The sequence below is a fragment of the Cherax quadricarinatus genome, unplaced genomic scaffold (assembly GCF_038502225.1).
Source record: "Cherax quadricarinatus isolate ZL_2023a unplaced genomic scaffold, ASM3850222v1 Contig118, whole genome shotgun sequence".
Lineage (NCBI taxonomy): Eukaryota > Metazoa > Arthropoda > Malacostraca > Decapoda > Parastacidae > Cherax > Cherax quadricarinatus.
Window position 1 is genome coordinate 140,967 of NW_027195144.1, and position 144,179 is coordinate 285,145.

The following is a 144,179-nucleotide window of genomic DNA, read 5'->3' on the forward strand; positions in this document are numbered from 1 at the left end:
CATTACTGCGGGTTCTCTCTTGGAGAGACATCCTCAAGACCTTATTAATATCCCCTTTATTAATACCTATCTTCCACTTATACACTTCGATCAGGTCTCCCCTCATTCTTCGTCTAACAAGTGAATGTAACTTAAGAGTCTTCAATCTTTCTTCATAAGGAAGATTTCTGATGCTATGTATTAATTTAGTCATCCTACGCTGAATGTTTTCTAACGAATTTATGTCCATTTTGTAATACGGAGACCAGAACTGAGCTGCATAATCAAGGTGAGGCCTTACTAATGATGTATAAAGCTGCAGTATGACCTCTGGACTTCTGTTGCTTACACTTCTTGATATAAATCCCAGTAATCTATTTGCCTTATTACGTACGCTTAGGCATTGCTGTCTTGGTTTAAGGTTGCTGCTCACCATAACCCCCAAGTCCTTTTCGCAATCTGTATGGCTAAGTTCTACATCATTTAATTTATAAGTACTAGGGTTATGGGCACTCCCAAGCTTCAGAACCTTGCACTTATCTACATTGAACTGCATCTGCCACTTTTCTGACCAAGAATAGAGTTTGTTTAAATCCTCCTGAAGTTCCCTAACATCTACGTTTGAATCAATTATCCTACCTAAAGTTCTGCAGCTTGTGGAACTCTGAAACATTGCTTCATACACAATGGTGACTTACACTTCTTACACATAAAGCGAGTGTCTGCATTTTTGTGGGCTTTTTTTTTTTTTTTTTTTTTGTATGTTATTTTAATTTTATTAACACATCGGCTGATTCCCACCAAGGCAGGGTGGCCCGAAAAAGAAAAATTTTCATCATCATTCACTCCATCACTGTCTTGCCAGAGGGGTGTTTTACACTACGGTTATAAAACTGCAACATTAACACCCCTCCTTCAGAGTGCAGGCACTGTACTTCCCATCTCCAGGACTCAAGTCCGACCTGCCAGTTTCCCTGAGTCCTTTCATAAATGTTATTTTGCTCTCACTCCAACAGCATGTCAAGTATTAAAAACCATTTGTCTCCATTCACTCCTATCAAATCCGCTCATGCATGCTTGCTGGAAGTCCAAGCTCCTCGCACACAAAACCTCCTTTACCCCCTCCCTCCAACCCTTCCTAGGCCAACCCCAACCCCGCCTTCCCTCCAATACAGATTTATACACTCGAAGTCATTCTGTTTTGTTCCATTCTCTCTACATGTCCGAACCACCTCAACAACCTGTCCTCAGCCCCCTGGATAATAGTTTTAGCAATCCCACACCTCCTAATTTCTGAACTACAAATTCTCTGCATTATATTCACACCACACATTGCCCTCAGATATGACATCTCCACTGCCTCCACCCTTCTCCTCGCTGCAACATTCATCACCCATGCTTCACACCCATACAAGAGTGTTGGTACAACTATGCTCTCATACATTCCCCTTTTTGCTTCCACTGACAAAGTTCTTTGTCTCCACAGACTCCTAAGTGCACCACTCACCCTTTTCCCCTCATCAATTCTGTGATTCACCTCATCGTTCATAGACCCATTTGCTGACACGTCCACTCCTAAATATCTGAATACATTCACCTCCTCCATACTCTCTTCCTCCAATCTGATATCCAGTCTTTCATCACCTAATATTTTTGTTATGCTCATGTTATTCTTATGTACACAGACAAAACACCTCGTCTGAGCAGTTTTCTTCATAGTAGTAGCAGACAGTTTTGTTAGGTAGTTATCCTAGGTAAATGTGTCATCATTCCTTCCTGCCTGCCTTTCTGTCTTCATTCTTTCTTTATTTATTCATTCTTTCTTTCCTTCCTTCCTTCCTTCCTTCCTTCCTTCCTTCCTTCCTTCCTTCCTTCTGGTTTCTATAATATATATGCACATATATAGTCACTGGACGCTTTCATATAACTGCTATTATCTTCAGCAAGCTTGTCTTGTGTGTGAGTGTGTGGACTTTTAAATGTGCAGAGTCAGCTGTCAAAATTACATTGTATCATTACTCACTCCCCCTACCGCCTGTCAAAACAATGGCGTTGGATGCTCCCTTCCCCTCCATCCTCAAATCAAATCAAATCAAAGTTTATTCTCTATAAGGAATGCAATGCGGGGTTTACATATTTTGGTTATTGTGTGGTTTTCATGTAATAAAATACTAATTACAGAGGTGGCCACTGGAACACCTAGCACAGCTAGGCATTTCGGGCAAACTTAGAATAATTCTTAACCCTAAATTATTATAAATTGTGGAGTAAGTTGACTAAATACTAAGTGACTAAATACTAGTTTGTGAGTTTAGCAATGCGAATGCTTTTGTTTTGGCACAATACATAGTTCTATATTGGAGTATCACAGGCAAACTTATGACTAGTTAGGAATCATTATTATAAGATTAAGATATGTATTTCTGTGCTTATAGTCAAATGGGTGAGTGAGGGAGTAAGTGTGAACCACCAGGTGGTTTTTATGTAGTTAGTTGATGGGGTGTATCAGGGAGATAAGATGTTTTCTGACGGTAGTTTTGAAGGTGATGAATGTGTCTGCAGTTCTAGAGTTTTCAGGTAGGGTGTTCCAGATTTTAGGGCCTTTGACATACATTGAATTTTTGTAAAGGTTTAGTCTGACACAGGGAATGTCGTAGAGATATTTGTGTCTGGTGTTACGCCTGTGGGTCCTGTCACAACTATCAAGAAAGCATTTTAGGTCAAGGTTAATATTGGAATTTATGGTCCTGTATATGTAGATTGCACAGTAGTAAATGTGGATGTTCTGAACAGGGAGTAAGTTTAGATCTATGAAGAGTGGTGGTGGGAAGGGGGGGGGGGTGTTGCCAGGGATGGGATTTAGTGATTATTCTTACTGCAGCTTTTTGTTGAGTTATTATTGGCTTTAGGTGTGTTGCTGCAGTTGATCCCCAAGCACAAATAGCACAGGTGAGGTATGGATAAATGAGTGAATGGTATAGTGTGAGAGGGCATTTTGCGGCACGTAGTATCATATCATGGAGAGGATCCCAACTGTTTGGGATACTTTTTTTTATATGTGTTGGATATGGGTGCTGAAATTCAGGTTGTTGTCGAGGTATATGCCTAGGAATTTGCCCTCATTTTGTCTGGCAGTTAGAGTGCTGTCGATCTTAACCCTTTGACTGTTTCAGGCCCCTCTCTGAAACTGTCATTCTATTTCACCAAATATTCAAAAAAAAAAAAAATTATTTTTTCTTATGAAAATGTTAAGATTATTTTTCTGAGTGTTTTAGTCCAAAAAAAAATTTTTGCCATCGGTACTTACCGAGATATAGAGCCGTGAAGTTTGCAGAAAATGAGCCGCGTAATTGAAGGTTTTTTGTTTTTTTCACTATTTTATTTTTTCACATAACTTATGTGGCCTATGAGACCAAAGTAAGGTGCAATGTACATATATACACTCGTTGTATACAACACAATAAGCACACAAACATAATTATCAATATATTGTTTACAAAACTTGTTTACAAAAACAAACAAACAATCCTCCTCCTCCTCCTCCTCCTCCTCCTCCTCCTCCTCCTCCTCCTCTTCCTCCTCCTCCTCTTCCTTCTCCTCCTTCTACTACTCCTCTTCCTCCTCCTCCTCTTCCTTCTCCTCCTTCTACTACTCCTCCTTCTACTCCTACTCCTTCTACTCCTCCTCCTACTCCTCCTTCTTCTCCTCCTCCTTCTCCTCCTCCTTCTCCTCCTCCTTCTCCTTCTCCTCCTCCTCCTCCTCCTCCTCCTCCTCCTCCTCCTCCTCCTCCTCCTCCTCCTCCTCCTCCTCCTCCTCCTCCTTCTCCTCCTCCTTCTCCTCCTCCTTCTCCTCCTCCTCCTTCTCCTCCTCCTCCTTGTCTTGTGTGCGAGTGTGTGGCTTATAATTGTTTTGAGTCAGAAGTCGGCAGCTGTCAAAGTGACATATTGTCTCATTACTCACTCCCCCTCCCGCCTGTCAAAACAATGGGGTCGGATGCTGCTTCCCCTCCTCCATTCTATCTAATTATCTTTCTCCCTCATTCTATATCTTTCAATCTGTCTCTCTTTCTATCTGTCTGCCTATCTCTGTCTCACAGGTACACATAAATACAAGTATACATAGTGTAAATTACCTAGGATAACCCAAGAAATCCAGACAAAGTGCTATACTCTGCTTGAAGATGTGAGTAAAAGTGATGACACAGTCTTGTGGCTCTCTCTGAGACAGAGAGCTAGATGGACAGACAGGGAGCTTGACAGACAGACAAATAGACAGACAGAAATGTTTGTGTACCAGCAAAAACAAAGGGAGGGCGATGGTCATGTAATATTTCCTTAGCTCTACCCTCGTTTACCCTCATCAAAGTCATCTCTTATCAGATGTTTTCTCCCCTTATCTTGTCACTGTCATGGGGTGGACTTTTTTTTTCTTGCTTCAAGGGAACAATATTATTACATCTTCTTCTTCTTCCTCCTCCTCCTCCTCCTCCTCCTCCTCCTCCTCCTCCTCCTCCTCCTCCTCCTCCTCCTCCTCCTCCTCCTCCGCCTCCTCCTCCTCCTCCTCCTCCCCACCTCCTCCTCTTCCTCCCCTCCTCCTCCTCCATTGCTTTTGGTCTCAAACTCCTCCAAATCATGAAATTGATCTTCACTGACACTTCCATTTGTGTTAGAGCATCACTTGGGAAGAGAAGAGTCCCAGATTTGCTGGGGAATCACATATTTCTTACCGCTAGACATGCTGAAAATGGACAACTGAAATGGCATTCCCACAATGCACCACTGGCTCCCCGATTTTTTTTATATGGTGCACACTGACCATGGAGACCCATTCTCTCACATGTGGGCCTACCAGCTTTCTCCTGCTTGATTTGAAGCTGCTAGAATTTATGCGTATAAATACGTCAGAAACATTGGCTCGTAAGACGTACTTATACGTCGGAAACAGTCAAAGGGTTAATGTTAAGTTGCGCAGCACCTGCTCTGCTACCAAACATAATATAGTAGGTTTTGTCAGTGTTAAGCGTAAGTTTATTGGCTGTCATCCAAGTTGATGTTTTGAGCAGCTCCTCATTAACAGTGGTGTTGAGGGTGGCAAGATTAGGGTGAGAGATGACATAAGTCATGTCGTCAGCAAAGAGAATGGGTTTCAGTTGTTGGGATACATTTGGAAGATCATTGATGTAAATGAGGAAGAGCAGGGGTCCAAGGACACTTCCCTGCTGAACTCCTGTATCAAGTGGCCGTGTTGATGAGGCTGTGTCTTTAATGGTGACATACTGATACCTATTAATAAGGTAGGATTTGAAATATGCAAGCACATGGCCTCTTATACCATAATGATCAAGTTTGTGGAGTAGGATGCTGTGGTCTACTGTGTCAAAAGCCTTTCTTAGGTCAATAAAAATTCCTAGTGGATACCTAATTATCTTTCTCCTTCATTCTCCTTCATTCTTCATTCTCCTTAATTTTTCTAGTATCCTGGGCAATGGTTTTGGCCACAAATTTCTCAAAACCATGAAATTGATCTTCACCGACACTTCCATCTGTGTTACAGCATCACTTGGGAAGAGAAGAGTCTTAGATTTGCCAGGGAGTCAGATATTTCTTACCTCTAGGCATAATGAACAAGGACTAATGAAATGGCATTCCCACAATGCACCACTGGCTCCCCAATTTTTTTTATATGGTGCACACTGACCATGGAGACCCATTCTCTCACATGTTGGCCTACCAGCTTTCTCCTGCTTGATTTGGAGCCACAGAATTTTGGCGTATTAATACGTCAAAGATGGTGGCTCATAAGACATATATGTGTGACCAAAACAGTCAAAGGGTTAACAGTCTCTGGTGCAGTACTCTATCAGAAGCCTTACTAAAATCTAAATAAACAATATCGAATTCTTTTTCATGATCAGCGGCCTCAAAAGCTTTGCTGAAGAAGATTAATAAATTAGATAGGCAGGAATGGTCCCTCATGAATCCATGCTGAGTATCATTAATCAAATTATGCTTATCCAGATGGCTTCTTTTAATATTGGCTATAACTGACTAGTAATTTGCCTACAGTTGAGGTCAGGCTTATTGAGCGGTAATTTGATGGCAGTGACTTGTCCCCTGCATTAAAAATAGGAATTACATTAGCCATCTTCCACATATCAGACACTACACCTGTTTGAAGAGAAATATTAAAAATATTAGTCAGTGGTTCACAAAGTTCTATTTTGCACTTTTTAAGAACCCTTGAAAAAAGTTCATCAGGGCCAGATGATTTATTTTGCTTTAATCGGTCTATCTGTTTGATAACCATTTCACTAGTGACTATGATATTGCATAATTTATCGTCTTCAAGCCCACTACAAAAGTTAATTATTGGGATATTGTTAGTGTCTGCCTGAGTGAAAACTGAGAGAAAATAATTATTAAGAATAGAGCACATTTCATTCTCATTGTCAGTAAGATGCCCAGAGTTATTTTTAAGGGGACCTATCTTATCTCTAACTTTTGTTCTATAAACCTGGAAAAAACTTTTTGGGTTAGTTTTCAAATCCCTAGCAACTTTAATTTCATAGTCTCATTTAGCTTTTCTTATCCCCTTTTTAACCCTTTCACTGTCGCGGTCGTATATATACGTCATAGGAGATACCGTGTTTGACGTATCTATATGCATAAATTCTAGCGGCTTCAAATCAAGCAGGAGAAAGCTGGTATGCCCACATGTGAGAGAATGGGTCTCCATGGTCAGTGTGCACCATATAAAAAAAATCGGGGAGCCAGTGGTGCATTGTGGGAATACCATTTCAGTCGTCCTTTTTCAGCATGTCTAGCGGTAAGAAATATGTGACTCCCCAGCAAATCTTCCCAAGTGATGCTCTAACACAGATGGAAGTGTCATTGAAGATCAATTTCATGATTTCGAGGAGTTTGAGACCAAAAGCAATGGAGGAGGAGGAGGAGGAGGAAGAAGAGGAGGAGGAGGAAGAAGAGGAGGAGGAGGAAGAAGAGGAGGAGGAAGAAGAGGAGGAGGAGGAAGAAGAGGAGGAGGAAGAGGAGGAAGAAGGAAGGAGGAAGAGGAAGGAAGGAGGAAGAGGAAGGAAGGAGGAAGAGGAAGGAAGGAGGAGGGAGGAGGAGGAAGGAGGGACGAGGAAGAAGGAGGGAGGAGGAAGAAGGAGGGAGGAGGTGGAAGGAGGGAGGAGGAGGGAGGGAGGAGGAGGAAGGAGGGAGGAGGAAGGAGGGAGGAGGAGGAAGGAGGGAGGAGGAGGAGGGAGGGAGGAGGAGGAAGGAGGGAGGAGGAGGAAAAAGAAGAAGAAGAGGAGGAAGAATAGGAAGAAGAGGAATAATACCTAATAATAATAATACCTAATAATAATAATAGATAATAATAAGTTCCCTTGAGGCATGAAAACAGTTCACCCCATGACAGTGACAAGATAAGGGAAGATAACATCTGATAAGAGCTGACCTTTGATGAGCGTAAACGAGGGTGGAGGGAGGGGGGCAGCTGTCCATATGTCAAGAGACAGGAGGAGGAGGAGGAGAAGGAGAAGAAGGAGGAGGAGAAGGAGGAGGAGGAGGAGAAGGAGGAGGAGAAGGAGAAGAGGTAGGAGGAGAAGGAGGAGGAGAAGGAGAAGGAGGAGGAGAAGGAGGAGGAGGAGGAGGAGGAGGAGGAGAAGGAGAAGAAGGAGAAGGAGAAGGAGGAGGAGAAGGAGGAGGAGGAGAAGGAGAAGAAGGAAGAGGAGAAGGAGAAGAGGGAGGAGGAGAAGGAGAAGAGGGAGAAGGAGGAGGAAGAGGAGGAGGAGGAGGAGGAGGAGGAGGAGGAGAAGACGACGACGAACAAACATTTGTCTGTCTGTCTATTTGTCTGTCTGCCAAGCTCCCTGTCTATCCGTCTAGCTCTGTCTCAGAGAGAGCCACAAGACTGTGTCATCATCACGTTTACTCACATCTTCAAGCAGAGTGTAGCACTTTGTCTGGATTTTTTGGGTTATCGTAGGTAATTTACACTATGTATACTTGTATTTATGTGTACCTGTGAGACAGAGATAGACAGACAGAGAGAAAGAGAGAGACAGATTGAAAGAGATAGAATGGGGGAGAAAGATAATGAGATAGAATGGAGGGGAAGCAGCATCCGACCCCATTGTTTTGACAGGCAGTAGGGGGAGTGAGTAATGAGACAATATGTCATTTTGACAGCTGCCGACTCCTGGCTCAAAACAGTTATAAGCCACACACTCGCACCCAAGACAAGCTTGCTGAATGGAGATAATAGCAGTTTTATGAAAGTATCTAGTGACTATATATGTGTATATATATTATAGAAACCAGAAGCAAGAAGGGAAGGCAGGAATGAAGAAAGGACTAGATGAAAGGAAGGAAAAAAGTAAGGAAGGACAGATGAAGGAATGTAGGAAGAGAGGTGGAATGCACTCCAGGTAGCCTCCAGGTAGGAAAGGAATGAAGGAAATTAGGAAGGAAGGAATGATGACACACGACCATTTACCTAGGATAACTACATAACACAACTGCCTGCTAATACTTTGAAGAAAACTGCTCAGACGAGGTATTTTGTCTTTGCACATAAAAAAAAAAAACTTCCACAAAAATGCACACACACTGATTTTATGTGTGAGGAGTGTAAAACACCAGTGTGTATGACACCATGTTTTATGTGTGAGGAGTGTAAAACACCACTGTGTATGACACCATGTTTTATGTGTGAGGAGTGTAAAACACCACTGTCTCCATTCACTCCTATCAAATACGCTCACGCATACTTGCTGGAAGTCCAAACCCCTCGCACACAAAACCTCCTTTACCCCCTCCCTCCAACCTTTCCTAGGCCAAGCTCAACCCCGCCTTCCCTCCACTAAAGATTTATACACTCTCGAAGTCATTCTGTTTCCTTCCATTCTCTCTACATGTCTGAACCACCTCAACAACCCTTCGTCAGCCATCTGGACAACAGTTTTGGTAATTTCACACCTCTTCCTAACTTCCAAACTACGAATTGTCTGCATTATGTTCACACCCCACATTGCCCTCAGACATGACATCTCCACTGCCTCCAGCCTTCTCCACACTGCAACATACATCACTCATGCTTCACACCCATATAAGAGCGTTGGTAAAACAATACAGTGGACCCCCGGTTTGTGATATTAATCCATTCCTGAGAGCTCATCGTAAACCAAATTTATCTAAAAGCGAATCAATTTTCCCCATAAGAAATAATGGAAATTAAATTAATCCGTGCAAGACACCCAAAAGTATGAAAAAAAAAATTACCACATGAAATATTAAGTTTAATGCACACAAACTGAAGAAGACATGCACAGTTTGTAGTACTCTACTAACAATAGAATACATGACTCTTACCTTTAATGAAGATCTGGTGATGCTTGATGGGATGGGGGAAGGGGAGAGTGTTGAAGTTGTTACTGTTTAGAAGTGGAATCCCCTTCCAATAGGACTTGAGGTAGCAAGTCCTTTTCCGGGGTTACTTCCCTTCTTCTTTTAATGCCACTAGGACCAGCTTGAGAGTCACTGGACCTCTGTCACACAACAAATCTGTCCATAGAGCTCTGTACCTCCTGTTCCTTTACGATTTGTCTAAAATGGGCCACAACATTGTCATTGTAATAGTCACCAGCACGGCTTGCAATAGCTGTGTTAGGGTGATTTTCATCCATAAAGGTTTGCAGTTCAACTCACTTTGCACACATTTCCTTAATCTTTGAAGCAGGCACAGTGGATTCCACAACTGGCATAGGCTTCTCAGGGTTAGCCCCAAACCCTTCAAAATCTTTCTTAATTTCCCTACTAATTCTCACCCTTTTTACCACAGGGTTGGCACTAAAAGCTTTCTTGGGGCGCATGGTGACTTATTTTGCAGTAACAAGCACCAAAAACACTGTGATAATATGGAATGTACCAAATGTATCCTTAGATACACTCACACTGCCTGGCTTGTAAACACTCGCACACACGGGGCAGTTCAGGCCACACGTGGACATGTCTCGTACGAATCATATCGAATAGCGGGTTTTCGATCGAATGTCGAGGCAAAATTTTTGCTTTAAAATGCATCGAATGTCGGATTTATCGAATGTCGATGCCATCGAATGTCAGGGATCCATTGTATTGGCCTCTTTTAGCCGCTCTGTTATTCTTTTACTTTGCCTGTAAAGGGAGCGCCTGTCTCTTTCTATTTTACATCTTCTACTCCTTTTTCTTAAAGAAATAAGCCTTGAGCATACATCAAGTGCCACCGAGTTAATCTGTTCTAGGCATAAGTTGGGGTCTGTGTTGCTTAGTCTATCTTCCCAGCTTATATCGTTTAGGGCTTGGTTTACTTGATCCCACTTTATGTTCTTTGTTATTGAAGTTGAATTTGTCAGTTGTCACTACTGTACAGTACTGTTGACAGTACTGTACATTACAGTTGCTAGTAGTACTGTACAGTACTATTGTGAGTAGTGTACAGTACTGTTGTCAGTACTGTACATTTCTGCTGTCAGTACTGTACATTACTGTTGTCAGTACTGTACAGTACTGTTGTCAGTTCTGTACAGTACTGTTGTCAGTACTGTACATTACTGTTGTCAGTACTGTACAGTTCTGTTGTCAGTACCATTCAGTACTGTTATTAGTACTGTTGTAAGTACTATACAGTACTGTTGTCAGTACTGTACATTACTGTTGTCAGTAATGTACAGTACTGTTGTCAGCACTGTACATTACTGTTGTCAGTGCTGTACATTACTGTTGTCAGCACTGTACATTACTGTTGTCAGTACTGTACATTACTGTTGTCAGTGCTGTACATTACTGTTGTCAGTACTGTACATTACTGTTGTTAGTACTGTATATTACTGTTGTCAGTACTGTACATTACTCTTGTTAGTACTGTATATTACTGTTGTCAGTACTGTACATTACTCTTGTTAGTACTGTATATTACTGTTGTCAGTACTGTACTGTAATGTTGTCAGTACTGTACAGTACTGTTGTCAATACTCTACAGTACTGTTGTCAGTACTGTAAAGTACTGTTCTCAGTACTGTCAGTACTGTACAGCACTGTCAGTACTGTACAGTACTGTTGTCAGTACTGTACATTATTGTTGTCAGTACTGTAGTTAGTACTGTACATTACTTTTGTCACTACCTGGAGTCTACCTGGAGAGAGTTCCGGGGGTCAACGCTCCCTCGGCCCGGTCTGTGACCAGGCCTCCTGGTGGATCAGAGCCTCATCAACCAGGCTGTTGCTCTGTTGCTACTGTACATTACTGTTGTTATTGTACAGTACTGTTGTTATTGTGCAGTACTGTTGTTATTGTACAGTACTGTTGTTATTGTACAGTACTGTTGTCAGTGCTGTACACTACTGTTGTCAGTACTGTACATTAGTGTTGTCAGTACTGTACATTACTTTTGTCACTATTGTACATTACTGTTGTCAGTACTGTACATTACTGTTGTCAGTTCTGTACAGTACTGCTGTCAGCACTGTACATTACTGTTGTCAGTACTGTATATTACTGTTGTCAGTTCTGTACAGTACTGTTGTCATTACTGTACATTACTGTTGTCAGTACTGTACTGTACTGTTGTCAGCACTGTACAATACTGTTGTCAGTACTGTACATTACTGTTGTCAGTACTGTACAGTTGTCAGTACTGTACAGTTCTGTTGTCAGTTCTGTACATTATTCTTCTCAGTACTATACAGTGCTGTTGTGAGTACTGTACATTACTGTTGTCAGTTCTGTACATTACTTTTGTCAGTACTGTACATTACTGTTGTCAGTACTGTACATTACTGTTGTCAGTACTGTACATTGCTGTTATCACTATTGTACATTTCTGTTGTCAGTACTGTATATTACTGTTGTCAGTACTGTACAATACTGTTGTCAGTACTGTACAATACTGTTGTCAGTACTGTACATTACTGTTCTCAGTACTGTACATTACTTTTGTCCGTACTATACAGTACTGTTGTCAGTACTGTACAATACTGTTGTCAGTACTGTACATTACTGTTCTCAGTACTGTACATTACTTTTGTCCGTACTGTACAGTACTGTTGTCAGTTCCTTACATTACTGTTGTCACTTCTGTACATTCAGTTCAATTCAATTCAAACTTTATTCTCTATAAGTATTACAATGCTGAGTTTACAGAATTTGGTTATTGTGTGGTTTACATGTAGTAAAATAATAATTACAGAGTGTACCACTAGAACGCCTAGCATGGCTAGGCATTTCGGGCAGACTTATATTAAATCTTAGGTTTAAAATGTTACAGAATTATGAGATAAGTTGGTATTATGGCTAAGTGACTAAATACTAGTTGTGAGTTTAGCAATGTGAATGCTTTTGTTTTGGCACTATACATAGTTTCAGTATTGGAGTATCACAGGCCAACTTTTGACTAGTTAAGATTCATTATTTTGAGATTGAGATTGATATTTCTGTTTATGGTCAAATGGGTGAGTGAGTGTAAGTGTGAACCACCAGGTGGTATTCGTATTATTAGTTGACAGGGTGTATCAGGGAGATAAGATGTTTTCTGATGGTAGTTTTGAAGGTGATGAATGTGTCTGCAGTTTTGGAATTTTCAGGTAGGGTGTTCCAGATTTTAGGGCCTTTGACATACATTGAATTTTTGTAAAGGTTTAGTCGGACACGGGGAATGTCATAGAGATGTTTGTGTCTGGTGTTGTTCCTGTGGGTTCTGTCACAACTATCAAGAAAGCGTTTTAGGTCAAGGTTAATATTGGAATTTAAGGTCCTGTAGATGTAGATTGCACAGTAGTAAGTGTGGATGTACTGAACAGGGAGTAAGTTTAGATCTATGAAGAGTGGGGGGGTGTGTTTCCAGGGATGGGATTTAGTGATTATTCTTACTGCGGCTTTTTGTTGGGTTATTATTGGCTTTAGGTGTGTTGCTGCAGTTGAACCCCAAGCACAGATAGCATAGGTGAGGTATGGATATATAAGTGAATGGTATAGTGTGAGAAGGGCAGTTTGTGGCACGTAGTATCGTATCTTGGAGAGGATCCCAACTGTTTTGGATACTTTTTTGGTTATGTGTTGGATATGGGTGCTGAAGTTCAGATTGTTGTCGAGGTATAGGCCTAGGAATTTGCCCTCATTATGCCTGGTAATTAGAGTGTTGTTGATCTTAATGTTAATTTGCGCATCTCCTGCTCTGCTACCAAACATAATGTAGTAGGTTTTGTCAACGTTAAGCGTAAGTTTATTGGCTGTCATCCAAGTCGATATTTTGATCAGCTCCTCATTAACAATGTTGTTGAGGGTTGCAAGATTAGGGTGAGAGATGACATAAGTCGTGTCGTAAGCAAAGAGAATGGGGTTCAGGTGTCGAGATACGTTTGGAAGATCATTGATGTATATGAGGAAGAGCAGGGGACCAAGGACACTTCCCTGTGGAACTCCAGTATCAAGTGGCTGTGTTGTTGATGCTGTGTCTTTAATGGTGACATTAAAGGAAAGGTTGGAGGGAGGGGGTAAAGGAGGTTTTGTGTGTGAGGGGCTTGGACTTCCAGCGGGCATGCGTGAGCGTGTTTGATAGGAGTGAATGGAGACAAATGGTTTTTAATACTTGACATGCTGTTGGAGTGTGAGCAAAGTAACATTTATGAAGGGATTCAGGGAAACCGGCAGGCCGGACTTGAGTCCTTGAGATGGGAAGTACAGTGCCTGCACTCTGAAGGAGGGGTGTTAATGTTGCAGTTTAAAAACTGTAGTGTAAAGCACCCTTCTGGCAAGACAGTGATGGAGTGAATGATGGTGAAAGTTTTTCTTTTTCGGGCCACCCTGCCTTGGTGGGAATCGGCCAGTGTGATAATAAAAAAAAAAAAAAATACTGATACCTATTAGTAAGGTAAGATTTGAAATATGCAAGCGCATGGCTTCTTGTACCATAATGGTCAAGTTTGTGGAGTAGGATGCCGTGGTCTACTGTGTCAAAAGCTTTTCTTAGGTCAATAAAAATTCCTAGTGGATATTCCTTATTTTCCAATGCTGTGTAAAGCAGATCTAGCATTTTTATAATTGCATCATTAGTGCTTTTATTTTTCCTGAATCCAAATTGGCAGGGGTTGAGTATGTTTTGTGACGTTATAAATGAATATAGTCTCCTGTGCACGAGTTTCTCAAAGATTTTGGATAGCATTGGTAAGTTTGATATTGGCCTATAGTTGTTTAAATCTGTAGGGTCACCACCTTTATGTATTGGTGTAACCCTTGCCGTCTTGAGTAGTTTCGGGAAGGTGCTAGCTTCTAGTGACTTGTTAAAAGGCAATGAGATAGTATGCGAGAGGACATGGGGCACTCTCTTGTACAATAATGATGGGACATGAGACAGATTCCCTGAGTTATTTTTAAGTGACTTCATAATCTCGGTGACTTCCTTGGGCTCAGTTGGAGCAAGATAGAAGGAATTTGGGAAATTCCCATCTAGGTAGTCCCTGGCATGGGCATTGGTACGTGGGATTTTATTGGCGAGATTAGAACCTATGGTTGAGAAGAAGTCGTTTATCTTGTTAGCTGTGTCGGTGGGTTGCAGTGGTGTTTCATTAGGTTTAGTTAGGACAATATTCTTGTTTTTTTCAGTTTGTGGGTCCCTAGAATCTGAGAGAGTGTTTTCCAGGTCTTTTTTATATCTCCTCTTGTGTCAGTGAATCTACTGGATTAGTATAGTTGTTTGGCTTTCTTTATTACTTTGGTGAGGACTGATGAATAGTGTTTAAGAATATCTTTGTGTATTAAGCCCTGTCTATATTGCTTTTCATATTGGTGTTTCTTATCAATGGATTTCAGAATGGTGCTGGTTAGCCATGGGCAACCAAGCTGTTTGTTTGTGATCTGTTTCGTTTTTATAGGACAATGTTTGTTGTATAGTCTAAGTAGTTTGTTAAGAAAAATGTCTGTCCAGTCGTCAATACTATTGGCCTTGGAAAATTCTGTAGGCCAGTCAACAGTCTCTAGGTCAGCTGTGAACTTCCTTATTGAGGCCTCATCATAGAGTCTAAATGAGACTTTGTTGTATTCAAGTGGTGGTTTACTAATGTTTGTCAAGAGGAAGGTAGGGTAGTGGTCTGTAGTGCTATCTGTGATTATCCCTGATTTAAGGGGGGCTAGTATATTGGTCCATATGTGGTCTATTATGGTTGCACTTGTTTCAGTGAGCCTGGTTGGTTTAGTTATTGTTGGTATGAGAAGTGTGTTGTTCATATTGTTGATGAAATCAGTTACAGGCTGATCATCTAGTAGGCCAAGGTTGATGTTGAAGTCTCCAGCTAAGAGAGGGTGGTGCTTATTCATTTGTCTGTTTGTTATTAGTGCCTTTAATTTCACACTGAAGTTTGGAATGTTAGTGTGGGGTATCCGGTAAATGGCACCGATTGTTATAGGCGTCTTAAGGTTTTTTTACAGTAAAATTAGCAAAAATGCATTCTCCATATTCATCACTAAAGCAGTTGGTGCTGATACAAGATAATTGGTTAGAGTAATAGATTGCAATACCACCCCCAACTTGGTATGGTCTGCAGTTGTGGATTGCTGTGTATCCTGGTAGAGGGTAGATACCTATTGTGTCCTGTTTTAGCCAGGTCTCGGTAAGAATAATGCAGGAGAAGGGTGTCTTTAGTGATTCAAGGAGTGCCAGGAGGGCATCATAGTGTTTGCTTAAGGACCTGATGTTGTAGTTAAGTACTGATAGACTTTTATCATTTTTTAGGATAGTGCTGGCTTGTGACGCTGTGTAGTAAAGGCAGTTACTTTCCAATAGGTTTTGATTGTGTGTCAGATTATGTAGGTTTAGATCAGGGTCAACGTGATCAATCATCTAGGTTTAAATTATGGTTATTTATATCCTGAGTTGTGTGTTGAGTTTTAGTACTGATATCTGTAGTGGTGGGAAGTTTGGACAAGTATATAGCTATAGCATTTTGGTCATGTAGAGTATAGTCACTAATACACATAATGGAGTTGGTGTTGTCTATGTGTTGTGCTGGAATGAGCTAAAGTACAACTAGGTATAAACTAATAATATAAAAATACAAATTAAAAATAGCACAAGACTCTCACTTGTAATTGCACTAAGGTCTAATGTAGTGACTTTGGTATAGTCTATGTATTGACCTAGAGTGAGCAATAGTATAAGTAGGTTTAATCTAATAATGTAGAAATACAAATTAAAAATAGCACCAGGCTCTCACTAGTAATTACACTGTGGTCTAGTCCATTACTGTTGTCACTTCTGTACATTACAGTTGTCAGTACTGTACAGTACTGTTGTCACTACTGTACATTACTATTGTCACTACTGTGCATTACTGTTGTCACTACTGTACATTACTGTTGTCAGTACTGTACATTACTGTTGTCAGTTCTGTGTATTACTGTTGTCAGTACTGTATATTTCTGTTGTCAGTACTGTTCATTACTGTTGTCAGTACTGCACATTACTGTTGTCAGTATTGTACATTACTGTTGTCAGTTCTGTAAATATCTGTTGTCACTACTGTTCATTACTGGTGCCAGTTCTGTACATTACCATTGTCAGTACTGTACATTACTGTTGTCAGTACTCTGCATTACTGTTGTCAGTACTGTACATAACTGTTGTCAGTACTGTACAGTACTGTTGTCAGTACTGTACATTGCTGTTGTCAGTTCTGTAGTATACTGTTGTCAGTACTGTGTTAATGTTGTCAGTACTGTATTAATGTTGTCAGTAGTTTATTAATATTGTCAGTACTGCACATTACTGTTGCCACTACTGTACACTACTGTTGTCAGTGCTGTACATTACTGTATTCCTGGCATACTGTTGTCAGTACTGTACATTACTTTATTCTTGGCTTACTGTTGTCAGTACTGTACATTCTGTATTCATGGCATACTGTTGTCAGAACTGTGCATTACTGCACTCATAGCATTGTCTTGTTAGTACTGTACATTATTATATTCATTGCATACTGTTGTCAGTACACTACATTACTGCACTCATGGCATACTGTTGTGAGTACTCTACATTACTGCACTCATAGCATACTCTTTTCGGTACTGTACATTACTGTAATTATTATTTTACTACATGTAAACCACACAATAACCAAATTCTGTAAACTCAGCATTGTAATCCTTAAAGAGAATAAATTTTGAATTGAATTGAATTGAATCATGCCATAATGTTGCCAGTGCTGTACGTTATTCCACTCATGGTAGGCTGTTGTCAGTACTGTGCATTAATGTATTCATAGCATACTGTTGTCAGAGACGTACATTACTGCACTCACGTCATACTCTTGTTAGTACTGTACATTACTGTAATCATGGCATACTGTTGTCAGTTCTTTACATTACTGTGTTTATTGCATACTGTTGTCAGTACTGTACATTACTGCACTTATGGCATACTGTTGTCAGTACAGTGGACCCCCACCTTACAAACGCATCGCGTTATGTTAAATCCGCCATACGAAGCATTTGAACACACAAATTTTGCCTCACCTTACGTGATTTGCCCAGGACGCGTCCCACGTGTAGCCTCAGCACCAGTGTTTACAAGCCAGCTAGTGCTGTCACATCTATGCATACATTTGGTACATTTCCCATTATCCCAGTGTTTTTAGTGCTTGTAACTGCAAAATAAGTCACCTTGGACCCCAAGAAAGCTTCTAGTGCCATCCCTGTGGTAAAAAGGGCAAGAATTAGTATCCAATTGAAAAAAGAGATTAAGGAAATGTGTGCAAAGTGGGTTGAACTGCAAACCTTTACGGATGAAAATCACCCTGACACAGCTACTGCAAGCCGTGTTGGCAACCTGTACAGTGACAATGTTATGGCCCATTTTAGGAAAGTCTTAAAGGAATGTGAGGTACAGAGCTCTATGGACAGATTTGTTGTGCGACAGAGGTCCAGTGACTCTCAAGCTGGTCCTAGTGGTGTTAAAAGAAGGGAAGTAACTCCGGAAAAGGACTTGCTGCCTCAAGTCCTAATGGAAGGGGATTCCCCTTCTGAACAATAACTTCCACATACTCCCCTCCTCCCATCCCATCAATCATCACCAGATCTTCAGTAAAGGTAAGTGTGATGTATTCTATTCTTAGTAGAGTAGTAATTGTGCATGTCTTCTTTAGTTTGTGTGTATTAAAATTAATATTTCATGTAGCAAAAAAATTTTTTTTTTCATGCTTTGGGGTGTCAGGAATGGACTAATTTGTTTTCCATTATTTCTTATTGGGAAAATTAATTCCGCTAATGATAATTTCGGCTTACAATGAGCTCTCAGGAACGGATTAATATCGTAAGGCGGGGGTCCACTGTACTGTACATTACTGCATTCATGGCATACTGTTGTCAATTATGTTCATTACTGCACTAATGACATACTGTTGTTAGTACTGTACATTACAGTATTCATGGCACACTGTTGTCAGTATAGTACATTACTGCACTTATGGCATACTTTTGTCTACATACTGTATATTACTGTATTCATGGCATACTGTTGTCAGTAATGTACATTTCTATATACCTGGCATACTGTTTTTATTTCTGTACATTACTGCACTCATGGCATACTGTTGTCAGTACTGTACATTACTGCACTAATGGCATACTGTTGTCAGTACTGTACATTACTGAACTCATGGCATACTTTTGTCAGTACTGTGCATTACTGCACTCAGGGCATACCGTTGTCAGTACTGTACATTCCTGCACTCATGGCATGCTGTTGTCAGTACTGTACACAACTGCTTTAACCCTTTGAGGGATGAGAGACTCTCCCAAACTCGTTCTCAGGGTCGAAAAATTTAAAAAAAAAAAAAAAAGAAATTGTTTTTTCTTATGAAATGATAGAGAATCTTTTTCCGATCATAATGACACCAAAAGTATGAAAGTTGATGAAAAACTTATGGAATTATGCTCTTGCGAAGTTAGATGTCTCAAAGTTGACGATTTCACTCAATTTGGGCCCTATTTTCGGTCAATTCCAATGTTGCAGTTGACTAAAATCATAGCTATTTCTCTAGAACTCCATTTGTTCTATCGATTGAGTACAAGAATCCACACATTCACCGATTTCAACTACCAAATAAAGTGGTCAAAAATTGGCAATTTAGGGAATTTCACACAAATTTCAAAAGATGCCAATTTCAAAATAGGGTTCAAAATAAACAAGACAGACATTCATGGCACTAAAATAATATTTTATGTGTTTATTAGTCATGCTTCTAGGCCCCTTTTACATTACTTTTTATTTCCATTTTGAATTTTTATTCTCACAGAAAATAGAAAGTTTTCTGTTATGTACACTACTGCATCATTGTAAAATCTGTATAAATGATATCAGCGCACTGATGAAAGAATATTAGACTCACCAGTTGATGTGTATTGGACGCGTGGCTAGATTTGTTTACTCTTGAATATCGGCAAATATTGGTAATTTTCGCTACTTTGAGCTCACTTTCAAGGTACGTGTCTTCGTGAAACCAATCAAAATCATCTCTAATTCTGTAATATTTCTTCCATTCTATCAAATGAGACCTAGGAAATGAGGATGCAGCCATAAATACCATGCGAAAATTCACTTGAACGTTGCTGTTTTAAACCAAAAACACAGTCGAAGTTTTTTTTTCTCATTATGCACAGCGTGGTTCAGGATTTTTTTTTATACTGCGCACACTGACCACACAAACCCATTCTTTCATATGTAGGCCTGCCAGCTTTCTTCCACCAGATTTGAAGGCGCTAGAATTTAGGCATACAAGTACGTGACCGAACCTGGCTGCAATGACGTACGTGTACGTGACCGACCCTCAAAGGGTTAATGGCATACTGTTGACAGTACTATGCATTATTGCACTCATAGCATGCTGTTGTCAGTACTGTACATTTTTGCATTCTTGGCATACTGTTGTTTGTACTGTACATTGCTGCACTTTCGGCATTCTTTTGTTAGTTCTGTTCATTACTGTATTCATGGCATACTGTTGTCAGCACTGTACATTACTGCACTCATGGCATACTGTTGTCAGCACTGTACATTACTGCACTCATGGCATACTGTTGTCAGTACTGTACATTACTGCACTCATGGCATACTGTTGTCAGCACTGTACATTACTGCACTCATGGCATACTGTTGTCAGCACTGTACATTACTGCACTCATGGCATACTGTTGTCAGTACTGTACATTACTGCACTCATGGCATACTGTTGTCAGCACTGTACATTACTGCACTCATGGCATACTGTTGTCAGTACTGTACATTACTGCACTCATGGCATACTGTTGTCAGTACTGTACATTACTGCACTCATGGCATACTGTTGTCAGTACTGTACATTACTGCACTCATGGCATACTGTTGTCAGTACTGTACATTACTGCACTCATGGCATACTGTTGTCAGTACTGTACATTACTGCACTCATGGCATATTGTTGTCAGTACTGTACATTACTGCACTCATGGCATACTGTTGTCAGTACTGTACATTACTGAACTCATGGCATACTGTTGTCAGCACTGTACATTACTGCACTCATGGCATACTGTTGTCAGTACTGTACATTACTGCACTCATGGCATACTGTTGTCAGTACTGTACATTACTGAACTCATGGCATACTGTTGTCAGCACTGTACATTACTGCACTCATGGCATACTGTTGTCAGTACTGTACATTACTGAACTCATGGCATACTGTTATCCATACTGTACATTACTGCACTCATGGCATACTGTTATCCATACTGTACATTACTGCACTCATGGTGTACTGTTGTCAGTACTGTACATTACTGCACTCATGGTGTACTGTTATCCATACTGTACATTACTGCACTCATGGCATACTGTTGTCAGTACTGTACATTACTGAACTCATGGCATACTGTTGTCAGCACTGTACATTACTGCACTCATGGCATACTGTTATCCATACTGTACATTACTGCACTCATGGTGTACTGTTGTCAGTACTGTACATTACTGCACTCATGGTGTACTGTTATCCATACTGTACATTACTGCACTCATGGCATACTGTTGTCAGTACTGTACATTACTGAACTCATGGCATACTGTTGTCAGCACTGTACATTACTGCACTCATGGCATACTGTTGTCAGTACTGTACATTACTGAACTCATGGCATACTGTTATCCATACTGTACATTACTGCACTCATGGCATACTGTTATCCATACTGTACATTACTGCACTCATGGTGTACTGTTGTCAGTACTGTACATTACTGCACTCATGGTGTACTGTTATCCATACTGTACATTACTGCACTCATGGCATACTGTTGTCAGTACTGTACATTACTGCACTCATGGTATACTGTTGTCAGTGCTGTACATTACTGCACTCATGTACTCACTGTTGCGAATAAGAAATTTTATAAAAAACTTCAGAGTGTGGTCTGTTACTATTTTCTTCATAGGCAACAAGATTTTGGATCAGAGTTAGTTAAAGGTATTTTAGAGTCTAGGGGAAATAATTTCATCTGGGAAATTCCATAGAATAATATTCAAATTTATTAAAGTATTTAAATACAATACTTTCTCTTTTCTCTGTACCTAATATTATATCTTAATACTTTGTACAATAAATTTACAATAATATATATATTTAGTTCAAAATCATGGAAATATCACATTGATAAGGAAGGTTAATTTTTCTTCTTGTAATTAAGTCTTCACTAACATTTACGTCTTTGTCTTAACAAGACTGTGTAAACTCAAACTACAAAATGTACAAGATTCAACAAGTCCTTTGAATCCAGCCATAAAGGAGGTAGAAAGCAAGAGTTTGTCTGAGAAGATGTATCTCTATGGATTACTGAACTGACCAAGAATATAAATATCAAAACAATCTTCAGAGCAATGAGGAACAAACTGAGTCAGCTCTAGAGACTAATTCTCAAACCCATTCAAACTGCACACCCCTAAGAGAGAACCAATATACGATCAGTTGTCAAGGCTGGAGCAGGGAGCGGACTGAGTACCTGCCAGTCTGTTGACCCGTCATCAGGTTGGATCACCTGACCCAAACGTCAGTCAGCCGGTCATAAACAATTGAAAAATTTACCTGATGGTTCCGAGACATGTATGCTCTATATACATAAGAAATCCTACGTAACAATAATAATAATAATAATAATAATAATAAATAATAAAATACAGTGGACCCCCGCATAACGATGGCATCGCATAGCGATTTTTCCGCATAACGATTACTTTTATCGGAAAATTTTTGCCCCGCATACCGATTTTCGTCCGAGACGCGTCCAATGTGCCCTCAGCCAGCCTCACATGTGCCGCTCCGTCCCATTGTTTACCAGCCAGCCTCCGCGGTAACATCCAAGCATACACTCGGAATATTTCGTATTATTACAGTATTTTCGGTGCTGTTTCTGGAAAATAAGTGACCATGGGCCCCAAGAAAGCTTCTAGTGCCAACCCTACACCTCAAAGGGTAAGAATTACTATAGAGATGAAGAAAGAGATAATTGATAAGTATGAAAGTGGAGTGCGTATAGCCGACCTAGTCAAGCTGTACAAGAAACCCCAATCAACCATCGCTACTATTGTGGGCACCAGAAAGACAATCAAGGAAGCTGTTCTTGCCAAAGGTTCAACTGTGTTTTCGAAACAAAGATCGCAATTGATGGAAGATGTTGAGAGACTCTTATTGGTGTGGATAAATGAAAAACAGATAGCAGGAGATAGCGTCTCTCAAGCGATCATATGTGAAAAGGCTAGGAAGTTGCATGACGATTTAATTAAAAAAATGCCTGCAACTAGTGATGATGTGAGTGAATTTAAGGCCAGCAAAGGTTGGTTTGAGAGATTTAAGAAGCGTAGTGGCATCCATAGTGTGATAAGGCATGGTGAGGCTGCCAGTTCGGACCACAAAGCGGCTGAAAAATATGTGCAGGAATTCAAGGAGTACATAGAAACTGAAGGACTGAAACCTGAACAAGTGTTTAATTGTGATGAAACAGGCCTGTTCTGGAAGAAAATGCCAAGCAGGACCTACATTACTCAGGAGGAAAAGGCACTCCCAGGACATAAGCCTATGAAAGACAGGCTTACTTTGTTGATGTGTGCCAATGCTACTGGTGATTGCAAAGTGAAGCCTTTATTAGTGTATCACTCTGAAACTCCCAGAGCGTTCAGGCAAAAGAATGTCCTCAAGGATAATTTGTGTGTGCTGTGGAGGGCAAACAGTAAGGCATGGGTCACTAGGGAATTTTTCTATAACTGGTTACACCATGCATTTGCCCCCAATGTGAAAAATTACCTAACTGAAAAGAAATTAGAACTTAAGTGCCTCCTGGTGTTAGACAATGCCCCTGGTCATCCTACAGACGTGTCAGAGCGACTTTATGGGGACATGAGCTTCATTAAGGTGAAGTTTTTGCCTCCTAATACCACTCCTCTCCTGCAGCCCATGGACCAGCAGGTTATTTCCAACTTCAAGAAACTGTACACAAAAGCTCTGTTTGAAAGGTGCTTTGTAATGACCTCAGAAACTCAACTGACTCTAAGAGAGTTTTGGAGAGATCACTTTAATATCCTCAATTGTGTAAACCTTATAGGTAAGGCTTGGGAGGAAGTGACAAAGAGGACCTTGAACTCTGCTTGGAAGAAACTGTGGCCAGAATGTGTAGACAAAAGGGATTTTGAAGGGTTTGAGGCTAACCCTGAGAATCCTGTGCCAGTTGAGGAATCCATTGTGGCATTGGGAAAGTCCTTGGGGTTGGAGGTTAGTGGGGAGGATGTGGAAGAGTTGGTGGAGGAGGACAATGAAGAACTAACCACTGATGAGCTGCTGGATCAACTTCAACAGCAAGAGGCCACACCTGAGGAAATTGCTTCGGAGGAGGGGAGAGAGAAATTGAAGAAGTTGCCTACTTCAAAGATTAAGGAAATCTGTGCAAAGTGGCTTGAAGTGCAAACCTTCATGGATGAAAATCACCCTCACACAGCTATTGCAAGCCGTGCTGGTGATTATTACACTGACAATGTTGTGAAACACTTTAGGCAAGTCATAAAGGAACGAGAGGTACAGGCCACTATGGACAGATATCTTGTGCGAAAGAAGTCCAGTGACTCTGAAGCTGGCCCTAGTGGCATTAAAAGAAGAAGGGAAGTAACCCCAGAAAAGGACTTACTACCTCAAGTCCTAATGGAAGGGGATTCCCCTTCTAAACACTAACACACTCTCTCCCCTCCTCCCATCCCATCAATCATCACCAGATCTTCAATAAAAGTAAGTGTCATTTAATTGTGCATGCCTTTTTCAGTTTGTGTGTATTAAAATTAACATTTCATGTGGTAAAAAAAATTTTTTTTCATACTTTTGGGCATCTTGCACGGATTAATTTTATTTCCATTATTTCTTATGGGGAAAATTGATTCGCATAACGATTATTTCGCATAACGATGAGCCCTCTTGCACGGATTAAAATCGTTAACCGGGGGTCCACTGTAATAGTGATAATACCATGGTATTTTTTATATATTAACAGATAATGATATAATGCCGAAAGTCTTTATTTTAGCTATAAACGGAGACTTTCGCGCTATAATATTAAATGATGATCATATTCTCTTACAATAGTTAAATATCACAGGATGACCAATTTCCAAGATATAACCCCCCCTCCCCCGTACGACAATAGGTCGCAGTATTGAGTTTGCAAGTGTCCTCGGTAATATCTTCTTTATAGTAAGCGTCCTCTTGGTAAAGTCATGTAGGACGACGGAAGAATGAAGATGAAAGAACTCGATCAGCATGGTTATTTGCCAGAGGATGAGCTTCTGGAACAATGGCCGGAAGACCTATCTGGAGTGGCATCCATCACAATTCGAGAATAGGAGTCTCAGACTACGACTGTCAGGGTCATCCATGTGGACTTAATACTTCGTCCCATCAACGAAACAGTTTTCATAATCATACTGTCAATATAAAAGAAAATCATTAACAAAAAATATATATATATATATATATATATATATAAATTAGGCTCTAAAAGTACTCATCTCTTAACTTTACATTTTAAATTTTTTTTTTTTTAGGGGCGAGAAAGGGCGTCAGCAATTATGTTAAGAGTTCCACTTAAGTGTTGAATACTAATCAGATAAGGTTGGATCCTCAGAGCCCACCTGAGGATCCGGGTGTTCTTTGATTTCATAGAATTAACCCTTTGAGGGTTTTTGTCGTACTAGTACGTCTTACGCGTAGGGGTTTTTGACGTACTAGTACGCATAAATTCTAGCGGCCTCAAATCTAGTGGGAGAAAGCTGGTAGGCCTTCATATGAAAGAATGGGTCTATGTGGTCAGTGTGCACAGTCTAAAAAAAATCCTGCAGCACACAGTGCATAATGAGAAAAAAAAAACTTTGACCATTTTTTTGGAATAAATCAGCGACTTTGCAGTGTATTTTCGTATGGTATTTATTGTTGTATTCTAGTTTTCTTGGTCTCATTTTATAGAATGGAAGACATATTACAGAAATTGAGATGATTTTGACTGGTTTTACAATGAAAGGTGCATTGAAATTGAGCTCAAAGTAGCAGAAATGTTCGATTTTTACCAAATTTCAAAAGTAAACAAATCGTGCCAAGCGTGCAATACACGTCAACTGGTGAGTCTAATATTCTTTCACAAGTGCACCAATAATATTTATACCATTTTTTACACTAATGCAGTAGTCTGCATAACAGTAAATCTTATATTTTTTGTGAGAATAAAAATTCAAAGTGGAAAGCAAAAGAATTTAAGAGGGGCCTTGAGACGTGACTAATGACTAGAGGAAATGTCATTTTAGTGCCAGGAATGTCTTTCTTGTTTATTCTGGACCCTATTCGGAAATTGGCATCTTTTGAAATTTGTGTGAAATTGACAAAATTGCCAAATTCTGACCACTGTACTGGATAGTTGAATTTCATAAATGGGTGGTTTCTTGCACCCATTCGGTAGAAAAAATGGAGTTCTAGCGAAATATTCATGTTTTTTGTCGACTAGTACAGTGAAATTGGGCGAAAATGGGGCTCAAAGTGGGCAAAATCGCCGATGCGTAAACATCGCCGAGACCGCTAACTTTGCGAGAGCATAATTCCGTAAGTTTTCTATCAAATTTCAAACTTTTGGTGTCTTTATGATCAGGAAAAGATTCTCTATCTTTTCATAAGAGAAAATAATTTTTTTTTTTTTTTAAATTTGGCCAACCCTGAGAACGAGTTTCGGAGAGGGCCTGTCGACCCTCAAAGGGTTAATATAAATTAAAGGGTTGTGATCGGAAAATACCATAATTTTATGAGGGAAGGTTCCCAAATAAATGTCAAAATGCTCCAAAGATATTACTAGGGCAAGAGCTTCTTTCTGTACAGTGGCGTAATTCTTTTGGTGACATTTCAACTTTGAAGAAAAATAAGATATAGAATGCAAAATATCAGTAGAGGGGGATTTCTGAAGTAACACCGCCCCCACAGCATAACCGCTGGCATCAATGTGTAAATAGAAAGGTTGATTAAAGTCAGGACTTTTCAATATGGGTGACGAAGAAAGCAACCGCTTCAACCAATTAAAAGCTATCTCACAATCTTTCGACCAGCAAAACTTCGTCTTACTACTGGTCAACTCAGTAAGAGGAGACGCAACCTGAGAAAAATTAGGACAGAAACGTCGATAATAACCAGTCATTCCAAGGAACCTCTGTACAGACTTTCTATCTTGAGGGATAGGAAACTCGGCAATGGCCCTAACTTTTATATCAACAGGATGTACCTCGCCCTGGCCTATACAAAAACCGAGGTATTTAATCTTGGCTTGTCCAAACTGACACTTGGCTAAATTTATGGTGAAGTTGTACTGTTCTAACTTCTTAAATAAGGTTTCCAGGCGAATTAAGTGTTGCTCCCACTTGTTGCTATATATAACAAGATCATCTAGATATGCATCCACTCCTAAATCATTGGTCAGCAGGTTCATCAGGCGCTGAAAGGTAGAGGCCACGTTACACAACCTGAAGGGCATAACGCGATAATTGAATAATCCGCCTTGTATAGTAAATGCGGATATTTCTTGGGCTCGCTGGGCAAGCGGCACTTGGTAATAGCCCCTTAATAAATCCAGGCGGGTAACATAGGCGGCTCCTGATACTCTGTCTATTAGATCATCAATACGGGGTAGTGGGAAACCATCCGGTACCGTGAGAGCATTAACCTTACGATAATCAGTGCACATTCTAGAAGTTCCATCAGGCTTGGGAACTAATATACAGGGTGAGGCCCACGGACTTTTACTTCGTTCTGTGAGTCCATGGGACAACAAAAATTCTACTTCTTTGTTTAATGCTTCTTGTTTGAGTGGACTTGCCCTATAAGGTGACTGTTTGCAAGGCTTAGCTCCTTGTACATCTATGTCGTGAATTCCCAATGTGCAACACCTAGGGACGTCATCGAATAAGACCTCATAACGTAATATCAAGTCTCTGATATCTTTTGCTTTTTCCAATTCAAGGTCCATAAGAAAGGTATCAAGAGATTGCAATGTCTCTGAATTTTTTAAACGTACTTCTGTTGCTTTAGAGATGCTGGGCAAACGTACATTTTCAGTTTCAGCTAAAGGAAGAACTGTCGTAATTGGTACGAGACTAGGGTGGTAAGCCTTAAGTTGGTTTATGTGATAAGTACGTTTTGCTTTTCTCTTTCCTGGAGTTCGTAGTACATAATTTACCTCATTGAGCCGCTCAATCACTTCCAAAGGACCTTCGTATCTAGGTTGCAGAGAGTGTCCAGGTAAAAATTTCTGTGGCATCACACTGTCACCTGGTTTAAAGAAGCGAGAGCGTGTGTGTTTGTCATAACAATGCTTCATCTTAGATTGGGCCTTAGCTAAGTTTTTTGAGGCTAATTCCCTCAGTTGTGACAAACGCTTTTGCATTAGAGTTGGAGTTGTTTTAAACTAAGGTTCTGATTTTCCCATCCGTGAATCTTTTAGTACGGCGGGGGGCCGCGTACTTGGTGTCCGTAAATTAATTCAAATGGACTAAACCCAGTGCTTTCTTGTTCGCTTTCCCTTAAGGCGAACAAGAGAAATGGTATTCCCTTGTCCCAATCTCGGGAAAACTGCTCGCAATACGCTCTCAACATTGATTTTAATGTTTGATGAAATCGTTCGAGGGCTCCTTGTGACTGAGGGTGATATGCAACAGAAAATACGGACTTAATTCCGAGGCGAGATAAGGCATCGCGAAACATCTTAGAGGTAAAATTTGAACCTTTATCGGATTGAATTATTTGGGGAATCCCCACCTGAGAGAAAAATTTTTGCAAAGCTCGAACAATGATGCGAGAATTAATTTTTCTCAATGGGATAGCTTCCGGATATTGAGTAACGACATCCATAATTGTAAACAGATATTGATTCCCTTGTTTAGTCCTGGGTAACAGACCAACACAATCTATTATCAGGCGTGAGAAGGGCTCACCACTGATGGGAATCGGAATGAGGGGAACTGGTGGAGGTGTGTGCGAAGGTTTGCCGGTCACTTGGCAGACTTGACAACTTTTTAGATAGCTTTCCACAGTCTCCTTCATTCTGGGCCAATGAAAATGCTTGGCTATTTTGCCCAGTGTTTTCTTTACTCCCAAATGTCCTCCCATGGGACTATGGTGGGCGAAACTAATAGCTAATTCTCTAAAGGTGTTAGGTAGTGCAACTAGATGTTTGCTGGTAGACAGATGATCGTCGGAAGACAAAAGAGACTTTTCCTTTCTCATTAATATACCATTAGCAAGATAGTAACAGTTGTCCAGGTCTTGGGCGTTGTCTTCTGTAATAGCTATCTCTCGTAATTTCTCTAGGGATGGATCAAGGAACTGATCCCTTATTAAATCTTCTTTTGATAGCATTTTAATATCAGAATCTTGAAAAGGGCCTATCATAGAATATTTCAGATTTGAAGATCCGGGTTGTAAGGTTCGGCTGAACAATAAACTGAGACCTAAATCCTCGCCTTCACTTACGACTTCAGTTGACAAAGGATTTTGAGGTGCTCTAGACATTGCTCTAGTTATAACATTGAGAGGAAATAAGGTAGGAGCCTCTTTTCGAGCTTCTATGGCATAGTTAATGTCAGTAGAATTATCAGTAACTAGAGGCTCTTGGCTTATACCAGGATAGTCTAGATCATTGCCTATGAGTAAGTCAATGCCCTGAATAGGAAAAGTTTCACTGGATATATCTACCGACACAAAGCCAGTATAGGTTGGTGTTTGGATGTATATCCTGTGAAGAGTCACTCTTATAATGGCGCCTCCATAGGCTTCTAATAACACATCTAGCTTGGTGTGAGTCGTATCACTTAAGGGAAGTATGCTCTGCTTCAATAAGGTTAAATAACTTCCAGTATCACGGAAGGAATTAGCTTCAACTAATTGAGCCTCGTCTATCCCAACTTTCACTTTAGCAAAGTAGGGACTCATAGCCGAGCGAATATCTTGTTCTGAAATAGCTCTAGTATTGAGTCATCTAGAATGACTACTGATTCGCTCTTGTGAACCTTGTTCGGTACTAGGGTTCAGTTTCTTTTGAGTTGTCGATGAAGATACTACCTGAGTTGGGAAACGAAGTCGCTCGTTCCTGGTATCCCTCTCTAGCCAATAACAGTGTTTTCTTAAATGCCCTTTTTTATTACATTAAGTGCAGTTCAATTCACTGTTATGCCTTAGTGGTTTTGAACTTTTCCTAGAGTTAGATCTAAATTTATCATTAATGGGTGTGGAGGCAAAATAGGAGGTCGGGCAAGGATTCTGTATGCGACGTATCTCCGTAAGATTAGATCGTCCTTTCTTAGGGTCATATTTAGTCACTGTTTCCTTACTTTTTCTTTCGCCAATCAATTGTTGAGATATTTCATAATTATCGGCGAGTGAGGCTGTTTCTAGTATATTTACTATGGGGCAACTAATCAAATACCTATGCAAGTCTTCTGGTAAATTATTATAGAAATCCTCATGCAGGATCAACTGGGAAAGATTTTCCATAGATTTACAGTTAGAAGCTCTACACCATCTCTCAAAAGCGATTTTCTTTTCACGTGCAAAATCTACATATGACTGAGTTGGCTGGCGTTTTAATGCTCTAAAGGTTTTTTTGATAACTTACTGGGAGGAGATCATAAGCCTCGAGGATAGCCTTCTTAACGTAATCATAATTCACATACTTCTCAAAAGGTAACGTAGCCGTACAACTTTGAGCTTTACCAGACAACGAAGTATGTAATAAGGCTGCCCAGTGTTGTCAGGGCCAGAGCATAGCACGTGCCCGATTCTCAAAGACTTCAAAATAAGTATCTAAATCTCCGTCAATAAACCTTGGAACCATAGATGCGGCTTTTTGTATATTAAAAGCATCATTTGAGAATTCAGTACATCTTTCACTCACATTACCTTGTTGTTGTCTTATATAGTGGAGCGTTTCCCTTTGAAAGTCTTCTTCATTTAATTTACATTGAGCCTCAATTTGAGCAGTCTGTAAAATCAAGTCTCTAATTTCTCAAACTGACTTTGAGAAATATGCCCCGACGGTATCGAAAAGGAGGGAATTGAACTGGCGGTATGTGGATATTCCTTTGGACGTGCACCCTGGTGAGTGATAGACTGACCATTAATAGGAATTCCTTCAGTAACGGGTGAATGCAGAACAGCAGCTGCACCCTGCAATACTTCGTCTACTTTACTAGGAGCCAAAGCGGGACCTGATCTATCGGGTTCATTTTCAAGATCAACTCCTTGAAATTGTTCTTCTAATTCTTCGAATCTCGACTGGTAGCTTACTTGAGAAACTAAACTTTCAGAGTCAGAATCTTCTGCTACATGATTGTCAGAGGCCCCTGGAAACAATTTGTTTCTAATTATTGCCCTTATGGTATTGGCTGTGTAATATCTATCGTATGGTACTCCCAATTTACAAGCTATCTGCCAGCACGTTTGAAGTTTCAAGGAGTCCAGCTTTGACAATGTTAAATCTTCAAATAAATGTTTAATGTGATCTTCCATGAAAAAAATTTTGAAATTAACTAAAGACAATTTCCTAGTAATAGCTTTAATATTGTTCTTTTGATCAATGTCTTAGAACAACAGAGATCCCAGACAGGCCCCCATTTGTTGCGAATAAGAAATTTTATGAAGAACTTCAGAATGTGGTCTGTAGGCAACAAGATTTTGGATCAGAGTTAGTTAAAGGTATTTTAGAGTCTAGGGGAAATAATTTCAACTGAGAAACTCCATAGAATAATATTCAAATTTATTAAAGTATTTAAATACAATACTTTATCTTTTCTCTGTACCTAATATTATATCTTAATACTTTGTACAATAAATTTACAATAAGATATATATATTTAGTTCAAAATCATGGAAATATCACGTTAATAAGGAAGATTAATTTTTCTTCCTGTAATTAAGTCTTCACTAACATTTATGTCTTTGTCTTAACAAGACTGTGTAAACTCAAACTACAAAATGTACAAGATTCAACAAGACCTTTGAATCCAGCCGTAAAGGAGGTAGAAGGCAAGAGTTTGTCTGAGAAGACGTATCTCTATTGATTACTGAACTGACCAAGAATATAAATATCAAAACAATCTTCAGAGCAATGAGGAACAAACTGAGTCAGCTCTAGAGACTAATTCTCAAACCCATTCAAACTGCACACCCCTAAGAGAGAACCAATATACGATCAGTTGTCAAGGCTAGAGCAGGGAGCGGACTACCTGCCAGTCTGTTGACTCGTCATCAGGTTGGATCACCTGACCCAAATGTCAGTCAGCCGGACATAAACAATTGAACAATTTACCTGATGGTTCCGAGACTTGTATGCTCTATATACATAAGAAATCCTACCTAACAATAATAATAATAATAATAAATAATAAAAAATAGTGAATACCATGGTATTTTTTATATATTAACAGATAATAATATAACGCCGAAAGTCTCTATTTTAGCTATAAACGGGGACTTTCGCGCTATAATATTAAGTGATGATCATATTCTCTTACAATAGTTAAATATCACAGGATGACCAATTTCCAAGATATAACACTCACCTAATTGAGCTCACTTAATTGTGGTTGCAGGGGTCGAGACTCAGCTCCTGGCCCCACCTCTTCACCAACCGCTACTAGGTCCTCTCTCCCCCTGCTCCATGAGCTTTATCATACCTCGTCTTAAAACTATGTATAGTTCCTTCTTCCACTACATCGCTTGCCAGACTATTCCACTTCCTAACTACTCTATGACTGAAGAAATACTTCCTAACATCCCTTTGACTCATCTGAGTCTTCAGCTTCCAATTGTGACCCCATGTTTGTGTGTCCCATCTCTGGAACATCCTGTCTCTGTCCACCTTGTCTATTCCACACAGTATTTTGTATGTTGTTATCATGTCTCCCCTGACCCTCCTGTCCTCCAGTGTTGTCAGACCGATTTCCCTTAACCTTTCTTCATAGGACATTCCCCTTAGCTCTGGAACTAGCCTTGTTGCAAACCTTTTGCACTTTCTCTAATTTCTTGACGTGTTTGACCAGGTGTGGGTTCCAAAATGGTGTTGTGTACTCCAGTATGGGCCTGACGTACACAGTGTATAAAGTCTTGAACGATTCCTTACTGAGGTACCGGAATGCTATTCTCAGGTTTGCCAAGCGCCCATGTGCCACAGCAGTTATCTGGTTAATGTGTGCTTCTGGCGATGTACTCGGTATTATACTCACTCCTAGGTCTTTCTCCTTGAGTGAGGTTTGCGGCCTTTGGCCTCCTTGCCTATACTCTGTCTGCTGTCTTCTTTGCCCTCCTCCGATCTTCATGATTTTGCATTTGGAGGGGTTAAATTCTAGGAGCCAGTTTCTGGACCACACATCCAGCCTGTCCAGGTCTCTTTGTAGACCTGTCTGGTCCACGTCTGATTTAATTCTCCTCATTAACTTCACGTCATCTGCAAACATGGACACTTCTGAGTCTATCCCTTCTGTCATGTCGTTCACATATACCAAGAATAACACTGGTCCCAGGACTGACCCCTGTGGGATCCCGCTCGTCACTGGCGCCCACTGTGATACCTCATCACGGACCATCACTCGCTGTTGCCTCCCTGTTAGGTGATAAATTAGACACATGTGCAACTCTTGGGTATCTTTATTGATACCCAAGAGTTACACATGTGTCTAATTTATCAACGTGTCGGTTCTCTGAACCATTCATCTACACTCCCTGTTAGGTATTCTCTGATCCATTGCAGTGCTCTTCCTGTTATATGTGCCTGTTCCTCTAGCTTCTGTACTAATCTCTCGTGAGGAACTGTGTCAAAGGCCTTCTTGCAGTCCAAGAAAATGCAATCAACCCACCCCTCCCTCTCATTTCTTACTTCGGTTACCTTGTCATAAAATTCTAGTAGGTTTGTGACACAGGATTTGCCTTCCACAAATCCGTGCTGGCTGTCGTTTATAATCTTGTTCTGCTCCAGGTGCTCCACCACTCTCCTCCTGATAATCTTTTTCAAGACTTTGCATACTATACACATCAGTGACACTGGTCTTTAATTTAGTGCTTCATTTCTGTCGCCCTTCTTAAAGATGGGGACTACATTTGCCTTCTTCCATACTTCAGGTAGTTGCCCAGTTTCAAGGGAAGTGTTGAAAATTTTGGTTAGTGGCACACATAGTGTCCCTGCTCCCTCTCTAAGGACACTTGGAGAGATGTACTGTTGTCAGTACTGTGCATTACTGCACTGATGGTATACTGTTGTCAGTACTGTGCATTACTGCCCTCATGGCATACTGTTGTCAGTACTGTACATTACTGAACTCATGGCATACTGTTGTCAGTACTGTACATTACTGAACTCATGGCATACTGTTGTCAGTACTGTACATTACTGCACTCATGGTATACTGTTGTCAGCACTGTGCATTACTGCACTCATGGCATACTGTTGTCTGTACTGTTCATTACTGTATTCATGGCATACTGTTGTCAGTACTGTACATTACTGTATTCATGGCATACTGTTGTCAGTACTGTACATTACTGAACTCATGGCATACTGTTGTCAATACTGTTCATTACTGTATTCATGGCATACTATTGTCAGTACTGTACATTACTGCACTCATGGCATACTGTTGTCAATACTGTTAATTACTGTATTCATGGCATACTGTTGTCAGTACTGTACATTACTGCATTTATGGCATACTGTTGTCAGTACTGTACATTACTGCACTCATGGTATACTGTTGTCAGTACTGTACATTACTGCCTTCATGGCATACTGTTGTCAGTACTGTACATTACTGCCTTCATGGCATACTGTTGTCAGTACTGTACATTACTGCCTTCATGGTATACTGTTGTCAGTACTGTACATTACTGCACTCATGGCATGCTGTTGTCAGTACTGTACATTACTGCACTCATGGGATACTGTTGTCAGTACTGTACATTACTGCACTCATGGCATACTGTTGTCAGTGCTGTACATTACTGCACTCATGGTATACTGTTGTCAGTACTGTACATTTCTGCACTCACGGCATACTGTTGTCAGTACTGTACATTACTGCACTCATGGTATACTGTTGTCAGTACTGTACATTTCTGCACTCACGGCATACTGTTGTCATTACTGTACATTACTGCACTCATGGCATACTGTTGTCAGTACTGTACATTACTGCACTCATGGCATACTGTTGTCAGTACTGTACATTACTGCACTCATGGCATACTGTTGTCAGTACTGTACATTACTGCACTCATGGCATACTGTTGTCAGTACTGTACATTACTGCACTCATGGTATACTGTTGTCAGTACTGTACATTACTGCACTCATGGCATACTGTTGTCAGTACTGTACATTACTGCATTCATGACATACTGTTGTCAGTACTGTACATTACTGCACTCATGGCATACTGTTGTCAGTACTGTACATTACTGCACTCATGGTATACTGTTGTCAGTACTGTGCATTACTGCCCTCATGGCATACTGTTGTCAGTACTGTACATTACTGAACTCATGGCATACTGTTGTCAGTACTGTACATTACTGAACTCATGGCATACTGTTGTCAGTACTGTACATTACTGCACTCATGGTATACTGTTGTCAGCACTGTGCATTACTGCACTCATGGCATACTGTTGTCTGTACTGTTCATTACTGTATTCATGGCATACTGTTGTCAGTACTGTACATTACTGTATTCATGGCATACTGTTGTCAGTACTGTACATTACTGAACTCATGGCATACTGTTGTCAATACTGTTCATTACTGTATTCATGGCATACTGTTGTCAGTACTGTACATTACTGCACTCATGGCATACTGTTGTCAATACTGTTCATTACTGTATTCATGGCATACTGTTGTCAGTACTGTACATTGCTGCACTCATGATATTCTGTTGTTAGTACTGTGCATTACTGTTTTCATGGTATACTGTTGTCAGTCCTGTACATTACTGCCTTCATGGCATACTGTTGTCAGTACTGTACATTACTGCATTTATGGCATACTGTTGTCAGTACTGTACATTACTGCACTCATGGTATACTGTTGTCAGTACTGTACATTACTGCCTTCATGGCATACTGTTGTCAGTACTGTACATTACTGCCTTCATGGCATACTGTTGTCAGTACTGTACATTACTGCCTTCATGGTATACTGTTGTCAGTACTGTACATTACTGCACTCATGGCATGCTGTTGTCAGTACTGTACATTACTGCACTCATGGGATACTGTTGTCAGTACTGTACATTACTGCACTCATGGCATACTGTTGTCAGTGCTGTACATTACTGCACTCATGGTATACTGTTGTCAGTACTGTACATTTCTGCACTCACGGCATACTGTTGTCAGTACTGTACATTACTGCACTCATGGTATACTGTTGTCAGTACTGTACATTTCTGCACTCACGGCATACTGTTGTCAGTACTGTACATTACTGCACTCATGGCATACTGTTGTCAGTACTGTACATTACTGCACTCATGGCATACTGTTGTCAGTATTGTACATTACTGCACTCATGGCATACTGTTGTCAGTACTGTACATTACTGCACTCATGGCATACTGTTGTCAGTACTGTACATTACTGCACTCATGGTATACTGTTGTCAGTACTGTACATTACTGCACTCATGGCATACTGTTGTCAGTACTGTACATTACTGCATTCATGACATACTGTTGTCAGTACTGTACATTACTGCACTCATGGCATACTGTTGTCAGTACTGTACATTACTGCACTCATGGTATACTGTTGTCAGTACTGTACATTACTGCACTCATTTCATACTGTTGTCAGTACTGTACATTACTGCATTCATGGCATACTGTTGTCAGTACTGTACATTACTGCACTCATGGCATACTGTTGTCAGTACTGTACATTACTGCACTCATGGCATACTGTTGTCAGTACTGTACATTACTGCACTCATGGCATACTGTTGTCAGTACTGTACATTACTGCCTTCATGGCATACTGTTGTCAGTACTGTACATTACTGCCTTCATGGCATACTGTTGTCAGTACTGTACAGTACTGCCTTCATGGCATACTGTTGTCAGTACTGTACATTACTGCACTCACGGCATACTCTTGTCAGTACTGTACATTCAGGGCCGGATTAAGAAGTCTCCGGGCCCTAGGCTATTCAGATTGGCGGGGCCCCTTTGAGTTACGGGTAAGCGAAGCGACCCCTTCCAGCTTGGGGGTGGGGGTGGGGGGGTCGGTGTGAGCCTGTTTAAGATCTAATTAAATACATTCTGGCTATTTAGATTAAATTTAATAGGGAAAGTACATCAAGACAACTAAAACTATTTACCAACAGCCATTATAACTATCTTGTGTAAATCATGCATTTTAAAGAGAATAAACTCAAGACAGCATAGTATTACTAGATTAGGCTATTAAAGTAGTGACATCATGTACCTATTATATTCAGCATAACCACTACATAGCTATTATTCCCTTTATAAATCACTGACCATTATTGTTATTATTGCATCATGCATAAGACTATCAAATCATATAAACTCAAGAAAGTAAAGAATTGTTTATATTCACAGGCACTTCTTAAATAAACTTTTTTTTCTGGATTTCATATTGGAAAAATCATCAATTATATTCTGAAAATCAATATTTCTTGTTAGATCAGACTCAATGGTCAACAAGGCTAGGTTACACAATTTGTCTTGGCTCATTGTTGAACGGAGCTGGTTCTTCACTCTTTTCAAAACAGAAAATGAACGTTCTCCTTCACAGTTAGTAGCTGGAAGTGTTAAGTAAAGGCGATACACTATTTCAACATTAGGGAAGGTTTCTGAGATACCTGCATTTCTTAAATGTTTCAAAGCAGCTGAGGGCGCACATTTTTCAGGTGGAGCTTTAATCTGATTCATATACCCAGAAAAATTAACTATTTCTTCAACAAATGTGTCCTGAACATCTGCTGAAAGGTGTTGTTGCCACTTTAATGCAGCTTCTCTCAATTCTGCATCTGGCATAGTAGTAATTTTGAACAGAAATCCAAACTTGTCATTGAGATTCTGGTAGATTTCTTTTCTTTTCACCAATTCTGTAATCAGTGAATCCAGAATGACGAAGTATGTAGATGTCTTACATTTCTTCAGTTAATTTGTCACAGTACAAGTCTAGATAACGTGTAATTACTACAGAAAATTGGAGAGGAATCTCCCATACTCACCCATTAGCGGGAAAACACAGCTGTTCTGATGTAAACAAAGGCATGTTGAGTGTTGCCATCTATGGTTAGGTTTATTTATTTTATTTTATTTTATTTCATTATTTTTGTTTCGATTAATTTTTAAAAATCAATTTTACTCTCCAAACACTTGAACTTTTTAGGTAGGGACCCCTTTGCACTTACAACATGTGCGCAGTCTTGGATGAGCCCCTGAACCCCTTGGACTGTGGGGCCCTAGGCAAATGCCTAGTTTGCCTATGCGGTAATCCGGCCCTGTGTACATTACTGCCTTCATGGCATACTGTGGTCAGAACTGTACATTACTGCACTCATGGCATACTGTTGTCAGTAATGTACATTACTGCACTCATGGCATACTGTTGTCAGTACTGTACATTACTGCCTTCATGGCATACTGTTGTCAGTACTGTACATTACTGCCTTCATGGCATACTGTTGTCAGTACTGTACATTACTGCACTCATGGCATACTGTTGTCAGTACTGTACATTACTGCCTTCATGGCATACTGTTGTCAGTACTGTACATTACTGCACTCATGGCATACTGTTGTCGGTACTGTACATTACTGCCTTCATGGCATACTGTTGTCAGTATTGTACATTACTGCCTTCATGGCATACTGTTGTCAGTACTGTACATTACTGCACTCATGGCATACTGTTGTCAGTACTGTACATTACTGCACTCATGGCATACTGTTGTCAGTCCTGTACATTATTGCCTTCATGGCATACTGTTGTCAGTACTGTACATTACTGCCTTCATGGCATACTGTTGTCAGTACTGTACATTACTGCACTCATGGCATACTGTTGTCAGTACTGTACATTACTGCACTCATGGCATACTGTTGTCAGTACTGTACATTACTGCACTCATGGCATACTGTTGTCGGTACTGTACATTACTGCCTTCATGGCATACTGTTGTCAGTACTGTACATTACCGCACTCACGGCATTCTCTTGTTAGTACTGTACATTACTGCCTTCATGGCATACTGTTGTCAGTACTGTACATTACTGCCTTCATGGCGTACTGTTGTCAGTACTGTACATTACTGCCTTCATGGCATACTCTTGTCAGTACTGTACATTACTGCACTCATGGCATACTGTTGTCAGTACTGTACATTACTGCCTTCATGGCATACTGTTGTCAGTACTGTACATTACTGCCTTCATGGCATACTGTTGTCAGTACTGTACATTACTGCCTTCATGGCATACTGTTGTCAGTACTGTACATTACTGCCTTCATGGCATACTGTTGTCAGTACTGTACATTACTGCCTTCTTGGCGTACTGTTGTCAGTACTGTACATTACTGCCTTCATGGCATACTTTTGTCAGTACTGTACATTACTGCCTTCATGGCATACTGTTGTCAGTACTGTACATTACTGCCTTCATGGCGTACTGTTGTCAGTACTGTACATTACTGCCTTCATGGCATACTGTTGTCAGTACTGTACATTACTGCCTTCATGGCATACTGTTGTCAGTACTGTACATTACTGCCTTCATGGCATACTGTTGTCAGTACTGTACATTACTGCCTTCATGGCATACTGTTGTCAGTACTGTACGTTACTGCCTTCATGGCATACTGTTGTCAGTACTGTACATTACTGCACTCATGGTATACTGTTGTCAGTACTGTACATTACTGCCTTCATGGCGTACTGTTGTCAGTACTGTACATTACTGCACTCATGGTATACTGTTGTCAGTACTGTACATTACTGCACTTATGGCATAGTGTTGTCAGTACTGTACATTACTGCACTCATGGTATACTGTTGTCAGTACTGTACATTTCTGCACTCACGGCATACTGTTGTCAGTACTGTACATTACTGCACTCATGGCATACTGTTGTCAGTACTGTACATTACTGCCTTCATGGCATACTGTTGTCAGTATTGTACATTACTGCCTTCATGGCGTACTGTTGTCAGTACTGTACATTACTGCCTTCATGGTATACTGTTGTCAGTACTGTATATTACTGCACTCATGGTGTACTGTTGTTAGTACTGTACATTACTGTACTCATGGCATACTGTTGTCAGTACTGTACATTACTGCCTTTATGGCATACTGTTGTCAGTACTGTACATTTCTGCACTCATGGTGTACTGTTGTTAGTACTGTACATTACTGTACTCATGGCATACTGTTGTCAGTACTGTTCATTACTGCCTTCATGGCATACTGTTGTCAGTACTGTACATTACTTCACTCATGGGACACTGTTGTCAGTACTGTACATTACTGCACTCATGGTATACTGTTGTCAGTACTGTACATTACTGCCTTCTTGGCATACTGTTGTCAGTACTGTACATTACTGCACTCATGGTATACTGTTGTCAGTACTGTACATTACTGCCTTCTTGGCATACTGTTGTCAGTACTGTACATTACTGCCTTCATGGCATACTGTTGTCAGTACTGTATATTACTTCACTCATGGTATACTGTTGTCAGTACTGTACATTACTGCACTCATGGCATACTGTTGTCAGTACTGTACATTACTGCCTTCTTGGCATACTGTTGTCAGTACTGTACATTACTGCCTTCATGGCATACTGTTGTCAGTACTGTACATTACTTCACTCATGGTATACTGTTGTCAGTACTGTACATTACTGCACTCATGGCATACTGTTGTCAGTACTGTACATTACTGCCTTCTTGGCATACTGTTGTCAGTACTGTACATTACTGCCTTCATGGCATACTGTTGTTAGTACTGTACATTACTGCACTTATGGTATACTGTTGTCAGTACTGTACATTACTGCACTCATGGTATACTGTTGTCAGTACTGTAGATTACTGCACTCATGGTATACTGTTGTCAGTGCTGTACATTGCTGCACTCATGGTATGCTGTTGTCAGTACTGTACATTACTGCACTCATGGTGTACTGTTGTCAGTACTGTATATTACTGCACTCATGGTGTACTGTTGTCAGTACTGTACATTACTGCACTCATGGTATACTGTTGTCAGTACTGTACATTACTGCCTTCATGGCATACTGTTATCAGTACTGTACATTACTGCATTCATGGCATACTGTTGTCAGTACTGTACATTACTGCCTTCATGGCATACTGTTGTCAGTACTGTACATTACTGCACTCATGGTATACTGTTGTCAGTACTGTACATTACTGCACTCATGGCATACTGTTGTCAGTACTGTACATTACTGCACTCATGGTATACTGTTGTCAGTACTGTACATTACTGCCTTCATGGCATACTGTTGTCAGTACTGTACATTACTGCACTCACGGTATACTGTTGTCAGTACTGTACATTACTGCCTTCATGGCATACTGTTGTCAGTACTGTACATTACTGCACTCTTGGCATACTGTTGTCAGTATTGTACATTACTGCCTTCATGGCATACTGTTGTCAGTACTGTACATTACTGCACTCATGGTATACTGTTGTCAGTACTGTACATTACTGCACTCATGGCATACTGTTGTCAGTACTGTACATTACTGCACTCATGGTATACTGTTGTCAGTACTGTACATTACTGCCTTCATGGCATACTGTTGTCAGTACTGTACATTACTGCACTCACGGTATACTGTTGTCAGTACTGTACATTACTGCCTTCATGGCATACTGTTGTCAGTACTGTACATTACTGCACTCATGGTATACTGTTGTCAGTACTGTACATTACTGCACTCATGGCATACTGTTGTCAGTACTGTACATTACTGCACTCATGGTATACTGTTGTCAGTACTGTACATTACTGCCTTCATGGCATACTGTTGTCAGTACTGTACATTACTGCACTCACGGTATACTGTTGTCAGTACTGTACATTACTGCCTTCATGGCATACTGTTGTCAGTACTGTACATTACTGCCTTCATGGCATACTGTTGTCAGTACTGTACATTACTGCACTCATGGTATACTGTTGTCAGTACTGTACATTACTGCACTCTTGGCATACTGTTGTCAGTACTGTACATTACTGCACTCTTGGCATACTGTTGTCAGTACTGTACATTACTGCACTCTTGGCATACTGTTGTCAGTACTGTACATTACTGCACTCTTGGCATACTGTTGTCAGTACTGTACATTACTGCACTCTTGGCATACTGTTGTCAGTACTGTACATTACTGCACTCTTGGCATACTGTTGTCAGTACTGTACATTACTGCACTCTTGGCATACTGTTGTCAGTACTGTACATTACTGCACTCATGGTGTACTATTACTCCTAAAACATTAACTATAGCATGACATACTGTGTTTTATGACAAAGAAGCTGCTGTGGTGTCTAGGACACCTCACAGCTCTGACTGACTAAATTTTGGAAAAAAGATTGATGTGAGCTAAGTTTGCACATGTTAAAAAATCTGCTAATACTTTATGCATTGCTCTCACTCGCCAGTATATCGGAGATTGTTCTAGATCTGCTACATCCTTATCAACCATCTCTTCCTCAGTGTGTGTAACTGTTTCTTGTTGTGATTGACAGTGTTCTTTTTCTACTCACTAGTGGTCATAATTCATGTAAGTGGACATGTCTACAGCTTCGACTGCATATTGATTTGTGATGTTTTTTAAAAATGTTTCATGTTTATGTTTTTATTTTTATTGATTTTACTATTTAATAATTAGTAGATTTACTGTTAGACATCTGCATTATTGTTATAGTAATCATATAAATAATGTTAGTGTATTAGTGAACACACATAGACAGCCATTTGGGTACATATTAGACAAGTAACGTGATTAGTGTCCTCCGGAATATGGAGAAAAATCATATATTTCTGCTACTTTCAGCATAATTTCAGGCTACTTCCAGTCCTCAAACCAATCAAAATCATCGTTATTTCTGTAATATATCTTCATTCTATCAAAATATGAAGAACTTGAGAAAAACATAGAAACACTTGAAAATACACTGCAAAGTTACCATCTTAATCCATACATACATTCACAGTTTTGTTTTTTCTATCATCCATTGCATGGGGCAGGATTTTTTTATGTGGTGCACACTCATCACACAGACCCATTCTCTCATATGTAGGCTAAAATGTATCACTCGCAGCTTATCTGAGTGAGCTGAACTCATCACGTAGTGCTATGGCACAGACCCTGACCTTGAAGCCATAGTATTATGGCCCAGACCCTGACCTTGATGCCATAGTATTATGGCATCAAAGGGTTAATATCAGGATTGTTTCAGGCTTGTAAAAATATTATTTCTCAATGGTTTGATGGTAAACAGGTGAATTAGCCTACTGATACTACCCATAGACCATTCTACTCCATCGCCTGGTGCACCTTAGTCTACCATTGCTCAGCGCCCACAGATTTTTATAATTATGATTTTTTTTTTGTTATTTATTCATTATTTTATGTAAAAATAGTTTACACGATTCATTACTGGGTCAAATACTGGGGCTTAGTATTGAAACACTTATCTAGGCTTAGCCTGAGGCCTGTGAGCAATGTAACCTTCTACCTCCAAGATGCTGGGTAAATTTTTGAAACTCATTTTGGGTAAAAAATAACATATTGGATTCCATAAAATATAGTACAGTGAACCCCCGGTTAACGATTTTAATCCGTGCAAGAGGGCTCATCGTTATGCGAAATAATCGTTATGCGAATGAATTTTCCCCATAAGAAATAATGGAAATCAAATTAATCCGTGCAAGACGCCCAAAAGTATGAAAAAAATTTTTTTTTACCACATGAAATGTTAATTTTAATACACACAAACTGAAAAAGGCATGCACAATTAAATGACACTTACTTTTATTGAAGATCTGGTGATGATTGATGGGATGGGAGGAGGGGAGAGCATTATCTTCTTACTGTTTAGAAGGGGAATCCCCTTCCATTACGACTTGAGGTAGCAAGTCCTTTTCCGGGGTTACTTCCCTTCTTCTTTTAATGCCACTAGGACCAGCTTGAGAGTCACTGGACCTCTGTCGCACAACAAATCTGTCCATAGAGCTCTGTACCTCCCGTTCCTTTACGATTTGTCTAAAATGGGCCACAACATTGTTATTGAAATAGTCACCAGCACGGCTTGCAACAGCTGTGTCAGGGTGATTTTCATCTATAAAGGTTTGCAGTTCAACCCACTGTGCACACATTTCCTTAATCTTTGAAGTAGGCACAATGGATTCCACAACTGGCATAGGCTTCTCAGGGTTAGCCCCAAACCCTTCAAAATCTTTCTTAATTTCCATACTAATTCTCACCCTTTTTACCACAGGGTTGGCACTAGAAGCTTTCTTGGGGCCCATGGTCACTTATTTTCCAGAAACAGCACCGAAAACACTGTAATAATACGAAATATTCCGAGTGTATGCTTGGATGTTACCGCGGAGGCTGGCTGGTAAACAATGGGACGGCCGGCACATGTGAGGCTGGCTGAGGGCACATTGGACGCGTCTCGGACGAAAATCGGTAAGCGGGTTTTTAATCGGTATGCGCGGCAAAAATTTTGCGATAAAAGTAATCGGTATGCGGAAAAATCGCTATGTGATGCCATCGTTATGCGGGGGTCCACTGTATATGTGTACATAAGTTTCTTAGAACTTATGCAGACATATAAGAGGGTACAGGTGTGTAGGTCAGTAAGAATACTAACTTGCTACTACTTACAGAGATCATCAGTGTAGGAAAAGAGTAACTACAATCTCCTTCCTATTTCCTCATACTCAGAGAAATTTGATGAGATGATGAGATATGTCTGGTTCCAGGTACAGTAGGACCAGGAGGTGATCATGATGTAACACTTGCACACTCACAATCTACTTTACAGTTCCTAAATTACAGTTTCTAAATTACAGTTCCTACATTACAGTTTCTAAATACGTTGTTCTTAATATTGAGTAGCTCTAAGTGTAGGGAGTGTTATATTAGGCAGTAAAGTGTTATTATATTTTATGAATATCTCCATTATAATTGTTTTTTATTTTGCCAGGTCCACTAGCAGAGCATGTTGTAGCTCTCTGCCAGACCCGACAAGATCAGTTGCAGTGGGTAGAAGCCCTCAATCAACAGAGTCGTTTGGTCCGAACCTCCAACTTTACCCCTCATAAATCCTCGTTAACCTCTCCCCCTGTACCCCCAGCTCATGTAAGTGTCTGGCCCAATAACACTGGTGCTATTGTCCCACACAGTCTGTCTCAACCTTCAGTGTGCATGTCCTGTGAGTTACCTTATTACCCCACTGGTGAATGTGGTGCTAGTGTGAAAGTCAGTAGCTTTGATGGAAATGGTTATTGTGATCTACAGAGAACATCTTGCCATTGCACAACACCTGCTGTAGGATGTAGCTTATTTAGCATGTCATCTCATGTGTTCCCAACCTTACCAGTGCTTCCCAGTGGTTCATTTTATGTCAGCAGGCCCTATGCAATCTTGACAAAATATATTACCAATATGTACAGAAGGAAAATTATAACAAAAAAACTTTTAAGACAGTTAGCTGGAGACAGAGAAGATGAAAATGTATTACATGCAGTTCAGTTACGCAGACACAAAACAGAATGTACAATAAGAACTGGTAATGAATCTGGTAATGAGTCAGATACTGAATCTAAGAACCCAAAGACAAAACACTTAGGTTGCCCAGAAGAAAGATGTGATAGAAGCAGTTCTTCCGATGATGGTGGATATTGGCTTGAAGACCCAGAGGATGCTGTTGGTGCCCTCTCACCTATTCCAAAGAAAAAACAATATCCTATTATTTCTAGCACTGCCTATAGTAATCTTCACAAATGGAGATGTCAACCAAGTATAGCAGACAAAAGATTTATTAGTTCTTTATCTACTTCTGGAGAATCTGGTGTTTCCACTGATGGCAGTAATCCATATGGTTATGTGAGATATTACAATCCAGATAACTCCAGTGCTACCTCATTAAAAGTGGAAAGTCTGCCTTATGAACAAAGTACAAAGCATTTTACTTACACCAAGCCATGCAGTGTTCAGCAAGATGACTTCATTAATTATAACAGAGAAGTGAAGAGCTCAGGTGATGAATTTTACTGTTGTCTGTTAAACAAAAACTTGCCTGCTCTGTCCCCTTTACCAGTTAATAAAGGCAGTAATAGCCAAGAGGTCAGTTCAACACAAATTTCTGAGGATTCTAAAAACAAAGTAATGGATGTAACACAAGGGCAAACAAAGCAAGGCTCTTTAATAGTTACACCCACTTACAAATTCTTCGAAGTATATCCTGGTAGAACAGACAGTGACTCTGATGAGGCTTATGATACTCCAATGAAGACTATCCATTCATCAACACTGAACATTCCTGCTGCTCCTATAATCCTCCCTAGTTACCTTCCATCTGAATCTGAATATGAATCAACAGTAAGTTCACCAAATATATGTGATAGAACTATATATGAGGGTTCAGTGTCATCAGATGATGTGTTAGGTCTTGATGGAGTGTTGGCAGAGTCAAGAGATCAGAAAAATATATTTCCTTTTAAAACAAAACCAGATGTTGCTTATTATGTGTCCTCATGTAGTGGGGATGAGACTGGTGAAGATACTATTGACTATTATGAAAGTCATAGAAAGCAAGTACCCATGACCATACCTCTGTCCCGAAGTGAGCCCAACTTGTGTCGAAAAATGTCTTCAACTAAACATCATACAGGGACCCCCAAATTTTCAAGTCATTATGTGCAGCTGGTACATAGTGTGGAGAATCCTGCCAAAGTATGTAATTGTGAATCTCACAGCCACAGGTCCTCTGACTCAGGTCTTGCAGATGTCATTCATCATCTTGAGTGTTGTCCACTTAGAAGTGAAACCCCAGGATTGGGGCGTGGGTCAAGCATATCCCGTTGTTCACACTCTTCACAGTTTTCTACTGTTAAATCTTCTCGAAGTACATCATCATGTCAGGGTCATCCGTTTGCCTCCAACTGTAGTGCAGATGCGGACAGCCTCTTACTAACACCCACTACAACACCACATACTTCTGCCCCTGTGTCATATACTGAAGACTCACTTTCTTCTCTCATAGACTCAGTTACACTGCATCATTCAACATCTGCACATGAATTAAGCTGCACAAGTTGTTTAGAGCCACCCAGAGAAGAATCAGTGTTCCGTTCTGGCTTGTATGCTCACTGGTGGATGAAGGCAAGTGTTTGTCCCAAAGCATTAGTAATGGACAAATCTAAAAAAGACTACTTAAGATTCAGAGTAGACAAGAAACCAGAGGTCCCTCCTAAGCCAAAGTTTCTTAAGCCATCCTATCACATACGAAGAGGTGGGACTAAGGGGGCTGTCACAAAACCTACTGCCAGATCTACGTCAACTCAAACCAGTTTTACTCAACCATATCAGCCAGTGAAGTTACAGGTTATTCCCCATGTTTCTTTATCATGTTTAAATAATAATTCCCTTAGCAGCAATAGATCTGGCCAGTCTCATGGTGATGAGTCAGTAAGACCCAAACTTAGAAAGTCACCAACTCATCTGAGTCCTCAGACTTCGATCACCATGTCAAGAGATCGTAGTTTTGAATCTCAGGCATCACAGATATCTCAAGTGACAGTTATTCCAAGACTTTCTAGTGCAAGGGGAGAAACAAGCACAGACTCTCAGCCAGATCACATAGCTTTACCAGTAAAAACAAAGATTAGCACCTTAAAAATAGAGTCAAAGCTTTCACAAGAGTCAAGTGGAAACTCCTGCACTGAACTTTCAAGTCTTCACAGCTTCAGTGAATCATGTGACCGAGATGGCAATCCTCCTCATCTACGTGATTCTTCTGAAGGGCTTGATGTTGATTTCCATCGTAGAGCATCGTCCCATTCCCTGCATGTTGATGTTGCTCCTTCAGATGCATTCAAGTCTACTTTATATTGCCAATTGCAACCTTTTCCATGTATTAGCACTCAGAAATCTAACTCTGGGTTCTTGAAGACCTGTAATGCATCACCTGCACTAGGAGTGTTTGTCTCTGCAGGAGATGAAGGTTATGATAAACCCAGCCTTCCTCCCAAGCCTCTACATCTACAGTTGTGGCCCATCAAGCGATCCAGGAGTCTCCCCAAACTGCCCCTGTCATCCATCACCGTCCACACTCAGAGCAAGGTATCTTTGATGAGGCTATCTGCAGGTCCTTGTCTTATACACTCTCACTCGTTTTACTAGACTTATTGTCATCATGTAAATAATCTTTTTTATATATTAGATAAAAATGAGACCTGACAGCCTTTGTAGATAATTTATTGAGGAAATATAAGAATACTCTTATTATAGTATATATTCAGCACATTTGATCCCAGAAAGCACAATCCATGTACCTCTGGTACTATAAACTTAACTCGACTACAGTAATTTCCTGTATGTAGAAAGTATGTTTTTGCTAGCTTGTGTAATATACTGGAAAAGATTTTTGCTATATTCTAGTCAATTATAGTTGATAATTGCTCTTCCCTACCTCAGGACTTCACCAGTTAAGCATACCTTGGCTGCTCATGTTGTATTTATCCTGCCTGAGGTGCAGTCTCACTCATTTTCCTGGAGGTAAACATATTGACAGGCCACTGTTGAGGACTTGATGAGTGCCAGTCTAACTCACTACATTGTAACAAGAGTTCATGCAGTAAAGGTGAAAATGACAGTCTGTTTTCTAGTTTCAATATTTAGTATATAATCAGTAATTTTCAGACTATTGTAGTTAATTATAAAGCTAAGATAATTTGGAATCTTTTACTGTTGAAAGCTCTTGTGATGTTTGTTGAGTATAATAATCATCATAAAATGTTAAATAAGAACATTAATTGTATGTTTTAAGTGAAATTAGCTTAAAAAAATGATCATGCCTACTGTTTGTATGCAATGTAGTTGTTCCTTGGAAGATTGATGAGTTAGATGAAGTGAACTGACCCCAAGGTTTTGTGCTCCATTATATCGTTATAATATACTTTAGTACAGTAAGAAGAATATATGGAAGAGGGTAAGGTACCTAGGGATTGGCAGAGAGCATGCATAGTTCCTTTGTATAAAGGCAAAGGGATAAAAGAGAGTGCAAAAATTATAGGGAAATAAGGCTGTTGAGTTTACCTGGTAAAATGTATGGTATAGTTATTATTGAAAGAATTAAGAGTAAGACAGAGAGTAGGATAGCAGATGAACAGGGAGGCTTTAGGAAAGGTAGGGGGTGTGTAGACCAAGTGTTTACAGTGAAACATAAAAGTGAACAGTATTTAGATAAGGGTAAAGAGGTTTTTGTGGCATTTATGGATTTGGAAAAGGCATATGACAGGCTGGATATGGGGGCAATGTGGCAGATGTTGCAGGTGTATGGTAAAGGAGGTAGGTTAGTGAAAGAAATGAAGAGTTTTTATGAGGATAGTGAGGCTCAGGTTAGAGTATGTAGGAGAGGGAGATTATTTCCCAGTAAAAGTAGGCCTTAGACAAGGATGTGTGATGTCACCGTGGTTGTTCAATATATTTATAGATGGGGTTGTAAGAGAAGTGAATGCGAGGTGAATGCACGAGGTGTGGAGTTAAAAGATAAAGAATCAAATACAAAGTGGGAGTTGTCACAGTTGCTCTTTGCTGATGACACTGTGCTTTTGGGAGATTCTGAAGAGAAGTTGCAGAGGTTGGTAGATGAATTTGGTAGGGTATGTAAAACAAGAAAATTAAAAGTGAATATAGGAAAGAGTAAGGTTATGAGGATAACAAGATTAGGTGACGAAAGATTGGATATCAGATTGGAGGGAGAGAGTATGGAGGAAGTGAATGTATTCAGATATTTAGGAGTGGACGTGTCAGCAGATGGGTCTATGAAGGATGAGGTGAATCACAGAATTGATGAGGGGAAAAGGGTGAGTGGTGCACTTAGGAGTCTGTGGAGACAAAGAACATTGTCTGTGTAAGCAAAGAGGGGAATGTATGAGAGTATAGTTGTACCAAAACTCTTGTATGGGTGTGAAGCATGGGTGATGAATGTTGCAGCGAGGAGAAGGCTGGAGGCAGTGGACATGTCATGTCTGAGGTCAGTGTGTGGTGTGAATATAATGCAGAGAATTCATAGTTTGGAAATTAGGAGAAGGTGTAGGATTACCAAAACTATTATCCAGAGGGCTGAAGATGGGTTGTTGAGGTGGTTCGAATATGTAGAGAGAATGGAACAAAACAGAATGACTTCGAGAGTGCATAAATCTGTAGTGGAGGGAGGGCGGGGTAGGGGTCGGCCTAGGAAGGATTGGAGGGAGGAGGTAAAGGAGGTTTTGTGTGCGAGGGGCTTGGACTTCCAGCAAGCGTGTGTGAGCGTATTTGATAGGAGTGAATGGAGACAAATGGTTTTTAATACTTGATGTGCTGTTGGAGTGTGAACGAGGTAACATTTATGAAGGGATTCAGGGAAACTGGCAGGCCAGACTTGAGTCCTGGAGATGGGAAGTACAGTGTCTGCACTCTGAAGGAGGGGTGTTATTGTTGCAATTTTATAACTGTAGTGTAAAGCACCCCTCTGGCAAGAAAGTGATGGAGTGAATGATGATGGGTGGGAATCGGCCGATGTGTTAGTAAAAAAAAAAGAATATCTTTACTTTTGTCTCGTGTCGTATTCAGCACCAGCCATAGGAGTGACTTTGTTATAATGAAGTCATATGATTCCCCAGTCACTGGTTAACTAACCATAATGTTGATGTATAAATTTGTTTGAATCATCTACCTTTTATAATATGTTTCATGTTTTTCATCAAGGCAGAGTGACCTAAATGAGGAGAAATTTTCCATTTTTTACTCTATTTAGAAGTCACTACTAGCATTCTGACCGAGATAAATATATGCAGATATTGACTGTCATTAACCAGTTCCTGGAGAATGAATTAGTTGATCTCTCAAAACCTGTGGAATAGAAATACCATGGAATGTGCAGTCTTGGGCGAGGTTACTCTGTGTTGCTAGACAGACATACATGTACCTGCAGATACTGGCTAGATACCTTGCTTCATTAATATTCATTTTTTCATACTTATTTTAATCAGCTTTGCATGTGAATATTTACGTAAGGTGATTTTTTTTGGTATTTGCTATTTTTTATGCAGTTTTTTCTATTGCCATTGTATTATCAGTGCCCTATTAATATTATGTTGAATTTGTAAGGCTGCCAGCTACACTGTGTTTAAATGTAATGCTGCACAGTGCTATGTGAGTATGTTTATCTTTATTACCAAGTACAGTACACACATAAATACAAGGAAATCATGAGATATGTTTTATTATTGTTTATAAAATATGTATAATGTGATGTTACATAAGTTTTTTTTATTATTTTTGATTACTATTACATCTGCAATAATTTGTAATACACAGCATAAATGATGAAAGAGGTAATGTTGGTACGTTTAACAGAGCTCGTCATTGGTACCGCGGCAATCAAGCGTCACCAGTGTTACCAGTAACATAGACTCCCCGGCAAGACTGCGTCGATCTGCAGCAGGCAAGGTCAGAGAGATCATCATCATCCCTTATTAACCCTTTGACTGTTTCAATTGTATATATATGTCTTACGAGCCAATGTGTTAGACACATCTTTCAACACACCGGCCGTATCCCGCCAAGGCAGGGTGGCCCAAAAAGAAAAACGAAAGTTTCTTTTAAATTTAGTAATTTATACAGGAGAAGGTGTTACTAGCCCCTTGCTCCCGGCATTTTAGTCGCCTCTTACAACACGCATGGCTTACGGAGGAAGAATTCTGTTCCACTTCCCCATGGAGAGTGTTAGACACATATATATCAAAAATTCTAGCGGCTTCAAATCAAGAGGGAGAAAACTGGTAGGCCCACATGTGAGAGAATGGGTCTGTGTGGTCAGTGTTGCACAGTATAAAAAAAATCCTGCAGCGAGTAGTGCAAAATGAGAAAAAATCTCCGACCGTGTTTTTGGATTAAAACGTCAACTTTGAGGTGTATTTTCGTATAGTTTTATGGTTATATTCTCATTTTCATAGTCATATTTGATAGAATGGAAAACATATTATAGAAATGGAGGAGATTTTGATTGGTTTTGCTATGAAAAGGACCTTGAAATGGAGCTCAAATTAAGGGACATGTGTGCTTTTTGCCAATGTTCAAGAGTAAACAGATGACGTCATTGTACAATAAATGTCCAACTAGTATTCTGATATGCAGTCATGAATGGGTTGATGTTATATATACAATTATTACAATATTGCAGTAGTCTGCATAACAGTAAATCTATTTTTTGTTTGAATAAAAATTCAAAATAGAGAGCAAGAGTAATATCATATAGGCCTGGAGACATGTCATTCTACTTTTATCCATTCTTTCTAAATGACCAAACCACCTAAACAACCCCTCTTCTGCCCTCTGACTAATGCTTTTATTAACTCCACACCTTCTCCTAATTTCCACACTCCGAATTTTCTGCATAATATTTACACCACACATTGCCCTTAGACAGGACATCTCCACTGCCTCCAACCGTCTCCTCGCTGCTGCATTTACCACACAAGCTTCACACCCATATAAGAGTGTTGGTACTACTATACTTTAATACATTCCCTTCTTTGCCTCCATAGATAATGTTTTTTGACTCCACATATACCTCAACGCACCACTCACCTTTTTTCTCTCATCAATTCTATGATTAACCTCATCCTTCATAAATCCATCCGCTGACACGTCAACTCCCAAGTATCTGAAAACATTCACTTCTTCCATACTTCTCCCCAATTTGATATCCAATTTTTCTTTATCTAAATCATTTGATACCCTCATCACCTTACTCTTCTCTATGTTCACTTTCAACTTTCTACCTTTAAACACACTCCCAAACTCATCCACTAACCTTTGCAATTTTTCTTTAGAATCTCCCATAAGCACAGTATCATCAGCAAAAAGTAACTGTGTCAATTCCCATTTTGTATTTGATTCCCCATAATTTAATCCCACCCCTCTCCCGAACACCCTAGCATTTACTTCTTTTACGACCCCACCTATAAATATATTAAACAACCATGGTGACATTACACATCCCTGTCTATTAAGACCTACTTTTACCGGGAAGTAGTCTCCCTCTCTTCTACACACCATAACCTGAGCCTGACTATACTCATAAAAACTCTTTACAGCATTTAGTAACTTACCACCTATTCCATATACTTGCAACATCTGCCACATTGCTCCCCTATCCACTCTATCATATGCCTTTTCTAAATCCATAAATGCAATAAAAACTTCCCTATCTTTATCTAAATACTGTTCACATGTATGCTTCAATGTAAACACTTGGTCTACACATCCCCTAAGCACTCTGAAACCACCTTGCTCATCCGCAATCCTACATTCTGTCTTACCTCTAATTCTTTCAATTATAACCCTACCGTACACTTTTCCTGGTATACTCAATAAACTTATTCCTCTATAATTTTTACAATCTCTTTTGTCCCCCTTCCCTTTATATAAAGGGACTATACATGCTCTCCCCCAATCGCTAGGTACCTTCCCCTCTTTCATACATTTATTAAACAAAAGTACCAACCACTCCAACACTATATCCCCCCCTGCTTTTAACATTTCTGTCATGATCCCATCAGTTCCAGCTGCTTTACCCCCTTTCATTTTACGTAATGCCTCACGTACCTCCCCCACACTTACATTCTGCTCTTCTTCACTCCTAAAAGATGGTATACCTCCCTGACCAGTGCATGAAATTACTGCCTCTGTTTCTTCCTTAACATTTAAAAGTTCCTCAAAATATTCTCGCCATCTACCCAATACCTCCATCTCCCCATCTACTAACTCCCCTACTCTGTTTTTAACTCACAAATCCATATTTTCCCTAGGCTTTCTTAACTTGTTTAACTCACTCCAAAATTTTTTCTTATTTTCATATATATATATATATATATGGTAGGTAGTAGGTTGGTAGACAGCAACCATCCAGGGAGGTACTACCGTCCTGCCAAGTGAGTGTAAAACGAAAGCCTGTAATTGTTTTACATGATGGTAGGATTGCTGATGTCTTTTGTCTGTCTCATAAATATGCAAGATTACAGGCATGTCTTGCTACTTCTACTTACACTTAGGTCACACTACACATACATGTACACATTTATTTATACACACTCATCTGAGTTTTCTTTGATTTTATCTTAATAGTTCTTGGTCTTTATTACTTTTCCTTTTATATCCATGGGGAAGTGGAATAAGAATCTTTCCTCCGTAAGCCATGCGTGTTGTAAAAGTCAACTAAAATGCCGGGAACAATGGGCTAGTAACCCCTTTTCCTGTAAAGATTACTAAAAAAGAATAAGAAGAAAATTGTTTTCTTTCTTTTTTGGGTCACCCTGCCTCGGTGGGAGACGGCCGACTTGTTGAAAAAAAAAAAAAAAAAAAAAAAAAAAAAAAAAAATATATATATATATATATATATATATATATATATATATATATATATATATATATATTTGAACAAGGAGGCTTTAGGAAAGGTAGGGGGTGTGTGTACCAGGTGTTTACAGTGAAACATATAAGTGAACAGTATTTAGATAAGGCTAAAGAGGTCTTTGTGGCATTTATGGATTTGGAAAAGGCGTATGACAGGGTGGATAGGGGGCAGTGTGGCAGATGTTGCAGGTGTATGGTGTAGGAGGTAGGTTACTGAAAGCAGTGAAGAGTTTTTATGAGGATAGTGAGGCTCAAGTTAGAGTATGTAGAAAAGAGGGAAATTATTTCCTAGTAAAAGTAGGCCTTAGACAAGGATGTGTGATGTCACCGTGGTTGTTTAATATATTTATAGATGGGGTTGTAAGAGAAGTAAATTCGAGGGTCTTGGCAAGAGGTGTGGAGTTAAAAGATAAAGAATCACACATAAAGTGCGAGTTGTCACAGTTGCTCTTTGCTGATGACACTGTGCACTTGGGAGATTCTGAAGAGAAGTTGCAGAGATTGGTGGGTGAATTTGGTAGGGTGTGCAAAAGAAGAAAATTAAAAGTGAATACAGGAAAGAGTAAGGTTATGAGGATAACAAAAAGATTAGGTGATGAAAGATTGGATATCAGATTGGAGGGAGAGAGTATGGAGGAGGTGAATGTATTCAGATATTTGGGAGTGGACGTGTCAGCGGATGGGTCTATGAAAGATGAAGTGAATCATAGAATTGATCAGGGGAAAAAGGTGAGTGGTGCTCTTAGGAGTCTGTGGAGACAAAGAACTTTGTCCTTGGAGGCAAAGAGGGGAATGTATGAGAGTATAGTTTTACCAACGCTCTTATATGGGTGTGAAGCATGGGTGATGAATGTTGCAGCGAGGAGAAGGCTTGAGGCAGTGGAGATGTCATGTCTGAGGGCAATGTGTGGTGTGAATATAATGCAGAGAATTTGTAGTCTGAAAGTTAGGAGTAGGTGCGGGATTACCAAAACTGTTGTCCGGAGGGCTGAGGAAGGGTTGTTGTGGTGGTTCGGACATGTAGAGAGAATGGAGCGAAACAGAGTTACTTCAAGAGTGTATCAGTCTGTAGTGGAAGGAAGGTGGGGTAGGGGTCAGCCTAGGAAAGGTTGGAGGGAGGGGGTAAAGGAGGTTTTGTGTGTGAGGGGCTTGGACTTCCATCAGACATGCGTGAGCGTGTTTGATAGGAGTGAATGGAGACAAATGGTTTTTAATACTTGACGTGCTGTTGGAGTGTTAGCAAAGTTACATTCATGAAGGTGTTCAGGGAAACTGGCAGGCCGGACTTGAGCCCTGGAGATGGGAAGTACAGTGCCTGCACTCTGAAGGAGGGGTGTTAATGTTGCAGTTTAAAAACTGTAGTGTAAAGCACCCTTCTGGCAAGACAGTGATGGAGTGAATGATGGTGAAAGTTTTTCTTTTTTGGGCCACCCTGCCTTGGTGGGAATCGGCCAGTGTGATAATAAAATAAGGATAAATATATATGTATATATGTGCAAAACAACCACTCTGAAAGAATAGAAAAATTCCAAGTGCTTTCGTGACTACTCACATTATCCTTGATAATGTGAGTAGTCACGAAAGCGCTTGGAATTTCTCTATTCTTTGAGAGTGGTTGATTTGCATATTCTGAAATCACCTGTTTACTGTGATCTTATTGCATATATATATATATATATATATATATATATATATATATATATATATATATATATATATATATATATATATATATATATATATAGATATATAGATATATAGATATATAGATTTATATATATATATATATATATATATATATATATATATATATATATATATAGATATATATATATATATATATATATATAGATATATATATATATATATATATATATATCTATATATATATATATATATATATATATCTATATATATATATATATATATATATATATATATATATATGGGTAGGGGATGTGTAGATCAAGTGTTTACATTGAAGCATCTACAGCATGGCCCCGCTTTACGGCATTTCGCTTTACGGCGTTCCGCTAATACGGACATTTCAAATTATGACCAAAACTCGCTATACGGCTCCCCCCACCTGTCTTTCTAATACGGTCACAGCGGCCCACTGAGTTTGTTTACTTTCTCCCTGAGCACATCTCCTTATTATGTCTGGAAACTTTCCAAAATTTCAAGTGTTTTAAAGTTATTGTATATTTTATATGTATTGTACTTGATAATTAAACTTGTGTACACCTGTACCTAAATAAACTTACCCACTGTGCTGGCATGTAGGTACACATTAAAATCACTAAGAGTCTCTCTACTCTTGATGCAATAATAATAATAATAATAATAATAATAATAATAATAATAATAATAATAGTAATAATAATAATCTCTTGGACGCATTAATGTCGCATATTACGTTAATATAGACATTTCCCTTAATCTATCTATGATATTTTTTTCAAAATTATATAAGAAACACATTATGTAACACACAAACATGATACATGCACCCACAGTATAAAAATTTATACAAATATATATGAGATGTTTACCAAACGGTTTGTAGAAGTGTCGGAAGAATTACGTTTTCTCTAGCCCGTCACCTGTTACTAGGGATAACTGTAGAAAAATATTCCTTTCATATGCCTTCACTTTATAGCTATAATTCTGTACTAACTTGTACACAGTGTAAGAGTATTTGTTTCGTGATTTAATTATTATAATAATAATAAAAATATTATAAGGTAAAAGTTTCACAAACTATTACAAATGTACATGAATGAACTAAAACTGGACACGTATTAATACCGTCTATTTCGCCTGACAGAGTGATCGTCCACAACCTGTTCAGTTTGTTTGTTTACGCTGTCTGAGCTCGGTGTATCATTAAATGTTGTATATTACGTTAATATACACATTTTAATTAATCCATCCATGATATTTTTTCAAAATTATATAATAAACACGATACATAACATAAATACATAACAACATATGTGTAGAGAACCTAGGATAACCCAAAAAAGTCAGAGTGACTTACTTCCATTGCCTTCACTCAGAGCATCATTTCTTCTCAAAATGATGTTACATGAGAATGGGAGTGTTCTTCTTTATTTATTCTACCGTATCAATGTAGAGACAACCTGTACACAATGTAACTTGTACACAAACCAGACGTGTACACTGTTTACAAAACTTACCTTCGCCTGGTTTGTTTACATAACTCTGCGCCTGTCCTCTCTCATGCACTCATTCTTTCTCTCTGGTATGGTAGCCTGGCTGACTACCATACATACCACACTTGATTTTTTACTATAAATACTACTCATCTCACCCTATATTTTAAGGTAAGTAATGAGTGAACTGTATATACATTTTATCACTCTGGGATGCTTAAATATCATAGAATAGTATGTGTGGGTGGGGTGGCCTGGTATGGTAGCCTGGCTGACTACCATACATAACACACTTGATTTCTTACAATAAATACTACTTGTCTCACCCTAGATTAAGACTATAAATATTTTAAGATAAGTAATGAGTGCACTATGTGTGTATTGTACTTTTTTATTGTTTTTTGATGCCTGGTTCTATTGCTAACATAATGTATGTTAGTGTAAACTTGTTATCTAGTGTTTGTATGCATTTGTAAGTGGAAAAAACAGGTGTTCCACTTTACGGCGGTTTCCGCTTTACGGCGGTATCCTGGAACCTAACCCGCCGTATAAGTGGGGCCCTCCTGTATGTGAACTGTATTTAGATAAAGGTAGGGAAGTTTTTATTGCATTTATGGATTTAGAAAAGGCATATGATAGAGTGGATAGAGGAGCAATGTGGCAGATGTTGCAAGTATATGAAATAGGTGGTAAGTTACTAAATGCTGTAAAGAATTTTTATGAGGATAGTGAGGTTCAGGTTAGGGTGTGTAGAAGAGAGGGAGACTACTTCCCGGTAAAAGTAGGTCTTAGACAGGGATGTGTAATGTCACCATGGTTGTTTAATATATTTATAGATGGGGTTGTAAAGGAAGTAAATGCTAGGGTGTTCGGGAGAGGGGTGGGATTAAATTATGGGGAATCAAATTCAAAACGGGAATTAACACAGTTACTTTTTGCTGATGATACTGTGCTTAAGGGAGATTCTAAAGAAAAATTGCAAAGGTTAGTGGATGAGTTTGGGAATGTGTGTAAAGGTAGAAAGTTGAAAGTGAACATAGAAAAGAGTAAGGTGATGAGGGTATCAAATGATTTAGATAAAGGAAAATTGGATATCAAATTGGGGAGGAGGAGTATGGAAGAAGTGAATGTTTTCAGATACTTGGGAGTTGACGTGTCGGCGGATGGATTTATGAAGGATGAGATTAATCATAGAATTGATGAGGGAAAAAAGGTGAGTGGTGCGTTGAGGTATATGTGGAGTCAAAAAACGTTATCTACGGAGGCAAAGAAGGGAATGTATGAAAGTATAGTAGTACCAACACTCTTATATGGGTGTGAAGCTTGTGTGGTAAATGCAGCAGCGAGGAGACGGTTGGAGGCAGTGGAGATATCCTGTCTAAGGGCAATGTGTGGTGTAAATATTATGCAGAAAATTCAGAGTGTGGAAATTAGGAAAAGGTGTGGAGTTAATAAAAGCATTAGTCAGAGGGCAGAAGAGGGGTTGTTGAAGTGGTTTGGTCATTTAGAGAGAATGGATCAAAATAGAATGACATGGGAAGCATATAAATCAATAGGGGAAGGAAATAGGGGTAGGTGTCGTCCTCGAAAGGGTTGGAAAGAGGGGGCAAAGGAGGTTTTGTGGGCGAGGGGCTTGGACTTCCAGCAAGCGTGCATGAGCATGTTAGATAGGAGTGAATGGAGGCGAATGATACTTGGGACCTGACGATCTGTTGGAGTGTGAGCTGGGTAATATTTAGTGTAGGGATTCAGGGAAACCGGTTATTTTCATATAGTCGGACTTGAGTCCTGGAAATGGGAAGTACAATGCCTGCACTTTAAAGGAGGGGTTTGGGATATTGGCAGTTTGGAGGGATATGTTGTGTATCTTTATATGTATATGCTTCTAAACTGTTGTATTCTGAGCATCTCTGCAAAAGCAGTGATAATGTGTGAGTGTGGTGAAAGTGTTGAATGATGATGAAAGTATTTTCTTTTTGGGGATTTTCTTTCTTTTTTGGGTCACCCTGCCTCGGTGGGAGACGGCCAACTTGTTGAAAAAAAAAAAAATATATATATATATACAGTGGACCCCCGCATACCGTACGCATCGCATACCGTACAATCCGCATACCGGACGCTTTGATCGCAAAAATTTTGCCTCGCATACCGCCCAAAAACCCGCTCACCGCCCTTCATCCAAGACGCATCCAATGTGCGGCCTGAGCCACGCTCACATGTTCGGCTGGTGGCATTGTTTACCATCCAGCCTCTGCGGTAACATCCAAGCATACAATCAGAACATTTCGTATTATTACAGTGTTTTTGGTGATTTTTTCTGGAAAATAAGTGACCATGGGCCCCAAGAAAGCTTCTAGTGCCAACCCTACAGCAGTAAGGGTGAGAATTACTATAGAGATGAAGAAAAAGATCATTGATAAGTATGAAAGTGGAGTGCGTGTCTCCGAGCTGGCCAGGTTGTATAATAAACCCCAATCAACCATCGCTACTATTGGTGGTACAGCTGCTGCTGCTGCTGTACCACTATCAGCTGCTGCTGCACTGTCAGCTGCTGCTGCACTGTCAGCTACTGCTGCTGTTGTACCACCGTCAGCTGCTGCTGCTGCTGTAGTACCGTCTGCTGCTGCTGTAGCATCGTCTGCTGCTGCTGTAGCATCGTCTGCTGCTGCTGTAGCATCGTCTGCTGCTGCTGTAGCATCGTCTGCTGCTGCTGTAGCATCGTCTGTTGCTGCTGTACCACCGTCAGCTGCTGCTGCTGTTGTACCACCGTCAGCCGCTGCTGCTGCTGTAGTACCGTCTGCTGCTGCTGTAGCATCGTCTGCTGCTGCTGTAGCATCGTCTGTTGCTGCTGTACCACCGTCAGCTGCTGCTGCTGTTGTACCACCGTCAGCTGCTGCTGCTGCTGTAGTACTGTCTGCTGCTGCTGTAGCATCGTCTGTTGCTGCTGTAGCATCATCTGTTGCTGCTGTACCACCGTCAGCTGCTGCTGCTGCTGTAGCACCGTTGTTGGTGCGGCTTATTGAGAATACCAAGAAACAATTAACCCCAGAGGATTTGCCACCCAGGATAACCCAAAAAAGTCAGTGTCATCAAAGACTGTCTAACTTATTTCCATTAGGGTCCTTAATCTTGTCTCCCAGGATGCAACCCACACCAGTCGACTAACACCCAGGTGAACAGGGAAAAACGCCTGGAACTAGTGCTCATATTGGTGAATTTAAAGCCAGCAAAGGTTGGTTTGAGAGATTTAAGAATCGCTGTTGCTGGATCAGTCAGCTGTTGCTAGATCAGTCAGCTGTTGCTGGATCAGTCAGCTGTTGCTGGACCAGTCAGCTGTTGCTGGATCAATCAGCTGTTGCTGGACCAGTCAGCTGTTGCTGGATCAGTCAGCTGTTGCTGGACCATTCAGCTGCTGCTGCACCATGGTCAACTGCTGTTGCACCATCAGCTGTCTCTGAACATGACTCGTCCTGAACCTGTCCCGAACCTGTCCGTCCAGCCTGAGCGCCTGCCTTGCCATCAGTGTTTACAAGCCAGGGTGGCCGGTTGCATGCATACATTAGATACATTTTGTATTATTCCATTATTTATAGTGCTTGTAACTGCTAAATAAGCCACCATGGGCACAAAGAAAGCTTCTAGTGCCAACCCTGTGGTAAAAAGGGTGATAAATACTATCGTACCACAGTCAGCTGCTGCTGCACCACAGCTGCTGCTGCACCACAGCTGCAGCTGCACCCAGCTGCTGCTGCACCATGGTCAGCTGCACCACAGCTGTTGTTGCTGCACCACCATCAGCTGTATTACTCGAAGATGTGGAGAGAGTGTTGTTGGTGTGGCTTAACGTGAAACAATTACCGAGAAACAATTAACCCCGGAGGGTTAGCCACCCAGGATAACCCAAGAAAGTCAGTGCATCATCGAGGACTCTAACTTATTTCCATTGGGGTCCTTAATCTTGTCTCCCAGGATGCAACCCACACCAGTCGACTAACACCCAGGTGAACAGGGAAAAATGCCTGGAACTAGTGCTCATATTGGTGAATTTAAAGCCAGCAAAGGTTGGTTTGAGAGATTTAAGAATCGTAGTGGCATACACAGTGTGATAAGGCCTGTTCTGGAAGAAAATGCCAAACAGGACCTACAGTACTCAGGAGGAAAAGGCACTCCCAGGACAGTGTCTCATCAGTCATTGCTGCATCTTCAATAAAGGTAAGTGTCATTTATTCTTCATTTAGTAGAGTAGTACATGCACAATATATATTGTGCATGTACTACTCTACTATTGTGCATGTATCCTTCTCTTTGTGTGTAGGAAAATGTATATTTCATGTGGTAAAATTTTTTTTTTCATACTTTTGGGTGTCTTGCACGGATTAATTTGATTTCCATTATTTCTTATGGGGAAAATTCATTCGCATACTGAACATTTCGCATAACAACCAGCCCTCTTGCACGGATTAAGGTCGCTATGCGGGGGTCCACTGTAATGTATATACAGTGGATCCCCGCTTAACAATCACCTCCCAATGCAACCAATTATGTAAGTGCATTTATGTAAGTGCGTTTGTACGTGTATGTTTGGGGGTCTGAAATGGACTAATCTACTTCACAATATTCCTTATGGGAACAAATTCAGTCAGTACTGGCACCTGAACATACTTCTGGAATGAAAAAATATCGTTAACCGGGGGTCCACTGTATTTATTTTTTTATTAACACACTAGCCGATTCCCACCAAAGCAGGGTGGCCCAAAAAAGAAAAACTTTCACCATCATTCACTCCATCACTGTCTTGCCGGAAGGGTGCTTTACACTACAGTTTTTAAACTGCAACATTAACACCCCTCCTTCAGAGTGCAGGCACTGTACTTCCCATCTCCAGGACTCAAGTCCGGCCTGCCGGTTTCCCTGAATCCCTTCATAAATGTTACTTTGCTCACACTCCAACAGCACGTCAAATATTAAAAACCATTTGTCTCCATTCACTCCTATCAAACACGCTCAGGCATGCCTGCTGGAAGTCTAAGCCTCTCACACTCAAAACCTCCTTTACCCCCTCCCTCCAACCTTTCCTAGGCCGACCCCTACCCCGCCTTCCTTCCACTACAGACTGATACACTCTTGAAGTCATTCTGTTTCACTCCATTCTCTCTACATGTCCGAACCATATACAGTGGACCCCTGGTTTACGATCAGCTCCCAATGCGACCAATTATGTAAGTGTATTTATGCAAGTGCATTTGTACGTGTATGTTTGGGGGTCTGAAATGGACTAATCTAATTCACAATATTCCTTATGGGAACAAATTCGTTCAGTAATGGCACCTGAACATACTTCTGGAATGAAATAATATCATAAGCCGGGGGTCCACTGTATATATTTATACAGGAAGGCCCCGCTTTACGGCGTTTCACTTTACGGCGTTCCGCTAATACGGTCATTTCAAATTATGACCAAAACTTGCTATACGGCTCCCCCCACCTGACTTTCTAATACGGTCACCGCGCCCCACCTTGTTTGTTTACATTCTTCGTGAGCTCAGTAAGCACTAAGTCTCTCCATTTTGTCTGGAAACTCCAAAATTTCAAATGTTTTTAAAAGTTCTTTCATATTTTATATATACTCTGATAATTATACTTATGTATACCTGTACTTAAATAAACTTACATACTGTGCTGGCATGCAGGTACACATTAAAATCAGTAAGAGTGTCTTATGTCTCCAGACGTCATATTAGTAATGATAATAATAATCATCGTCTCATTTAAATGTCGTATATTTCGTTAAATACACATTTTCATTAATCCATCTATGATATTTTTTCAAAATTATATAATAAACACGATACAAAACATAAAAAGATGATAAATACACCCCACAATAGAATAAATAAACATAAATATGAGATGTGGTAGCAGACGACTTGCACAAGAGACGCCATATTAGAAATGCTAATAATAATAATAATAATCACCGAGTCTTATTAATTGTTATATATTACGTTAATATACACATTTTCCTTAATCCATCCATGATATTTTTTTCAAAATTATATAATAAACACGATACATAACATAAAAAGATGATAAATACACCCTACAATAGAATAAATAAACATAAATATGAGATGTGGTAGCCAGGTAACTTGTACAAGTGATGCCAAGAATAACATTTTCTCTAATCTAACATAAGAGAAAATGTGTTACTGGGGGTAACTGTAGAAAATTATTCCTTTCGTATGTATGTAAGTAAGTTTATTCAGGTATACACAAATACAGTTACATAGATTATTATACATAACAACATATGTGTAGAGAACCTAGGATAACCCAAAAAGGTCAGAGTGACTTATTTGCATTGCCTTCACTGAGAGCATCATTTCTTCTCAGAATGATGTTACATGAGAATGGGAGTGTTCTTCTTTATTAATTCTACCGTATCAATGTAGAGACAACCTGTACACAATGTAACTTGTACACAAACCAGACGTGTACACTTTGTTTACAAAACTTATCTTCGCCTGGTTTGTTTACATAACTCTGCGCCTGCCCTCTCTCATGCACTCATTTTTTCTCTCTCTCATTTATTCGTTTTATCTCATTTACTTACTCCTGACCCTAAATTAAGACTACAAATATTTTAAGGTAAGTAATGAGTGAACTGTATATACATTTTATCGCTCTGGGATGCTTAAATATCATAGAATATATGTGTGGGTGGGTTGGCCTGGTATGGTAGCCCGGCTGACTACCATACATACCACACTTGATTTTTTACAATAAATACTACTCATCTCACCCTATATTTTAAGGTAAGTAATGAGTGAACTGTATATACATTTTATCGCTCTGGGATACTTAAATATCATAGAATTGTATGTGTGGGTGGGGTGGCCTGGTATGGTAGCCTGGCTGACTATCATACATACCACACTTGATTTCTTACAATAAATACTACTTGTCTCACCCTAGATTAAGACTATAAATATTTTAAGGTAAGTAATGAGTGCACTATGTGTGTATTGTACTTTTTTTATTGTTTTTTGATGCCTGGTTCTATTGCTAACTTAATATATGTTAGTGTAAACTTGTTATCTAGTGTTTGTATGCATTTGTAAGTGGAAAAAAAAGGGTGTTCCACTTTATGGCGGTTTCCGCTTTACGGCGGTAGCCTGGAACCTAACCAGCCGTATAAGTGGGGCCTTCCTGTATATATATATATATATATATATATATATATATATATATATATATTCTTTCTTTTCTTTCAACGTACCAGCTGTATCCCACTGAGGTGGGGTGGCCCAAAAGAAAAGACTGAAGTTTCTCCTTTTAAATTTAGTAATATATACCGGAGAATGCGTTACTAGCCCCTTGCTCCCGGCATTTTAGTCGCCTCTTACGACACGCATGGCTTACAGAGGAAGAATTCTGTTCCACTTCCCCATGGAGATAAGAGGAAATAAACAAGAACAAGAATTAGAAAGAAAATAGAAGAAAACCCAGAGGGGTGTGTATATATATGCTTATACATGTATGTGTAGTGTGACCTAAGTGTAAGTAGAAGTAGCAAGACTTACCTGTAATCTTGCATATTTATGAGACAGACAAAAGACACCAGCAATCCTACCATCATGTAAAACAATTACAGGCTTTCGTTTTACACTCACTTGGCAGGACGGTAGTACCTCCCTGGGCGGTTGCTGTCTACCCACCTACTACCTATATCTATATATATATATATATATATATATATATATATATATATATATATATATATATATACATATATATGTATATGTATATATATATATATCTTTCTTTCTTTCTTTCTTTCTTTCTTTCTTTCAACACACCGGTTATCCCGCTGAGGCAGGGTGGCCCAAAAGGAAAAACGAAAGTTTCTCCTTTTACATTTATTAATAATATACAGGAGAAGGGGTTACTAGCCCCTTGCTCCTGGCATTTTAGTCGCCTCTTACAACACGCATGGCTTACGGAGGAAGAATTCTGTTCCACTTCCCCATGGAGATAAGAGGAAATAAACAAGAATAAGAACTAGAAAGAAAATAGAAGAAAACCCAGAGGGGTGTGTATATATGTGCTTGTACATGTATGTGTAGTGTGACCTAAGTGTAAGTAGAAGTAGCAAGACGTACCTGAAATCTTGCATGTTCATGAGACAGAAAAAAGGACACCAGCAATCCTACCATCATGTAAAACAATTACAGGCTTTCGTTTTACACTCACTTGGCAGGACGGTAGTACCTCCCTGGGCGGTTGCTGTCTACCAACCTACTACCTATATGTATATATATATATATATATATATAGGGAGTAGTAGGTAAATTTGGGGTGCCAGGGGTAAATGTAAATGTGGAGCCTTTAATTGAGCTATGTGTAGAAAGAGATGTACTAATAAGTAATACATATTTTTATGAAAATGAGGATAAATAAACATACAAGGTATGATGTAGCACTTAATGAAAGTAGTTTGTTAGATTATGTATTGGTGGATAAAAGGTTAATTGGTAGGCTCCAGGATGTACATGTTTATAGAGGGGCAACTGATATATTGGATCATCATTTAGTTATAGCTACAGTTAGAGTAAGAGGTAGATGGGACAAAAGGAAGGTGGCAACAACAAGTAGGAGGGAAGTGAAAGTGTATAAACTAAGGGAGGAGGAAGTTTGGGTGAGATATAAGTGACTATTGGCAGAAAGGTGGGCTAGTGCAAAGATGAGTAGTGGCAGGGTTGAAGAGGGTTGGATGAGTTTTAAAAATGCAGTATTAGAATGTGGGGCAGAAGTTTGTGGTTATAGGAGGGTGGGGGCAGGAGGAAAGAGGAGTGATTGGTGGAATGATGAAGTAAAGGGTGTGATTAACCCTTTGAGGGTTTTGGTCGTACTAGTGCGTCTTACGCGTAGGGGTTTTTGACGTACTAGTACGCATAAATTCTAGCGGCCTCAAATCTAGTGGGAGAAACCTGGTAGGCCTTCATATGAAAGAATGGGTCTATGTGGTCAGTGTGCACAGTCTAAAAAAAATCCTGCAGCACACAGTGCATAATGAGAAAAAAAAAACTTGGACCATTTTTTTGGAATAAATCAGCGACTTTGCAGTGTATTTTCGTATGGTATTTATTGTTGTATTCTAGTTTTCTTGGTCTCATTTTATAGAATGGAAGACATATTACAGAAATTGAGATGATTTTGACTGGTTTTACAATGAAAGGTGCCTTGAAATTGAGCTCAAAGTAGCAGAAATGTTCGATTTTTACCAAACTTCAAAAGTAAACAAATCGTGCCAAGCGTGCAGTACACGTCAACTGGTGAGTCTGATATTCTTTCACAAGTGCACCAATAATATTTATACCATTTTTTACACTAATGCAGTAGTCTGCATAACAGTAAATCTTATATTTTTTGTGAGAATAAAAATTCAAAGTGGAAAGCAAAAGAATATAAGAGGGGCCTTGAGACGTGACTAATGACTAGAGTAAATGTCATTTTAGTGCCAGGAATGTCTTTCTTGTTTATTCTGGACCCTATTCGGAAATTGGCATCTTTTGAAATTTGTGTGAAATTAGCAAAATTGCTAAATTCTGACCACTGTACTGGATAGTTGAATTTCATAAATGGGTGGTTTCTTGCACCCATTCGATAGAAAAACTGGAGTTCTAGCGAAATATTCATGTTTTTTGTCGACTAGTACAGTGAAATTGGCCGAAAATGGGGCTCATAGTGGGCAAAATCGCCGATCCGTAAACATCGCCGAGACCGCTAACTTTGCAAGAGCATAATTCCGTAAGTTTTCTATCAAATTTCAAACTTTTGGTGTCTTTATGATCGGGAAAAGATTGTCTATCTTTTCATAAGAGAAAATATTTTTTTTTTTTTTTTAAATTTGGCCGACCCTGAGAACGAGTTTCGGAGAGGGCCTGTCGACCCTCAAAGGGTTAATAACATGTTATTAATAATAATAGTAATAATAATAATAATTCAGTGGACCCCCGGTTTACGATCAGCTCCCAATGCGACCAATTATGTAAGTGTATTTATGTAAGTGCGTTTGTATGTGTATGTTTGGGGGTCTGAAATGGACTAATCTAATTCACAATATTCCTTATGGGAACAAATTCGGTCAGTACTGGCACCTGAACATACTTCTGGAATGAAATAATATCGTAAACCGGGGGTCCACTGTACATGATATTAATAATAACATGTATTATTATTATTAATAACATAGATCTTATTAAATACCACTGCCTCAACTGCTGCCTCAACCACTGCCTCAACCGCTGCCTCAACCACTGCCTCAACCACTGCCTCAACCACTGCCTCAACCATTGCCTCAACCACTGCCTCAACCATTGCCTCAACCGTTGCCTCTACCTCTCCAGTCGCACTCAGTCTACAAGCACCAAACACAATGAATTATTGTGAAATGTTTGGAAGAGCGTGGAGACTAATGCTCACTCCAGCATAAACAAGGGCACACTGACTGACGATGCGTCAACCACTTCTTCCACCACTGCTTCAACCCTCGTATTTTTGTACAATTTCCTTCAATTCTATCATATTATTATTATTATTATTATTATTATTATTATTATTAGCAGTAGCAGAAATGTTTGATTCTTTGCTGTGTTCAAGAGTAAACATATGATGTCACTGTCCAATACCTGTCCGAATAGCCATTCCAATATTCAGTCATGAATGGGTTGACATTATTTATACTGTAGTTTAATAGCAAATAATGAACAAACAAAATACTCACCACACAGTGGTGGGAGGGCTGGCTGCCAGTTGTGGGGGTCGGAGGGAGGGTAGTAGGGACTCGCGTGTGGCGGGAAACTTAAATATGATTTGGCAGCTGAGAATTTGGTGGTTGGGTATTCGCGAATGTGTGAAGCCCGCGAAAGTTGAAAACGCGAATGTTGAGGGAGACCTGTACATGAGTGAGTGTGGGTGGGTGTGAGTTGGACCTGACTAGCTTGTGCTACTATGTCTGATGTCATGCTCCTTCCTTCAGTGGATGTGATCTGACTAGGTGGGTCATTGGTCTAACTCTAGGGGGGGGGGGGTGGCCTGGACCTGCCTTGCATGGGCCAGTAGGCCTGTTGCAGTGTTCCTTCTTTCTTATGTTCTTATGTATTTGGCAGGCTGGCTGTCTTGCTTTGGCTGTCTCTGGCTCTCTCTCTGTCAATCTATATATCTATCTATATCTGTCTATCTTTGTCTCTGTCTATCTATATCTCTGTCTCCCTTGTTCACATAAGTACAGTTATTATACATAGTGCAAATTACCTAGGATAATCCAAAATTTCCAGGCAAAGATAGATAGACAGATAGATAGATGGACAAACATGTTTTTGTGTATCAGTGAAAACAAATAAAGCCAGGGTTCTCCCGAGCACCCATATATCAGATGTCACTGAGCTGATAACAGTTGTCATAACACCATTCTTCAAGGAGTGTGATATACATATACTCCAGGCAGACAGAAAGACAGATAAGCAGAGACAGACAGACAGAGACAGATCTTATATCTCGGTAAGTACCAACCCAAACAAATTTTTTTTATCCTATAACATATCAAAAAATATGCTTTCCATTTAAAAAAAAAAAAAAAAAAGATGGACCCTGGTGTACCCTTTGAGACTTGGCCTCTGGACCCTGAAAGGGTTAATACGCCAAAATTCTAACAGCTTCAAATCAAGCGGGAGAAAGCTGGTAAGCCCACATGTGAGAGAATGGGTTTCCATGGTCAGTGTGCGCAGTATAAAAGAAATCAGGGAGCGAGCCAGTGGTGCATTGTGGGAATGCCATTTCAGTAGTCCTTTTTTCAGCATGCCTAGTGGTAAGAAATATCTGACTCCTGGTGAATCTGGGACATTTCTCTTCCCAAGTGATAGACCTAACACGAATGGAAGTTTTAGTGAAGATGAATTTCTTGGTTTCAAGGAGTTTGTGTCCAAAAGCAATACCCAGGATACCAGAAGGAAGGAAGGAAGAAAGAAAGGAAGGAATTAAGAAAGGAAGAAAGAAAGGAAGAAGGAAAGAATGAAGATATTAAAGTAACCCAGTCTGAAAATCAATTTAAGACTCTTCTCAAAAGCCACTTAACCCTTTCAGGGTCGACACGCCCTCTCAGAGACTTGTTCTCAGGGTCAGCCAAATTTCAGAAAAAAAAAATAAAATCTTATGAAAAGATAGAGAATCTCTTCTCGATCATAATGACACCAAAAGTATGAAATTTGATGGAAAACTTAGGGAATTATGCTCTCGCGAAGTTAGCGGGCTTGACGATGTTTACGCATCAGCGATTTTGCCCACTTTGAGCCCTATTTTTGGCCAATTCCAGTGCACTTGTCGACAAAAGTCATAATTATTTTGCTAGAACTCCAATTTTTCTATCGAATGAGTGCAAGAAACCACCCATTTACCGATTACAACTATCCAATACAGTGGTCAGAATTTAGCAATTTTGCCAATTTCATACAAATTTCAAAAGGTGCCAATTTCCGAATAGGATCCAGAATAAACAAGAAAGACATTCCTGGCACTAAAATAACATTTCCTCTGTTCATTAGTCATGTCCCCATGCTCCTCTTACATTCTTTTGCTTTCCACTTTGAATTTTTATTCTCACAAAAAAAATAGAAGATTTACTGTTATGCAGACTACTGCATTGGTGTAGAAATGGTATAAATATTATCAGCGCACTTATGAAAGAATATTCAACTGACCAGTTGATGTGTATTGGACGCATAGCATGATTTGTTTACTTTTGAACTTTGGTAAAAATTGAACATTTCTGCTATTTTGAGCGCAATTTCAAGGTAGTTTTCCTTGTAAAACCAGTCAAAATCATCTCAATTTCTTTAATATGTCTTCCATTCTATAAAATGAGACCAGGGAAAACTAGAATACAACAATAAATACCATACGAAAATACAGTGTAATGTCGCTGTTTTAATCCAAAAACACGGTCAAAGTTTTTTTTTCCTCATTACGCACTATGTGCTGCAGGATTTTTTTTATACTGCGCACACTGACCTCATAGACCCATTCTTTCATATGTAGGCCTACCAGCTTTCACTAGATTTGAGGGCGCTAGAATTTAGGCATACTAGTACGTCAAAAACCCTGGTGCATAAGCCGTACTAGTACGGCCGAAACCCTGAAAGGGTTAATCACCCTAGACTAAATGCTAAACACTCAGTACACACCTACTCACCTATATACTCCCACATCGTAACTTAAACAGTCACTTTGAACCTTTTATCCATTGTTGACAGGAATATAATTGAATCATTGTTTTCACAAAAAGCATTTTCGAATATAAATATATCCTTGTACAGGTCCTCCATCACAAATCCGGCATCAATGGGACCTGTAGTGTACCTTTCATCATGAAAGCAATCAAAATCATGTCTATTTCTGTAATATATCTTCCATTCTATCAAATGAGTCCAAAAAATGAGAATACAACCATAAAAACCATACGAAAATATACTGCAAAGAGGCAACTAATCTCTGAGAAGTTAACTCCCTTATTTATCATTCATCTTTCTTATTTTTGTTGTACGTTAAGAAGCAGCTTTCCATCATACATTGCCCAAGTTTCAATGAGATAGCCCAACAAACAACAAAGGAAAAAAAAATATTTACCAAAAATCATATATGGCAAGCCCAAGCCAGGTACTGGAAATAAGTCACTTTGTCTAACTTTTCTGGGTTATCCTAGGTTCTCTATACATACACTGCTATGTATGATAATCTATGTAACTGTATTTGTGTATACCTGAATAAACTTATTTACCTCTAGTCTGTCAACTGAGTACAAGAAACCACCCATTCACTTATTTCAACTACCCAATAAAGTGGTCAGAAATTGGCAGTTTGGCCAATTTCACACAAATTTCAACAGATGCCAATTTCAGAATAGGGTCCTGAATAAACAATGCAGACATTCCTGGCACTAAAATAACATTTTCTCTGTTCATTAGTCATGGCTACAAGCCCCTCTTATATTACTCTTGCTTACCATTTGGAATTTTTATTCACACAAAAAATAGAAGATTTACTGTTATGGAGACTACTGCATTATTGTAATAATTGTATAAATAATGTCAACCCAGACTACATATTGGAATTTGGACTGGCAGGCGGACAGGTATTGGGCGGTGACGTCATTTGTTTACTCTTGACCTTCGCTGAAGAACAGAACATTTTTGCTACTGTGAGCGCAATTTCAAGGTACTTTTCTTCATGGAAGCAATCAAAATCATATCTATTTCTGTAATATATCTTTCATTCTATCAAATGAGACTGAAAAAATGAAAATATAGCCATAAAAACATACAAAAATATACCGCTAAGCGGCCGCTAATGGCTGAGAAGTGAACTCCTCTATTTATGGTCTGATTTTTTTCATTTTTTCATTTTTGGTGTACGTTAAGAAGTATCTTTCCACCATACATTGCCCAAGTTTGAATAAGATAGCCCAACAAACAACTGAGAAATTAATAATATAATAATAATAATAATAATAATAATAATAATAATAATAATAATATCTTTATTTACTACACGTACATGTACAAGGTATACAGGCCTAGCTGACATCAGTGACATACTACTGTATAGAAAGCTGCTTGTTATGCTGAGTACGTATTTCAAGAAAATTAGGTCAGTGTCCCAGGATAACATCCACACTAGTCGGCTAACACCCTGGTACCCATTTACTGATGGGTAAACATAGACAACAGGTGTAAAGAAACATGCCTAATGTTTCTACCCTGGCTGGGAATCGAATATTTACCAAAAGTCATATATGGCTAACCCACGCCAGGTACTAAAAATAAGCCACCTTGACTTTTTTGGGTTATCCTAGGTTCTCTACACATATGCTGCTATGTGTGATAATCTATATAGAGTAAATAACTTTTTTGTTTCAGGTTTATGGTGCAGTACGAGTGTATATCACAGTTAGCCCTGTGCTATACTCCGTTTTCTCTAATCTCTACGACATTCCCCATGTCCGACTAAACCTTTACAAAAATTCAATGTATGTCAAAGGCCCTAAAATCTGGAACACCCTACCTGAGAACTCTAGAACTGCAGACACATTCATCACCTTCAAAACTACCATTAGAAAACATCTTATCTCCCTGATAAACCCCATCAACTAACTATACGAATACCACCTGGTGGTTCACACTTACACTCACTCACCCATTTGACCATAAACAGAAATATTAATCTCAATCTTAAAATAATGAATCCTATGATACTCCAATACTGGAACTATGTACTGTGCCAAAACAAAAGCATTCACATTGCTAAACTCACAAACTAATATTTAGTCACTTAGCCATAATACCAACTTACCTCATAATTTGTAATATTTTAAAATAAAGAATTAAACTAAGTCTGCCCGAAATGCCTAGCCATGCTAGGCGTTCTAGTGGTACACTCTGTAATCATTATTTAACTACATGTAAACCACACAACAACCAAATTCTGTAAATTCAACATTGTAATCTTTATAGAGAATAAACGTTGAATTTGAATTTAATATAAGCCCCAAGACAGGGATAGGAGAATGGTATTTGTATACCATATATCCTCTTCATACCTTCGTCGAACTGCTCGGTGTTATGCCAAATATTATTTATTCTGGAGTATTTAACATGTTTTATGTTATTTATATTGTTTCTTATGTCATATTAGATCAATTGTGATAGGCAAATAAGCTGTAGTGTTGATATTAGCGTAATAATAAAGCATATTCTCCTGCTTCATGAGACTGAGCTCATGGCAACCGACAGTGGCTTCAAAGCCACCTTATCTTTAATGGATAATGTACTGTGTAGGTGCTTTACATAATGAGAAGCATTTCTTTTATTCACTGGAACCATGGCTAGGGCTAAAAGTAAGCAGGTTAAAACAATAAATGGAGAAAAAGAAATTGGAATGACTTATGCAGCAAGTAGCACCACCAAACAGTACCAGCAGGTTGGTGAGGCGACCCTGGCAATTTGAAATTATGCTAGCCAAAATCAGTGCCAAATAACTGAAGGAACCGAATAACTGATTGCCGGATTTGTGATTGCAGACCTGTGTTATACAAATTTTGATTCATTTACAGTTAATATTCTACTGTACAGCTATGAAATAATTACTATCCTACTGTACAACTATGATATACTCCTTAGTGTTAAGTAGACTGTAAGCCAATAATGTTAATTTGGCCCATAATGCCTTGGCATAATAGAGGCTTTCTTTGCATTGCAACCCACTATTGTAAATACAAAATCTCAATGTACTGTTTGCAAAGACAAAATAAATAAATAAATAAATAAATATAGGAAGGAAGGTAGGAAGGAAAGAAGAAGGAAGGTAAGAAGGTATGGGTAATGTTACAATTGGGTGGGTATATACATGTGGTAGCAGGTGGTGGTGGTGATGGTGTGATGCTGTGTCATGTAGCCAGGCTGGTAGCCTGAGTACATGACTCAGCACATCCACAAGAAAGGCCAGCTTCAACCACCCACACACCACAATAACCTCCACTACCACAACAACCTGCACAACCACAACCACCTGCACAATCACAACAGCCTGCACAATCACAACAACCTGCACAACAACAACAACAACTTGCATAACCACAACAACCTGCACAGTCACAACAACCTGCCCAACCATAACAACCAGCACAACCACAACAACCAGCACAACCACAACAACCTACACAACCACAGCAACAACAACTTGCACAACCAAAACAACATGCACAACCATGACAACCTGCACAACCACAACAACCTGCACAACCACAACCTGCATAGCCACAACAACCTGCACAACCACAACAACCTGCACAACCACAACAACCTGCACAACCACAACCTGCACAACCACAACAACCTGCACAACCACAACAACCTGCACAACCACAACAACCTGCACAGCCACAACAACCTGCACAGCCACAACAACCTGCACAACCACAACAACCTGTATAACCACAACAACCTGCACAACCACAACAACCTGCACAACCTCAACAACCTGCACAACCACAACCACTACAATCTGCACAACCACAACAACATGCACAGCCACAACAACCTGTACAGCCACAACCACTACAATCTGCACAACCACAACAACCTGCACAACCACAACAATCTGCACAACCACAACAACAACTTGCATAACCACAACAACCTGCACAGTCACAACAACCTGCCCAACCATAACAACCAGCACAACCACAACAACCAGCACAACCACAACAACCTACACAACCACAGCAACAACAACTTGCACAACCAAAACAACATGCACAACCATGACAACCTGCACAACCACAACAACCTGCACAACCACAACCTGCATAGCCACAACAACCTGCACAACCACAACAACCTGCACAACCACAACAACCTGCACAACCACAACCTGCACAACCACAACAACCTGCACAACCACAACAACCTGCACAACCACAACAACCTGCACAGCCACAACAACCTGCACAGCCACAACAACCTGCACAACCACAACAACCTGTATAACCACAACAACCTGCACAACCACAACAACCTGCACAACCTCAACAACCTGCACAACCACAACCACTACAATCTGCACAACCACAACAACATGCACAGCCACAACAACCTGTACAGCCACAACCACACAACCTGCACAACCACACAACCTGCACAACCACACAACCTTCACAACCACACAACCTGCACAACCACACAACCTGCACAATCACACAACCTGCACAACCACACAACCTGCACAACCACACAACCTGCACAATCACACAACCTGCACAACCACACAACCTGCACAACCACACAACCTGCACAACCACACAACCTTCACAGCCACACAACCTTCACAACCACACAACCTGCATAACCACAACAACCTGCACAACCACAACAACCTGCACAACCACAACAACCTGCACAGCCACAACAACCTGCACAACCACAACAACCTGCATAACCACAACAACCTGCACAACCACAACAACCTGCACAGCCACAACAACCTGCACAGCCACAACAACCTGCACAACCACAACCTGCATAACCACAACAACCTGCACAACCACAACAACCTGCACAACCACAACAACCTGCACAGCCACAACAACCTGCACAACCACAACAACCTGCATAACCACAACAACCTGCACAGCCACAAGAACCTGCACAACCACAACAACCTGCACAACCACAACAACCTGCACAGCCACAACAACCTGCACAGCCACAACAACCTGCACAACCACAACCTGCACAACCACAACAACCTGCACAACCACAACAACCTGCACAACCTCAACAACCTGCACAACCACAACCACTACAATCTGCACAACCACAACCACTACAATCTGCACAACCACAACCACTACAATCTGCACAACCACAACAACCTGCACAACCTCAACAACCTGCACAACCACAACCATCTGTGCAACCACAACAACCTGCACAACCACAACAACCTGCACAACCACAACCACTACAATCTGCACAACCACAACAACCTGCACAACCACAACCACTACAATCTGCACAACCACAACAACCTGCACAACCACAGCAACCTGCACAACCACAACAACCTGCACAACCACAACAACCTGCACAACCACAACAACCTGCACAACCACAACAACCTGCACAACCACAACCACTACAATCTGCACAACCACAACCTGCACAACCACAACAACCTGCACAACCACAACCACTACAATCTGCACAACCACAACAACCTGCACAACCTCAACAACCTGCACAAGCACAACCATCTGTGCAACCACAACAACCTGCACAGCCACAACAACCTGCACAACCACAACCACTGCAATCTGCACAACCACAACCTGCACAACCACAACAACCTGCACAACCACAACCACTACAATCTGCACAACCACAACAACCTGCACAACCACAACGACCTGCACAACCACAACAACCTGCACAACCACAACCACTACAATCTGCACAACCACAACCTGCACAATCACAACAACCTGCACAACCACAACCACTACAATCTGCACAACCACAACCTGCACAACCACAACCTGCACAACCACAACAACCTGCACAACCACACAACCTGCACAACCACACAACCTGCACAACCACACAACCTTCACAACCACACAACCTGCACAGCCACAACAACCTGCACAACCACACCCACTACAATCTGCACAGCCAGAACAACCTGCACAACCACAACAACCTGCACAACCACAACAACCTGTGCAACCACAACCTACACAACCACAACAACCTGCACAACCACAACAACCTGCACAACCACAACAACCTGCACAACCACACAACCTTCACAACCACACAACCTGCACAACCACAACAACCTGCCACAACACACAGCCACAACACTACAACCTGCACAACCACAACAACCTGCACAACCACAACCACTACAATCTGCACAACCACAACAACCTGCACAACCACAAGAACCTGCACATGCACAACCACTACAATCTGCACAACCACAACAACCTGCACAACCACTACAATCTGCACAACCACAACAACCTGCACAACCACAACAACCTGCACAACGACAACAACCTGCACAACCACAACAACCTGCACAACCACAACCTACACAGCCACAACAACCTGCACAACCACAACAACCTGCACAACCACAACAACCTGCATAACCACAACAACCTGCACAACCACAACAACCTGCACAACCACAACAACCTGCACAACCTCAACAACCTGCACAACCACAACCACTACAATCTGCACAACCACAACAACCTGCACAGCCACAACAACCTGCACAACCACAACAACCTGCACAGCCACAACCACTACAATCTGCACAACCACAACAACCTGCACAACCACAACAATCTGCACATCCACAACAACCTGCACAACCACAACCACTACAACCTGCACAACCTCAACAACCTGCACAACCACAACCATCTGCACAACCACAACAACCTGCACAGCCACAACAACCTGCACAACCACAACCACTACAATCTGCACAACCACAACAACCTGCACAACCACAACAACCTGCACAACCACAACAACCTGCACAACCACAACAACCTGCACAACCACAACCACTACAATCTGCACAACCACAACAACCTGCACAACCACAAGCACTACAATCTGCACAACCACAACCTGCACAACCACAACAACCTGCACAACCACAACCACTACAATCTGCACAACCACAACAACCTGCACAGCCACAACAACCTGCACAACCACAACCACTACAATCTGCACAACCAGAACAACCTGCACAACCACAACAACCTGCACAACCACAACAACCTGTGCAACCACAACCACTACAGTCTGCACAACCATAACAACCTGCACAACCACTACAATCTGCACAACCACAACAACCTGCACAACCACAACAACCTGCACAACCACAACCACTACAATCTGCACAACCACAACAACCTGCACAACCACTACAATCTGCACAACCACAACAACCTGCACAACCACAACAACCTGCACAACCACAACAACCTGTACAACCACAACAACCTGCACAACCACAACAACCTGCTCAACCACAACCACTACAATCTGCACAACCACAACAACCTGCACAACCACAACCACAACAACCTGCACAACCACAACAACCTGCACAACCACAACAACCTGCACAACCACAACAACCTGCACAACCACAACAACCTGCACAACCACAACCTGCACAACCACTACAATCTGCACAACCACAACAACCTGCACAACCACAACAACCTGCACAACCACAACCACTACAATCTGCACAACCACAACAACCTGCACAACCACAACAACCTGCACAACCACAACAAAAATGCAGAGACACTCATTTTATGTGTGAGGAAAGTAAAACAGGACTGTGTATAACACCATGTCCGAAGAGTTCCACAAGCTGCAACACGTCTAGGAAAGTGTGCAGTGACTCTACATTTGTATATATATTATAGAACAATAGTAATAAACAATTTTTTGTATTGTTGGTTTGTGTTAACAAGTTTTGTGAAAAATATAAAGATAAAGATGTTTATTTTGACAAATTGCATGGTCGTACAGAGGAATTTAATAGTTGGGTGTACATGCCAAAAGCCCCTTTGTATGCAGAGCTTTTCGGGCAAACTTAAATATTAACTTAAGATTAGTAAGGCAATAATACATAGTTTATATGGTCATTAGATGAGTTACAGTGAATACAGTAGAACTGTATATTCTATCAGGTAATGCTGCATGGTTTTGGGATGTCTAGTAGAGACTTATTACACTATTGAATTAGTTAATGAACATTACAGTATTACAATATAACAATTTAAAACAATTTACAATATGATGTATTACAGTTTAGTACTGTTTAACCCTTTCAGGGTCCAAAGGCAAAATCTGAAGGGGTACCCCAGTGTCCAAGAAATTTTGAAAAAAAAAAAAAATTCTTACAGAATTAAAGATTATATTTTTGTGAAGGTAATAAAACAAAAAAAAAATTCTGATCAGTACTTACTGAGATACAGAGGCGAGAAGTTAACCCAAAATAACCGGGTGGCGGCAACATCAGAGATTTCCACAAAATCGCATTTTTTATTTTACGTTTTTTGTACTTTTTTTCTTTTCTTTTCTAATTTTTTTTTCTTTTTCTAGTAACAATGGTGGCCTGTGAGACCAATACTGTATATACGTAATGTATATATATACACTCACTGTATTGAACACAATAACTGCACTAAAATTATTATAATTTTGTTTACCACTATTGTTTACTATAAACATGCACAAATCTTGTATAATACTGTACTAATGTTCTATTATATATTTATGTATGTACAATCACTGGACATGTTTTTAGAACTGCTGCAGCTTGTGGAAGTCCTTGAAACAAGGTATCATGCACAGAGGTACCTTATATTCCTCACATAAAGTGAGTGTCTTTGCGTCTTTGTTGCCGTCGTTTTGTTTGTGCACAGACAACACATCTCTTCTGAGCAAATTTCTTTTTAGTTGCAGGAAGCTGTATTATGAAGTGATCACCTTCCCTCCTCAAACGCTTGGGTATTTCCTGAGGAGTTCGAGGACGGTTTTGTATAGCAGGTATTGTTACCTGGTACTTCATTATGAGTTGTCTGACAACAGACAAACAAAATTCACCATACGGTGGTCTGTTACCGGTGTTTATTTGGTACATATTATATGCATTGAGCATTGAAATGTCTATGAGATGGAAGAAAAGTTTCATGTACCACTTGTAACTCCTATGAACACAATCAACAAAGCCTATTTGCATGTCACATTTGTCAACCAAACGCATATTTTGTGTATAGTCAATCACTGTCACTGGTTTTTTAACATGTTCATTAGTTACTCTGTCAACTTTGCCACTGTCTTGCATTTTGTTAGGGTGAATGGTTGTCATAATGTGACATCTTGTTTGTCATGCCACCATAATGCCATGATGTCATTGGCAGTAAACACCTGCACCTCACCACTACGAGTGGCTGCGTTGAACCTGGGCATGTGTTTATGATTAGAACGCGCTGTGCCACACACGTCTGTCATGTTCACTCGCAAGAAATCACTGAGTAAAGGGCTTGTGTACCAGTTATCAGTATACAGTGGACCCCTGGTATTCGATATTAATCCGTTCCTGAGAGCTCATCATGTACCGAAAATAATAACAATAGAATAATTGACACTTACCTTTAATGAAGATCTGGTGATGATTGATGGGATGAAAGGAGGGGAGAGTGCCGAAGTTGTTACTGTTTAGAAGGGGAATCCCCTTCCATTAGAACTTGAGGTAGCAAGTCCTTTTCCAGGGTTACTTCCTTTCTTCTTTTAATGCCACTAGGACCAGCTTGAGAGTCACTGGACCTCTGTCGCCATTCCTTTAAAAATTGTTTAAAATGGGCCATAACATTGTCATTGTAATAGTCACCAGCACGGCTTGCAATAGCTGTGTTAGGGTGATTTTCATCCATAAAGGTTTGCAGTTCAACCCACTTTGCACATATTTCCTTAATTTTTGAAGTAGGCACAATGGATTCCACAACTGGCTTAGGCTTCTCAGGGTTAGGCCCAAACCCTTCAAAATCTTTCATAATTTCCATACTAATTCTCACCCTTTTTACCACAGGGTTGGCACTAAAAGCTTTCTTGGGGCCCATGGTGACTTATTTTGCAGAAACAAGCACCAAACACAGTGATAATATGGAATGTACCGAATGTATCCTTAGATGCACGCACACTGCCTGGCTTGTAAACACTGGCACACATGGGGCACTTCAGGCTACACGTGGATACGTCTCGTATGAATCGCATCGAATACCGGGTTTTCGATCGGATACCGAGACGAAATCTTTGCATTAAAATGCATCAAATACCGGATTTATCAAATACCGATGCCATCGAATACCGGTGGTCCACTGTATAATGTATGCCCCTTACCAAGATAAGGTGCCATCATGTTTCTCACTACATCACCTGAGATACCCAATAACATCCTGGTATCTTTCAATGTTTTACTTCCCGTGTATACAATAATATCCAATACTAGGCCACTGTCATAGTCACAGAGTACTAACAGTTTTATATCAAAGTGTTTCCTCTTGCTTGGAGTATACTGCTTGAATGACAGTCTACCTTTGAACAAAATCAAAGACTCATCAATTACAAGATTATTGAATGGATTAAAGTACGTGTTGAACTTTTCTTTCAGATACATAAAAACATTTTTAATCTTGTATAACCTGTCACTTCTGTCAGGCCTGGTTTTGTCAGAGAAGTGCAACATACGTAACAGTAAGATAAACCTGTTCACTGGGATGATTTCACTGAAGACCGGGGTAGAAATTAGCCGATCTGTGGACCAGTATGATTTTATATTGTGCTTGTAGACATGAGGCATAAGCATTATTGTTGCAGAAAGCAAATACATTTCAGCAACACTTGTCTCTTTCCATTGGTGTAGTCTTGACTGTGGTGATATGATCATATTTGCCATGGTGTACTCAAAATACTTGTTACTTTCCCTAACAATAGTTTCCATCAATGGCTGGTCAAAGAATAGTTCAAAGAATTCCAGTTCATTTGCAGTGTTTCCAGGGGACCAAGCTGGTAGGATTCCACTTTGAGAGTCATCAAACTGATGGGGACTGGGAACAAAATTGGGATTTTGCTGCCAATCCCAGATACGGTTTGCTGGTGGATACTGGACATCATTAGCTGGTTGTGGTGGTAGTTGTGATTGTGGTGGGGTGGTGGCTGATGCTCTGCTTTGTCCTTGAGCTGAGGAGTCAGCGGAGGGGTCCCAGCCTGGGCTGGTGAGTCATGCATGGCTGTGGCACTACCATCACCACTACCACCATCATCACCAATACCACCACCTACTGATGCCTGTGGTCTATCCATGCCAAGTGCAGCCACATCATCCTCTTTTTCACTGTCTATTCATGGTGTAGGGCCACGGGATGTACTCCGGGATGTACTCTGTCCCCTGGGCACTGCATAGGGAACACTTCCCTAGTGCATGCGGCGGCGTATATACCGACGCTTCACTAGTGAATATGATTCCTCACTATCACTACTCGAATGATCGTCAAGAGCAATAAAATCACAATCCACATCACTATCATCATCATTACTGAAGTCTGAGGCCTGGCCATGTGAAAATATTAGTTTTCTCTTGCGATGAGGTACAACTAAATGTGACTGAGACGTGCCCACACCAGAGGTAGAAGGTTGAGGATCGTCAGGATTTTCTGCACTATTTTCAATATCCTGGTCATTCTTTTCGGTCACTAATTGATCAAAGCCATAGAATTCGTTTTTGTTTCCACTTCCATCAGAGTCAGAACTATCAGATAGGAAGAGGAGAGTCCCAATTCACCTTGGGGTGAGAGCTGCCTTGCGACGAGGCATGGTGAACAAAGGTAACTGAGGCGGCAATCCCACAATGCCACGCGGGCGCCTAGAATTTTTGTTTATGGTGCACACACACCACGCAGACCTGTTCCCTCAGATGTAGGCCTACCAGCCTTCTCGTGCTAAATTTGACGCCGCTTGAATTTTGGCATAGATCTACGGTTTGGACTCTCAACGTATAGCTGTAGATCTACGGCATGGACCTTGAAAGGGTTAAAACAATGAAATTTAGTATCACATTGGAACAATTTACATTATGATGTACTGTATTACAATTTAGCGGTAATTATTTTATGTTGCTACTGGTCGTAAACACTGATCATATAATGACGTTTTATTCATTCTACAATGTATATTATGTTTCTATAAGTAAGTAAGTTTATTTAGGTTTGCCCACATACCCCACATACAGTTACATAGATCAATATACATAGCAGTTATGTAGGTTACAATACATAGCAGCATATGTGTAAAGAACTTAGGATAACCCAAAAAAGTCAGAGTGACTTATTTCCATTGTACAGTGGACCCCCAGTTTACGATATTATTTCATTCCAGAAGTATGTTCAGATGCCAGTACTGAACGAATTTGTTCCCATAAGGAATATTGTGAATTAGATTAGTCCATTTCAGACCCCCAAACATACACGTACAAACGCACTTACATAAATACACTTACATAATTGGTCGCATTGGGAGGCGATCGTAAAGCGGGGGTCCTCTGTATTTCTATATTGTTGATTATGAGTTCCTTCTTGAATTCTATCATGTTTCTCACCTTTACCAAAGGGCTGGCACTCTGAACATTTTTTTGCCCCATGATGGCTTATTTCACAGTTGCAGTCAACAAAAAAAACACCAGAAACAGTGGATGAAGCCGTGAAGTATTCCTAATTCAATGAGAGAGATGCCCAGACTGAGTGTGATATGCGCGAGGAAGAGCTTTGCCAGTCGGTGGTGATGCATCTGACGTGGCCTATTTCCAAGAGCATGGCTATATCCGGAGCAAAATTTCGCGGAGTAAAGTGCTTGATTTCTGAATCGGCCAATTTCTGTGACAGCCTATAATCAGGCTTCCACTGTATTTGCATACAGTAGGGCCCCACTTTATGGCATTTTGCTTTATGGTGTTCCGCTAATACGGTCATTTCAAATTATGATCCAAACTCACTATACGTCTCCCCCCACCTGACTTTCTAATTTGGTCACCGCACCCCACCTGGTTTGTTTACATTCTCTGTGAGATCCGTAAGCACTAAGTCTCTCCGTTATGTCCGGAAACTCCAAAATTTCAAGTGTTTTTTAAAGTTATTTCATATTTTATATATACTCTGATAATTATGCAGTGGACCCCCGACATTCGATGACATAGACATTCAATAAATCCGACATTCGATGCATTTTAACACAAAAATTTCGCCTCTACATTTGATGGAAAACCCGACATTCGATGCGATTCGTATGAGACGTGTCCATGTGTGGCCTGAACTGCCCTGTGTGTGCCAGTGTTTACAAGCCAGCCAGTGTGCGCGCATCTAAGGATACATTTGGTACATTCCATATTATCACTGTTTTTGGTGCTTGTTTCTGCAAAATAAGTAACCATGGGCCCCAAGAAAGCTTCTAGTGCCAACCCTTCGAGAAAAAAGGTGCTAATGACTATTGAAATGAAGAAAGAGATAATTGCAAAGTACGAAAGTGGAGTGCGTGTGTCGGAGTGCATGATGATTTGGTAAAGAAATTGCCTGCAAGTAGTGGTGATGTGAGTGAAGTTAAGGCCAGCAAAGGTTGGTTTGAAAGATTTAAGAATCGTAGTGGCATACACAGTGTGGTAACTCATGGTGAGGCTGCCAGTTCAAGTCCTAATGGAAGGGGATTCCCCTTCTAAACACTAACACCATCCACACTCTCCCCTCCTCCCATCCCATCAATCATCACCAGATCTTCATTAAAGGTAAGTGTCATTTATTCTGTTGTTATTAATCTATTGTTATTGTTGTTATTGTAATTATTCTATTGCATTAAACTTAATATTTCATGTGGTAAAAATTTTTTTTTTCATACTTTTGGGTGTCTTGCACGGATTAATTTGATTTCCATTATTTCTTATGGGGAAAATTAATTCGACTTTGGATATTTTTGACATTCGATAGCTCTCATGAACGGATTAGTATCGAATGTCGAGGGTCCACTGTACTTATGTATACATGTACCTAAATAAACTTACATACTGTGCTAGCGTGCAGGTACACATTAAAATCGGTAAGAGTCTCTTATATCTCGAGACGTCATATTAGTAATGATAATAATAATCACTGAGTCTCATTAAATGTCGTATATTACATTAATATATATACACATTTTCATTAATCCATCTATGATATTTTTTCAAAATTATATTGTGGAAAATAATGTATTTTCCAGAAAAAATACAGTGTATTTTTTATGTAAATTAGTGTAACATACTGTATTTAATAAAAATGTATGTTATAAAAAATGGGAAACTGCACCTGCGCAGAAGAGACTCGCCATTGTTTTATGAATTGGACACAAACGTTAGTGAATATTGGGAAGAACTTTCGTGCTCTAGAGGTAAAATTGGGCTGACACCTCTCAAATAGGAGCCGAAATTGTTGGATGTGCATTCCTGCATAACTTGAGATATCAGGCGACTGAACAAGACAGCTCCAGGAACCTCAGATTAGTCTGTTAATGTTTAACTCTGGCCAGTGTTATTTTCATGTATAGAGAGTGAGGTTTTCTGAGTATGATACACCTTAATCTCCAGTCAAATTGATGAGTGACATTAAAATATATTCTCCTTCTGTTATGTAAATGTGTGTATATATAAAGATTAGGTGATGAAAGATTGAATATCAGATTGCAGGGAGAGAGTATGGAGGAGGTGAACGTATTCAGATATTTGGGAGTGGACGTGTCAGCGGATGGGTCTATGAAAGATGAGGTGAATCATAGAATTGATGAGGGAAAAAGAGTGAGTGGTGCACTTAGGAGTCTGTGGAGACAAAGAACTTTGTCCTTGGAGGCAAAGAGGGGAATGTATGAGAGTAGTTTTACCAACGCTCTTATATGGGTGTGAAGTGTGGGTGATGAATGTTGCAGCAAGGAGAAGGCTGGAGGCAGTGGAGATGTCATGTCTGAGGGCAATGTGTGGTGTGAATATAATGCAGAGAATTCGTAGTTTGGAAGTTAGGAGGAGGTGCGGGATTACCAAAACTGTTGTCCAGAGGGCTGAGGAAGGGTTGTTGAGGTGGTTCAGACATGTAGAGAGAATGGAGCGAAACAGAATGACTTCAAGAGTGTATCAGTCTGTAGTGGAAGGAAGGCGGGGTAGGGGTCGGCCTAGGAAGGGTTGGAGGGAGGGGGTAAAGGAGGTTTTGTGTGCGAGGGGCTTGGACTTCCAGCAGGCATGCGTGAGCGTGTTTGATAGGAGTGAATGGAGACAAATGGTTTTTAATACTTGACGTGCTGTTGGAGTGTGAGCAAAGTAACATTTATGAAGGGATTCAGGGAAACCGGCAGGCCGGACTTGAGTCCTGGAGATGGGAAGTACAGTGCCTGCACTCTGAAGGAGGGGTGTTAATGTTGCAGTTTAAAAACTGTAGTGTAAAGCACCCTTCTGGCAAGACAGTGATGGAGTGAATGATGGTGAAAGTTTTTCTTTTTCGGGCCACCCTGCCTTGGTGGGAATCGGCCAGTGTGATAATAAAAAAAAAAAATATTTTTACTTTTAATATACAGTCCACAAATTTATATATTTACCAGAATTCCTGGTGTATGTACATTTTATTATTTGTAATTAATAGGTCTAGAGCAACTTGTGGAGATGACAGTGGTAGGTATCGAAGGGGGACATTTTTTGTGACCTAGGTGTCCCAAATTCCTACTTGTCTATGTAACTCTGATAAATAATAATTATCTTTGTTATCATTTACTATTATGTACATAATGAGTTACATTCAGATAAATGCAATTTTCCACATGTATAATAAACACGATACATAACATAAAAAGATGATACACCCACAACAGAATAAATAAACATAAATATGAGATGTGGTAGCCAGATAACTTGTACAAGTGGCAGCAAGAATAACATTTTCTCCAATCTTACATAAGAGAAAGTGTGTTACTGGGGGTAACTGTAGAAAATTATTCCTTTCGTATGTATGTAAGTTTATTCAGGTATACACAAATACAGTTACATAGATTATCATACATAACAGCATATGTGTAGAGAACCTAGGATAACCCAAAAAAAGTCATACAGTGACTTATTTCCATTGCCTTCACTCAGAGAGTCATTTCTTTTTAAAATGGTGTTACATGAGAATGGGAGTGTTGTTCTTTATTTATTCTACGGTATCAATGTAGAGACAACTTGTACACAATGTAGCTTGTACACAAACCAGACATGTACACTTTGTTTGTTTACAAAACTTACGTTCGCCTGGTTTGTTTACATAACTCTGCGCCTGTCCTCTCTCATGTACTCATTCTCTGTCTCTCTCTCTCATTTATTCATTTTATCTCATTTACTCACTCCTGACTCTACATTAAGACTACAAATATTTTAAGGTAAGTAATGAGTGAACTGTATATGCATTTTATCACTCTGGGATGCTTAAATGTAATAGAATATTATGTGTAGGTGGGGTGGCCTGGTATGGTAGCCCGGCTGAATACCATACATACCACATTTGATTTTTTACAATAAATACTACTTGTCTCACCCTAGATTAAGACTATAAATATTTTAAGGTAAATAATGAGTGCACTATGTGTGTATTGTAGTTTTTTATTGTTTTTTGATGCCTAGTTGTATTGCTAACTTAATATATGTTAGTGTGAACTTGTTATCTAGTATTTGTATGCATTTATAAGTGGAAAAAATGGGTGTTCCACTTTACGGCGGTAGCCTGGAACCTAACCTGCCGTATAAGTGGGGCCCTACTGTTCTCCTTTCCACTTCACTTCATTGTAGCTGTATACTCTCTTCTACTTCACTTCATTGTACAGTGGACCCTCGGTTAACGCCTGGATCAGAATGCGCTAAAATCGGATAACACCTCGCTTTGGCATGAAAAAATCGGCTTGGATAACACCTAAAAGCTCGGTTAGGAGCTTTTGTCCCAAACGTGTCAGCACGGTGGCCTGAGCGGGCCCAGCCACTTACTCCGTATACCAGCCAGTGTGCCATTGTTTACAAAGCCAGTGAGGACGATTCTGCATGTACATGTGTTATATTTTGTATTATTCCATTGTTTTTGGTGCTTGTAACTGCTAAATAAGCCACATGGGCCCCAAGAAAGCTTCTAGTGCCAGCCCTATGGTAAAGAATGTGAGAAACACACATAATTTAAGAAAGAGTTTGTAGAAAAATACGAAAGTGGTGGTGGTAGAGGGTGGTAGTGATGGTGGTAGAGGGTGGTAGTGATTGTAATGGTGGTAGAGGGTGGTAGTGATGGTGGTAGAGGGTGGTGGTAGAGGGTGCTAGCAATGGTGGTAGTAGAGGTCGGTAATGATTGTGATGGTGTTGTGATATGATAAGGCATGGTGAGGCTGCCAGTTCTGACAAAAAAGTGGCTGAAAAATATGTGCAGGTCTTTAAGGGGTACATAGAGGCTAAAAAATTAAAACCCCACAAGTGTTCAGTTGTGATGAAACAGGCCTGTTCAGGAAGAAAATACCAAACAGGACCTACATTACTCATGAGGAAAAGGCACTCCCAGGACATAAGCCAGAAAAATACTTGTTACCTGAAGTCTTTATGTAAGGAGATTCCACTTCCAAACAATAGAACACCTTCATCCTCTGCATCCCTCCTGTCTCATTACTCATCAACAAGTCCACATTAAAGGTAAGTGTGATGTTAATATTGTTTTATTTATCATGTATCATTGTTTTCTGTGTAGGGAAATGTATATTTCATGTAAAAAAATTATTTTGTTTAATATTTTTGGGTATCTGGAATGGATTAACCGTTTCAGGGTTGAGAGCCCCTCTCCTGAACTTGTTCTCAGGGTCGACAATTTTTCGGAAAAAAAAAAAATTATCATGAAAAGATAGAGAATCTTTTCCTGATCATAATGACACCAAAAGTATGAAATTTCATGGAAAACTTACACAGTTATGCTCTCGCGAAGTTAGTGGTCTCAACGATGTTTATGCATCGGCGATTTCGCCCAATTTTAGGCCAATTCCAGTGTACTAATCAATAAAAATCATAATTATTTTGCTAGAACTCTATTTTTTCTATTGATTGAGTACAAGAAACCACCCATTTACCGATTTCAACTATCCAATAAAGTGGTCAGAAATTACCAATTTTGCCAATTTCACACAAATTTCAAAAGGTGCCAATTTCCAAATAGGGTCCAGAATAAACAAGACAGAGATTCCTGACACTAAAATAACATTTCCTCTGTTCATTAGTCATGTCCCCAGGCCCCTCTTACATTTCTTTTGCTTTCCACTTTGAATTTTTATTCTCGCAAAAAATACAAGATTTACTGTTATGTAAACCACTGCATTAGTGTAGAAATGGTATAAATAATAGCACACTTGTGAAAGAATATTAGACTCACCAGTTGATGTGTATTGGACGCGTGGCATGATTTGTTTACTTTTGAACTTTGGCAAAAATCGAGCATTTCTGCTACTATGAACTCAATTTCAATGTACTTTTCATTGTGAAACCAATCAAAATCATCTCAATTTCTGTAATATGTCTTAGACTCTATGAAATGAGACCAGAAAAACTAGAATACAACCATAAATACCACATGAAAATACACTGCAAAGTTGCTTTAAACCAAAAACACGGTCAAAGTCTTTTTTCTCATTACGCACTGTGTGCTGCAGGATATTTTTTATGCTGTGCACACTGACCATATAGACCGATTCTTTCATATGTAGGCCTACCAGCTTTCTCTCGCTAGATTTGAAGGCGCTAGAATTTAGGCCTACTAGTACGTCAATAACCCTGGTTAGTAACCCATACCAGTATGTTGGAAACCCTGAAAGGGTTAAATGGATTTCCATTATTTCTTATGGGGAAAATTAATTCGGTTAAAAGCTAAATCAGTTAAAGGGTAGCTCTCTGGAACAGTTTATACAGTTTACTCATTACTTACCTTAAAATATTTGTAGTCTTAATCTTGGATGAGATGAGTACTATTTATTGTAAGAAATCAGGTGTGGTATGTATGGTAGTCAGCCGGGCTACCATACCAGGCCACCCCACCCACACATATATTCTATGATATTTAAGCATCCCAGAGGGATAAAATGCATATACAGTTCACTCATTACTTACCTTAAAATATTTGTAGTCTTAATGTAGGGTCAAGAGCGAGTAAACGAGATAAAACGAATAAATGAGAGAGAGAGAGAGAGTCAGTACATGAGAGAGGACAGACGCAGAGATATTTAAACAAACCAGGCGAATGTAAGTTTTGTAAACAGTGTACACGTCCGGTTTGTGTATAGGTTACAGTGTGTACAAGTTGTCTCTACATTGATACGGTAGAATAAAGAACAACACTCCCATTCTCATGTAACACCATTTTTAGAAGAAATGACACTCTGAGTGAAGGCAGTGGAAATAAGTCACTCTGTCTGACTTTTTTGGGTTATCCTAGGTTCTCTACACATATGCTGTTATGTATGATAATCTATGTAACTGTATTTGTGTATACCTGAATAAACTTACATACATACGAAAGGAATAATTTTCTACAGTTAGATTAGAGAAAATGTTATTCTTGCTGCCACTTGTACAAGTTATCTGGCTCCCACATCTCATATTTATGTTTATTTATTCTATTGTGGGGTGTATTTATCATCTTTATATGTTATGTATCGTGTTTATTATATAATTTTGAAAAAAATATCATGGATGGAATAATGAATGTGTATATTAACGTAATATACAGCATTTAATGAGACTCGGTGATTATTATTATAATTTGTAATATAGCGTTATTTGTGCAAATTGTCTGCTACCACATCTTATATTTATGTTTATTTATTGTACTGTGGGGTGTATTTATCATCTTTATATGTTATGCATCGTGTTTATTACATAATTTTGAAAAAATATCATAGATGGATTAAAGAAAATATGTATATTAACGTAATATATGACATTTAATGAGACTCGATGATTATTATTATCATTACTAATATGACTTCTCGAGATATGAAACACTCTTACTGATTTTAATGTGTACATGCACGCCAGCACAGTATGTAAGTTTATTTAGGTACAGGTATACATAAGTATAATTATCGGAGTACATATAAAATATGAAATAACTTTTAAAAACACTTGAAATTTTTGAGTTTCCAGACCTAATGTAGAGACTTAGTGCTTACGGATCTCACAGAGAATGTAAACAAACCAGGTGGGGTGCGGTGACCTTATTAGAAAGTCAGGTGGGGGGGAGCCGTATAGCGAGTTTTGGTCATAATTTGAAATGACTGTATTAGCAGAACGCCGTAAAGCGAAACGCCATAACGTGGGGCCCTACTGTATTTATAGGTCCCAGCAATGTTTTGGATATGTGGAAGTATATAATAACAATGAGGAAGAGGAGAAGGAGAAAGAAAAGGAGAAGGAGGAGGAGAAGGAGGAGTAGGAGGAGGAGGAGGAGGAGGAGGAGGAGAAGGAGGAGGAGGAGGAGAAGGAGGACGAGGAGGAGAAGAAGGAGGAGGAGAAGGAGGAGGAGGAGAAGGAGGAGGAGAAGGAGGAGGAGGAGAAGGAAGAGGAGGAGGAAGAGAAGGAGGAGGAAGAGAAGGAGGAGGAAGAGAAGGAGGAGGAGAAGGAGGAGGAATAGAAGGAGGAGGAAGAGAAGGAGGAGGAAGAGAAGGAGGAGGAAGAGAAGAAGGAGGAAGAGAAGGAGGAGGAAGAGAAGGAGGAGGAAGAGGAGGAGGAGGAAGAGGAGGAGGAGGAAGAGGAGGAGGAGGAGAAGGAGGAGGAGAAGGAGAAGGAGGAGGAAGAGAAGGAGGAGGAGGAGAAGGAGGAGGAGGAGAAGGAGGAGGAGGAGAAGAAGGAGAAGAAGGAGGAGAAGAATGAGGAGAAGGAGGAGGAGGAGAAGGAGGAGGAGAAGGAGGAGGAGAAGGATGAGGAGGAGGAGGAGGAGGAGAAGGAGGAGGAGGAGAAGGAGGAGGAGGAGAAGGAGGAGGAGAAGGAGGAGGAGGAGAAGGAGGAGGAGGAGAAGGAGGAGGAGAAGAAGAAGGAGGAGAAGAAGAAGGAGGAGAAGAAGAAGGAGGAGAAGGAGAAGCAGGAGGAGAGGATGAAGGAGGAGAAGAAGAAGGAGGAGAAGAAGGAGGAGGAGGAGAAGGAGGAGGAGAAGGAGGAGGAGAAGGAAGAGGAGGAGAAGGAGGAGGAGAAGGAGGAGAAGAAGGAGGAGAAGAAGGAGGAGGAGAAGGAGGAGGAGAAGGAAGAGGAGGAGGAGGAGAAGGAAGAGGAGGAGGAAGACAAGGAGGAGGAAGACAAGGAGGAGGAAGAGAAGGAGGAGGAGGAGGAGGAGGAGGAGAAGAAGGAGGAGAAGAATAAGGAGAAGGAGGAGGAGAAGGAGGAGGAGGAGAAGGAGGAGGAGAAGGATGAGGAGAAGGAGAAGGAGGAGGAGGAGAAGGAGGAGGAGGAGAAGGAGGAGGAGGAGAAGGAGGAGGAGAAGGAGGAGGAGAAGGAGGAGGAGGAGAAGGAGGAGGAGGAGAAGGAGGAGGAGAAGAAGAAGGAGGAGAAGAAGAAGGAGGAGAAGAAGAAGGAGGAGAAGGAGAAGCAGGAGGAGAGGAAGAAGGAGGAGAAGAAGAAGGAGGAGAAGAAGGAGGAGGAGGAGAAGGAAGAGGAGGAGAAGGAGGAGGAGAAGGAGAAGGAGGAGAAGAAGGAGGAGAAGGAGGAGGAGGAGAAGGAGGAGGAGAAGGAAGAGGAGGAGGATTAGGAGAAGGAGGAGGAGGAGAAGGAGAAGGAGGAGGAGGAGGAGAAGGAGGAGGAGGAGGAGAAGGAGGAGGAGAAGAAGAAGGAGGAGAAGAAGGAGGAGAAGAAGAAGAAGGAGGAGGAGAAGGAGGAGGAGGAGGAGGAGGAGAAGGAGGTGGAGAAGGAGGTGGAGGAGGAGAAGGAGGAGGAGGAAAAGGAGGAGGAGGAGAAGGAGGAGGAGGAGAAGGAGGAGGAGAAGAAGAAGGAGGAGAAGAAGAAGAAGAAGAAGGAGGAGAAGAAGGAGGAGAAGAAGGAGAAGGAGGAGAAGGAGGAGGAGAAGAAGGAGGAGGAGGAGAAGGAGGAGGAGGAGAAGGAGGAGAGGAAGGAGGAGAAGAAGTAGGAGGAGGAGGAGAAGAAGTAGGAGGAGGAGGAGAAGGAGGAGGAGAAGGAGGAGGAGGAGGAGAAGGTGGAGGAAAAGGAGGAGGAGGAGGAGGAGGAGAAGGAGAAGGAGGAGGAGGAGGAGAAGGAGGAGGAGAAGGAGGAGGAGGAGGAGAAGGTGGAGGAGAAGAAGAAGGAGGAGAAGAAGAAGGAGGAGGAGAAGGAGGAGGAGAAGGAGGAGGAGAAGGTGGAGGAGGAGAAGGAGGAGGAGAAGGAGGAGGAGGAGGAGTAGGAGGAGGAGGAGAAGGAGGAGGAGGAGGAGGAGAAGGAGAAGGAGGAGGAGGAGGAGAAGGAGGAGAAGGAGGAGGAGGAGGAGGAGGAGGAGGAGAAGGAGGAGGAGGAGGAGGATAATAATAATAATAATAATATGTAATAATAATAATATGTAATAATAATAATAAGTTGCCTTGAAGCATGAAAAACAAAGTCCACCCCTGACAGTGACATGATACGAAGAGATAACATTTGATAAGAGCTGACGTTTGATGAGCATTCGCAAGGGTGCAATGATAAGACTTGGTAAGAAAAGATTAGGGCCTCGCTTTGTTTTCGCTGGTACACAAACATGTCTGTCTATTTGTCTGTCTGTCAAGCTCCCTGTCTATCTGTCTATCTCTCTGTCTCAGAGAGAGCCAGAAGACTGCGTCGTCATCACGTTTACTCACATCTTCAAGCAGAATATAGCACTTTGTCTGGATTTTTCGGGTTATCCTAGGTAATTTACACTATGAGTACTTGCATTTATGTGTACCTGTGGGACAGAGACAGACAGACAGATAGAAAGAGATAGACAGGGATAGACAGAGACAGATAGAGATAGAGACAGAGAGACAGAGATAGAGACAGACAAATGGTGATAGAGCCAGGCTGCCAGCAGCCGGCCAGCCACACAGCTGGCTGCCATGCAGCTGGTCAGCCAGCCAGCTAGCCAGCCAGTCAGTTAGCCAGCCAGGCAGCCAGCCAGCAAGTCAGCCAGCCAGCCAGCCAGAATTGTTTCTCTTTACTTAGGGCATAGGTTATAAGACTTTCTGAAAGGGTGTTGCACAAATATTGCACATGAGTTATTATCGAGGTTTTTTGATATTTCCTTGACCACTTGTGGCCACATCCACCTCAAAGCCACTAAACTCAGGGTCAAAATCACTTTCCTCTTAAAATGGGAGTGTTAATACTACATGACATCAGTGAATCCCAGGTGTTTGCTGCGCTGTTTGCTCTAGCTGGCGCTCATTTGAACTGGTGCTCCCAGAAGGTACTAAGTAGTCCCAGATTTTTTTAATACTGCACACACTGAGTGTTAGAACCCATTCTGTGCTGACAAGGCATCTCAGACCATTCGTGCCAAATTTTAAGGCAGGAAAAATAAAACGTATATATATACGTCTGGGGCACTAGCGGTAAAAACATATATATACGTTTGGACCGTTTACGGGTTAAAACTATTCCAACCCTCTTCAACCCCCCCACTACTCATACTTGCACTAGCCCACCTTTCTGCCAATACATGTATGTAGTTGCTTATATCTCACCCGAACTTCTTCCTCCCTTAGTTTATGCACTTTCACCTCTCTCTTACTTGTTGTTGCCATTTTCCTTTTGTCCCATCTACCTCTTATTCTAACTGTAGCTGCAACTAATTAATGATCTGATATATCAGTTGCCCCTCTATAAACATGTACATCTTGAAGCCTACCCATCAACCTTTTATCCACCAATACATAATCTAACAATCTTCTTTCATTATGTGCTATATCATACCTTGTATATTTATTTGTCCTCTTTTTTTCATAAAATATGTATTACTTATTACCAAACCTCTTTCTACACATAGCTCAATTAAAGGCTCCCCATTTTTACCTACTACCTGGCACCCAAAATTTACCTACTACTCCCTCCACAACATTTTTACCCACTTTAGCATTGAAATCCTCAACCACAAGTACTCTCACACTTGGTTCTGTACTCCCCATGCATTCACTCAACATTTCCCAAAATCTCTCTCCTCTACACTCCTCTCTTCTCCAGGTGCATATACACTTACTGTAACCCTCTTTTCACACCCAACCTTTATTTTATTCCACATAATCCTTGAATTAATACATTTATACTCCATCTTTTCCTGCCATAGCTTATCCTTCAACATTATTGCTACTCCTTCTTTAGCTCTAATTCTATTTGAAACCCCTGACCTAATCCCATTTACGTCTCTCCACTGAAACTATCCCACCCCCTTCAGCTTTGTTTCACTTAAAGCCAGGACATCCAGCTTCTTCTCATTTATAGCATCGACAATCATCTCTTTCTTATCATTCGCACAAAATCCACGCACATTCAGTCATCCCACTTTGACAATATTATTATTCTTTTTTTTAGTAATCTGTACAGGAAAAGGGGTTACTAGCCCATTGTTCCTGGCATTTTAGTTGACTTTTACAACACGAATGGCTTATAGAGGAAAGATTCTTATTCCACTTCCCCATGGATATAAAAGGAAAAGTAATAAGAACAAGAACTATTAAGATAAAATCAAAGAAAACTCAGATGAGTGTGTATAAATAAATGTGTATATGTATATGTAGTGTGACCTAAGTGTAAGTAGAAGTAGCAAGACGTACCTGTAATCTTGCATATTTATGAGACAGACAAAAAAAACCAGCAATCCTACCATCATGTAAAACAATTACAGGCTCTCATTTTTGCACTCACTTGGCAGGACAGTAGTACCTCCCTGGGTGATTGCTGTCTACTGACCTATTACCTACATATTGTTATATTACATATATTATTACATAATTATTATATTATACAGTGGACCCTCGAATTTCATAATTAATCTGTTCCAGAGAGTCTGATGAAAGGCGTAATTTACGAATGGCAAAACCATTTTCCCCTTAAGAAACAATTTAAATCCAATTAATCCGTTCCAGGCATCCGAAAGTATTAACAAAAAATTATTCTTTTTATAGATTAAATATAGCACAGGACGATTCCCACCAAGGCAGGTGGTCTCCCGAAAAAAAAACTTTCACCTCCATCATTCACTCCATCACTGTCTTGCCAGAGAGGTGCTTTACACTACAGTTTTTAAACTGCAACATTAACACCCTCCTTCAGAGTGCAGGCACTGTACTTCCCATCTCAGAACTCAAGTCCGCCTGCCCGGTTTCCTGAATCCCTTCATAAATGTTACTTTGCTCACACTCCAACAGCACGTCAAGTATTAAAAACCATTTGTCTCCATTCATTCCTATCAAACACGCTCACGCATGCCTGCTGGAAGTCCAAGCCCTCAAGACACAAAACCTCCTTTGCCCCCTCCTCTCCCTCCAACCCTTCCTAGGCCGACCCTACCCCCGCCTTCACCTTCCACTACAGACTGATACACTCTTGAAGTCATTCTGTTTCGCTCCATTCTTCTCTCTACATGTCCGAACCACCTCAACAACCCTTCCTCAGCCCTCTGGACAACAGCCTTTGGTAATCCCAATGCACCTCCTCCTAACTTCCAAACTACAAGTTCTTCTGCATTATATTCACACCACACATTGCCCTCAGACATGCACATCTCCACTGCCTCCAGCCTTCTCCACGCTGCAACATTCATCACCCACCCGCTTCACACCCATATAAGAGCGTTGGTAAAACTATACTCTCACACATTCCCCTCTTTGCCTCCAAGGACAAAGTTCTTTGTCTCCACAGACTCCTAAGTGCACCACTCACTCTTTTTCCCTCATCAATTCTATGATTCACCTCATCTTTCATAGACCCATCCGCTTTACATACAGAAAAGAATGAGAAATCAAGTATAAAACAACAATAACATCACATTTACCTTTATTGAAGACTCTTGTTGGTGTATGGAAGACGGGAGGAGGGGGAGAGGGTTAAGCACATAAGAGAAGAGGAACACTGCAACAGGCCTGTTGGCCCATACTAGGCAGGTCCTTCACAAACCATCCCACTAACAGAATATTTACCCATCCCAATTTTCAATGCTCCCCAAGCAATAAGCTTTGATAATTCTATTCACTCATGCGCAAGTCCCACTCATATCAAATCGTGTGTGTAGGAAGTATCCTGGCTGGTGCGGGGAAGTACCCTGTCTGGTGTGTTCTTTCTTGAATTCTATCGTGTTTCTCACCTTCTTTACCAAAGGGCTGGCACTAAGAGCTTTCGTTTGGCCCATGGTGGCTAATTTAGCAGTTTCAAGCACAAAAAATAATGAATTATTATGAAATGTATCATATGAACACGTGGGGTGATAGTCACTCGCCCGGAAACAGTGCCACACTGACTCTCTCAATGGTTTGTGGGACCCTTTGTGTACATGCGGCTGCCGCTCGTACACATTCTGGATGACCGATTAATGGTGAGACAGATTATGAACCGTGAGGCTATATTTTGATGAAAAAAGTTGTCAAAAGGTGAAATTTATGAAGCACGAGGCTTACGAAACTCAAGGGTCCACTGTATGTATGTATGTATGTATGTATGTATTATTATTATTATTATTATTATTATTATTATTATTATTATTATTATTAATATTATTATTATTATTATTATTATTATTATTATTATTATTATTATTATTATTATTACTATTATTATTACTATTATTATTATTTACTAGTACATATGTATTCTTATAATAATACTCTTGCTTACCATTTGAGGCACTTGTAAGTAGAGGTTCCACTCTAGTACCATATCTTGAAGAGGTTGCCTACTATTTAGGAGACATTCTTGGCTATATGTTGGATGTGGGTTTGAAATTTTAGGTTGCAGTCCAGGTGAAGACTAAAAAATTGCCCGCACTCTTGTCTTTGTTAACCCTTTCAGGGTTGAGAGGCCCTCTCCTAAACTTGTTCTCAGGGTTGAAAATTTTTCGGAAAAAAAAAATTATTTTTTCTTATGGAAAGATAGAGAATCTTTTCCTGATCATAATGACACCAAAAGTATGAAATTTGATGGAAAACTTACGGAATTATGCTCTCATGAAGTTAGCGGTCTTGATGATGTTTACACATCTGAGATTTTGCCCACTTTGAGCCCTATTTTCGGCCAATTTCAGTGTACTAGTTGACAAAAATCATAACTATTTCGCTATAACTCCATTTTTTTTATCGAATGAGTACAAGAAACCACCCATTTACTAATTTCAACTATCCAATAAAATGGTCAGAAGTTAGCAATTTTGGCAGTTTCACACAAATTTCAAAAGATGGCAATTTCAAAATAGGGTCCAGAATAAACAAGACAGACATTCCTGGCACTAAAATAACATTTCCTCTGTTCATTAGTCATGTCCCCAGATCCCTCTTACATTTCTTTTGCTTTCCACTTTGAATTATTACTCTGAAAAAAAAAAAAAAATAGAAGATTTACTGTTATGCAGACTACTGCATTAGTGTAGAAATGGTATAAATAATATCAGCACACTTGTGAAAGAATATTAGACTCACCAGTTGACATGTATTGGACGCATGGCATGATTTGTTTAATTTTGAACTTTAGCAAAAATCGAACATTTCTGCTACTTTGAGCTCAATTTCGAGGTATGTTTCATTGTGAAACCAATCAAAATCATCTCAATTTCTGTAATATGTCTTCCATTCTTTAAAATGAGACCAGGAAAACTAGAATACAACCATAAATACCATTTGAAAATACTGTGCAAAGTCACTGTTTTAAACCAAAAACACGGTCAAAGTTTTTTTTTCTCATTACTCACTGTGTGTTGCCGGATTTTTTTTATACATAAGAACATAAGAAAGGAGGAACACTGCAGCAGGCCTGTTGGCCCATACTAGGCAGGTCCTTTATACTGTGCACACTGACCACAGACCGATTCTTTCATATGTAGGCCTACCAGCTTTCTCTCGCTAGATTTGAAAGCGCTAGAATTTATGCGTACTAGTACGTCAATTACCCTGGTGCGTAAGCCGTACTAGTATGTCGGAAACCCTGAAAGGGTTAAGTTGGAAATTTAAAGCTCTGTTTTTGAACAGCTTGTAGTAGATTCTGTTTATATTGAGAGTGAGTTTGTTGGTCGTCATCCACCTTGATATTTTTAGTAGCTCATCATTAACCCTTAAACTGTGCAAACGTTCTACGTTTTTTTTTTTACATTGCTTCTTTTGGAGAAAATTAAGGTCGGCGCGCTACGTTCACAAACGTAGATCTACGTTTGGACAGTTTAAGAGTTAACAGTGTTATGAAGCATAGTTGGATTTTGAGTGGGAGAAGACAGAACTGGTTTAAGGAGATGAGATGCATTAGTGAGATCATTGATGTAAATGAGAAAGATTAGAGGGCCAAGGACTGCCTTGGGGCACTCGTATGGCTACAGACTAAGTAGATGAGATTAAGCCATTTGTGGAAACATACTGGTGTCTATTTCTAAGATAAGATTTTAGGTGGTATGGAAGACACGGGTAGATAGCATGGGAGACTTAAATGGTGTCGGAGACATAGATGGTGTGGAAGACGCAGATGATTTGGGAGACATAGATGATGTGGGAGACAACATTAACTTTGTCACACTATATTATTCACACTCCTGACTACTGAGACATCAGTGGTGAGTAGTGTGACACACTTCTTGGCATCATCACTTGTTGTAGAGTCAGTGTTCATAACATTGCACATGCTACTTTAATAAAATGATAATAAACACTGTTAATCTAGGGACAACTGGAAACCTCATGAGGATTGTACATGCACACAGTTAACAAACTGAGTCACTTGCCCCACTGCCCAGGAACAATGAAAATAAAAAGGTCTCTGGTTTGTAGGTGGCTGAAGTATTGGTGGTGTTGGCTAAAATTGAGTATGGGTATTGGCTTATTATGATGGTGAAGGTTTCAGCCTAAAATTTTGTGTCTGTTTCAGCAAAAATTTTGGCATCATCCCATCCTTAATACAGTGGACCCCCTGTTAACGATATTTTTTCACTCCGTAAGTATGTTCAGGTGCCAGTACTGACCGAATTTATTCCCATAAGGAATATTGTGAAGTAGATTAGTCCATTTCAGACCCCCAAACATACACGTACAAACGCACTTACATAAATACACTTACATAATTGGTCGCATTCGGAGGTAATCGTTATGCGGGGGTCCACTGTATATGTATATATGTAGAGTATGCATATTTCCTTTTTTTGTTTTAACAGATTTGGAGTATGTCTTGTCTGCGACCTTCTCCACCCTTGAGGCCTGGATTGTCCATACGTGATGAAAAGCGAAATCAAAGGCATATTAAGCGGAAAGGTAATGTCATCAGAGAATAATTTACTAAAACAGTAATAGTTCTTAAGAATAATTTTTAGTTTTAGCTTAAAGTATAGTAATAGTTATTTCAGAATGTAAATAGTTTATTACTTTAGCAATGTTTTCATTACTTATGATTTTGGTGCACCTTCGATATTTTACTGGGAAGTAATAAAAATATGTAGTGAGTGAGTTTGAGAGAAGAAATGTAAATAAATGGTTCAAAGAACTCACAAGTTGATAAATTAGACACATGTGAAACACTTGAGTATCTATTTTCAAGAAACGTTTTGCCACACAGTGGCTTCATCAGTCCAATACAAAGAAGAATGGTGAAGATCAGAAGAACTTTGACATAATCAGTCCATCAGTCTTTTCAAGATTGATGGACTGATTAAATTGACTCCAGGCTAGGGGACTGATAACCTCAAACCCCTTCTGATCTTCACCATTTTTCTTTGCATTGGACTAGTGAAGCCACTGTGTGGCCAAACATTTCATCAGTATAAACACCCAAGTTTTGCACAAGTGTCTGATTTATCAGGAAGGAATGAAAACCTCACCAACTACATCACCATATTACAACTTGGACTACATCACCATATTACAATTGTCACAGATACAAGCTGGAAGACCAGTACCCACAATACACAGTAGCATGTCACAGTACTACACACTCCCACAGTACTGCACACTCCCACAGTACTGCACACTCCCACAGTACTGCACACTCCCACAGTACTGCACACTCCCACAGTACTGCACACTCCCACAGTACTGCACACTCCCACAGTACTGCACACTCCCACAGTACTGTGCACTCCCACAGTACTGCACACTCCCACAGTACTGCACACTCCCACAGTACTGCACACTCCCACAGTACTGCACACTCCCACAGTACTGCACACTCCCACAGTACTGCACACTCCCACAGTACTGCACACTCCCACAGTACTGCACACTCCCACAGTACTGCACACTCCCACAGTACTGCACACTCCCACAGTACTGCACACTCCCACAGTACTGCACACTCCCACAGTACTGCACACTCCCACAGTACTGTGCACTCTCACAGTACTGCACACTCCCACAGTACTACACACTCCCCCAGTACTGCACACTCCCACAGTACTGCACACTCCCCAAGTACTGCACACTCCCACAGTACTGCACACTCCCACAGTACTGCACACTCCCACAGTACTGCACACTCCCACAGTACTGCACACTCCCACAGTACTGCACACTCCCACAGTACTGCACACTCCCACAGTACTGCACACTCCCACAGTACTGCACACTCCCCCAGTACTGCACACTCCCACAGTACTGCACACTCCCACAGTACTGCACACTCCCACAGTACTGCACACTCCCACAGTACTGCACACTCCCACAGTACTGCACACTCCCACAGTACTGCACACTCCCCCAGTACTGCACACTCCCACAGTACTGCACACTCCCACAGTACTGCACACTCCCACAGTACTGCACACTCCCACAGTACTGTGCACTCCCACAGTACTGCACACTCCCACAGTACTACACACTCCCCCAGTACTGCACACTCCCACAGTACTGCACACTCCCCCAGTACTGCACACTCCCACAGTACTGCACACTCCTACAGTACTGCACACTCCCCAGTACTGCACACTCCAGAGTACTGCACACTCCCACAGTACTGCACACTCCCCCAGTGCTGCACACTCCCACAGTACTGCACACTCCCCCAGTACTGCACACTCCCACAGTACTGCACACACTCCCCCAGTGCTGCATACTCCCCCAGTACTGCACACTCCCACAGTTCTGCACACTCCCCCAGTACTGCACACTCCCACAGTACTGCACACTCCCACAGTACTGCACAGTCCCACAGTATTCCACACTCCCCCAGTACTACACACTCCCACAGTACTGCACACTGCTACAGTACTGCACACTCCCATAGTACTGCACATTCCCCAAGTACTACACACTCTGAGAGTACTGCACACTCCCCCAGTACTGCACACTCCCACAGTACTGCACACTCCTACAGTACTGCACACTCCCCCAGTACTGTGCACTCCCACAGTACTGCACATTCCCACAGTACTGCACACTCCCCCAGTACTGCACACTCCCACAGTACTGCACACTCCCCCAGTACTGCACACTCCCACAGTACTGCACACTCCTACAGTACTGCACACTCCCCAGTACTGCACACTCCAGAGTACTGCACACTCCCACAGTACTGCACACTCCAACAGTGCTGCACACTCCCACAGTACTGCACACTCCCCCAATACTGCACACTCCCACAGTACTGCACACTCCCCCAGTGCTGCACACTCCCACAGTACTGCACACTCCCCCAGTACTGCACACTCCCACAGTACTGCACACTCGCACAGTACTGCACACACTCCCCCAGTGCTGCATACTCCCCCAGTACTGCACACTCCCACAGTACTGCACACTCCAACAGTGCTGCACACTCCCACAGTACTGCACACTCCCCCAATACTGCACACTCCCACAGTACTGCACACTCCCCCAGTGCTGCACACTCCCACAGTACTGCACACTCCCCCAGTACTGCACACTCCCACAGTACTGCACACTCGCACAGTACTGCACACACTCCCCCAGTGCTGCATACTCCCCCAGTACTGCACACTCCCACAGTTCTGCACACTCCCCCAGTACTGCACACTCCCACAGTACTGCACACTCCCACAGTACTGCACAGTCCCACAGTATTCCACACTCCCCCAGTACTACACACTCCCTCAGTACTGCACACTGCTACAGTACTGCACACTCCCACAGTACTGCACACTCTAACAGTACTGCACACTCCCACAGTACTGCACACTCCCCCAGTGCTGCACACTCCCAAGTACTGCACACTCCCACAGTAGTGCACACTACCACAGTACTGCACACTCCCTCTGTACTGCACACTCCCACAGTACTGCACACTCCCACAGTATTGCACACTTTTCCAGTACTACACACTCCCACAGTACTGCACACTCCCACAGTACTGCACACTCAGTACTGCACACTCCCACAGTACTGCACACTCCCACAGTACTGCACACTGCCACAGTAATGCACACTCCCTCAGTAATGCACACTCAGTACTGCACACTCCCATAGTGTTGCACAGTCCCACAGTACTGCACACTCCCACAGTACTGCACACTCCCACAGTGCTGCACACTCCCACAGTACAGCACATCCACAGTACAGCACACTCCCTCAGTACTGCACACTCACAGTACTGCACACTCCCACAGTAATGGACACTCACAGTAGTGCACACTTCCACAGTACTGCACAATCACAGTACTGCACACTCCCACAGTACTTCACACACACAGTACAGCACACCCACAGTACTGCACACTCACAGTACTGCACACTCCCACAGTACTGAACACTCACAGTACTGCACACTCACAGTACTGCACACTCCCACAGTACTGCACACTCCCATAGTACTGCACACCCCCATAGTATTCCACAATCCCACAGTTCATCATACTCCCACAGTATTGCACGCTCACAGTACTGCACACTCACAGTACTGAGCACTCACAGTAGTGCACACTCCCACAGTACTGCACACTTCCACAGTACTGCACACTCCCACAGTACTGCACACTCCCACAGTACTGCACACTCCCACAGTACTGAACACTCACAGTAGTGCAAACTCCCACAGTACTGCACACTTCCACAGTACTGCACACTGCCACAGTACTGCACACTCCCACAGTACTGCACACTCCCACAGTACTGAACACTCACAGTAGTGCAAACTCCCACAGTACTGCACACTTCCACAGTACTGCACACTGCCACAGTACTGCACACTGCCACAGTACTGCACACTGCCACAGTACTGCACACTTCCACAGTACTGCACACTGCCACAGTACTGCACACTGCCACAGTACTGCACACTGCCACAGTACTGCACACTGCCACAGTACTGCACACTGCCACAGTACTGCACACTCCCACAGTACTGCACACTCCCACAGTACTGAACACTCACAGTACTGCACACTTCCACAGTACTGCACACTTCCACAGTACTGCACACTTCTACAGTACTGCACACTGCCACAGTACTGCACACTCCCACAGTACTGCACACTCCCTCAGTACTGCACACTCCCTCAGTACTGCACACTCCCTCAGTACTGCACACTCCCTCAGTACTGCACACTCACAGTAGTGCACACTGCCACAGTACTGCACACTTCCACAGTACTGCACACTTCCACAGTACTGCACACTTCCACAGTACTGCACACTTCTACAGTACTGCACACTCACAGTAGTGCACACTGCCACAGTACTGCACACTGCCACAGTACTGCACACTCCCACAGTACTGAACACTCACAGTAGTGCACACTGCCACAGTACTGCACACTGCCACAGTACTGCACACTTCCATAGTACTGCACACTCCCTCAGTACTGCACACTTCCACAGTACTGCACACTTCCACAGTACTGCACACTCACAGTAGTGCACACTGCCACAGTACTGCACACTGCCACAGTACTGCACACTTCCACAGTACTGCACACTTCCACAGTACTGCACACTCCCTCAGTACTGCACACTTCCACAGTACTGCACACTTCCACAGTACTGCACACTCCCACAGTACTGCACACTCCACTACAGTACTGCACAGTACTGCACCAGTACTCACACTTCCACATACTGCACACTTCCACAGTACTGCACACTCCCTCAGTACTGCACACTTCCACAGTACTGCACACTTCCACAGTACTGCACACTTCCACAGTACTGCACACTTCCACAGTACTGCACACTCCCTCAGTACTGCACACTTCCACAGTACTGCACACTGCCACAGTACTGCACACTTCCACAGTACTGCACACTTCCACAGTACTGCACACTGCCACAGTACTGCACACTTCCACAGTACTGCACACTTCCACAGTACTGCACACTGCCACAGTACTGCACACTTCCACAGTACTGCACACTGCCACAGTACTGCACACTTCCACAGTACTGCACACTTCCACAGTACTGCACACTGCCACAGTACTGCACACTTCCACAGTACTGCACACTTCCACAGTACTGCACACTCCCACAGTACTGCACACTTCCACAGTACTGCACACTTCCACAGTACTGCACACTCCCACAGTACTGCACACTCCCACAGTACTGCACACTGCCACAGTACTGCACACTTCCACAGTACTGCACACTTCCACAGTACTGCACACTTCCACAGTACTGCACACTTCCACAGTACTGCACACTTCCACAGTACTGCACACTTCCACAGTACTGCACACTGCCACAGTACTGCACACTTCCACAGTACTGCACACTTCCACAGTACTGCACACTCCCTCAGTACTGCACACTTCCACAGTACTGCACACTTCCACAGTACTGCACACTTCCACAGTACTGCACACTTCCACAGTACTGCACACTGCCACAGTACTGCACACTGCCACAGTACTGCACACTCCCTCAGTACTGCACACTCCCACAGTACTGCACACTCCCTCAGTACTGCACACTGCCACAGTACTGCACACTCCCTCAGTACTGCACACTTCCACAGTACTGCACACTCCCTCAGTACTGCACACTTCCACAGTACTGCACACTTCCACAGTACTGCACACTGCCACAGTACTGCACACTGCCACAGTACTGCACACTTCCACAGTACTGCACACTTCCACAGTACTGCACACTTCCACAGTACTGCACACTCCCTCAGTACTGCACACTTCCACAGTACTGCACACTTCCACAGTACTGCACACTTCCACAGTACTGCACACTTCCACAGTACTGCACACTGCCACAGTACTGCACACTCCCTCAGTACTGCACACTTCCACAGTACTGCACACTGCCACAGTACTGCACACTTCCACAGTACTGCACACTTCCACAGTACTGCACACTGCCACAGTACTGCACACTGCCACAGTACTGCACACTTCCACAGTACTGCACACTTCCACAGTACTGCACACTGCCACAGTACTGCACACTTCCACAGTACTGCACACTTCCACAGTACTGCACACTGCCACAGTACTGCACACTTCCACAGTACTGCACACTGCCACAGTACTGCACACTTCCACAGTACTGCACACTGCCACAGTACTGCACACTTCCACAGTACTGCACACTTCCACAGTACTGCACACTGCCACAGTACTGCACACTTCCACAGTACTGCACACTTCCACAGTACTGCACACTTCCACAGTACTGCACACTTCCACAGTACTGCACACTGCCACAGTACTGCACACTTCCACAGTACTGCACACTGCCACAGTACTGCACACTTCCACAGTACTGCACACTTCCACAGTACTGCACACTTCCACAGTACTGCACACTTCCACAGTACTGCACACTGCCACAGTACTGCACACTGCCACACTCCTCAGTACTGCACACTTCCACAGTACTGCACACTTCCACAGTACTGCACACTTCCACAGTACTGCACACTTCCACAGTACTGCACACTGCCACAGTACTGCACACTTCCACAGTACTGCACACTGCCACAGTACTGCACACTTCCACAGTACTGCACACTTCCACAGTACTGCACACTTCCACAGTACTGCACACTCCCTCAGTACTGCACACTTCCACAGTACTGCACACTCCCTCAGTACTGCACACTCCCACAGTACTGAACACTCACAGTAGTGCACACTGCCACAGTACTGCACACTTCCACAGTATTGCACACTCCCTCAGTACTGCACACTTCCACAGTACTGCACACTTCCACAGTACTGCACACTCCCTCAGTACTGCACACTTCCACAGTACTGCACACTCCCTCAGTACTGCACACTTCCACAGTACTGCACACTCCCACAGTACTGCACACTTCCACAGTACTGCACACTTCCACAGTACTGCACACTCCCTCAGTACTGCACACTCCCACAGTACTGCACACTTCCACAGTACTGCACACTCCCTCAGTACTGCACACTTCCACAGTACTGCACACTTCCACAGTACTGCACACTCCCTCAGTACTGCACACTTCCACAGTACTGCACACTTCCACAGTACTGCACACTCCCTCAGTACTGCACACTCCCACAGTACTGCACACTTCCACAGTACTGCACACTTCCACAGTACTGCACACTTCCACAGTACTGCACACTTCCACAGTACTGCACACTTCCACAGTACTGCACACTCCCACAGTACTGCACACTCCCTCAGTACTGCACACTTCCACAGTACTGCACACTTCCACAGTACTGCACACTTCCACAGTACTGCACACTTCCACAGTACTGCACACTCCCTCAGTACTGCACACTTCCACAGTACTGCACACTCCCACAGTACTGCACACTCCCACAGTACTGCACACTTCCACAGTACTGCACACTTCCACAGTACTGCACACTTCCACAGTACTGCACACTTCCACAGTACTGCACACTTCCACAGTACTGCACACTCCCACAGTACTGCACACTTCCACAGTACTGCGCACTTCCACAGTACTGCACACTTCCACAGTACTGCACACTCCCACAGTACTGCACACTTCCACAGTACTGCACACTCCCTCAGTACTGCACACTTCCACAGTACTGCACACTTCCACAGTACTGCACACTCCCACAGTACTGCACACTGCCACAGTACTGCACACTGCACACTCCCACAGTACTGCACACTGCCCACAGTACTGCACACTCCCACACTGCACACTCCCACAGTACTGCACACTGCACAGTACTTCCACAGTACTTCCACAGTACTGCACACTTCCACAGTACTGCACACTCCCACAGTACTTCACACTCCCACAGTACTGCACACTTCCACAGTACTGCACACTTCCACAGTACTGCACACTCCCACAGTACTGCACACTCCCACAGTACTGCACACTTCCACAGTACTGCACACTCCCACAGTACTGCACACTTCCACAGTACTGCACACTTCCACAGTACTGCACACTCCCACAGTACTGCACACTTCCACAGTACTGCACACTCCCACAGTACTGCACACTCCCACAGTACTGCACACTTCCACAGTACTGCACACTCCCACAGTACTGCACACTTCCACAGTACTGCACACTCCCACAGTACTGCACACTTCCACAGTACTGCACACTCCCACAGTACTGCACACTTCCACAGTACTGCACACTCCCACAGTACTGCACACTTCCACAGTACTGCACACTCCCACAGTACTGCACACTTCCACAGTACTGCACACTCCCACAGTACTGCACACTCCCACTGTACTGCACACTTCCACAGTACTGCACACTCCCACAGTACTGCACACTTCCACAGTACTGCACACTCCCACAGTACTGCACACTTCCACAGTACTGCACACTGCACACCCACAGTACTGCACACTTCCACAGTACTGCACACTCCCACAGTACTGCACACTTCCACAGTACTGCACACTCCCACAGTACTGCACACTTCCACAGTACTGCACACTCCCACAGTACTGCACACTTCCACAGTACTGCACACTCCCACAGTACTGCACACTTCCACAGTACTGCACACTTCCACAGTACTGCACACTCCCACAGTACTGCACACTTCCACAGTACTGCACACTCCCACAGTACTGCACACTCCCACAGTACTGCACACTTCCACAGTACTGCACACTCCCACAGTACTGCACACTGCCACAGTACTGCACACTTCCACAGTACTGCACACTCCCACAGTACTGCACACTTCCACAGTACTGCACACTCCCACAGTACTGCACACTTCCACAGTACTGCACACTCCCACAGTACTTCACACTTCCACAGTACTGCACACTCCCACAGTACTGCACACTTCCACAGTACTGCACACTCCCACAGTACTGCACACTTCCACAGTACTGCACACTCCCACAGTACTGCACACTCCCACAGTACTGCACACTTCCACAGTACTGCACACTCCCACAGTACTGCACACTTCCACAGTACTGCACACTTCCACAGTACTTCACACTCCCACAGTACTGCACACTTCCACAGTACTGCACACTTCCACAGTACTGCACACTTCCACAGTACTGCACACTCCCACAGTACTGCACACTCCCACAGTACTGCACACTCCCACAGTACTGCACACTCCCACAGTACTGCACACTTCCACAGTACTGCACACTGCACACTTCCACAGTACTGCACACTCCCACAGTACTGCACACTCCCACAGTACTGCACACTTCCACAGTACTGCACACTCCCTCAGTACTGCACACTCCCACAGTACTGCACACTCCCTCAGTACTGCACACTCCCACAGTACTGCACACTCCCTCAGTACTGCACACTCCCACAGTACTGCACACTTCCACAGTACTGCACACTCCCTCAGTACTGCACACTTCCACAGTACTGCACACTTCCACAGTACTGCACACTCCCTCAGTACTGCACACTTCCACAGTACTGCACACTCCCTCAGTACTGCACACTTCCACAGTACTGCACACTCCCTCAGTACTGCACACTCCCTCAGTACTGCACACTTCCACAGTACTGCACACTCCCACAGTACTGCACACTCCCACAGTACTGCACACTTCCACAGTACTGCACACTTCAACAGTACTGCACACTCCCACAGTACTGCACACTTCCACAGTACTGCACACTCCCACAGTACAGCACACTCCCTCAGTACTGCACATTCCCTCAGTACTGCACACTCCCACAGTACTGCACACTCCCACAGTACTGCACACTTCCACAGTACTGCACACTTCCACAGTACTGCACACTCCCACAGTACTGCACACTTCCACAGTACTGCACACTTCCACAGTACTGCACACTCCCACAGTACTGCACACTTCCACAGTACTGCACACTTCCACAGTACTGCACACTCCCACAGTACTGCACACTTCCACAGTACTGCACACTCCCACAGTACTGCACACTCCCACAGTACTGCACACTCCCACAGTACTGCACACTTCCACAGTACTGCACACTCCCTCAGTACTGCACACTTCCACAGTACTGCACACTCCCTCAGTACTGCACACTCCCACAGTACTGCACACTCCCACAGTACTGCACACTCCCTCAGTACTGCACACTTCCACAGTACTGCACACTTCCACAGTACTGCACACTTCCACAGTACTGCACACTTCCACAGTACTGCACACTTCCACAGTACTGCACACTCCCTCAGTACTGCACACTTCCACAGTACTGCACACTCCCACAGTACTGCACACTCCCACAGTACAGCACACTCCCTCAGTACTGCACACTCCCACAGTACAGCACACTCCCTCAGTACTGCACACTTCCACAGTACAGCACACTCCCTCAGTACTGCACACTTCCACAGTACAGCACACTCCCTCAGTACTGCACACTCCCACAGTACAGCACACTCACAGTACTGCACACTTCCACAGTACTGCACACTTCCACAGTACTGCACACTCCCTCAGTACTGCACACTTCCACAGTACTGCACACTTCCACAGTACTGCACACTCCCTCAGTACTGCACACTTCCACAGTACTGCACACTTCCACAGTACTGCACACTTCCACAGTACTGCACACTGCCACAGTACTGCACACTGCCACAGTACTGCACACTTCCACAGTACTGCACACTGCCACAGTACTGCACACTCCCTCAGTACTGCACACTTCCACAGTACTGCACACTGCCACAGTACTGCACACTGCCACAGTACTGCACACTCCCACAGTACAGCACACTCCCTCAGTACTGCACACTCCCACAGTACTGCACACTCCCTCAGTACTGCACACTTCCACAGTACTGCACACTCCCACAGTACTGCACACTCCCTCAGTACTGCACACTGCCACAGTACTGCACACTCCCACAGTACTGCACACTCCCTCAGTACTGCACACTGCCACAGTACTGCACACTCCCACAGTACAGCACACTCCCTCAGTACTGCACACTCCCACAGTACTGCACACTCCCTCAGTACTGCACACTTCCACAGTACTGCACACTTCCACAGTACTGCACACTCCCTCAGTACTGCACACTCCCACAGTACTGCACACTTCCACAGTACTGCACACTGCCACAGTACAGCACACTCCCTCAGTACTGCACACTCCCACAGTACAGCACACTCCCTCAGTACTGCACACTCCCTCAGTACTGCACACTGCCACAGTACAGCACACTCCCTCAGTACTGCACACTCCCTCAGTACTGCACACTTCCACAGTACTGCACACTTCCACAGTACTGCACACTGCCACAGTACTGCACACTTCCACAGTACTGCACACTTCCACAGTACTGCACACTCCCACAGTACTGCACACTCCCTCAGTACTGCACACTTCCACAGTACTGCACACTTCCACAGTACTGCACACTGCCACAGTACTGCACACTGCCACAGTGCTGCACACTTCCACAGTACTGCACACTTCCACAGTACTGCACACTTCCACAGTACTGCACACTCCCACAGTACTGCACACTGCCACAGTACTGCACACTGCCACAGTACTGCACACTTCCACAGTACTGCACACTCCCTCAGTACTGCACACTCCCACAGTACAGCACACTCCCTCAGTACTGCATACTGCCACAGTACTGCACACTTCCACAGTACTGCACACTGCCACAGTACTGCACACTTCCACAGTACTGCACACTTCCACAGTACTGCACACTTCCACAGTACTGCACACTGCCACAGTACTGCACACTCCCTCAGTACTGCACACTGCCACAGTACTGCACACTCCCACAGTACAGCACACTCCCTCAGTACTGCACACTCCCACAGTACTGCACACTCCCTCAGTACTGCACACTCCCACAGTATTGCACACTCACAGTACTGCACACTCATAGTATTGCACAATCTCACAGTACTGCATCCTCCCACAGTACTGCACACTCCCACAGTACTGCACACTCCCACAGTACTGCACACTCCCACAGTACAGCACAGTCCCACAGTACTGCACACTCACAGTACAGCACACTCCCTCAGTACTGCACACTCCCACAGTACAGCACACTCCCACAGTACTGCACACTCACAGTACAGCACACTCCCTCAGTACTGCACACTCCCACAGTACAGCACACTCCCTCAGTACTGCACACTGCCACAGTACAGCACACTCCCTCAGTACTGCACACTGCCACAGTACTGCACACTCACGATACTGCACTCACAGTACTGCACACTCACAGTACTGCACACTCCCACAGTACTGCACACTCACGATACTGCACTCACAGTACTGCACACTCACAGTACTGCACACTCCCACAGTACTGCACACTCACAGTACTGCACACTCCCACAGTACTGAACACTCTCACAGTACTGCACACTCCCACAGTACTGCACACTCACAATACTCCACACTCACAGTACTGCAAACTCCCACAGTACTGCATGATCACAGTACTGCACACTCCCATAGTACTGCACACCCCCACAGTATTCCACAATCCCACAGTTCATCATACTCCCACAGTATTGCACGCTCACAGTACTGCACACTCACAGTACTCCACACTCCCACTGTATTGCACACTCACAGTACTGCACACTCCCACAGTACTGCACACTCACAGTATTGCACACTCTCACAGTACTACATGCTCCCACAGTACTGCACACTCCCACTGTATTGCACACTCACAGTACTGCACACTCACAGTATTGCACACTCACAGTATTGCACACTCACAGTATTGCACACTCTCACAGTATTGCACACTCTCACAGTATTGCACTCACAGTACTGCACACTCACAGTACTGCACACTCACAGTATTGCACACTCTCACAGTACTGCACACTCCCACTGTATTGCACACTCACAGTACTGCACATTCCCACAGTACTGCAGACTCACAGTATTGCACTCACAGTATTGCACACTCTCACAGTATTGCACACTCTCACAGTATTGCACACTCTCACAGTATTGCACACTCACAGTACTGCACACTCACAGTATTGCACACTCTCACAGTATTGCACACTCACAGTATTGCACACTCACAGTATTGCACACTCTCACAGTATTGCACACTCTCACAGTATTGCACACTCACAGTACTGCACACTCACAGTATTGCACACTCTCACAGTATTGCACACTCTCACAGTATTGCACACTCTCACAGTATTGCACACTCACAGTATTGCACACTCACAGTACTGCACACTCACAGTATTGCACACTCACAGTACTGCTCACTCACAGTACTGCACACTCACAGTACTGCACACTCACAGTACTGCACACTCACAGTACTGCACACTCACAGTACTGCACACTCACAGTACTGCACACTCATAGTACTGCACACTCACAGTAGTGCACACTCACAGTACTGCACACTCACAGTACTGCACACTCACAGTACTGCACACACAGTACTGCAAACTCACAGTACTGCACACTCACAGTACTGCACACTCACAGTACTGCACACTCACAGTACTGCACACTCACAGTACTGCACACTCACAGTACTGCACACTCACAGTACTGCACACTCACAGTACTGCACACTCACAGTACTGCACACTCACAGTACTGCACACTCACAGTACTGCACACTCACAGTACTGCACACTCACAGTGCTGCACACTCACAGTGCTGCACACTCACAGTACTGCACACTCACAGTACTGCACACTCACAGTACTGCACACTCACAGTACTGCACACTCACAGTACTGCACACTCACAGTACTGCACACTCACAGTACTGCACACTCCCACAGCACTGCACACTCACAGTACAGCACACTCGCACAGTACTGCACATTCCCACAGTACTGCACACTCCCACAGTACTGCACACTCCCACAGTACTGCATACTCACTGTACAGCACACTCCCACAGTACTGCACACTCACAATACTGCACTCACAGTACTGCACACTCACAGTACTGCACACTCACAGTACTGCACACTCACAGTACTGCACACTCCCACAGTACTGAACACTCTCACAGTACTGCACACTCCCACAGTACTGAACACTCTCACAGTACTGCACACTCCCACAGTACTGCACACTCACAATACTCCACACTCACAGTACTGCAAACTCCCACAGTACTGCATGCTCACAGTACTGCACACTCCCATAGTACTGCACACTCCCACAGTATTCCACAATCCCACAGTTCATCATACTCCCACAGTATTGCACACTCACAGTACTGCACACTCACAGTACTGCACACTCACAGTACTGCACACTCACAGTACTGCACACTCACAGTACTGCACACTCACAGTGCTGCACACTCACAGTGCTGCACACTCACAGTGCTGCACACTCACAGTACTGCACACTCACAGTACTGCACACTCACAGTACTGCACACTCTCACAGTACTGCACACTGCACACTCACAGTACTGCACACTCACAGTGCTGCACACTCACAGTACTGCACACTCACAGTACTGCACACTCACAGTACTGCACACTCACAGTACTGCACACTCACAGTACTGCACACTCACAGTACTGCACACTCACAGTACTGCACACTCATAGTACTGCACACACAGTACTGCAAACTCACAGTACTGCAAACTCACAGTACTGCAAACTCACAGTACTGCACACTCACAGTACTGCACACTCACAGTACTGCACACTCACAGTACTGCACACTCACAGTACTGCACACTCACAGTACTGCACACTCACAGTATTGCACACTCACAGTACTGCACACTCACAGTACTGCACACTCACAGTATTGCACACTCACAGTATTGCACACTCTCACAGTACTGCACACTCACAGTACTGCACACTCACAGTACTGCACACTCACAGCACTGCACACTCACAGTACTGCACACTCTCACAGTACTGCACACTCACAGTACTGCACACTCACAGTACTGCACACTCACAGTGCTGCACACTCACAGTACTGCACACTCTCACAGTACTGCACACTCACAGTACTGCACACTCACAGTACTGCACACTCACAGTACTGCACACTCTCACAGTACTGCACACTCACAGTACTGCACACTCACAGTACTGCACACTCACAGTACTGCACACTCTCACAGTACTGCACACTCACAGTACTGTACACTCACAGTGCTGCACACTCACAGTACTGCACACTCACAGTGCTGCACACTCACAGTACTGCACACTCACAGTACTGCACACTCACAGTACTGCACACACACAGTACTGCACACTCACAGTGCTGCACACTCACAGTACTGCACACTCACAGTACTGCACACTCACAGTACTGCACACTCACAGTACTGCACACTCACAGTACTGTACACTCACAGTGCTGCACACTCACAGTACTGCACACTCACAGTCCTGCACACTCACAGTACTGCACACTCACAGTACTGCACACTCACAGTACTGCACACACACAGTACTGCACACTCACAGTTCTGCACACTCACAGTACTGCACACTCACAGTACTGCACACTCACAGTACTGCACACTCACAGTACTGCACACTCACAGTACTGCACACTCACAGTACTGCACACTCACAGTACTGCACACTCACAGTACTGCACACTCACAGTGCTGCACACTCACAGTACTGCACACTCACAGTGCTGCACACTCACAGTACTGCACACTCACAGTACTGCACACTCACAGTACTGCACACTCACAGTACTGCACACTCACAGTACTGCACACTCACAGTACTGCACACTCACAGTACTGCACACTCACAGTGCTGCACACTCACAGTACTCCACACTCACAGTACTGCACACTCTCACAGTACTGCACACTCACAGTACTGCACACTCACAGTGCTGCACACTCACAGTACTGCACACTCACAGTGCTGCACACTCACAGTACTGCACACTCACAGTACTGCACACTCACAGTACTGCACACTCACAGTGCTGCACACTCACAGTACTGCACACTCACAGTACTGCACACTCACAGTACTGCACACTCACAGTACTGCACACTCACAGTACTGCACACTCACAGTACTGCACACTCACAGTACTGCACACTCACAGTACTGCACACTCACAGTACTGCACACTCTCACAGTACTGCACACTCACAGTACTGCACACTCACAGTGCTGCACACTCACAGTGCTGCACACTCACAGTACTGCACACTCACAGTACTGCACACTCACAGTACTGCACACTCACAGTACTGCACACTCACAGTACTGCACACACAGTGCTGCACACTCACAGTACTGCACACTCACAGTACTGCACACTCACAGTGCTGCACACTCACAGTACTGCACACTCACAGTGCTGCACACTCACAGTACTGCACACTCACAGTACTGCACACTCACAGTACTGCACACTCACAGTACTGCACACTCACAGTGCTGCACACTCACAGTGCTGCACACTCACAGTACTGCACACTCACAGTACTGCACACTCACAGTACTGCACACTCACAGTACTGCACACTCACAGTACTGCACACTCACAGTACTGCACACTCACAGTACTGCACACTCACAGTACTGCACACTCACAGTACTGCACACTCACAGTACTGCACACTCACAGTACTGCACACTCACAGTACTGCACACTCACAGTACTGCACACTCACAGTGCTGCACACTCACAGTGCTGCACACTCACAGTACTGCACACTCACAGTACTGCACACTCACAGTACTGCACACTCACAGTACTGCACACTCACAGTACTGCACACTCACAGTACTGCACACTCACAGTACTGCACACTCACAGTACTGCACACTCACAGTACTGCACACTCACAGTACTGCACACTCACAGTACTGCACACTCACAGTACTGCACACTCACAGTACTGCACACTCACAGTACTGCACACTCACAGTACTGCACACTCACAGTACTGCACACTCACAGTACTGCACACTCTCACAGTACTGCACACTCACAGTACTGCACACTCACAGTACTGCACACTCACAGTACTGCACACTCACAGTACTGCACACTCACAGTACTGCACACTCACAGTGCTGCACACTCACAGTACTGCACACTCACAGTACTGCACACTCACAGTACTGCACACAGTGCTGCACACTCACAGTACTGCACACTCACAGTACTGCACACTCACAGTACTGCACACTCACAGTACTGCACACTCACAGTACTGCACACTCACAGTGCTGCACACTCACAGTACTGCACACTCACAGTACTGCACACTCACAGTACTGCACACTCACAGTGCTGCACACTCACAGTACTGCACACTCACAGTACTGCACACTCACAGTACTGCACACTCACAGTACTGCACACTCACAGTACTGCACACTCACAGTACTGCACACTCACAGTACTGCACACTCACAGTACTGCACACTCACAGTACTGCACACTCACAGTGCTGCACACTCACAGTACTGCACACTCACAGTGCTGCACACTCACAGTACTGCACACTCACAGTACTGCACACTCACAGTACTGCACACTCACAGTACTGCACACTCACAGTACTGCACACTCACAGTACTGCACACTCACAGTACTGCACACTCACAGTACTGCACACTCACAGTACTGCACACTCACAGTACTGCACACTCACAGTGCTGCACACTCACAGTACTGCACACTCACAGTACTGCACACTCACAGTGCTGCACACTCACAGTGCTGCACACTCACAGTGCTGCACACTCACAGTACTGCACACTCACAGTACTGCACACTCTCACAGTACTGCACACTCACAGTACTGCACACTCACAGTACTGCACACTCACAGTACTGCACACTCACAGTACTGCACACTCACAGTGCTGCACACTCACAGTGCTGCACACTCACAGTACTGCACACTCACAGTACTGCACACTCACAGTACTGCACACACACAGTACTGCACACTCACAGTACTGCACTCACAGTAGTGCACACTCACAGTACTGCACACTCACAGTACTGCACACTCACAGTACTGCACACTCACAGTACTGCACACTCACAGTACTGCACACTCACAGTACTGCACACTCACAGTCACACTGCACACTCACAGTACTGCACACTCACAGTACTGCACACTCACAGTACTGCACACTCACAGTACTGCACACTGCACACTCACAGTACTGCACACTCACAGTACTGCACACTCACAGTACTGCACTCACAGTAGTGCACACTCTCACAGTACTGCACGCTCACAGTACTGCACACTCACAGTACTGCACACTCACAGTAATGCACACTCACAGTACTGCACACTCACAGTACTGCACACTCACAGTATTGCACACACTCACAGTGCTGCACACTCACAGTACTGCACACTCACAGTACTGCACAGTACTGCACACTCACAGTATTGCACACTCACAGTACTGCACACTCACAGTATTGCACACTCATAGTACTGCTCACTCACAGTACTGCACACTCACAGTACTGCACACTCACAGTACGGCACACTCACAGTACTGCACACTCACAGTACTGCACACTCATAGTACTGCACACACAGTACTGCAAACTCACAGTACTGCAAACTCACAGTACTGCAAACTCACAGTACTGCACACTCACAGTACTGCACACTCACAGTACTGCACACTCACAGTACTGCACACACACATTACAGCACACTCACAGTACAGCACACTCACAGTACAGAACACTCATAGTACAGCACACACAGTACTGCAAACTGCACACTCATAGTACTGCACACACAGTACTGCAAACTCAGTACTGCAAACTCACAGTACTGCAAACTCACAGTACTGCACACTCACAGTACTGCACACTCACAGTACTGCACACACAGTACTGCACACTCACAGTACTGCACTCACAGTAGTGCACACTCTCACAGTACTGCACGCTCACAGTACTGCACACTCACAGTACTGCACACTCACAGTACTGCACACTCACAGTGCTGCACACTCACAGTGCTGCACACTCACAGTACTGCACACTCTCACAGTACTGCACACTCACAGTACTGCACACTCTCACAGTACTGCACACTCACAGTACTGCACACTCACAGTACTGCACACTCACAGTACTGCACACTCACAGTACTGCACACTCACAGTGCTGCACACTCACAGTACTGCACACTCACAGTACTGCACACTCACAGTACTGCACACTCACAGTACTGCACACTCACAGTGCTGCACACTCACAGTACTGCTCACTCACAGTACTGCACACTCACAGTACTGCACACTCACAGTACTGCACACTCACAGTACTGCACAGTCACAGTACTGCACACTCACAGTACTGCACACTCACAGTACTGCACACTCACAGCACTGCACACTCACAGTACTGCACACTCACAGTACTGCACACTCACAGTACTGCACACTCACAGTACTGCACACTCACAGTACTGCACACTCACAGTACTGGACACTCACAGTACTGCACACTGCACACTCACAGTACTGCACACTCACAGTACTGCACACTCACAGTACTGCACACTCACAGTACTGCACACTCACAGTACTGCACACTCACAGTGCACACTCACTGCACACTCACAGTACTGTACACTCACAGTACTGCACACTCACAGTACTGCACACTCACAGTACTGCACACTCACAGTACTGCACACTCACAGTACTGCACACTCACAGTACTGCACACTCACAGTGCTGCACACTCACAGTACTGCACACTCACAGTACTGCACACTCACAGCACACTCACACTGCACACTCACAGTACTGCACACTCACAGTACTGCACACTCACAGTACTGCACACTCACAGTATTGCACACTCACAGTATTGCACACTCACAGTACTGCACACTCACAGTACTGCACACTCACAGTACTGCACACTCACAGCCCTGCACACTCACAGTACTGCACACTCACAGTACTGTACACTCACAGTACTGCACACTCACAGTACTGTACACTCACAGTACTGCACACTCACAGTACTGCACACTCACAGTACTGCACACTCACAGTACTGCACACTCACAGTACTGCACACTCACAGTACTGCACACTCACAGTACTGCACACTCACAGTACTGCACACTCACAGTGCTGCACACTCACAGTACTGCACACTCACAGTACTGCACACTCACAGTACTGCACACTCACAGTGCTGCACACTCACAGTGCTGCAGACTCACAGTGCTGCACACTCACAGTACTGCACACTCACAGTGCTGCACACTCACAGTACTGCACACTCACAGTACTGCACACTCACAGTACTGCACACTCACAGTACTGCACACTCACAGTGCTGCACACTCACAGTACTGCGCACTCTCACAGTACTGCACGCTCACAGTACTGCACACTCACAGTACTGCACACTCACAGTACTGCACACTCACAGTACTGCACACTCACAGTGCTGCACACTCACAGTACTGCACACTCACAGTACTGCACACTCACACTGCACACTCACAGCTGTCACACTGCAGACTCACAGTACTGCACACTCACAGTGCTGCACACTCACAGTACTGCACACTCACAGTACTGCACACTCACAGTACTGCACACTCACAGTACTGCACACTCACAGTGCTGCACACTCACAGTACTGCACACTCACAGTACTGCACACTCACAGTACTGCACACTCACAGTGCTGCACACTCACAGTACTGCACACTCACAGTACTGCACACTCACAGTACTGCACACTCACAGTACTGCACACTCACAGTACTGCACACTCACAGTGCTGCACACTCACAGTACTGCACACTCACAGTACTGCACACTCACAGTACTGCACACTCACAGTACTGCACACTCACAGTACTGCACACTCACAGTACTGCACACTCACAGTACTGCACACTCACAGTACTGCACACTCACAGTACTGCACACTCACAGTACTGCACACTCACAGTGCTGCACACTCACAGTACTGCACACTCACAGTGCTGCACACTCACAGTACTGCACACTCACAGTACTGCACACTCACAGTACTGCACACTCACAGTACTGCACACTCACAGTACTGCACACTCACAGTACTGCACACTCACAGTACTGCACACTCACAGTACTGCACACTCACAGTGCTGCACACTCACAGTATTGCACACTCACAGTACTGCACACTCACAGTACTGCACACTCACAGTATTGCACACTCACAGTACTGCACACGCACAGTATTGCACACTCACAGTACTGCACACTCACAGTACTGCACACTCACAGCCCTGCACACTCACAGTACTGCACACTCACAGTACAGCACACTCACAGTACTGCACACTCACAGTACTGCACACTCACAGTACTGCACACTCACAGTACTGCACACTCACAGTACTGCACACTCACAGTACTGCACACTCACAGTACTGCACACTCACAGTACTGCACACTCACAGTACTGCACACTCACAGTACTGCACACTCACAGTACTGCACACTCACAGTACTGCACACTCACAGTACTGCACACTCACAGTACTGCACACTCACAGTACTGCACACTCACAGTACTGCACACTCACAGTACTGCACACTCACAGTACTGCACACTCACAGTACTGCACACTCACAGTACTGCACACTCACAGTAGTGCACCCTCACAGTACTGCACACTCACAGTACTGCACACTCACAGTACTGCACACTCACAGTACTGCACACTCACAGTACTGCACACTCGCAGTACTACACACTCACAGTACTGCACACTCACAGTACTGCACACTCACAGTACTGCACACTCACAGTACTGCACACTCACAGCCCTGCACACTCACAGTACTGCACACTCACAGTACTGTACACTCACAGTACTGCACACTCACAGTACTGTACACTCTCACAGTACTGCACACTCTCACAGTACTACACACTCTCACAGTGCTTCACACTCACAGTACTGCACACTCTCACAGTACTGCGCACTCTCACAGTACTGTACACTCTCACAGTACTGCACACTCACAGTACTGCACACTCTCACAGTACTGCACACTCACAGTACTGCACACTCACAGTACTGCACACTCACAGTACTGCACACTCACAGTTCTGCACACTCTCACAGTACTGCACACTCACAGTACTGTACACTCACAGTACTGCACACTCACAGTACTGCACACTCTCACAGTACTGCGCACTCTCACAGTACTGTACACTCTCACAGTACTGCACACTCACAGTTCTGCACACTCACAGTACTGCACACTCACAGTTCTGCACACTCACAGTACTGCACACTCACAGTACTGCACACTCACAGTACTGCACACTCACAGTACAGCACACTCACAGTACAGCACACTCACAGTACTGCACTCTCACAGTACTGCACACTCACAGTACTGCACACTCACAGTACTGCACACTCACAGTACTGCACACTCACAGTACTGCACACTCACAGTACTGCACACTCACAGTACAGCACACTCACAGTACAACACACTCCCACAGTACTGCACACTCACACAGTACAGCACACTCACAGTACAGCACACACACAGTACAGCACACTCGCACAGTACTGCACACTCACAGTACAGCACACTCCCACAGTACTGGACACTCACAGTAGTGCACACTTCCACAGTACTGCTCACTCCCACAGTACTGCACACTCCCACAATACTGCACACACTCACAGTACTGCACACTCACAGTACTGCAAACTCCCATGGTACTGCATGCTCACAGTACTGCAAACTCCCATGGTACTGCATGCTCACAGTACTGCACATTCCCACAGTACTGCACACCCCCACAGTATTCCACAATCCCACAGTTCATCACACTCCCACAGTATTGCACACTCTCACAGTACTGCACACTCACAGTACTGCACACTCACAGTACTGCACACTCACAGTGCTGCACACTCACAGTACTGCACACTCACAGTACTGCACACTCACAGTACTGCACACTCTCACAGTACTGCACACTCACAGTACTGTACACTCACAGTGCTGCACACTCACAGTACTGCACACTCTCACAGTACTGCACACTCACAGTACTGCACACTCACAGTACTGCACACTCACAGTACTGCACACTCACAGTACTGCACACTCACAGTACTGCACACTCACAGTACTGCACACTCACAGTACTGCACACTCACAGTGCTGCACACTCACAGTACTGCACACTCACAGTACTGCACACTCACAGTACTGCACACTCACAGTACTGCACACTCACAGTACTGCACACTCACAGTACTGCACACTCACAGTACTGCACACTCACAGTACTGCACACTCACAGTATTGCACACTCACAGTACTGCTCACTCACAGTACTGCACACTCACAGTACTGCACACTCACAGTTCTGCACACTCACAGTACTGCACACTCACAGTACTGCACACTCACAGTACTGCACACTCACAGTACTGCACTCTCACAGTACTGCACACTCACAGTACTGCACACTCACAGTACTGCACACTCACAGTACTGCACACTCACAGTACTGCACACTCACAGTACTGCACACTCACAGTACTGCACACTCACAGTACTGCACACTCACAGTACTGCACACTCACAGTACTGCACACTCACAGTACTGCACACTCACAGTACTGCACACTCACAGTACTGCACACTCACAGTACTGCACACTCACAGTACTGCACACTCACAGTACTGCACACTCACAGTACTGCACACTCACAGTACTGCACACTCACAGTACTGCACACTCACAGTACTGCACACTCACAGTACTGCACACTCACAGTACTGCACACTCACAGTACTGCACACTCACAGTACTGCACACTCACAGTACTGCACACTCACAGTACTGCACACTCACAGTACTGCACACTCACAGTACTGCACACTCACAGTACTGCACACTCACAGTATTGCACACTCACAGTACTGCACACTCACAGTTTTGCACACTCACAGTACTGCTCACTCACAGTACTGCACACTCACAGTACTGCACACTCACAGTACTGCACACTCACAGTACTGCACACTCACAGTACTGCACACTCACAGTACTGCACACTCACAGTACTGCACACTCATAGTACTGCACACACAGTACTGCAAACTCACAGTACTGCAAACTCACAGTACTGCAAACTCACAGTACTGCACACTCACAGTACTGCACACTCACAGTACTGCACACTCACAGTACTGCAAACTCACAGTACTGCAAACTCACAGTACTGCAAACTCACAGTACTGCACACTCACAGTACTGCACACTCACAGTACTGCACACTCACAGTACTGCACACACAGTACTGCACACTCACAGTACTGCTCACTCACAGTACTGCACACTCACAGTAGTGCACACTCTCACAGTACTGCACGCTCACAGTACTGCACACTCACAGTACTGCACACTCACAGTACTGCGCACTCTCACAGTACTGCACGCTCACAGTACTGCACACTCACAGTACTGCACACTCACAGTACTGCACACTCACAGTACTGCACACTCACAGTGCTGCACACTCACAGTACTGCACCCTCACAGTGCTGCACAGTACTGCAAACTCACAGTACTGCAAACTCACAGTACTGCACACTCACAGTACTGCACACTCACAGTACTGCACACTCACAGTACTGCACACACAGTACTGCACACTCACAGTACTGCACACTCACAGTAGTGCACACTCTCACAGTACTGCACGCTCACAGTACTGCACACTCACAGTACTGCACACTCACAGTACTGCACACTCACAGTACTGCACACTCACGGTACTGCACACTCACAGTGCTGCACACTCACAGTACTGCACACTCACAGTACTGCACACTCACAGTACTGCACACTCACAGTACTGCACACTCACAGTACTGCACACTCACAGTACTGCACACTCACAGTACTGCACACTCACAGTACTGCACACTCACAGTACTGCACACTCACAGTGCTGCACACTCACAGTACTGCACACTCACAGTGCTGCACACTCACAGTACTGCACACTCTCACAGTACTGCACACTCACAGTACTGCACACTCACAGTACTGCACACTCACAGTGCTGCACACTCACAGTACTGCACACTCACAGTACTGCACACTCACAGTACTGCACACTCTCACAGTACTGCACAGTGCTGCACACTCACAGTACTGCACACTCACAGTTCTGCACACTCACAGTACTGCACACTCACAGTGCTGCACACTCACAGTACTGCACACTCACAGTACTGCACACTCACAGTACTGCACACTCACAGTACTGCACACTCACAGTACTGCACACTCACAGTGCTGCACACTCACAGTACTGCACACTCACAGTACTGCACACTCACAGTACTGCACACTCACAGTACTGCACACTCACAGTGCTGCACACTCACAGTACTGCACACTCACAGTACTGCACACTCACAGTACTGCACACTCACAGTACTGCACACTCACAGTGCTGCACACTCACAGTACTGCACACTCACAGTACTGCACACTCACAGTACTGCACACTCACAGTACTGCACACTCACAGTACTGCACACTCACAGTGCTGCACACTCACAGTACTGCACACTCACAGTACTGCACACTCACAGTGCTGCACACTCACAGTGCTGCACACTCACAGTACTGCACACTCACAGTACTGCACACGCACAGTATTGCACACTCACAGAGTACTGCACACTCACAGTACTGCACACTCACAGTATTGCACACTCACAGTATTGCACACTCTCAGAGTACTGCACACTCACAGTACTGCACACTCACAGTACTGCACACTCACAGCACTGCACACTCACAGTACTGCACACTCTCACAGTACTGCACACTCACAGTACTGCACAGTTTCACAGTACTGCACACTCACAGTACTGCACACTCTCACAGTAATGCACACTCACAGCACTGCACACTCACAGTACTGCACACTCACAGTAATGCACACTCACAGTACTGCACACTCACAGTACTGCACAGTTTCACAGTACTGCACACTCACAGTACTGCACACTCACAGCCCTGCACACTCTCACAGTACTGCACACTCACAGTACTGTACACTCTCACAGTACTGCACACTCTCACAGTACTGCACAGTTTCACAGTACTGCACACTCTCAAAGTACTGCACACTCACAGCCCTGCACACTCTCACAGTACTGCACACTCACAGTACTGTACACTCTCACAGTACTGCACACTCTCACAGTACTACACACTCTCACAGTGCTTCACACTCACAGTACTGCACACTCTCACAGTACTGCGCACTCTCACAGTACTGTACACTCTCACAGTACTGCACACTCACAGTACTGCACACTCTCACAGTACTGCGCACTCTCACAGTACTGTACACTCTCACAGTACTGCACACTCACAGTACTGCACACTCACAGTTCTGCACACTCTCACAGTACTGCACACTCACAGTACTGTACACTCACAGTACTGCACACTCACAGTACTGCACACTCTCACAGTACTGCGCACTCTCACAGTACTGCACACTCACAGTTCTGCACACTCACAGTACTGCACACTCACAGTTCTGCACACTCACAGTACTGCACACTCACAGTACTGCACACTCACAGTACTGCACACTCACAGTACAGCACACTCACAGTACAGCACACTCCCACAGTACTGCACACTCACAGTACAGCACACTCACAGTACAGCACACTCCCACAGTACTGCACACTCCCACAGTACTGCACACTCACAGTACTGCACACTCCCACAGTACTGCACACTCACAGTACAGCACACTCACAGTACAACACACTCCCACAGTACTGCACACTCACACAGTACAGCACACTCACAGTACAGCACACACACAGTACAGCACACTCGCACAGTACTGCACACTCACAGTACAGCACACTCCCACAGTACTGGACACTCACAGTAGTGCACACTTCCACAGTACTGCTCACTCCCACAGTACTGCACACTCCCACAATACTGCACACACTCGCAGTACTGCACACTCACAGTACTGCAAACTCCCATGGTACTGCATGCTCACAGTACTGCAAACTCCCATGGTACTGCATGCTCACAGTACTGCACATTCCCACAGTACTGCACACCCCCACAGTATTCCACAATCCCACAGTTCATCACACTCCCACAGTATTGCACACTCTCACAGTGCTGCACACTCTCGCTGTTGCACACTCACAGTACTGCACACTCCCACAGTACTGCACACTCCCACTGTACTGCACACTCTCACTACTGCACGCTCCCACAGTACTGCACACTCCCGCTGTATTGCACACTCACAGTACTGCACACTCACAGCATTGCACACTCACAGTATTGCACACTGACAGTATTGCACACTCACAGTATTGCACACTCTCACAGTACTGCATGCTCCCACAGTACTGCTCACTCACAGTATTGCACACTCACAGTACTGCACGCTCCCACAGTACTGCACACTTCCTTTGTATTGCACACTCACAGCACTGCACACTCCCACAGTACTGCACACTCTCACAGTATTGCACACTCATAGTACTTCACACTCACAGTACTGCACACTCACAGTAGTGCACACTCACAGTGTCATTTGGGTTCGATAACGTGGATGGAGTAAAAATGCTCACGTAGGCTGGTTATTACGTATAGTTATAACAGAAAGTATGGGAAAGCAGCATCAGCCGACCTGCCTTTCTCTGCTCCCTATCTCAGACTGACTCACCAGTACCTACAGGGTGAGCGGTGTTTGAAAACATGCTATGGTCAGCAGCAGCTTGAATAACAGTCAGTGATTCACACAGACCCTTGGTAGTGAGTCCATCTACTGGTACACTGGTTACTGGTAACTGGTTACTAGGAACTTGTACTACTACTGAGAGCTCGGCAATGCTAACGTATGTCGTCCCGACATACAAGTAATACAAACTAGAGACGGCAGGTGTACGGCTTGGGCTGATTCTATACAATGTCAAAGTACACAACAATTGAACATTATAACATACATAAGTAGAATATTGGAATGGAAGCTTACATAATTGAAACTGTAATAAAACTGTAATGCAATACAAGGTATAATATAGCACAACTCCTCGAATGAAACTCAACGTTGGGATTACACAGTAGAAGTGATAAAAAAAAATTTGATCGATCGATCTGTATTCATGTGATCTACGGATCCTGAGGAAGAAATATTTACAAAGAAAGAAGTGTTTAACCCTTTTAGGGTCCGTCCCGTAGATCTACGGCTGGTCGGTGAGTGTCCAAACCGTAGATCTACGCCAAAATTCTAGCGCCGTCAAATTTAGCGCGAAAGCGCTCATAATCCTACATATGAGAGAATGGGTCTGCGCCGTGGGTGTGCGCCATTAACAAAAAATCTAGGCGCCTGCATAGCATTGTGGGAACGCCGGCTCAGTCACCCTTGTTCACCATGCCTCGTCGCAAGTCAGCTCTCACTCCTCGGAAAATTGGGACTCTCCTCTTCCTGTCTGATAGTTCTGACACTGATGGAAGTGGAAATGAAGACGAATTCTATGGCTTTGATAAGTTAGTGACCGAAAATAATGACCAGGATATCGATAATAGTGCAGAAAACCCCGACGATCCTCGACCTTCTACCTCTGGTATGGGCACTCGTGACTCACCGTCGGGTGTTCTGTTATTTCTATTCTTCTGCTGAACAACGGTTAGTGCCGATGGAGGTAGCGTAGGTAGCAATGATACGGCCGTGGACTAGTTTGGCTTTAATTGGGTAGGAGTGAGTACACAACGGGCAGTGTGAGGGAGTGACCGCAAGCCAGTCCGTGGAGGGGGAGCACTTGTGTACGTCAAGTCGGTCAGCCTAGGAATGAGAGAGGGTGGGCTGTGCTTCCCACTGACCTAGGTAGGCCTACAGAGGGCAGCACTGAATGCCGCGAAATATGAACTAGTCAGAGCAGACGGCTAGGCTGTGTGCTCTGACAGTACAGGCTGTCTACATTTGCTCGGCCACGCACCTCGCGTCGTCCCGACGCGACAATACTGGTGGGCCCATAGGTATAAAGGAATTACACTAGCTACCCCAGAGAGGGACTGGCTTTCGCTCACTAGTAAATCAAAAATGGACAAAAAAATGCAACAGGCAAAAAAAAAAAAAAAAACTCTCCCATCCAGGGGAAGAGAAAACTGGTTTGCCCGCGCTGTTTCATCGAGTAGAGAGCCCGGAGACGTCAGCACTGGAACTAAAATCTTCTATATACAGGTTGTCCGCAGGGCTGAACATCAGTTGACCACTCGTCTACGAACGTTGTTGCACGCTCACATCTGCAAACAATGACTGACAGTAGCATTTCCTAAGGTGTGACATGTAACTCAGAGGGCAGCACTGCCCTGACCGTAATACAGGCTTTTTTTTCCTTTTGTTATAAAACACTGGTGCACATACGTACAATAATACTATATCCATGGAATTCATTACACTCTGGGTACCCTTCTAAAAGTATTTACATAATTACATGATGTTGTCCACCCTGACTATTATCGACTAGCTATACAATGTGTGTGCATTTATACCCATTTCTGCAAGCAAACAATTAGCATAACTAGCGTAGGAGTCAGACAAGTCAGCAGGTACGTCAATGTCACAGAAATGTACTGTTGTCCTGGGTCGCAGGCCATAAGTATGGAGCCTTACTGGGCCGTCTTCCGTACCAGTAGTAGTGGGAGAAGGGATAGACGGTTTGTCCCTAACATTAGTCTGATCGTGGCGTTGCAACGCACGCGCCTCCAGCTCTACTTCGGCCTGCATATGGTCCACATACTTCATGTGATCAAGGTGGGCTTCCTTGATAATTCCCGTAGCAATCTCCCTCACCTCGAACTTATTGCCACGGAGCTGTCGTAGGACACGGTAAGGACCCACAAACTTAGGGACAAGTTTGTGCATACCTGGGGTCTGCACTGGGTTGAGCAACATAACTTTGCAACCTGGTTCCACTTTGCTTTCCTTGGCGCGGGCATTGCGCTCTGACGTGAACCTATCAGTAGCTTTCATAAGGTTCTCTCGTACCCGCTGGAAGACAAGCTGCGTTGTCCTCATCTTTACTACACTGGGGTTATCAGTATCGTAAGTAGGTCTAGGTGGAGTAAACAGAATTTCATATGGTAAGCGCTTGTCATAGCCATACAAAGCAAAATGAGGTGTCTCACCGATCGAGCTGTTGAGGGAGGAGTTTAATGTACACTGAACATCTGGGATAGCCTCATCCCATGTAGTACAACTTGGGTTAACGGTTACTCTGAGCACCTCCAGGACTTTGCGATTTGTACGTTCAGCAAGACCATTACTCGCAGGGTGGCGTGGAGCTACTGGCACTTGATGAATGTTGAATCTGGAGCAAAGATCCTGCATTATGCCATTTATAAACTCAGACCCATTGTCTGACAGAAGGACACGTGGGCAAGTATGACGAAGAACAACATGCTCACGGAAAGCACTAGCGACCGTTTCAGCGGTTTTATCAGGAATGGGTACTAATTCACTGTACCGTGTCAAGTTATCTACCATTACAAGCAGGTGCTTATTTCCCTTCTCCGAGGTCGAGAAGTTCATCAACAGGTCGACAGAAGTTCTCTCCCAGGGCTCCTTTGTAATGGGATACTTTAGAATGGGGTTAGGACCTGTAATGGTACCCTTGTGCTGTAGGCAAACAACACACTGGTGCACATGCTTGGCAATGTCCGCTGCCATCTTAGGCCAGAAATATTTCATTCGTGCCTGTTTGATACTGCGGTCCTTCCCGGGGTGCGCTACACCTGGGACATTGTGGATCAACCTAAGAGTAGCTGGTATCATGGACTCTGGTATCACCAGTTGGTATACGGTTCTGCCGGGGTCCACCAGCTGTGCAACACGGCACAGTACTCCTTGGTTGACCACTAAATCCTTCAGTGGAACGGGAGACTTGACCTGTAAGTCAACGTCCTCCTTGGTAAGGAAACGAAGGACTGGAGACCACACAGGGTCCTGTCGTTGGGCTCTCTCGAGATCCTCAACAGAGAACGAATTGCCGACACTCACGAATGCTATATGTCTCGACAGGGCATCAGCTACAACATTTTGCTTACCTGGGACATAACAAATTTCAGGGTTGTAGTCATTGAACGTGAGCGACCACCGAGCATGCTTTTCCGAGAGGTTCTTATTCGCAAAAAGGGCCAATAAGGGTAAATGATCTGTATAAATCTTGATAGGATAATGATAGATGATATCCCAAAAATGACTCAGGGCCCATACAATGGCTAAAGCTTCTAGCTCTGTCACTGAATAATTGACTTCCGCTTTAGTAAGAACACGGCTAGCATAGGCAATAGGCTGTTGCTTACCATTAGATTCCTGTGACAAGACTGCACCGATGCCAACTTTGCTGGCATCAGTCGTCAAGGTAAATGCCTTGGTGAAATCAGGGAATCTAAGGGTTGGGGCCGATGTTAACTTGTTCTTAAGAATGACAAAAGCTCGTTCCTGATCACACGTCCACTCAAAAGGGGCATCCTTCTTGAGTAAGCGTGTCAGGGGTGCAGCAATGGTGGAGAAACCTGCGATAAAGGTGCGGTAGAAACCTGCCAGGCCTATGAAGGACCGGACTGCATCCGCCGTCATGGGTCTGGGGAATTTCTGCACGGCCGAGATTTTAGACTCGTCCGTCTTTATGCCATTCTGAGTCACTACGTGACCCAGAAATTTTATTTCCTTCCGGAGGAAATGACATTTGGAGAGCTTCACCTTAAGATTTGCCTGAGCTAGCCTGTCCAATACCCTGTCAAGTTTCTCAAGATGTGACGGGACATCTTGCGACATGACTATGAGATCATCCAGGTAGACCATGAGCGTGCCACCTAGGAGGGTACGGAAAATTGTCGTCATCAAACGACTAAATGTGATTGGGCTTCCGCGCAAGCCGAAAGGCATCCTCCTGAACTGGTAATGACCAGTTGGAGTAGAGAAAGCTGTCAACTCTCTGCTCTCATCATCGAGGGGGATCTGCCAGAACCCTTGAAGAAGATCAAGAGTTGAAAAGACCTTATTATCGCCGATGTTCTGCAACAGGTCGTTCAGAACTGGCAATGGAAAGCGGTCTGGGATGGTACATGCATTCAGTTTCCTGTAATCGATAACAGGGCGCCAGGTTCCGTCTTTCTTGGGAACCAGAATAAGGGGAGCATTCCACGGGGAAGTGGACTCCTCAATAACTCCATCACAGAGCATCCGTGTAATGAGTTCTTCGGCGAAGACTCTTTGCGCATGTGGCAGGCGATACGCAGGTACATAAATGGGTTTAGTACCTTTGTCAAGTGGAATACGGTGAGAGATCAGTGGGGTCAAACCCATCGACTCACCATCTAGTGCAACTGCAGAACGTGCATGATTGAGAACCTGGAGAAGTTTTGGGACCTCTTCAGGATAGTCTGTCAAAGCTAGATCATCTTCCTGCACTGGCCGGGTGTTGGAAGAGTCAGCAGCAGACTCACCTGGGAGAACTGCGCTCACGAGGAAGTCAGCTGGGGCTTCACCCTCCACTCTCACCGGGAGAGGGAATCTGACAAGGTCGACAAGTGAGGTATTCTTCCGCAGGGGAAATTCTCGACTATGCATGTTGACAACAAGGACTTGCAACTTACCACGTTGCACTGTGTGCAAGGATGGTTCAAGGGAGAGGCCCTTGACTCGGCATGTGTCGTTGTCAACCAGCACATGGTCTCCTTCAAAAGCTCTGCTCACGTACACCGTAACAGGAGTGAGTGAGTTAGCTGACAAAGTGACGTCATACTTTGTACAAGCAGTAACTCTGCTCGCTGATGCCATGACACGAGTCAGACAGTCGCCTGCCGACAGGGATACTGCGGCTTGACAACTGCTGGTCTCTACAACAGCGTCAGAGTTAGAGTGAAGGTTAGACTGGGCGTCCCCAGACTGGGTTTCACTGGTAACTACGCGCTGATGGCCAGGAGGTGATGGGCAACGAGCTCTACTACGAGGTCGATCAGGACAAGAGACCGACCCCGGGGAGAATGTGCTATGGAAACCACCGGTTTCCAACGATTCTAAGCACTGTGCATACTCTGAGACAGAGTAGCACGTAGTGGATCCTAAGCGCACGCCCCAGAAGGGCACATCCACTCCGTTGAATTCCGCTTTCCACTCAGCTGGATCTAAGCGGATCCTAAGATCTGCCATGGTTTTGAACCCTATGAGCAGGTGACCATGGAAAACAATACCATCTACGACTAAGAATTTTGCGGACAGCTTGTGACCCTGGACCGCAAATTCTAACGTTGTACGACCACGAACCGTCAGCGGATTACCTGAGACTCCTCTCAAGGTCTGAATGGCAGACGGCTCTGTCAACATGGCCGCGTGAAGGCCAATGTCTCGGAAAAAAGTGGAGCGGACAATGTTAACCACCGAACCTGTATCTAGGAAAAGCTGAACAGGCTTATGGTGGACAGTGGACTCGATGAGCGGTCCACACGGGTTGTCATACCGAACATGAAGGCATGACAGGCCGACGAGATCCCCGGAGTCACAGCTGCTCGAGGCTCGACACTTGTTGACGAGGCTCGACCTGGAAGGTACGGTACGAGTCTCGGCAACAACGTCAAGACACTCTGTTTCCTCACTGTCGGCAAGCGTATCACTGCCCAGGGTGGCGAATGCATTGCGGACAGGGACGGAATACAGCGACTCCGAAAGGGTTACTATGTCTTTCGCTGGTTTTGCGGACGCGCCTCTTCCCCCGAACTAGTGGAAGGGCTTCTACGAGCACGTGCATTGCGCGACGACTGCTTGCTCCACTCAGCTGACAGTATACTTCGCAGCTTGTTACACTCATGGGAGGTATGACTGGAAGTATTGTGGTAAACACAGACTCCCTCGCGAAGCTGAGCATGGGGACGGTGACGGTTACCTTGATACTGAACATGGGGATGGTTATGGTTACTGGGATACTGAGCATGGGGACTGTTATGGTTACTTTGCGGGGACTTAGGTTTGTAACACTCCGATCGGTAGTGCCCTCGTTTGCCACAGTTGAAACAAGTCACTACACGCTTAGCGGGTGAGGTTGGGGGTGGTGTCTGCTGGCGACGTTTCGCCCTGGTCCAGGAAGTCGATGACTGCCTTTTTGTACGAGACTGACTGTTGTTACTGTGGTCAATATTTTTACTTAGGCGCGTGTTAGTGGGACTGGGGTTAGAAACTTTGTGGGCTGGCTGTCTGACAGCAGCAGCAAAAGTGACTTCCGGCTGCGACAGCGGGGTCACTGTGGACGGCGCCGAAAGGATGGGTAGGGGATCATCCGCAAAGCGGCAAACCTTGCCTTGCTCGGAAGGCGGCTTGAGCGAGTCGATGGCATCATATGCACCCAGGACGTCGTGCTGAGGGCCGAGTCCTAGCGCATCAATGGCAACCCAGAGGTTAGGGGCGGCATCCCTCCGCATGATGCCAACAGCCAGCATGGGGATGATGTCTTTAGCATCAATACGGCCATCACCATCCACCCACTTAGTGGAGCTGATGGCATCAGTAAAGTCCGTGGCGGCTTGCTCGAACCGGCAAATGCAAGCCAGGGGGCTTTCGTGCCGGTATTGACGTTCGGCCAAAACGCTGGTAACGATGTCAATGTAATGGCGTTGGCAACTACACCGAAAATAACGCCTAAATTCCTCCTTAAGTTCACGCCAAGACTGCATCTTACAAACGCGCTTGAGCCGCACAAAGGCACCTATATCCTCCTGGCTGAGATCCACTGCTGCAACAGCAGCACAAATATACTGTGCGTCCATGGGACTATCAAATTGGGCCTGAACAGTCGTCTTGACTGACTGCAGCCATGGCTCTAAACTATTTGAACTACCGTCAAAAATAAGGGTCGGGTATGGACGATGAGCCGGCCCATTGGTGGTCGAGGCTTGCGCCACAACTAGACCAAACGTCACGGGGGCTTCGATGCCCTGCCGCGTGTTCACGCTGGCTGAGGCACCATTGCTAGCACCAGCAGAATCTGGACTAACGGCATGCCCACTGCGTGTCTTAGTCATGACGTCAACTGTTCAAATGCAAGCAGGTCACGAAGAGGGTAAACAGGTCAGAGCAAGAAATGGTATGCACTGGCTACAATTCAAAACAGAGTCAAAGAGAACTCAGCACCACAGTACTAGGTAAACTGCTTAGTGATAAAAATAATTTGAGCAAAACAACAATAAAAGGGAAATAGTGGTACACTCTGAACACAAAATAAGAGATGTATGCAAGTGAATGTACTACAGGGAAGTGCACAAAATGAAGCTAAGGATAGTCAATAATTTCACCAGGAATCTGGCAACAAAATTTATGAAAAGGAGTTGAACTGTAAACACTGGTAGCAAAAATTGCACAAAAATCAAAATAAATCAGGTACTACACAACACTAAACTGTGCTGCAAGCACAGTTTAAAAAGATTGCGGGTGCTAGCAGTTGCAAATTGAAACGCAATAAAAAAAAGTGTAATTCACTTGCACAAGGGAAGTTGGCACAGAAAAGATATCAGAGTATGGAATAGTGCCAAAAATCACAGAAAAAAAAATACACTGTATCCAGAATTGCTATATTGCACACAAAATAAAATTAATAAAAATGCAAATTATTAAATTCAAGAATATGGCAAAGGTTAGCTGGTGTTAGCAGGGTGTACACTGGCAAAAAAAAAATTTTTTTGCACAATCTCAAGGTCAAAATTAATTAACTTCACAAGGAATTTTGGTAATTAATGGTAAATAAGCAGGTTCTCAAAAATACACTCAATGACTTGGGTATACAAAATAGCAAAATGCAATGCACATAGGTGAATATTCACAGATAAAACATAGAATATATGTAGAGCAAATAAATGGGGAAACAGAAGAAAAGTTTAATGGGCTAGGCACAGATTGTATCACTGCAGGTAGAATAAACTAATATTTAAGTACTTGAAGATTACACTTATTAAAGGAAAACACTAACAAACAAAACAGTGCAGGGGTGTCAACAATCTGTGGCTAACTTGCAGGTGCAACTAACAAAATAACAGCACACAGGGATTACATGTAAACTGTATGTGAGAGGTAAATTGTATAAATGGTTAACACTGAACAATTTAAATCAATAACTGAGGTGCAAGAAGCAGAATAAAATACCGAAAATAATGACCAGGATATCGATAATAGTGCAGAAAACCCCGACGATCCTCGACCTTCTACCTCTGGTGTGGGCACTCGTGACTCACGGTCGGGTGTTCCTAAACGTAAGAGAAAACTAATATTTTCCCGTGGCCTAGCCTCTGACTTCAGTAATGACGATGATTCTGACGTGGATTGTGATTTTATTGCGCTCGACGATCATTCGAGTAGTGATAGTGAGGAAACATATTCACCAGTGAAGCATCGGTATGTTCGCCGCCGCATGCGCTCGGGTAGTGTACCCTATGCTGTGCCCAGGGGACGGAGTACATCCCGGAGTACATCCCGTGGCCCTACACCCGTTTTAGGTAGTGATAGTGAGGATGATGTGGCTACACTTGGCATGGATGGGCCACAGACATCAGTGGATGGTGTTAGTGGGGCTGGTGGTGGTAGTGGCACCGCCATGCGTGACTCGCTGTGCCACGTGGGAACCCACGCTGCTGACTCGTCAGTTCAAGGACAAAGCGGAGCGTCACCCACCAGCCCGCCACAACCACCCGTACAACCAGCCTATGATGTCCAGTATCCACCAGCAAACCGTATCTGGGATTGGCAGCAAAATCCCAATTTTGTTCCCAGCCCTCACCACTTTGATGACTCTCAAAGTGGAATTCTACCTACCTGTCCCCTTGGAACCACGGCCAATGAACTGGAATTCTTTGAATTATTCTTTGACCAGCCATTGATGGAAATTATTGTCAGGGAAAGTAATAAGTATTTTCAGTACACCATGGCAAATACGATCTTATCACCACAGTCAAGACTACACAGGTGGAAAGAGACGACTGTTGCAGAAATGTATTTGCTTTTTGCAACAATAATGCTTATGCCTCACGTCTATAAGCATAATATAAAAGCATACTGGTCCACAGATCGGCTAATTTGTACCCCATCCTTCAGTGAAATAATACCAGTGAACAGGTTTATCTTACTGTTATGTATGTTGCACTTCTCTGACAAAACCAGGCCTGACAGAAGTGACAGGTTATACAAGATTAGAAATGTTTTCATGTATCTCAAACAAAAGTTCAGGATATACTTTTATCCATTCAAGAATCTTGTAATTGACGAGTCTTTGATTTTGTTCAAAGGTAGACTGTCATTCAAGCAGTATATACCGAGCAAGAGGAACCGCTTTGGTATAAAATTGTTTGTACTCTGTGATTGTGACAGTGGCCTGGTGTTGGATATTGTTGTATACACGGGTAGTAAAACATTGAAAGATACCAAGATGTTATTGGGTATCTCAGGTGACGTAGTGAGAAACATGATGGCACCTTATCTTGGTAAGGGCCATACATTATATACCGATAACTGGTACACAAGCCCATTACTCAGTGATTTCATGCGAGTGAACAAGACAGATGTGTGTGGCACAGTGCGTTCTAATCGTAAACATATGCCCAGGCTCAATGCAGGTGTTCGTGGTGATGACGTGCAGGTGTTTACTGCCAATGACATCATGGCATTACGGTGGCATGACAAACGAGATGTCACATTGTTGACAACCATTCACCGTAATGAAATGCAAGACAGTGGCAAAGTTGATCGAGTGACTAATGAACGTATTCGAAAACCAGTGACAGTGATTGATTATACACAAAACATGCGCTTGGTTGACAAGTGTGACATGCAGATTGGTTTTGTTGACTGTGTTCGTAAGAGTTACAAGTGGTACATGAAACTTTTCTTCCATCTCATGGACATTTCAATGCTGAATGCATATAATATGTACCAAATAAAGACTGGTAACAGACCACCGTATGGTGAATTTTGTTTGTCTGTTGTCAGACAACTCATAATGAAGTACCAGGTAACAACACCTGCAATCCAACATGGTCCTCGAATTCATCACAATATACCCAAGCGTTTGAGAAGAGAAGGTGATCATTTCATAATACAGCTTCCTTCAACTCAAAAGAAATTTGCTCAGAAGAGATGCATTGTCTGTGCACAAACAAAACGACGGCAACAAAGACGCAAAGACACTCGGTTTATGTGTGAGGAATGTAAGGTGCCTCTGTGCATGGTGCCTTGTTTCAAGGAGTTCCACAAGCTCCAGCAGTTCTAAAACCATGTCCAGTGATTGTAAATATGTAAATATATGATAGAACATTAGTATTATACAATATTTGTGCATGTTTATTGTAATAAACAACAGTGGTAAACAATAATATGATAATAACTTTAGTGCGGTTATTGTGTTCAATACAGTGAGTATATATATATCAATTATATACAGTATTGGTCTCTCAGGCCCCAAATGTTAGTAGGAATAGAAAAAATTGGAAAAGAAAAGAAAAAACAACTAAAACAACAAAATAATATAATACGCGTATGTGGAATTCATCGATGTTGCCGCCACCACATCATTTTCTACAAACTTCTTGGCACTGTATCTCGGTAAGTACTGATCAGATTCTAATTTTTTTTGTTTTATTACCTTCACAAAAATATGCTCTTTAATTCTGTTAGAAAAAAAAATTTTTTTTTTTTTTCAAAATTTCTTGGACACTGGTGCGTGACTTCAGATTTTGGCCTTGGACCCTGAAAGGGTTAACAGAAAGGCAGATTCGGTGCACTCAAATCTAGCCATTAACTCTCAGAATTCGGAGAGAACGTGAACACAAAAAAAATTCTTGAATACTGATAAGTTGATACTGTAATTATTCATCTATACAGGTTATTTACATTTAACCCCATCTCTGCTAGGGTGAGATTGACATATGCAGAATGGGTGTCATCACTGGGAGGATCAAACTCTGTTGCACTGGCTAACTCATGCTGTATTTGAGGCAAATCTGAATTGGTAGTAACAAATGATACTTGAGGATTTCTCAATACCTTTCATGTACGTAGGGAATAACTACATTCAGGTTGATCGTCTGACTGAGTATCAGAGGTAGAGAGTACAGGATCAGGAGGATTGTCAGAGTCTGTCACATTAGTCTGGGTTGGAACATCATTATCATCACTTACTAACTTCGTATGATCTAAATGCGATTCTTTATACTGACCAGTACTATTTTCTCTAACCTTATATTTATTACCAGTGATATGTTCAACTACTCGATAAGGACCAACGAACTTTTGATCAAGCTTTGGCATTGCAGACGTTTTGTTAAAGTTAGTCAGCATAACTCTCGAACCTACTTTGATTTTGGACGGCTTTGCTCGAGCGTTTGCGACTCTTGTAAATACTGCTGTTGATTTATGAAGTGTTTCACGGATTCTTCTAAAGACGCTTTGAGCTAGGCTGGTACGAGTTGCTATGAAATCATCAGGGTTGTAATTTGGTTTCTGATTAGAATATAGCAACTCATAAGGCAAACGTTTATCTACACCGTACAATGCATAATGTGGAGTGTCACCTATGGAAACATTGTAAGCAGAATTTATAGCACACTGCACATCAGGTATAACTTCATCCCAAGTTTCACTGTTGGGATTGATAGTGGCTCTCAAGACATCAAGTACTTTCTTATTGGTTCGTTCCGCTAACCCATTGCTATCAGGATGATGAGGAACAATGGTGGATTTAGAGATCTTGTACAAGGTACACAAATTTTCAAGAATCTCATTACAGAATTCACCTCCATTATCTGTTACTAGGGACTTCGGGGTGGTATGCCTGCAGATAATGCGTTCTTTAAATGCTTTAGCTACTGTCCTGGCAGTCTTATCTGCAATAGGAACTAACTCACAGTATAAGGTGAAATGGTCTACCATAACACATAGATGTTTGTTGCCCTGGAGGGAACATTGGAAATTAGTTAACAGATCTAGTGCAACTCTTTCCCACGGTTCGCTAGTAGTTGGATACACTTGGATTGGAATAGGACCATTAGCATTACCTTAAGTTGCATGCAGACACTACATTTTTTAACATACTCAGAAATATCAGTTGCCATACGAGGCCAAAAGTATTTCAGTCTGGCTTGTTTTACTGAATGATCCATACCAAGGTGCGCAACACCTGGTACATCGTGAACTAGCTGTAAGGCTACATTCACTAGTGACTGTGGAATTACTAACTGATATACTCTTCTGCTAGGAGTACCCTACTAGGCTGTTCGATACAGTAATTCTTGGTTCATGACAAAGTAACTGATGGGTGCTGGTGGCTTCGCAGTCAGAATAAGATCTTCCTGGAGCAGGAATCGAATCACACCAGATCACATGGGATCTGCTCATTGAGCATTCTTTACATCCTCGGCAGTAAATGGAGAGTCTGCAGTTACTATACTAACATGTCGCGATAAGGCATCTGCGACTACATTTGACTTGCCAGGTAAGTGTTCAAAGGTGGGATTGAACTCTTGGATAGTCAATGTCCATCTGATTAACCTTCCAGAAGGTTGTTTGTTCTGGAATAAAGGTATCAGTGGGGCATGGTCTGTCAAGACATGAACAGAGTACTGATAAATAATGTCTCGGAAGTGCTTTAAAGACTGTACTATTGCTAAAGCTTCTTGCTCAGTTACTGTATAATTACGTTCAGCCTTCGTAAGGACTCGGCTAGCAAATGCAACTGCGTTGTACTTGCCATCAGTCTTCTGAGCTAGTACGGCACCTATGCCAATAGAAATAGCTTCAGTTGTCAGATAGAAGGGCTTAGAAAAATCTGAAAATTTCAAAATTGGAGCAGATGTTAGCTTTTCTTTTAGAGTTTGGAATGCTCTTTCTTGACGGAAGGTCCAAACAAAAGGAGCATCTTTCTTAAGCAACTCAGTTAGAGGAGCAGCTATGGAAGAAAAATTGACAATGAAAGATCTATAAAAACCTGCTAAGCCCACAAAGGATCTTACGGCATCAGCCGTTTTGGGAGTTGGAAAATTTAGTACTGCAGTTACTTTACTTTGGTCGGTCGTAACCCCTCTAGGAGTGACTACGTGACCAAGAAACTTGATTTCTGATCTGAAAAATTGACATTTAGACAGTTTGATCTTTAAATTGGCTTCTTCAAGCTTACCAAGTACTACATCAAGTCTTTTCAAGTGTGTATCCATGTCTTTAGACATGACAATTACGTCATCTAAGTATACCATAAGTGCATTATCTATGAGACCTCTAAAGATATTAGTCATGAGCCTTGAGAACGTGATAGGGGAGGATCGTAATCCAAATGCCATATGGAGGAAGTGATAATGACCTGTAGGAGTGGAGAATGCAGTTAGCTCTTGGCTGTCCTCATGAAGAGGGACTTGCCAAAACCCTTGTAACAAGTTCAGGGTTGAAAAGACTTTGTTATCTCCAACGTTACGTAAAAGATCACCCAGTACAGGGAGTGGGAAGCGATCTGGAATAGTTTTCACATTTAACTTCCTAAAGTCAATCACTGGGCGCCAAGTACCATCCTTCTTAGGTACTAGGATCAAGGGCGCATTCCAAGGTGAAGTGCTAGGTGCAATAACTCCATCATCAAGCATTTGATTGATCAATTCTTCTGCAACAGCAACTTGTGAATGAGGCATTCTGTACGCAGGTATATAGATAGGTCTAGTACCAGGCTCAAGTTGAATACGATGGGACAATAAGTTCGTTATACCCATCTTCTCACCTGGTAAGGCAATGGCTTGACGACGTTTGTTCAACAGAGTCAACAAACGCTTGACCTTGTCTGGGAAGTCAGTGGAAGCTAAGTCTTTCTCCTCAACTGGTGGAACAGATTGATCCAGTGAAGTGGATGAGGTCTCCCCAGTAGAAATAGCACCGACCCACTGGTCAGGTGACAACTCATCCTCTACCTGAATAGGGTAAGGATAGTGAACAAGGTCAGCAAGATTGGTATTTGCTCTGAGACGAACACTGTGACCAGAAGTGTTAGCTAGGAAGAAATGGATCTTACTATCTCTTACAACATGTAAGGATGGTTCAACAAATAGACCTTTTACTTTGCAAGAATCACTGTCAACTACGATGTTATCACCATCTGGAACACTAGGAACAACAACAGACACTCTAGTGAGGGTACTAGCCCCGACAGAAACGTCTTTCTGCAGACGGCATGTGACATCAACAAGAGATGGCATTACTAGTTGCAAGTACGTAATCGTTTTCCGACAAGGCGTCCCCTGTGGAGAAACTACTACTTGAACTAGCAGACATTGCAGGGATAGGCTCAGCACTCAAGGGAGTCTGAGCATCCTCGGACACTTGAGGTAACTGGACACTATCTTGCAAGCCTGAAGTTACAGCAACACAGACAGGAGTGACAGGATCACCATTGTCTGACCACTTGGGTATGCTACTGGAAAATGCACTGGCCTGTAAGGACTTAATGCGAATGTCGTACTCTGCGGCAGTATGGCACATCTCGGATCCAAGCTGGTAACCCCAAAATGGTACGATCAAGTCATCAATTTGGGCATGCCATCAATAAGGGTCAAGTACAGTGTGTAAGTCTCACATGGAAGCAAATCCCAGTAGAAGGTCACCAGGGAAAGTAATCTGGTCGACAATAAGGAAGGAAGCAGTGAAGTCTCTACCTTGGATAGAAAAGGTGAGGGAAGTCCGACATCGGACACGCAGGTGAGAACCAGCTACTCCACTAAGGGAGGACACATGAGTCGGTTCTACGAGAAGGACATGTCGTAACTGCTTATCCCTAAACAAACTAGACCTGATAATAGGGCCTATGGTTGCATTGGAAGTTATGTGCAAACAAAAAGGAGGGTTGTCATCAGAAAAGATTTGTTCCACTTCATCCCCAAAATCATCTACGTCAGAGACGTGTGAAGCAACATCATCTGCAGGATTGTCATTCTCGAGACTGCTTAAGGCTTCAAAGGAATTGTGAATGGGGATGGCGTACTCATTATCACCTACTGTCACCATGGGATGGTTTGACTGGGGCGCTCGAATTCCCCCGAATTGGAAGAATGAGCCTGGTTCTGGTTAGTTTGAGAACCACGACGTCTGTTTCCTCTCCTGGTTCTGCGGTTGGAATGGCCACGGAAAGATCTAGAGTACTGTAGGTTGTAGAGAGCATTGCACTCAGATGTGTCATGTCCATGTATTCTATGATAAGTACAGTAGGGAAGATCTGACTGATACTCATCATCAGTACGACACCTCTTAGGGTAACTATCAGGACAATTAATTGCAATATGGCCACGGAAACCACAGTTGTAACAAGTCTGCTGACTATGGTTACTGAATATACTATGAATACTACGAGGTTTATAATGACTCTGTACACTGGTCCTTGGTGATCGCTGCGATGGTTGATGACCACGATTTGTCGCTGTGGCACAAACAAGAGGTGGTGCAGACTGAGGCATAGGTGTGAAATTACTTTTGATACATGGGAAAGTACCCTGGGGGCACAAAGAACGTACATGATTTAGGGCTGTAAGTGGTTCCATCGTCACAGTCGGAGGAGTAGCCTCATAAGCACACACAGAAGCAGGCGGCATTAGTTCTTTAATTGCTCCAAAACCTGCTATTTTAGCAAACGATGCTGTGGATGGTTTATCCTCGTCAGGGACAAAAGCTGAGGAATGGACAGCATTGATAAATGATGATAAATGTTTGTCTAATCTAACAGCAAATGCACT

General features: G+C 42.8%; 1 protein-coding gene across 1 annotated transcript; it reads left to right on the forward strand.

The window, feature by feature from the left end:
- The first annotated feature begins 45,043 nt into the window (after positions 1–45,043).
- On the forward strand, positions 45,044–100,179 carry LOC128687512 (uncharacterized). Its single transcript, XM_070080059.1, has 4 exons — positions 45,044–48,017; positions 48,372–48,452; positions 51,297–51,389; positions 100,134–100,179. The coding sequence occupies exons 1-2, from the start codon at positions 45,099–45,101 to the stop codon at positions 48,384–48,386; spliced, it is 2,934 nt and encodes a 977-aa protein (XP_069936160.1). The 5' UTR covers positions 45,044–45,098; the 3' UTR covers positions 48,387–48,452; positions 51,297–51,389; positions 100,134–100,179.
- Positions 100,180–144,179: the final 44,000 nt, after the last annotated feature.

What these genes read in the sequence shown, in the direction of transcription:
- LOC128687512 (XM_070080059.1), top strand. Translation starts at nt 45,099, where the DNA reads ATGTCCTGTGAGTTACCTTATTACCCCACTGGTGAATGTGGTGCTAGT.